We start from the raw sequence: 144,179 nt of genomic DNA, 5'->3' as shown, positions 1-144,179 counted from the left end.
CTGTCACTTTTATTCCAGCCAGGTGGATTTCTCTCTCCTTCTCTCATCATCTCTTTTCTGCTTCTTCCCGCTGCCTCTTTCAAACTCATCTACCTCCGCCTCTCCACATCACGGGTCGCCAGATGACCGCACATCCAAACGCATGACCAATGTATAGTTCACATCCGGGTGCTGAAGTAAAGGGAAGCGCGCATGCGCCTTTATATGGAGATGAACGTCATTGAAGGAAGCCCGCAGGAGGAGCTACACTGCATTTAATAATACATCCCACTTATTGATAGTGAGACATGTTGTTTTAGGTTAAACACTAACTTGTGTGAAATAAAAAAGGGCGGAGGTGGGGGGGGCACTTTAGCTTACGGTTCGTGCACTTCTGTCTGTATGGTGACTTCTCGGACAGAGAGGCTTGTCATGTAAAGTTCTGCGTTTATTCTACTTTAAAGGTCATTAAATTGTATCTAAGGCCGGGATGTTGGGCACGTTAAGTCGAAAAGTGCGACCTGCGCTGCAACAGGTCCATATGCTGTCATCATGGAGACACAAGCTGCAGATCCGTGCCTGTGCTGCGCGTCCAGCCGCTCTTCACTCACTTGAAAACTGTCTTGGTGAGTTCAAGTACATTTCAGCCCGATTTCTACATATCTGTGAGGCAAAAGTCACCATTAACCCGTGCATGTGAAATCACCAGTGCTCGACTACGGGGGGACGCAGATGCGCTTTAACTACGTGTGGCTGCGGGATCACTGCCGCTCTGCCTCCTCATACGACTCCAGCACCAACCAGAGAAACCTGGACACTGCGACCATAGACCTCACGATCCGCCCTGACAGCGCAAGTGTGCAAGACGACCACCTCGTCCTGACGTGTGAGTGCGTTATAAATACAGTCTGGAAATAAAAAGGGTGTATGCTTAGGTGGTCTGTCAAGCAAAGCAGGGCTGAAGTGTTCTTAAAGCTGTCTGCACCTCAGAATAGAGCTTTAAAATAAACGCATCCTAACAGTAATAATTCCTCATTCAAGGTTGGATTACCGGCTGACCATAAGGGGAAAATGCATGTGTATTGGTGGTAATTCATAAAGTTTTTCATGGAAATAGTACAACATCAACCAAAGTGAACCCTGCAGTATTGCATTATCTTGAATCTTGTGTAAAAATCAACATGCAAGGTTATATTTTGATATATTTTATTCTGTAATGATGTATATTCTTAAATAAACTGTGTTTGATCAATGTGACACACAGAAAACCTGAGGTCAGGTGGCAGTACTGGTTGGTCTCTGGGTATCCATGGAAACTGTGCTGGGCTGTGCATATGTTGAACTATGAATCTAGCCAGGCATTTCCAACACTTGCTGAATAACTGCTTTGAAAATTGCACTGAGCGAAGACCACTTAACGTGGAAAGAAATGCAGTTTCTGAGGAGAAAAGAAAAAAAAACGTGTTTTAGTGCGTGAAAACAGGACGTCATTGGGATGCAGTTAAATGCAATGTATTTAAATAGATGTTCAGTCACAAAGCTATTCAAATATATCTCAACTGCTTACAGCCAAAATAGCACTTGGTACAATATGTACAACAAGGCATTATTATCATCCATCCATCAGTCTTTTTAAGATCTTTGCTTCAGCCATACACAAAAATAATGCATTTTCACCCTGCAGGCAACAGTTTTGTAACCTCAGCTCAATCATTCACTTAAATAAAATAAATTGCATCTAGAAATTGTCTCAATGAATATACACTACCAGTCCAAAGTTTGGACACACCTTCTCACTCAATGGTTTTTCTTCAGTTTTATTACTTTCTACACTGTAGATTCACACTGAAGACAATAAAACTATGAAGGAACACAAATGGACTTATGTAGTAAACAAAAAAGGGTTAAACAAACCAGAATATATTTTAGATTGTTGGAAGTAGCTTTGATGACAGCTTTGCACACTCTCTGCATTCTCTCAATCAGCTTCATGAGGCAGTCACCTGAAATGGTCTCGGCTGTCTTGAAGGAGCTCCCAGAGGTGAGCTGAGCACTTGTTGGCTGTTTTGCCTTCACTCTGCGTTCCAACTCATCCCAAAACTTCTCAATAGGGTTTAGGTCCGGTGATTGTCTGAGGTGCTGTTAATTTACAGTTTCCGAGGCTGGTAACACTGATGAACTTCTCCTCTGCAGCAGAGGTAACTCTTGGTCTTCCTTTCCTGGAGCGGTCCTCACGACAGCCACTTTCATCATCTAAAATATAAAACATATTCTGGTTTGTTTAAGCTTTTTTTATTTACTACATAATTCTGTATATGTTCCTTCATAGTCATAGTCAGTGTGAATCTATTGTGTAAAAGTAATAAAAATAAAGAAAAACCATTGAGTGAGAAGGTGTGTCCAAACTTTAAACTGGTAGTGTACAGTTATACACCAAGCACACAATGGAAGAAGGAGCACATTACCATTAACTATGATATGTGAAGTTCTCCTGATAGGGAAGTCTAACATGGACTTTTACCTCTGTGATGGTGTATTCTTTGACACCCTGTCAGGTCATACTTAGGGTGTGGTCAGGCCTTTAAATAACACTCTGACCTGTGTCACCTTTACACCCCCCCTCAACATCTTTAACAAAGTTAGCATTTGGTTTTAAAGACACTGTCACATAACATGATACTCGCCTGAGAGGCTGCAGCAGGCAGATTGGAGCACTAACCCCTGGCTATTTGGAGGCAGCCCTTACTCCATCTCCAGCAGCAGCCTGCTCCTGCAAGCAAACGGGGGAAAGCCATGTGGGATATAGTTGTCTCCTTTTGGAGTGAGGGGAATAAAGGGTCCCACAGCAGGTCGGTGTGGAAAAGGAAACGGGTGTTACAGTGTCCCTTGCCAGCTGCTCATGTGCACATCCTCACATAATTTCCCCCTACCTTGTGACCCCACAGCCCAGACAGGGTCAGGTCTGGAGTGAGCAGGAAGATAATTATAGTGCAGGAACATTCAAGCTTTTAATACGCCAGCAGAGTCTGGCAGCTTGGAGAGGCCGAGCTTTCTGTCTGTGGACGTCTGTCTGGCTTATGCTGCTGACTTCAGACTGACTGACGCCTCCCTGTGGCCTGCTGGGCTCCAGCATGTTTTTGGATGCTGGACTGTTTTTTATGTATCCACAAGAGTGGCACTGAACCTTACATAAACTGACAAATGAGGACCCGTCAGCCTGGAGGCAGTTGATGATGCACATACTCCTGTGGGCATGCTGGCACTTGTGCCTCTCCCTGCGAGTGGTGCACATTCAAGGTCGCTGAGTGTGCACACCCGATCCTTAAACACTGGCCCTCAAAGACTTGCTCACTCTCAATGTTGGAGAGCCCTCATGGATACTCATGTTGCACACAGATCAGATGTCCATGTTTGCTCTATGTTTATGGGACATATAGATCGTCATGAGCTGTTCTCTAATCCTTTAAAACCAGATGTACTCCAGTATGTTTCTGTGTGTGTACATTGTGTAATAGAGATTACAATTTTACATATACAATTTTCAATAAAACTCAATTCAGTTTATCAGTCAGCCATTTTTATACTTAACTAATCCAGAAGTTGGATTAAAAGGACATTAGTCTTACTTTGTAACATAGCTTTATCAACCCTGTGAGCTCCTGCTGACCTGCTAGTTGCCCTTGTTGTATTTGCCATGTGTACGTATCTCATCATGGACAGAGCACACAACAACCATCAAATGAACATGTGCTGCTGGCCCAGGTTTGCTGCGTGTCACTTTGTTTTTTGGCACTTTAATTAAACAGACATTTATTAAGCATAAATGTAAAATGTAATAAATAAATGTAAATGATAACTGTAGGTTTTGACACGGCATTTAGAGGACAGGACTAAAAAAGTAAATATGCATGAGACACTTTATCATTTCAGGTTATCGTGTACTTTTTTGTATTTTACAAAGCAAATTTGCGGTGAATCAAATTACTGAAAAAAACTAATAACCAAACATCAGGGGCAGCTGGAGCAGTTGTCCATGTTGTCTGCTGGTAATTCTTAACGTTGCTGATCATCATTTTAGATGTTTGTTGCAAGTATGGAACAATAAATATCCAGATGAAGTTAACATTTTGTTCCAATAATAGTGAGCTCACACAATGTGATCTTCCCAAAACCACTTTAACCTTTCATAAATAATTGATTGAGACAAGTCAGCTTCAGGTCATGCATACTATTTAAAGCAATTCTCCGTTAACTGCACCCAATAACCACATTATCTGTTTCTGTGTCTCAGGGCCTGGCGGTCATGTGTCGAAATACAGCCTTAGCTGGCTGGCTGAGAACAGCTATGAAGGAAAGAAGCAGAGCTCCGTCCAGCCTCGCATCCTTTGGAATTCAGACGTCTATAAACAGGCAAACATACCCTCTGCCAAGTGGGACACGTTTATGAGCAGTGATGAAGAGCTAAAGAGGTTTCTTCAAAACTATCTTCTGTACGGGATCGCCTTCGTAGATGGTGTCCCAGCTACAGTTGAGGCCACAGAGGCGGTTACCCAGAGGGTCAGTCTCATCAGGTATTAAGTGGTTTGTGCCGCAGTGAAGCTCTGTCTCTTACAAATTTCATTCTCATGCATTAGCCCTTTGCACCCAACGGCAACATTCACGGCCAATGCAGAAGATGTTCGGCCGCATCCGCTCAATCCTAATTTGTGTTTTGTCTGTTACTGATCCCCAAGGGAGACCACGTATGGAAGAATGTGGTGTTTTACTTCAGATTTTTCCAGAGGAGACAGTGCCTACAGCCAGGCGGCTCTGGACCGGCACACTGACACCTCGTACTTCCAGGAACCATGTGGGTAGGTGGAAGTGAAAAGGATAATCAGCAGTTTTCATGATGCTTTCATCAGTTTTAATTTTGATAGACCTTAAATGAAAGCTGAGAACATATGCTTTTTAATATTTTTCATGCAGTAGCTTTAAAAACAAGTTATTGATGGTCGTTGCAGGATCCAGGTTTTCCACTGCCTCAAGCACGAGGGAGTCGGGGGAAGGACGCTACTTGTGGATGGCTTCTACGCTGCTGAAAAACTGCGCCAGCAGTCTCCAGAAAGCTTTGAGCTGCTTGCTCGCGTGCCCATCAGGCACGAGTACATCGAAAACACTGACAACCACCGAAACCACATGACAGGCGTCGGCCCTGTGCTCAACACATATCCTTGGAACAATGAAATGTACTTGATCCGGTACGCCAGCGCTTTAATTTGATCATTTTACTCCTGTTTTTGCAATAGTGAATTATGAGACATTGTATTCACATGCCATCCAGGGGCCATCCATGTAATTAGCTTCACTCTTTTAGCATTTGCTGGACTTTTGAAGTGGAGATGAAAGAATTCTACCTTTGAGCTTTACACGTCATTTACATCTGAGTAGTTAGAATAGTTGCTGTAATTTCTTGCTAGTCTTAGATTATGTTTCTAAATGGATTTCTTGTGCCTTTTTTGCAACAGATACAACAACTATGACCGATCAGTGATAAACACAATCCCCCATGAGCTCGTTCAGCGATGGTATGTGGCACATCGGGAGTTGACCACAGAACTACGGCGTCCAGAGAACGAGCTGTGGGTGAAACTGACTCCAGGGACGGTAAGAAATTTCTAAATGCTTCTCCAAAAGTCAGCTTCAACCAATAAATTTTTCAGCTTTCGGATAATTGAAAAGTAAACAAAAAGATGCAAATGGAAGAGTGCTTCGGTGTAACGCAAGGATTTTACCCTCTCTTGTCTTCGTAAGGTGATTTTCATAGACAACTGGCGAGTCATGCATGGGAGGGAGTCGTTCACCGGCCTGAGGCAGCTCTGTGGATGCTATCTGACACGAGACGACGTCCTCAGCTCTGCACGCTGCTTCGGTCTGCAGGCCTGATGCTGACCTGAAGGTCCCTTCACCTGTGTGCCTTATCAGTGAGCCTGCAGTGCCTTCACAGAGTATCCAGACCCCTTCACTTTTTTCACACGTTTCGTTTCAACGTCTGCACAAACCGTCATGGCAATCCATGCGTTCAGCTATTTCAATCTGACAATGTGCTGGACTGGCAGCGAGAGTCCTGCCGCTAGCATGGCTAAAAGGAACAATTTATTCAGAGATGACTCAGCTCAGATTTGATGTTGCACACCTGAATGAAAACAATAAGTAACATGCTGCAGTTAAATTACAGAAAGCTATATCCAAAGTCCGAGAGTTGAAGTGACACCAGGATTATAGTTCTATTTTTATATTATTTTACTGTAGCGAGGTGTGTGCTTATAATAGATGTGTGTGTTTTTAGAATCACTGTCAAACACCTCTCGTGAGACCATCATTAGATGTGAACTTGTTTGCTGACATGCTGAAGTATTAACAGATTTATTCATGAGTCTTTCAGTTAGTGGACTAACTTGAGTGACTAAAGTTCACTTCAGATTGGGAGAATACTAATCGTCAGTCGGCAAAGGACCAAAGGATACACTTTGTTTAGATTTAGATGGAATTACTTTTTTAAATGCCGGGTCTAATTTACGAAATTCCATTAAATGTATGAATAATGACTTTTCAATATTTGAACACGAACATAGTTTTCATCTTCAGTTCTGCATGTTTCCACCTCGACATTATGAAACCATCACAGCAGCCGAAGCCAGACTCTGACATATTTATTATTACAAAGACAATGTGCCCTAAGTGGGTAAAGATGGTCACACAGGTTTCTTGGTAGGGTCTGGTAGGGACGATCTCTCTTTGAGTTCTACTGCAGTTGCAGTACAGTATGACAGTGTCATAAACCACAGCAGCACACTGAAAGCAGACTCTGAATTATTCAGGCAAATTAAGTAGGTAGAAGTTAAGACGAACTAAAATTCAGGTGATGCAGGTAGACTTTCCATTTGGCTCCATAAAGATGTCAAGCTAAAGGAAACATACTGAAGGTCTCTCTGCTGTCTTCACACTTGCCAAATAGTCATAAAATTGTGGACCGTAGCTTGGCATTGGCAGAGGGATAGCCAGGCTGTTTTGCATTAAATTTATGGATTTTGATGTTCCAAAAAAGGGGCAGTTTAATATTTGCTTTTATTAAAGGGGAAATAAAAAACATGACAATAAAGTACAAAATGTTTGTAATTCCTACACAGCTGTTCAAAGACCCAGTGATTTCTAGCTTTCATTTTTTTCCCCTTGAATAAAATGGCTCAAGTTGTCAGTACTGCCCTTTGATTTAGGTTGTAAATGAACACAAAACTGAAAATCTGTAGAGAAATCTGAAGGCTACACATGTGCACAGGCCTCTTCTTGATGAATTATATTAAGTGGGAAAGCGGGAAAAGAGAAGTTTTATTTCTCTGTTGAGGTAGTCACATGGCTCAGCCTTAAATAAGATTTGAAATGATTTAAGAAAGCCAGGAATGCAGTGAGTTGCAGTGGGAGGCTCCGGTGTGAGTCAGCTGCCACCTAGATGAAACTTGATATTGTCAGTTATGGACTGGAAGAGCTACATGACTCAACAACTCAGAAAACACGGTATTTTATTTAATCAGTATCTCTGAATGTTAGTACATAAAATCGTCACATTGCAGCCACAGCTGCTTGCCAGTTTGTACTACAAAAGATCAATTTAAGATCCGTCTGGGAGCCACAGTAATATCCATTAACTGTAAAAAAAAAGATTCTTTTTTATAGTTGTTGTAATACTTCAGATATCATCACGACTTTGAAATAACTTTTTTTTAAACACAATAGTGTCTTATTATATTAGTACACTGTGACTCTCACTGACTCCCCTCATGATAGCAACCTTTTATGGAGTATTTCATACAGTAAATTCAAATGTTTGTTCTAATATTATGTAGCTTGTGTATCAAACGCAGGGCTCATCTACAACAATGTCATACTAACTATGGAGCAAACCACTACAAACATTCTGTCTAAATTCAAGCAGATTTTTAATAAAAAAAGAAAAACTTGTGAAAAAAACTGAACTGAATTGTAAATTTCTTGATTCTGAAAACGTGATGAAGTGCGCCTTCAAACGTGAGCTCCACCACATCGATTACATTTGAGAATGACGTACGTTAAAGACTGAACATCCTGTTGTTCAGAACGGTGACGTCGCTCCAGTTGTTTGCAACAGGCCTTTTTTTAGGCTCGTGCTTCATCTCCCTCAGCATGGAGGCTGCCGCCTGTGGTTGCCGTGGGAACGCTGTGCGAGGCTTCCTGGGCCTGGGGAGAGATCCTCCTAGTGGACAGAGAGGGAGTTGCTGTGACACGCCTGAATTAGAGGTGACGTGATGAAATGCATCAACATTAAGGGCCCGAGGTCTCACTTCATCTCGTTGCCCTCGGCTGCTTTGACCGTTTTGTATCTGTGCCTCTTCATGGTGTGAACGATGAACCACACGGCCAGGATGATCAGGACGCAGCCGAGCAACGCGCCGATCACTGCGCCGGCAATCACTCCGTCTCCCACATCTACACAAACATGCATTTTTATATCTGCGAGCCTTTTCAGCTGTTTTTTTGACATACATTTTTGCACATTTTCTCAAAAACTGAAATACAAACATACCAGCACTCAGCTCTATCGTGCAGGTAGAATATCCCACAGCATTTGTGGCGTTGCACTGGTACTCCCCGAACTCAAACTGGGATATGTTTCTGATTTCCAGTATTCCAGTTGTGGTCACTGAGGAAACGAGTGCACACGTTAATGAACGGATGGATGTTAACAAGTGCCTCACAAACACACATATACAGCGCTCACCTCTTCCTAGAACAGGCATCCTAGTCTTGGTCTGATCCAGTCGGGTCCAGGTGTATGTCGGGGTCGGGCTCCCACGCTCACTGTGGCAGGTCAGAGTGACCAGGTGACCCGATTCCACATCACCGTGGACGGCGCAGTAAGGAGCAGAGGGCTTCTCTGGCAGACCACAAGGAGGATGCATGAGTCCATTATGTGGCTTTAGATTTATTCTACCAAATATACACAACTTTATAAAGAAGCACATTCAGTCAGTAGAAATTGGTGATGTTCTTTGTATCATTTCAGCAGGAGCTTGACACTGGGTTCATCTGTCCTGAGATTTTGTGTGCTGTTTCTGACGCTGCTTAACTTGTAATAAGCATTTCCACGGTCAGTCAGTCACTGCCAGCTTCATCTAACCACTATAAATATATTTAAAGACAGTGGAAAATGTAATCCAGTAGACAATTTCAAAATACTCCATTACAGGTCTGACTTAAGGAAAAGTACAAAAATATTATCACGAAAATGTTCTTGAAGTATCAAAAGTAAAAGTACCCATTCTGCAGTGATAGTATATGACATTACTAACTCACAGTGACGGGTCAGTGTTTAAGCATTTAGTTGTTTAGCTGGTCGAGGTGGAGCCAGTGGTTGAGGGCTGAGATTGGCTTATTTAATCACGTATATTGACCACAATCAGTTTCTACGAAGCAATTTGATTGATCAAAGACTCAATCAGTGTGCTTGTTAATGGCACCAGCTGATGTTTGTTTCTGGATGAACCTGTAATCACAACTCAAGATTTTTTACTGTTACAAAAGTCAGGAGCTGTGCTGTGTGCTACATGCTGCTGTAATAGAAAGTACTTCTACTCATCATACTTTGCTTATTCAAAACAGGTTCTTAAAGCCACGTCAGAGAAGAGAAAAGATAACATGTTTGAATCTGTGCATCTTCCAGCAAGGACACTTTACAGGTGTGAGTTAAACTAGCAAATCCTTTGCTTATTGTTCGTCGACAGGACGTCACGTGTCCGTCCATTAGTCATCATGAGGCGGGACGAGTGCTGGGAGTGGACTCACAGCCCTCTGACTGAATCCTTACTGTGTATTTCATGGAGGTGGCCGACTGATCATAAGGCTTTTTAGATTGTGCATAACTTTATTTTTTATATCTATTGTTTTCACGGCAGGGGCACGGCTTACACACTCACTGGCGATTTATAACAGACTGCTCACTCCCCTTAGAGTATCACCATAATTCTATAACAGCAAGCGATGATGAAAATCATCTCTGATCCCATGACAGTCAGCACGAGAACAGCCATGCATATTCATATAACACTTAAGCATGCGCCACGTTCAGTGTGTAGAAACTGTCCTGGAAACATTTTCATCAAGCTTATGAAATACAAGACGTGTGCTTGGCATGCAGCAGATGCTGATATATGTTCTGTATGCAGTACAAGGATGCAGTCACAGTCCTACTCTAATTTCCAACACTGACAATGAGGAGACTGCTGCAGTAACCATGGAAACTACTGAGGATACTAAGGCCTGCAAGGTTGTCCCTGGTAACTCAGTGAATGAGAGGATCCAAACTGAATGCAATTCCCTGATCACACTATTCAGGGCCACTGTTTTAATAGATGTGCTCGTGTTACGACACTGATAATAGGTACAGTAAACTCAGATGTGGAAAGAGCACTGAAATATCACTTTGAAATCAAAGTGCTCTCGCTTTGGTTAAATTTTACGTAGGGTTTTAAAATTCACGCAGGGTTTTAATGTTGAAAATACTCAGGTGGAGGTGAAAGAGTAGTAATGGAGACCTGCTTTTGCATGAAAAACGTTGAGAGAAAAGACAAACAAGGACACAGAATGGCTACTGCGCGATCAAAACTTCAAATCAAAAATTGAATCTGACTGACTGTTTGCTTTGGCTCTATCAAACAGCACCAGCAGCTCATGTAGTCAGACTCCGCCCAGGTCCGCTGTGAAGGCTAGTTTGAGAGCACAGCCTCTGCTTTCTTTCAAATATTCAGCCACGCTGCTGATGGGTGTGGTCCTGTAGCATGAGCTCTTCTCCACACCCACTGTACACTCTCACAGCGTTTTGGATTATTTTGCCTTATCAGACCACCAGTCAGGACTGATCAATGTGTACAGATCATTACTGACTGATAAATGAGAACATACTTTCTTACTCATCTACTTATTTCCTTTGCTACCTTTACTTTAACGACCAATGGGTAAAAAAACTCTGTATGCCAAAATGACTCAACTATTTTTTTAAGTTTACATTATTTGAAGCTTTGTGTGTTTAACTTTACACCCAAGAGGGTAAATTAATTTTTTTTCAGTTAACAAAACTTACCGAGAACATGCACAATGATATTGGCCTGAGTCTGTCCGTCCACGTCAGGAAGGTTGTGAACGTCGCAGGTGTAGACTCCTGTATCTGATGATTTCATGTTGCTTATTGTTATTGAGGCATTTCTGGTCGTGGCAGGGGAAGAGGGAGGCTGAAGCCTGCCCTCGTAGGATTTTGTGATGACCTCCTTTCCTGCTTGATAGTAATACACCTGGAGGCAAACGGCAACAGGTTACTATCTGACACAATAAAGACACTTCTTTCACACAAGTTTGTGTCTGTATACTGCTACATTAATCCACCGTGAAACCTCATTGTCATGGAGCTGGTGTGTATCACGTCCAAAGCATGGTACCATTTTATTTAAAAAGTAATTTGATTACCTCTGTGAGCTAATTAAACTAAAAGTCTACATGATACTTATTCTCCTTAATACCTTCAATCAGTCATTCAGAATGGTGCTTTTATTAAAAGTGCTTTTATCTGATTTCTCTGTTGACTCTGTGAGGTGTGTCTCCTAAACGAAAGGCGCTATCCTGTGTGTGTGTGTGTGTGTGTGTGTGTGTGTGTGTGTGTGTGTGTGTGTGAGAGAGAGAGAGAGAGAGAGAGCGCAAAAGATGTGTTTTTGGTAAAAGTTCAAGCTTTGTAATGACTTTCAGCATCATTTCAAATACAAGCCACTGAGACTTTGGATATCGTCCAAAATGTTGTCCTTTCATAAGTTTCCACCCAGAGTAAATCCAGTGATATGCCACATTTAGGTAAAGAGCGGTGACTTTGTCCTGCTTTCGTACACTTGAAAGAAACACATGATGACTGATGTCTTAACAATATCACTCCAAGCCCTGTGCAGTCATGAAACAAACACTCTGGACTTCAACCAAATGCAGAGATTAAAGAGTGGCTTTTGTACTCAATTCATTTAATTGGAAATATTCAGATCCTTCTCACTTTTTATCAATGAAGTAAGCCTGATATTACTTTATAGAGCATCTTCTGCCCCAGTTGATATAGTACGAAACATTTTAAGCACATTTCAGCACATGAAAATTGGCTTATTGCAAAGCTCCGATCTCAGCAGCAGTGTGTGTGTGTGTCTACCTGCTGTGATGTCATGGAGGACGATGAAACAAAGTCCCACTGGATGTTAAGGTTGGTGGTCTGCGCTGTAGTCTCAAACGTACATTGGAGTAGAACACTTCCACCCACCGTAACATTGATGTACTTCTGCGGAGTCCTGACTGTGATCAGTTCGACACATCCTGCAAAGCAACACAAGTTTAATCCAAAAATAATCTTTCTTCACCAAAACCGCCATCTAACTCAAACCTACACATAAAAAAAGAAATCCCCAACACACATAAGAGGAAGCAGCAGAGTTACTGTAGTTACCTATGATGCTTATAAGCACCAACAAGCGCAGCGAGGAGCACATCTTCACAGATTGGAGGAGTGAGTGACAGAGCTTCTTAAGAACTGAACTTTCCACAGTCTCCAGCACTGACTGTAGCAAGCAGCACCGGAAGAGAGGACAAAAACGTTACAGTATCACAGGCAAGGTTACAGTCCGCCTCGTAATGGACTGGCTGATACTGACCGTGTTGATAACACAATGTTTGCATATCCATGTTTGCCAGACTGGGTGTGTGTACTCTGTTGTTTTTCAAAAAACGACAATTTAGCCGTTAATAATTTTGGGCGGGGGCCGATGAAATGGGGAAATGATGAAAAACGACTCATTCCTGTGTGAAATGCATTTTAAATTACAGCTAATAAAGTCGCAGCGGGTGCAGCCTGTGGTGTGTGTTTGAGGTTGTTGACTTTATGTGGCAGGTCAGGACCACAGTGTGTTGTGACACTGATGGTTAATTCATTTTTCAGTACTTTGGCAGTAGTTTCACTCCAGCTCATCACTCCATCCTCCTTGTCTTGTAAGTCATTCTGGGTCAGGGCTTCTGGCGAAGGAATTAATGTAATTTAATCTCCACCTGGCCTTTATCGCTCGCCTCAAGGATGTGTAAGCCAAAGCAGTGCAACATGCTGCTTATCATCGGGGAGTTCACTCCCTGGTGCTGCGTACTTAATAAAGGCAGTTTCACCTTTGTCGTTTTCGCTCACACGGTGTGGAGCACAACGCTGTCGGAGAGACAGTGAATCACACATGATTAATTGTCTCTAATTACCAGAAGCTGACATACGTGATTAACAATGTGAAAAATGTTGATCAGGGGTGACTGGAGAGGGGAGGGAGGGGGGAGGTGGTGGGAGCTCAGTACCCAGAAGACACTCTGGTGATAGGCTGGGAAGTGAGATGATGTCCAAAGACTTTGAACAGAACAACATGTGTTGGGCAGAACAGCACGGTGAAAAAAACAAGAGGCAGTCCTTTAATAAATAAAATCAGCAGCATGACTCATGATCAACTCATCAGAATCCAAGACGGAGGCGCGTTTAGGAAGAATCAAGTTGCCAGCGTGAGTAAATATGTGATGAGAGGGCGGTGAATGAAAGTTTCCAAAAAGTCAGGTAGGAAAACGAAAAAGAATGAATGAATTCAGAAATAAAGCACACATTTGGTTAGATTTAGGAAAGCCTGAGTATACATTCTGGCATGTTGTTCATCAGATCAAAAACACTTAAATACATGGTGGTTCACTCCTCTGATCCTGGGACAGTATATTGATATCTACTATCTACTGAAATCAAACACATCAAACACGTGAAAGTTTGTAAATCCTGTATGTCAGCATGCTTTTTGTCAATGACTGTGAGTCAGTCAGTTACATTTTTGCCATTTGGTTTGCTTGGTTTGTTCCATAGTAATGTCTTACTTTTTCTCAGTCGTGGTGTATAATTTGTTCGCACATTCCAAAGTGAAATGCTGTTTGTAGGACTTCACATGAGATCACACTAACAGTCGGCAGTCATGCTACCATCTCGTGAGGCTGCATTCAAGCACCGCGGGACTTTGAGCTAGCATGTTCTTGACGGCAATGTGCTGATGTTTACCAAGTATGATGTTTACCATGTTCACCATACAGTAGTAGTAAAGCTTGTTTTCTCATGATAACGAGATAATTTCTCATAGGAAAAAGACTTTCAGCAGCATCACTGAGGGCATCTGGGCTAGCCTTCTCCTTAAATGACGACAACTGATCTGAATGACATCTTTTACGATCAGACATGATGCAATTTCTGCCTGTGTTAAACCTTGATAGAAGTACAGGCTGGTGTGTTGATCAGTTACAATCAATACTTCCTGATCTGACATTTTCATCTTAAATAAGTTGCTACAGTTGTGATGACACCATCGATGCATGCTGGCATGGCACCACTGATCTCTGATACACATCAGCAGCACTAAGAGGAAACAAACTTTTGTTTTCTCATGATAACGCTTGATTATCTCTTTATCGCAAGATAACAAATCTTGTTTTCTTGAGATCTCAAGTAACTCACGACCTCGTGATAATGGCATTGAAAAAAATCCTCGTAAGCGTGGGCACTCTTGGCTACCATAGAAACCAAACTATTGGATGAAGTGAAAATTGAAAGTTTGACTTGCTGGTGGCACTGGAGGAAACAACAGGGGAACGCCAAAGTCATTAAGATTGATCCTCTGGGCAGCATGTACAAAAAACAATCCATCCAATACATGTTGAGATAGCTGAGACTGGTACATCCGGACGATCGATATCTGACAGAATCATCTAGAGAGCCACGCTGCTAGCATGCCTAAAATTTCCATAATAACAAACAATTTCAAAATTGTACAATAGATGGTAGCCATGCGATTGAGCATCATATTTAATCACATTAATGACTCCACAGTTACTGTTGTGAATGTGAGTGGACGGCCAATGACCAGTCCGCCCACAGAGTGCACAAACCTACAATGAAGGCTGCTGGAACTGTGTCCTACTCAAACCTCCAGCAGGTTTCAGTGTAATACCACACAGACTTATTCATCCACCCACCACAACCAGTGTTTCCCTGTCAGCAGACTGCGAGGAGGTGTGAGTCAGAGCTGTGGCTCAGAAACAGTGAGTAGGCCTACAAATCTGAGGTGTGGTGTTTTCTCTTCCTTTTAGACGGCCCTGTCTGGGGATTGCTCTTACGCGGCAACAACAGCACATAACCAGCTATTTATCGATTGATCACTGCAGGCACGTGTTCACGTACTTCTGTTCAGCAGCAGTACGGTTTGGTGGAGATACTGTAACCGCTGTTGCTGTGAAGGGAGACAGATATGCAGTTCAGAAGTTGGCCAGCAGATGACAGGCAAAGCTGTTAGATGTTGAGTGGGTATCTGTGTGTGTGTGTGTGTGTGTGTTAGGGTGCAGGGAACGCCAGGCAGCCGGTGGCAACAGAGCCAAGAGCGCCACACTCTGGCTTCACTCCCCTTCACCCTCCTCTCCTGCTCTCAACCCCTGAGGAAAAAAAACAACAACATATATATATATAGGCCAGACATTTAGCATGGCTTCACTTATTGTCCCTCCAGGTATTGAACAGCCTCTCCTTAAAAAATAATGATGGTACAAAACCAAACCACTACCAAGAGCAGGAACACACAACCACAAAGAGTGGAGCGAGACACCATCTGACTCACACAGGAGTAAAGGTCTCCTTTGCATTGCATTATTTTTTTCTTGGCACTAACAGCCAAACGCAGTGACACTAAACTATCATCTCACATTGGCATCAAATGCAAACATGAAACACCGCTTTCACCGAGACTGACACAACTGTGCGAATGATGCTCAAAAAAAGCTCGGGCGCAGGTAGTCAGAGGTAACGTCTCCTGATACTCGTGTCACCTCTGAAACACAGAGTCTGTCACCGGAGACGGTGACCTATCACGAAGCGTTTAAGGAAGAAAGCATGAAAGAACGAGCAGAGGAAGGGAGGAGGTTTGTATCAGCAAACAGCCTAATTGACAGCCCTTCAGTGCTGCATTCAGGCTCTAACTTTCATAAAGTGCTGGCAGTAAAAAAAAAAAAAAAAAGGAGCAAGCACATAGTTGACCCTTATTGGCTAAGACACATTATGTTCCCATATCCACTTTGTCTAATGGCATCTTTGATCATCTAAAATCTGTCCTTCAGTGACTGACTTCAATCCAGGGAAAATGCCAAAATAAATTGAGAAGCAGGCTGTCGAGATTTGCCAGAGAAGTGTGTAATTTTACGCATTCGACTCGTGATCTTAATTTAACCGAAAGATTTCGCTTGGCTTGAGGGAGTTTGTGTTGAGTGACGCCTCCTCTACGGCTAACATGAAATAGTGGAGAGAGATTTCAGTGTCTTCAGATGAGATCTTGTGCCTTGATTGATATTCCTGGGATAATGCAGCGTTAGAGGGCAATGACAAGCTCAAACACAGCCGGGATCAATTAATGGTGAGAAATTGCCTTTGACACAGGTGACATGTGTCGTCACATTCATCATACAATATGCAGTGTATACATTTTCTCTAGCACACACTGTAACTATAATCTCACCTTTAACTGCTCCACCACCACCACCACCCTCTCTGCCTTTGCTATACCCTAAGATTTTCTGATGCCCCTGGGGGGTCAGATTTAGCGGTTCAGCCGTGGTCACATTGCATAGAAGAGATGTGTCTTAATATTTTATTAGACACATTATGTTTCCACTCTTCTTCATCTCTTCGCTCTCTTTTCAACCCCCAAACAAGAGCTCCATGGCAACACACACATGAACGTCCTGTAGGAGGGAGGTGGATGGACACGCTGCAATACAGGAGGAGGAAGCATGCTCGACATTCTGTCGTGTCAAAGATGCTTAAAGAATTTGGGGTAAAGCATGAACAGATTTAACTGTTTGTAGACTGAATTATTGATGATTTTAGAGGACATTATCTGTCCAGCAGATCCAAGAAGAAATCGGTTACAGTAAATCCCTCGGAAGCTGGACATCTTTTCCCTCAATCTGTGGCACCACTGCGTTGTAAACTCTACACTGATGCGCTTTCATTAACATGAGCTTTGCTTGAAATACCGTATTGATTTAAAGTATTGCACAATCACCACATTCATGACTGTAACAGCAAAAGCTCAGCATTGTTGACCCTTTTTTCACCATTTCTTTGCACCAGCATAAATGTTCCAAATCCTCCATAAAGACTGCAGGTCAACCTTAATGCATTGCTCAGTTAAAACAATTAATTAAACACATGTACGCGGCAGAGAGAACAAGCGGGCATTCGAAACCACAAAGCATTCACTGCTTTTCAGCCACTTTCTTTTTTTTTTTTTTCTCACACAGGAACAGCCATCAATTTCTGACCCATGTTAATGGACCCTTTCAATATTTTATGTTTTTATATGGAGTGCTGACAATAGAACACAGAAATGGAAGGCACATTTTGCCGAGCGACTTCACCGACTCTGTATCCATCTTCTCAACAGAGCCATGCACTCCGGTGCGGAAACAGCCAATCCATGGAGAGAAAGATGAAAATACAGGCAAACCTGCTGAAGCTGCACGTTTTATATTCCAGCCACACTAAACATTAAGTGTTGAAATAAAGCAGAGGTATTTGTACATGCTGTTATCGCCATTGTTTTCCAAAGGCTACCCAGAGTGCTTTGTGATGAGTTATAATGGTATAATGTGATGTTGATTTAATATAGGCTGATCTCTGTGCATCCTTGCATGTTGGACGTATAATTTATAAACCTTCCCTTCTCTCAAGGTGAACTCTCTTAGCGGCGTAATCAACTGTCGAAGTGCTTGGTAGAGGAGACTAAGAGTAAATTAAAAGAAATCAATTAGGTGAGACAAACCTGTGCATTAAATCTGCCTCGTATCTGAGGGCTGACATGCCAGGAGACGATCATTACACAGGGCACAGCTACTGGAGGAGGCTAAGCATGATGAAATACATCACACGCGACCACAACAAGAGGAGAGCTGGGACACAATGCGTTTAAACACAGCGATGAATCAAGTCAAGTTCCAGAATGAGAATTCACGTGAAGCTCACTTTTGGGCATACAGATGGAAAATACTGCATCCAGGTGCGGCTGGATTGTAGAATGCTGTTCTTTTTTTTAAATACAAAGACAAAAAAAAGCATCTGTGGATGAAGAAAAACCCATCCACCACTCCATTACCGTGCCTCTATTGGTGGTGTCGTCACAGTAAACTCAGTGAAGAAGCTGCTTTACCACAACTCTAACAAATGACCTGCTCCCATATTAGTGACATTGATTCTGTCCGAGTATGAAGGTCCACTGTTATCTATTAGGCGCTTCTCATTCCTTGGGATCAATATTTGACCTCTAACCTTTAAATCTGTCTTGTTAATATGTATAAATTCTGGTAATAACAGGGCTCTCCGAAGCTAAAGACGAAGAGTAATTGCAGTCACTGATCAGTGTTTAATGATGGAGATTTTCGGGCACGTACGTGATCTGCACATGGTGTATAATGCTGTATGTTGTTCTTGAAATAATTCAACAGCATCCTATGATATTCTTAATTGCAGCTGACTAAATGCTGTGGTTTCCTTCCAACGTAACAAGAGATACGTAGCAAATTAATATTTCTAATTTAAAAACATTATTGTTAAGTATCAGAATTTTTTTTTTTTAGGCTTTGTGTCTGACTGAATAGCGTACTACTTTTAATTCTACATCACATTTAAAAACAATAATCTGCAGGCAGATATCATAGACCACATTTTCTGAGTGAACATGCTGCGTAAAGTTCATTGCACACTGTACTACATACATTGGAAACTTACTATGTACTATATACAGTACACTGGAAACTTAGAGAATGAATCTTTCCCCTTTAACTGTGCTGCTGCTGCCTTTTCTTGCCCCGATGCATTATTTATAGTAAAACAGCTATGTCTCAAAAAAGAACTGGTATGGAGAAGAAAAAGGGGAAGTGTGGAAAAACAAGAGAAAGGTAGGCTGTGGCTATTATTTTAATGGCTGCTAGGTGGCTGTTTTGCATGTTGCATGTCAGCGCTTCACTCTCGGGTTGCTGATGTTGTACTTGCTGGCTCACTATCACACTGTCATGGCTTACGGGGACACTTGAATGGAACAGAGCCATTGTTATTGTTATTAGTAACACATGTGTTTGAGTTGGCAGCACAGCTGACCCTGCTTTATCCTGTGACACAGACAAGCTGATGAGTGACCAAGTGGTCTACAAACTCAAATGATCAATAGGAACCTCACCACTAGATGCCACTAAATACTTCACACTGGACCTTTTACTGTTTTTTAACCACGGCTCTAAGGATGACAATGTGGGTCCACCACTCTGGTCAAGACTGGATGGATTGCCTTGAAGGTTTGCACACACATTTATGGTGCCCAGAGGAAGAATCCTCATGACTTTGGTGACGCCCAGGCTCTTCTTCTAGAGCCACCAGCAGGTAAAAGTTTCCATTTGGCCTTTAAAATGTTGTAACTTCCACTTGATGGATTAGTACAAACGTTTTGTACAGACATTCATGGTTCCCAGATGTGTACAAATGTCTTCAGTGATCATCAGGTCAAAATTTCAATTTGTCCTTTACTTAAGTTTACGAAATACTTGCAAAGCTAATGACATTCCCATCAGCCCCAGCAGTACTTTGTGTTTAGTGGTAATTAGAAAATTTGGCATGCTAACATCATTATGAGCATGTTACCATGCTGATATTAGCATTTAGCTCAAAACACCACTGTGCCCTCACAGAGCTGCTAGCATGGCTGTGGACTCTGAGTCTTGTTTAATCCCCTACTGTTCGAAGATAATTGCATTGAATCAAACAGGATTTAAAATGCTTTTGGGTTTTTGTGAGTTAGGATTTCTCGGACAACAGCCTAGGTAATAAAACACATATTCAGCTCTATCGTTCATGCCTTGGACCGTACAGTGAAGTCAAATTTCCACATTATGAGTGGCTATTAGAAAACTAATTTGAACGTTGTACTGTAATAACAGAGGTACATTATGCATCACCAAATCCCACACCTGAATCCTTTCCCAAATCTGCATACACGTGATTTGTAGAATGTGCTCTCCTGTCCACTTTAATTTTAAGCCGTACGTCCTAAATGTTGCACATCGAGCTGCGTATGTGCCATTTGTATGCATGTGCGCCAATCACACACAAAGCCCCAGGTCCTGCTCCCGATGACACTGAAGTATTAGCGTCTGGGGATGTCACTGCTCAAAAAATCATTAATGAAGCCTGGAAGTGATGACTATTTAAAGCCATCAATGTGCGATTAACAACACACTCTGGCATGCATTGAATTTGACATGTAAAGTCCAACCATCCATCCATTTTCTAAACTGCACATCCTGTTAAGGGTTTCTGAGGGCTGGAGTCCATCCCAGCATGCACCGAGCGTGAGGCGTGGACATGTTGCCAGTCTATCACATGCTGTAGCTAACCCACATGTGGACAGACACATTCACACTCACATTCACACCTACAGGCAATTTAGACTCTCCTGTGGACCTAACCTGTGTCTTTGGACTGTGAGAGGAAACCGAATCCCCCAGTGGACGTCCACACAGACATGGGGTGAACATGTAAACTCCACACAGAAAGGCCCCTGCGCTTGTCAGCTGTTATAGGCCACACGTATCTGCAGACATTACTGATGTAAACAGACCTGAAGCAGCATCAGATTGTATCAATAACTTTGTAATTTGTCTATGTACTAAACGCCCTGTCAATTCATGTGGTAGTGGTAGCAGATTCCATTTTTTTAGACCACAGATGGTGCTTTTAATCAGGTTGTTGCATGACGAGGAACTCAAAAACAGGGGGAAGATGTTGCACCCAAAGGCCCCGAAACCACCTCTGCCATGAATCTATAAAATCAATGAGCTGAGCAGCTGCAATGTTCGGACAGAAATACATTGTTTCCTTATGCTTAGAGGTGTACAAAGAACATAATATTTCACTGCTACTCATTACTGTTCTCTGTGCTCCAGGTGCAGTCGCATTCAGAGGCCGTTCACCTTCACCACCTAAACATTTGCTGCAACCCAAAAAGAGTGATCCAACAAGGAAAAAAAACGACAAAAAAACCAACAACTGTGCTACCATATATAGAATCATGTCCTTGACCAGAGGACAAAAAAGTCTCAGCAAAGAGTTTCAACTGCATCTGTCCTTGTGACAGAACTAATTAATTATCTCGTGGTTTGTAGGTGTATTCTACTCAAACTGCCCCAGACAGGCCACAAAGCTACTTTATCAAACCTGCACTACACTATATACGTTTTACTCTTGTTAAAGTAGAAAAAAATACGATTTAATAGTTCCCGAATTGAAAAAGGGGCAAATATTACACTTGTCAGCAGGAGTCACTTTGCGTCTTTATTCAGGAAATAGGGTATGAAAGGAGGTATATTCTCATAAACGCGCAATGTTTTGTAATCAAATTAAAAGAAGATACTCTTTTCTTGAATTTTGTTTTGGGACTGTCTTCATATCCAACAGTCCTCATCAAAAGCAAAACACCAACGAAGAGGTGAGAGCTCTGACAACAACCTGGAGTAGCAATGGTAAATACCTGATTTTATCCTCTTATTTTGCAACATTGTATGCTATTTACCTTTTGGGGACTAATATCTGAAAAGAAATGAATAAAAAGTCAAATGAAACAATGTATTAGTCCTCAAAGGGCAAATGAAAAGACATTAGCTTTCTTTACTGTATAAGCCTTTATTTGTAAAAAGTCTGTTGTTTGAATGATAACCCTTTTTATACCACATACTTGAACACCTTGTATTTGTAAAAAACACATTTTGTTCAAACACCTAAAAAAGCTGATTGACACTATAACATTAATTTGCACTGACAAAAAAAATACAACTTCATACTACACAAATGTTGATTCCATGAGTACTGATACTCCAAATGAAATCAAACACCTTATTAAACAACTGAATCAAATAAGCGCCCAATGTGAACAAAACAATTACAGTACAAAAACCAAATGCATTTTTCTTCCAGTGCCAGTATATCAGATGAATTACATTTCCTTCTTATGATAAAACAACAACAACAGTAAGAATAACAATCCATAACAAATGCAACAAATACAATAAATCAGAAATGAACACAGAAATGAACAAAATCATTTACTAATTCATACTGAAAAATAAATGGACTGTTGGTCTTGTGGGTTTCTTTCTTTTAGTCACCAATTTTTTTATAAAGTGTGGAAAATCTTTCTTACCAACTGGTTAAACATGAGATAGTCTCCCTGGTATGCTCTTCCAAAGAGGGAGGTATACTGATGTGTAACTGGGTATCAGCACAGCTTCTTGCAAGTATCATCATACAGTAATCGACAACAGACCATAACCAGAGACAACTTATTAAAGAGAAAATACAGGGAACACCCACTCAGTGTGCAATCACATGGCTTACGTTCAGATGCTACTGGTGAGCATCCTTTACATCCTTTGTAGTTGAAGGGCGATTGATGTTAATGCTTATGCTGAACCTGATAAAACTACAGCATGCACTTGGTGCATCTATTCCAAATCGCGTGTTTTACAGTAAATACATTGTATAGAAGCACACACTGGTGATTCGCGCGAATCACACGATGCACGTTCCATGGTTGCACTTTTCTTCCAGTTTTACGAACAGTTTGTTTCACAAGATTTATAGAGCTGGCTGTAAAACAAGTGCAATTTGAGCATGTAAACACTGGATCTTTCTTTTCCTGGCTGTGGAGATGAATCGGATGGTGTGGAGTAAAAATATATGAAAATAAAACCTTTCAAAACTCAGGTCATGCAAAACAAAACCTACAAGGTACACACAAAATAATGAATGCACCAGCAAAAGTTCTTCCAACAGTGAGGAGCCTGTCAGCCTTGGTCTGGTGCTTGGTGGATGAAATTGTCTTGCACGGGTGGAGTCCTGTCCTGCATTAGAGGTCAGCCTCAGTGCTCTACAGAACTCACAGGACAGTTTTGTGTTCACAGGTTCTGCCCATCATGCATATCTCTTTTTTGTTGTTGTTGTTGTTGTTTTTTGGGAGATGAAACACCCAAACATGAAGACTGGACCCAGAAAGAAATAAACACAAAATAACATGATTTATACGTTTTACTATATTAGGTCCAAGCTGGTTTATGGCACTGGCTGAAACAGTTTAATCACACTACAACGCTGAATGTAATTTACTCGTACAGAACCGAGGGGCGTTTGACTGCTTTCATCTGCATTTATCCAGGGGACAGTATTCTATCAATACCCTCAATGTAGCTAAACATATCTACTCCTGGGAGCTAGCCCGCACAGACATAGACTTCTATTGTTAGCAAGTGAGCAGCTGCACTCGGGCAATTGGCTAAGTGCCTTGCTCAAGGGCACACATGACTGTCTTATTGAGGAGCAGGAAAGAACATCCCACTCGCCTTCTTAAGGCTATCCTGCTCCTCTAGCCTCTATAAGCCAGCTAGCCGATCATGCCCATCACTTTTTTTTTTTGTTTAGCAGACTCATGGACGATGGCTGAGGTAAACGCTGCAGCTGTGCTGTGCTGAAATCTCCTGCAAGTCCTAAGTTCGGATACGATACGAGGGAAAGCCCGACGAGAGAATTTCATAAACGATGCCACCATCCCATGTGCTGACAGTGAACCAAGGCATGTGCAATTTCCAGGAATCTTCAACAGCATTAGCATCAGACTTGTTCTTAAGGGAGCGGGTGAACCAATACAAGCTCAGAGCCACCAGAAACTCCTTCACTGTGAGAGGACTTTGCATTGATTTCTCCATTATTTTGTTCACACCATGTATTTCTTGTGTTTCATTTTTTAGGTTTCGTTTGCAGAAGTATGCCAATGCTAGAGAAGCTGTCCATGCCATTAGCAGTGAGGCTAGCTGGTATTACGAACTGCCATGTTTTTGTTCATGCATTAAGAACTATTAAGTGAAAGATATCATATTTACAGTACAATTCACATGTAATTACACATATACACTAGAGGCAAGAAAATTCACATTGAAATCAGTTCAACACTTTTGTTTCTCCTCCTCTACTCCTTGAACATATGTGTCAAAAGAAATCTATTTTCTCTCTTGTATAAGCAAATATCCTAAAGTAAAAGCATAGAACAGAAGATCCTCACAGCTTTTGGGATGAATGTGCTGATTTCATGTCCAGAAAGCAGGTAATACATGTTCTGAGTGAAATGAGTGATATTTACTGCGAGCATGCAAGGGCTGCTAATGTTTCTCCTCTGGATGTGTTTGAAGTCCATTGAAGAAATGCATCAGCTAACTCAAAAGGATGAAAACCTAAAAAAGGCATGTTTGTATTCATTTCTGGGAGTAAACCAACCTGACACTGATGCTTGTGTTAGTTTGCGTTATCAAGTGTAAGTGCATTTCATTGAGACCACAGAGTAGATGGATCAGGCTTCTTTCTGGTCGAACATGTTCTTTTGAATTAGCTGAAATAACACTCTTGGTTGCTTCATGTCCCAATTTTTTGCAAACAATATGTTGCTGGAACAAACAGCATCCTCTGGCCTCACAGTCTCACTCAGCTCTTCATATAGATCCATCACATTACCTTTAAACACTTTGACAAGCTGTTCGTGTGCAGACCAGGTTGAAATGATGCAAAAACAAACTGTGTCAAGTGAACTGTTTGAATGGTTTTGCAGTCATTATTCACTATCACCACCTTCCTTTTTTCAAATATTCTAACGGGCGGGATCACCCGATACATGAATGTGAATCAGTAACCACCACCACAAAAGTGCCTGAATACGCCTGACTCAGACGTCGCTATGCACATCTAACCTTTGACGTATCAAATGAGAAGAGTTTGTAAGTTGTGCATATCTGAGGGATGTATATCACGAGTTAAAGGGGAACTCCACCACAGGAGCTACACTGCATATGTGGAAAAAAAAAAAAGTCGAAAGTCTTTTCTGGCCAGAAGGAGCTGTGTGAAATCTGCTAAACTGTCTGAAATGACGTCAGCTGCGTCTGAAAACAAGTTTGAAAATGAAAACTGATCTGGGGCTGTGGAGTTAGAAAGAGGGGCGCTGGCCAGACCTCTGTGGCCCGCTCCTCATCTCTGCTCGAGGCCAGAGGCGCGAGGCTACATTAGCCACCACTAGCGTAACAAACCCCAATTCCTAACAATGTGGTTGAGCTGCATTGTGGGTAACGTACGCCAGATTTTGACAGGGAAGAAGAATACGTGGAATAAAAAAGGTGGTATCTCTTGTTCTGCTGCATTGATTTTGATGCTTTTCCGTGAGTGCAACACTTTTAAAAGGAGTGCAAAGCTAAAGTGGCGGAGCACTCCTTTAAAACGGGTAATGAGAACTCGTAACCGAGCTGCGAAAGACTGCACGTTGAAACATCTGATGCTACTGTATTCAAGTTCATTGAAATTCAATCTTAGCTCACTCCTGTTTGGCAACTTTTGAAGAACTCCGCATTTGTGCACGCTAACATATGGCACCGCTTCAGCTGTTACTCGTACCACTCGCCCACAGTATAACACCGAATATGAATCCTCTACTTCACACAATATAACCCGCTTCAGAGCTTGGAGATAAAATTCTTACCCGGAAGCGATTTTCTCACAAAACTCGCTGCTACTTTAGTTCATTGTGGCACTTGTTGACTCATATAGTCACTTTTCTCATAAATAACAACAAATTCACTTTCTTCACATTTAAGAGTAATCACTATGTTTTGGTCATGTAATCCTTTGGACCTCACAGTCGACTGAGAGACAAACGACAGATTGTTCAGCTGCAGACAGAAACACAAACCTCCGCTCCGTACGTCTTCCTGCTACTCTCGCACCGCTTTTCGGTACTTCCTGTTCATGTCTATGGATTAAAGGTGAACTTTTTTCTCCCCCCTGTTCTTTTGCTTCTACAGGACAATGACGACGATGCATAAAATTTAAAGGAAGAGAAATACTAAACTCGGATCACAGCTCGGGCCACATCACTGTACAAACGTCACTATGACTAACGGAGACAAACTGGCTTCTCATCAGTATTCCTCTTTGAAGACGTCGTGTGCGTTCCAGAGGGGAGCGGACATTTCTGATGCTACACTGCTTACCCCGCAGCCCTTCCATCTTCCTCTCGTCCCCATGCGTTTGCGTTTGCGACAGTTTCCCCCTCCCTTTCCATTGGTGCATTCCTCAGGGACCACGCTGCGCTGTGTATTCTCATGAGTCAATCACCGTTTTGCTTTTTTTTTTCAATGGTAGATTTGGTCGTGTGGGATTTTCTCCTGTTGCTTCCAATAGAGCCTGTTTGTGCCTGAAGTGAAGACGACACCAGGGAAGGTGGTGATCTGCACTTCAGCCGAAGCTAAACAGGCAAGGGAGGGTTTTTTAACTTGCTTTTTTCTCGTTGTTGCTCTTTCTTATCTTCCCTACAATGTCCATCTGCCTCAGTCATCGAATGCTCTCACCATGCTTCTTTAACTTTTGTTCGGTGTCATTCCACCACCTATAAACATGTTACTATCTGGGGTGATTTCTGAAATAAATCAAGCTCCTACAGTACTTTTTTCCTTTGCGAATGAACCTGAGCACTGGAAATGCAGCGTGTGTGTGTCTGAGAGCAAAACGAAACAATAACGCATATGGATTATAGGCCTTTTGGTCGTCATTTCAATTCATGGCTATTTATCACACATTTTCTCCCCAAGAATCACGGCATCATTCCTGATTCGGCTGACGCTTCTGATCCTCGGCCTTCGGAGCGTTTGTGTGACGGCACTGATTGAGTCTGAGTGTGAAACGTTGAATCCTTCTCCCCACGTCTTCCGTCCAGGCTGCCCTCAACTATTCCAATCAAATCGTCTTGCCTTCAAGAGACTGCGACTCCAACACTGAAGAAATGCTCAACAAACAAATAAAATACTGTATACCGAGTGACGACTGGTCAAACTGTGGGCTGATATGTTGACTCTTTTGAATATACATGTCCGCACATCTTCACTGTGGAATAATTTCAAACGCATCACAAAAGCGATCCCCCCATTTCCTTTTAGCGAACACAAAGCAGGATATGACGTCGATGAGCTCTGCGTCTAAAGAGCATGTGAATCACTCAATAGGAGGAAATAAACAGTACAAGTATACTTTCATGAGCATCTGAATGATAAAATGTATAGAATATGTCTTTTTTTTTTCACACAATCAAAATGAGTAATGCATACCTTTGACTCTTTTATCTCATAATGCCCTAGCTCTAGAACATGTTCTGACACTCTCTGAAATCACAGTATTTTTCAAGACAAAATCATATCTACAATAATCAGCACTTGTTTTTAACCATAATGAAAAAGACCCCCGTGGACGTGTTACTAAAAATAACATGAGAAGAGAAAGGAATATAAGTTTGCGTTGACTCTGGGCGGGAGCGCGGCGGTCAAACATCCCATCCACACGGCCGTCTAATGGAGACCATTAGGCCAGAGCTGATGTCTGATAAAGAGAACGATATCACTTCAAAAAACCCAAGGAACGACACATAATCCAAACAAGGTTGCTGTACATAGTAGAACCGGAGATTTTCCGTGCATGTTATCCATGGGCAATGGGGGGAGAGGGGGTGGGTCGGGTGAGGGCGGCGGGGGGTGAGGGCGGGGTGTCAAGGATCTCACTCAGCTGATGCCTGAACAGACGAGCCACCACTGATTTCATGAGCTGCAGTAGAGGATTTTTGATTACAATAAGTATCAATAAAAAGTCAATGGGACTCTGAGACATCTTTTCTCTCTCAAGAGCTTTCACTTTCTCTTTTTTCTCATTTTTTTTTTTAGCAAAAATATCATGCAGTCTTTAGTTCCAAAAACCCCTGGTGGGGTCTCGTGTTTGTTTGTTTGTTCCTTTCTTTCTTTCAGGAGGAAAAAGAAACTCAAAGCCTTGAAATTCTTCTCTCACAATTATTCTTAAACATTCAAGTCATCCTATTAATACTTTGTACAGCAGAAAGGTCCTTCAGATTTCACATGTGTATATATAAATATAATATATAGAAATATGCATATACATATGTTCAACTTGTATATGTGTATACATATTTTGGAACTGTATCAAAGCCAATTTAATGTGCTCTCAAAATATGGCCCATGATTCCTAGTGGGATGCACATCAATTCACATAGTACAACCAGTAGATTAGGTTGAAAAATCCAAAGGTGATTGGGAAAATGACCCGGGACCACTTGTCAATGGTGCTAACATCTGACAGGTTTGGGATTTTCAACTTGAGCTTGGAGGAGCGTCGCCGTAGCCGACAGTTGGCCCGGCTCCGCATGGCGCTCCGGTCCAGCGAGTGGTGGCTGAAGCCGTCTCGGGGCACCATGGGCTTCCTGAATTGGACCCCGGAGCTGTCGAAGGACATGACTGAATTCCGAGAGTCACTGACGCTGCTTCCCACGTCAGAAGGCATCACCTCGTTGTTCATCTCCAGCGTGGTGAGGAGGATGTTTCCATAAGCGTCCACCTGCGAGGAGAGGGGAAAGACGCTGACAGTCAGTGGGGGCTGAAATGTCGAGCGCTAGCCCCAAATCCCCTTAATAATGAAACTTATATTAACCCCCCCACCCATCCCCCAAGCTGTCAAGCTAAAGCAAAATGTAGGGATGATATGGAACGTCATTTCTTGCATGCAACAGAAGTAGTTTACAGAGTTTCTTTACACAGACATCTATTAGTGGTTTTTCACTTGCAAAAAAGTCACAAGTAAATTGAACAGCCTTCATCATCTGACTTTACTGTGAAGGCTGGCCTACAGCTGATATGATTTCTAAATACATGTACCCCAACTTTTCTTTGTTCCTCGAGATACAGATTTCTTCGCTGTGTAAATGACCTGAAGGTGTTGGTTTGAAACGGCACGGAAATGGAGTCCTTGCAATGTGAAAGAAAAATGAAGAGAACATTAAAACGGCTATAAAATTGTGGCAAATAAGCACATTTTCTCAAGAATTACACAATGCATTAAGACAAAGAGTTAACAGGAACAACTTTGAATAAGCATTTAGTACTTCACACACAAAAAACAGGGGGAGGGGGGGCGGGGGCTTCATTCAGTCTGACCAGTTCAGCATCTGCCAGGGCCAAATTGTAAAAGAGTCCCTCTCATTCTGCATCTTGATATTTGGTCTACTTTAGTTGGAAAATAGATATTAAAACGCAAGGAGGCAGAGTGAGAATGAATGAAGCCTACAGCATAAACAGAGACAACAACCTAAATAAGAAATGAGAATGTTAACACCACTGTTGAGCTAGATGAATCGCTATCTCAATGAAAAAGGCTATGCTCGATAAAAAGCAGTCAGTGCTTGAGGGAGAAGCGATGGATGATGGTTGGTGAATGCATATTGGGCCGAGGTGGCATTAGTATGCTTCTGGAGGGTTACTTCAGGGAATACTGTATGTGTCTTTGGATAAAATGGCTATGGCTGGAAATGTTATGTGCAGAACACAGTTGTCTTGTACTTGAACTCCGACTGACACAGAGAGGCAGACTACAAGAGAGGTAGCAGAGGAAGTTGCAAACCTGTTCCCTCAGGCGCGTCTCTTCGTATCTTGTGCGCTCGTTGTTGGCTTTGTTCAGCCTCTCATTGATTTTCTTCTGTTGCGCAGGGCCCCGGCCAAAGAACACGTAATTTACAAAGGCATATTCGAGCAGGGCCAGGAACACAAACACAAAACAGCCCATGAGGTAGACGTCGATGGCTTTCACGTACGGAATCTTTGGGAGAGTCTCCCTAAGGTGGGTGTTAATTGTTGTCATGGTAAGCACCGTTGTCACACCTGAGTACAGCAGCACACACAGAAACACACAGTTCACCATCAGAAGAAGGAGCTACATCTCACTGTAAACATTTACCAACACTGACCCACGATGCTGCAGGTCAGAGATGGAAGAACAGTTCAGATCATTTACTAAACTAAACTGCATTAAAAAAATATACATAAAAAAGTAACAGTACTAATAAAACAACATCAGGGCCCCTGTCAGTGTATAATTATTATACTTCATGTTATTTAATTTTTACTAATGATGCAGCACATAAGCAGCATTTTAAAGTTGTAGCTGCTGAAGCTGAAGTAACTTTAACTGTCTATGCTGTTTCATCTGGAACAGTGCATCATATTCTGTAAATGATCTTACAGTTTGTATGAGACATCTGAATCTGTAGGGACTGAAGGTGTCAGATAGCAGGACAGGTCGGAAGAAATCAAGTACAAGTACAAAATTTGACTTACACTTAGCACAATTCTTGAGTAAATTTATGATCTGATGGTTACTATTATCCAACACATAAAATGTACGAACCACCTCAGCCTTTATTTTGGAAAAGGTCACATATTTCAACATGAATGACAGTTTAAGATATTTGGTTAATACCTCATGACTGTTTACGTCTGTGAAGTTAAGTCAAGTTTTGTTTTTTTTTTTACAGAGGCCTTAATTTCTTTTCAAATGCAGCCATTGTAACATTTGTGAGAGGACTGGGGTTTGTGCGTTGGACAAAAACAAAGTACAGTACAATCTATTCAAAGTACTGTTTAAATATTATTAAACATACATAACTATACTATAACTATATAAGAGAGCTTACTTTGTCGTAGCATCTGGACACAGTAATGTAAATGTGTTACATGTCATTAACATCACTGACACAGCGATAGTGTGACTGATGTGACATCCTGTGGACTACTTTAAGGTAACTGGGGCACATTTATTATATTATGAGTAAGCATGTCTCTCAGGCTTACTCATAGCATGTAATGAGTACTACTCATCACTCCGTATTTACAACATGCGTGTCAGTGTTGCTGCTTTCTGTGTTCACGCAGCACTGGTTGACCTGTGTGAACGTCACATGTCAGCAACAGAACTGAATCTATAGAATCTCTGGGAGCAATGTGACACTGGAGTACTGAGATCGGCTGCTCTCACTAAATCAAAATAAAGGTGATAGTTTCATATGCCTGTGAATGCAATACAATGTATACAACAACATTCAACATGCTGTTAATTCACTGGATTTTAATGAAAACAGGTACAAGTTTAATAATGCAGCGGTGGCTGTGGCTTACCCAGGGCCACCCGAGCTGCAGAGGCATCATAATTGATCCAGAAGGAGACCCAGGAGAGGATGGTGATCAAGATGGAGGGCATGTATGTCTGCAGGATGAAATACCCAATGTTCCTCTTAATCCTGAAACTCAGCGAAAGCCTTGGATATGAACCTGTGAGGAGAAAGGATGGAGCGATAGTTTGGAGAAAGAGCAGGGCGGAGTGAAAACACGTCAGTGGAAAAAGGAGAGAAGGGGGAAAACGTTGGCACAACTTAAGAGTTCCAAAGTCTGCACTTTGACAACGTGCGGGGTAGTCATTTCTCCATTTGTTCAGATGGAGCACTTAATTTCCCCAAAGCGATGGATTCCTTTCCAGGGACAAGTTCGATTCCAATTAAACATGGCAGAAAGTCGCAAACACGGCAGATTTTTCTGCAACCCCCTATCTCAGCAGGCAGCTCCAGCATCCCTCTGAGAATTGTCACAGAGAGCTGCTCTGCTTTTCTTTTGCACTTTCTCTGTCCTCTAAACATTACCAAAAGGGCATTTTAGAGGTGCATAATTGCAATGTAGGCTTTTGCACTAAAAGAGGAAGGAATCTACACAGTATGTGGCTGCAAGGTGGTAAGTCATTTCATTGCATATTTTGCAGGGAAATATCAGCAGGTTGTGCCAAGACAATAATTTGTCTTTTGACTGCACTTTAAACATCCGCAACCACACACTGCTGATGCAAAAAGCAACATAAACATCAAGGCAGGACCTCTCTACCTCAGCTATAGCTAGATATTTACGAGGCTGGAGACAATACAAATTGCTCTAAATATAGTTAAATTCCATTCTATGTATTCTATCTCCAGTTTTATTTCCAATATGTCACCAAAGGAAAAAAGGCTTCAGATAAGCGTGATGGTTTTAATCTAAAAGGCTATTTGCTATGGGGAACACACAATGATGAATGACCTCATCATCTGCAGGTTCCTCTAAATCTTTTAATGAATCAATACCTTAGCATACATACTTCATCAAGTCTGAGACAAAGGGCCTTAGATGACCCGAGTAAATCCGAGATTAACGGTGGTGACAAATGTTCATGGATTTCATTCAACTCAAACATGAGAATTACACTTGAATTTCTTTTTTGTCGTCCTTTCGCAAGAAGTTTATTTACAGGGCAGCTGAAATTAATTACCGATACTTTCATGAAAGATTTTCTGTTGCTAACACATCACTTCACCACTTCTCAACTGATCAAGAACTGGACAGACAATGAATAATGAAAATCTGGAGGGACATCGGACCATATTTTAAGGTCAAACAACATATTTGATAGCCCCTTTATTGCAGCTAATGTTAGCATTCAACCACTTCCTAGCTAATAATTTTAATTCATAATTCTGAGTTGAGTGTCTGCTAAAGTACTTGGGACTAATTTCTATGTTGAATGTTGTCTGTATGAACATTAGCAGAAATATGTGTTCCAGTTAGCGTCATGTCACATAAGGCTACTGACTTAACGAGGACCATTAGCATGACGTCAGAGGAAAATGGCTGCCACGTGACTCTGGTCTTTTCTAATCTCATGTCAATGCACAAAATATTAGCCTACAGGCAGAGAGACAATTTGCTTAGCTTAGCATAAGGGCTGTGGGGGAAACAATCTGCAAACCGCCAGCACCTCTGAACCTCACTAGCTAACATGCTACACCGTGCTCCTGCTGCAGCCTCACATGACAACAAGACTGCAGGAAGTCACTCGTTCTTACACTTTATTTTCACACACTTCATCAGATTTAGCATGTTAATTAGTGAGCTATAGATGTGCCCCCGGACAGAGACGGACTAGCTGGTTCCTGTGTGTTTCCAGTGTTCCTGCTGTCTGCTGCCCAAAAGCGTCATTTAGCAATAAAATGCTAAATGATTATGCAGAATGGCCCTGTGAGGTCAGTTTTATTGAATTATTAGCCTGTAAGCAGCATTTGAATGTTGGAGCTACGTCACAGCACTATAGTACTATAAACTAGTATACTATTGATTGTCTATAGCCTACGTTTAGGTTGGTTTAATGCATTTTACAACAGCCTTACCTGTAGTAAACCTGACCTCCCTGGACACCAGGCGGATGTCTACGATGGAGAACTGAGGTAACTCTAACTTGTCAACGCCCGTCACAGCGTTGTCTCCTCCTTGCCAGAAGAATACAATGTCATCTGTGGTGTATCCATCTGTGTCAAGGTCAGGGCAAATTGAGGGGAGAGGACAGAGAGGAAGATAAAACATGCGAGCACGTGGTCAGGAACCAACCATTACAGTTAACCAGGTTTCTATTTCAAGTCTTCTACGAGTATGGATAATGAGCAGAGGTCGCTTTGACAAATAAAACACTTGTTCCTACTCTGTGTTACATTAAAGTCATTCAGAACTGAGCAACCAAAAATATTCCTTTGTAATTCTTAGTTTCTTAGGACACAAAGAATGAAATGATTATCTATTATTTAGAAAGTTTTTTAAGGATGAGCCTCTACCACATGGTAGTGAGCCAGCACAACAGGTTTTTGTATGATGGATGCTTTTTTTAAATTTCCTTTAATGAACCATTGCTGACTTCTTCTCTCCCATTAGTATTTCCCATACACTTCAACCTACCCTTTGGACAGGAGCTGCACAGCACCCACTAATCACAGTGAGATTTGTCAATGTCCACAACTGTTAGTGTGATTACATTTGGCTTTGTTGACTCATTTGTATCACCCTGCATTTACTTGATTACCGACTGTATTTTTAATAAAAAGAAAGAAAAATCATACTGATGCAGTTTTACTCACACTGAAACAAAGAGAGTAGAAAAATGAAGGTTCATACCAGAAGCATGTGAAGCAACACATTCATTTCTAAATGTAAGAGATTATTTGCTTTTCTAGTAAAAGTTGCATGAGGGATTTCAGTCAGACAGCGGCAGGAGAAGGAGTTCAGTGAGATTTCTTTTGGAGAAATAGTTTGGGCCATGCGGCACCAAATACAATACTAAAACAAAACAGAATCTCTGCTAACACTTCATTCTGTCTCTCGCCCTGCAATCACATGTGCCACTGTCCAGACTCCTATGGAGTCAAATCCATGCATGCATTACTACCTGCATGAATATTTATGAACATGTGTCACTTGGTATGGCGCTCCCACACATTCTCAACTGGCAGCGCGATTGAAAGTGACCACAGCAGCAGATTTATGTCAATAGGCCAGTATGCATTCACTGCAGAGCAATTTCTCAGTCCGGGAAGTGTAACTACATTTCACATTCTACTACCCCACGTCCAGACCTGGATGGCATTAAACTCACTAAGGGACCAGGATTCATTACCATTAAATCTCTCTCTGAGGTTATAGGGTAAGGAAATGTGACACTGGCCATGAAATTGAAACAACTGCCTGCCTAATCAATCAAACTGATGGTTAATGTGCATGACTCCCACTAATGCAGAGCATTCCATGAGCATAAACAGCAGATATTCTTGCAACTTTTTAATTCACAGCGCATCCATATTTCAATGCCGACTGATGTCCCCGAGGGTAAGCACTCTGCACTTTTATCTTGAACAACAAGAACCACAAATATGTGGCGTATTGAGCAAATGGGTTGATTGATGGAGTGGTCAATGAAAACGATCAATGAAAATGATCAAGCAAATACAATTTTTAATCACACAACTTGCATTTTTCTCCCGGATATTGATTTATCTAAATTAAAGCATTTGAAAAAAAGACATGAAATAAGGTCAGTTAAAGTATATTGTGCAATATCATGTATTCTTCATTTTTCTCCTTTATGTATGTAAGAACATGTTCAAAGAGGACTTCTCAGACACACATGCAGATGACAGTATCCCTTTTAAGAGTCAAGCTCGACTTTGGGCTGAGAGTTAGATAAGAAGATCTTATTGAACCAAATGACATCCTTAATGAAACATTCCTGATGAACTCTAAATCAGGTGCTAAATGGCACTTAGCCAATAACTCATTACTACCTCCTTGTTAGTTACATATTAGTTATGTGTCCCATGTATAAATCATTCATTAAAATGATTATTGTGGATGTGGTGGCCGTTATTATTTATTCAGACATTGTGCAGACACTAATGTAGCTTAGGGGTTAAGAACCATATCGAGGGTCAAGTAAGGTCCCCAATATAAATGTTATCATTTTGCCTTCAACATTCAAAGATCCAGATCCAGCCCATCTGTCAGACTGAGCAAATAGTAATCAATGCACATCAGCAAGCACTGTGATTTCTTCTTCTCACGGCAGTCAGTCATCAGCTACAGAGGTAAAACATCTGAAAAATGGCACGCATTGACAAAGATGCCAAACATTGCACTAGTGAGGTCTCTACTCTAAATGTATTTACCACAAAAACCTCACTTAATTATGTGTAATTCTATGAGGTAACGTGCGATGATTTTAAGACGGTGATTAGCCGGTACAAACAGCTTTCTGGCAATCATGCTGATTGCTTTTGAGGGGTGCTGTGAGTTCAGTCTGAAGGTCTTTGTTGAGAGAGACAAAGTCAAAAAACTGCAGGTTCTTGAGTATTACTCACAGCTTTCGATTTCCAGGGTGCAGTTCTGTTCATCAAGAGGGTACCTCCTCAAGTCCATCATGCAAGCAGCAGTGGTGGTTATTCTATGAAGAAAAGACAGGAGGAGAGCAGGGACTTAGGTGCTATCGTAAAGACAGGAACAGATCATTTATGTCTCTTTTTCCCACAAATGAAGGAACCATTTAAGAGGGAGGTCAGGGTGTGTGACAGCTCTCACATGCTGCACATGATGGACCACCAGTGTGTCCACCACTTCCTCGAGCTGCATTTTCAACCTGATTATTTTGTGGTTGCCTGTTGAAAACACGAATGCACCACAGCAGTTCAGTAACCCATGGCTGGCTTTTAATTGTACATTATTGCGAGGACATGTTTCACGCATGTATGTTAGTGGGTTTGCAGCACATTCATGTTCCTGAACCTCTTCAATCTTTTCTGGTTCGTGGAAGCTGGAGACTTTGCCTGGATGCGCGGGCAGCGGGCCGGAGAGCAGACCTTTACTCCCTCATCTTAAAAGAGATGTTTCCTGACTATTTTTCCAACTTTTCCAGAGACTCTTAAATATGATTTATTTTTTTTTACATTTCTCTGAGTGAAAGTATTTCCTTTTATGTGGATCACTAACTGCTCAGCGTCTGCGATTTTGTCAACGTGCCTTATTTATTGCTAGTTCTGAGATATGCACTTCTTCCAGGTAGCTTTAGAAAAGATGTATGCATAGCAGTTTATTAACGTCAATAAATCAAGTAGCCCAGGAAAACAGCTTTGGCTACAAATTACACATGTAGGGGTCTTTGGCATTTAACTGAGATACAGTATTTACCGGTGCAGCACATTTTAGTAATTACATTTCTGCTGTTCATACCAGATGCTATGTGTTCATCAGACCAGCTTTCATTCGCTTACTGCCCTCCTGTATAAATGAACAGAAAAATTAATTTTCAGCTCATCATCTCTGTGTCATAAGCCACCAGCATGTTCACAGGGGAACTTTGATACGCACGGTATATATCTGTGTGTGTATGTTAGAGCACGATGAGAGTAACACGTAGTTTTGCCCTTTAAAGCACATTTCACGTTTTGGATACATTATTAATCATGTTTAAGTCAAAGCCACCCATGCTGCTACAGTCTGTTGTTTTACATTGATGCAGTAAGCAAATGTACACAACCATCTACAGCATCTATAATTAGTAACACAGTAGATAACAAACTGTTTGCACTGGAAATATATTGCTTGAACTCGGCGTTTGTAAATTTGTCATGGTGGGGTGAACAGAGTGCTGTCGGCAGGTAATTGGAAAACAAAACATGTTCTGCTAAAGCTGATTGGGCCAGATTAACACATGTGGGGCCTCTGGGTCCATGATAACAGAAGGCACCAGAAGGGTAAAGACAACAACACATAAACAAAATGTGTGACAGGTATATATTTATTATTCACAATGACACTGAGCTGCATTCTGCTGCACAAGCATTAAGCTGCTCAAACGGATTCTGCTCTGCACCTCCCTGCTGCCTCACAGCGCTCCTCTGCTCTGAGCGGACAGCAGGGCTACCACTGGTACACACCGCGAGGAGATAACATCATGCCTAATTACGTTAATAGGAAAGGTCACTTGGCAATCATGATTTTCCAGGCAAAACGTTGAAAAAAAAGCCATGTTTTTGTGCAATAATGTTTCTCTCGAGTGAGGTGGACATCCGTTTAATACAAATGAATGGAATCAACACAGGTGATTCAACGGTTGAAAAAGGATTGATGAATTTTCAAGTTGAACATGTTTGCTTAAGGGACAGTATAGTGAATTATTGAACTGTTCACAGACATCTTTGGCTCATTTATCTATATCAGTTAACAGGCAAAGAAAAATGAAATGTAGAAATATCAAACTACCTTTAAGCAACTGAGTAATCAACTGTTGCATCTTCAGTTTGTTCATAGACTTTACTGCAAATAATTGCACTGTGCAAAGAAAATGTGTGTATGTATGTGAAAATTACTTAAACATTGACTTTCAATGTTATGTAGTAAAATCTGATGGTATTGTGAATTTTCTAAAAGACAGTATACTTCTGACAATGCATTAAACATATCATGACATGGCTTAAAGATGGTATGCATAAGGATGACATTCAATTAGGTTAGCTCATTTAAGCCCCTGAAAAGCTTCACGCTACTCTATAACATGTAATATTGATGACTAAATAAGCGAGGCTCAAACTAAAAAAGAAAATCTTTCTGTATTTTTTATTAGGAGTTTAATGCTCAGAAACTGGTGGCTCCATGCGTCACCTTTTCCAGTTATTAAGTTGGACTACCAGTCAGGAGGGCTTTGGCAATAAACAATCTCTTCATGCAGGATCCCATAATTCACAGCAAGAAGCTAAGTGAGAAAATCATTTTCAGGGCCTTTAAGTCTAATGAAACCAGGAACCAGCACATTATAAGCAAAGCCTTTTATAAATCTACCAAGCAACCTGCTCAGAATATGAAGTCGTGGTAAAGCAAATATATCTCCAAAATAAAACCTGTATGCCAAAGTTGCATATTGCTGCATTCAGGGAAAAATGGACCAAACCAAAATATGGTGAGACCCTTTAATGTGCTGCCTGAAACCTCAAGCTGCAGCGAGGTCCTGAGTCCTCTGTGATCACGAACAGGAAGGCATATCCTGTCAAGACACAGTTACCGTTCTTAAAAGACAATACCCCCGGTAGCAGAGTGAAGCAGTGAAACCCTGCCAGCAGCTCGGAGTACTGGACAGAAATGAATTCTTTACACCTTGGCAGAGGGGGGAAAAAAGCCCCACTACGAATAAAATTGACTTTATATGTGACAGTTAACAAGTGAGGAGAGAATCATCATTGAGTAGACACGAGGTGGGACGGCTCACGGCGAGGGCCTGGGATTTGGAAATGTCAGCAGATGTAGGTCAGCAACTTAAGAGTCCCACCAGAGATGGTCAGCAGCAGCCTCGGACCTGAGCAGGCACCGCAGTCCCACACTCAGCAGTCTGTTTACTTCGCAGAGTTCAACATGTCATGCGACATCAGTTGGTTTGCACCGTCTTGGTCCGACTGCTGTAAGACGACTACGCAGGCAAAGAGTGTGAGGATCGTCTGTTTGAGGTTAAAGGCCAAACTCTCTGAGAAGTGTTGGAAATGTGACTTATTTCACGCCATTACACTGTTCAATGCAAATACAATGCAAAGCAAGCTCAAAAATAAAGAGCTTAGCGGGCTTAGCGCCTTATTACAAACTTCTATTTCACAATCAAAGGTGCATTCCACGCCTTTATACAGCCAGCTCTTGGCTTTTCAGACCAGCATTCGTGCCAGCATCACATGACAACTAAAAGCAATCTGGAGGCGGATCCAAGAGGCTCGGCACTACAGACCGGGAGGCTTTCAGATATGTGAGCAATAGTTTTGACACCTACACAGTCTGCTCCTGTATCCTTCTCTGCGAGGTAGCTTGCAAACCAAAGAAGATCATAGTACTACACCGTGGTTTAATAAGCACGAGGAGCACGAGAGAGTGGATTCGCAGGATTGGGAAGAGAGAAAACACCATCTGGCGAAAGCTTAGCTCAACAAAGCCCTCAATGCTCTCAGGACCCGGAGCACGACCAAACTGGTTTGTGAGTTCGCTAACGATGATTCAGCCCCTCAACTCACTGGCAAGTTAGACAAACCTGCTCTATCATACACGCCCAGCTGGACGCTTTCTACTGACACCGACTTCTTTTATTGACGCTCGGAATGACTTTGTTTGTTTGCAACACCCGAACGTTCCCCTGCACCGCTCAGCAGTCCTCAGACCGAGACCCCCTCCCTCCTCGCCCTCATTAAAATAAAGCACAAGGTTAAAATCCAGCTACAGTATATCTCAGGTACAGAAAAACAACTATTTAAGCAAGGTGTTCAAAAGCAATATTAATACCAGGGAAGTGGGTGGTGGCAGCTTTCCAGATCTGATTAGAATTTTGGACAATCCACGGCCACTCCTGGAAAAAGGAATCATGGGCAGGCATATACACATTTCATGTACAAGTCTTCATTTGACTTTATTTACATGGCTGGCAGTGGCACTCAGATCCTTTACTTAGGTGAAAGTGCCTGAACACCAATGCAAAAATGGTACAATGCACTTAAAGTATCAAAAGTAAAAGAACTTCTGTTCTGTTCAGCAGCAACATGGCCCCATCTGTCATGTATTATTGTACAGAACGTTATTAGAATATTCATACTGATGCATGAGTTCATAAACATGGAACATTTTACTGTTGTAACTGGTCTACTTTATAAACAGTTCAGTAGTTTAGGCCAGTGGTCACCAGTCTCGTGGTTGGGCCCCTCCAAAAGGTCACAGGATAAATCTGGGGGTCATGAGATGATTAATGAGTAAGATTCATTTCTTGGACTTTTCTCTCTCTTTGAAAAATAGTTAATTTTACCACTTTGGGCCTGAGTAAATGAGAACATCTGAAAAGTTTGAAGGGGAAGTCACGCTTTGCTGCTAACATCTGGCATCTGACACTGTGGTGGAGCTGTAGAATAAAGCAGCATGACACAGAAATACCCAAGAAAATACCTTGAAATTATGTACGTACAGTACTTTAGTAAATGAGTTACTTTCCATGACTGGTTATTTGACTATGGGAGGAATCTGTGATAGTGAAACAGTCATAACCACTGATCTGAATGCTGGAACTTCTCGCTTTGACGAAGCAGAGCTGATTCCTGTGCTGTCTGCTACCCCAAGTTACTATCAATGCATTAACCTCTTAACTCTGATTGTCGCGAATTCGTATCATACCGCTTTAATCCACATTGCAGCCGAATCGCGCATGCATTCCTCTAATGCCGGTTTGTGCATATTCAACACACACCTAGGAACCTTTTGCACTGGTTTCTCGTCGGACCGGTCAAAGTGAAAACTACATCCGTTGTGTTGTTGTTACAATGTAATGGTTGTAAGCCAATTTTGTGGCTGTTTTGATGAAATAAATGAATTTTGAATGGCTTTTATGATGCACATTTATTAATTTTGGAAAAAAATATATTTTTATTGCATTAATTTAGGATCAATTTGAAAGCAAAAACACAAAGAATTAATTTTTAAATATAATTCTAAATAAATTCTGGCGTCAAGGGGTTAACATGTGGAATTCACCAATAAGGTCAACTATAAACCAAGTGTACCATTCAACAGCCAGAGTCCGATCTGATGTGAGTCAATTAAATGTTCATTTTTGAGTGTTAATTGTGAATACTGAGTTATTTGTAATGTTTTCACTTTCACATTTTTAATTGTATAAAAATACAGACAATCCTGGTGAAAATGAATGCTGTCTAAAAAGTTGATGCAATCTGCTTGGTTTAGGTGGAGAGCAGAGACTGCAGGTACAGAGGACGCACCGCTCGACGCTCAACACGAGATCAGTGGGTGAATAAATGAGGAGGGAGTTGTGAAGACGAGAGAATGTCAGCCTGTTCTTAAAATGATACAAAAATAGAAGAGGCTGATCAACACAAATCAGCTCAGCTCCGATTAAAATCACTGTAAACACGAGGAATCATGGTAAATAAGGGCTAAAAAACAGGACAAAGAGCAGTATCAGCACATTTCACAGTGGGTGGATAGGTGAGAGCCCAGCACAAGGTGCAGTAGTGTGTGTAATGTGATTGTCCACAGCTCGCATTTTACTGCACTCAGGAGTGGCACGGGGGATGTATTCAAACAGGCGGTCCTTACGATAAAATGCATTTAAGACAACAATAACCTCAAGCGGTCAAACTTGAGAGGCGAAACATTCAAATGGATTGAACTGAGAACGCAACATCTATTGTTCAAGTTACATCTATTCTTCTGGGAGAGCGGGAAAAAAAACAAAACGTCCGCACAACCCTTTGGGCAAAGTCAAACATTTTAACAAAGCGATTTAATGGCATGCTTACAGGAGGCCTGTAAAGGCCCTGAAATCACCATGGCATGTAGATTATGCACTGCTTCTAATTACTGTACACCACTGAAAAAAAATGGTGTGGAGGACAGATCCAAGGGCTTGACGCCATCTGCTTTTTACCATTACTGCAGTGGGAGATGGTAACAGCAAACCCCTGTGCAGTACGCTCGAAGAAGAGATGCTGGAGGACTGGCTGATGCTCGTGTCCCTAGCAACAGCCTTAGCTTTCTGATTCATGCAGGCACAAAGCCAGTGGAGGTGCAAATGCAGGTGTAATGCCATTTTCTTCTGGCACGGGTCCATTTTACTATGCTTGTGCCGGCTCCGTACTTTTGTGGGAACTTGGATGTGCTGAGGTACGTACGCTGAGTGGAGCAGCTGGGAATGTTTATTCAGATCAGGTGGCACAGTGTAATTTCAGTACCATTTTGGCATGAAATTGATCCCGTTTCCACCTGCTGTATTTGTTGCAGGCACACACATGTAAAGTTTTTCATCTAGCACACATTTAAAACCAACAAAGCCACATGTAATTAATGCCAAATTATTATTTACACAAATGGTTTATTCTTACTGATAATGTCATCTGAAACTGTTCGTAGGATGTACGAGGGACTTTTATTTCAGTTCAGTCAACCGCCGTCGCAGCAGAAGGGGGAAGACAGGAGGTGATTTGATTGGCCTTTAAAGTAATACGCCCCAGCGGTACCTGCTGATAACCTATTCCTCTGACAAATAATATATTCATCCTACTTTGGACCTTTCTCAAGGTGGCACCAAGATTCAACCTGTACGCTGCAGCAGTGAGACTGCACCCCTGCTACCTTCTGAAGAGTCGGAAAAGCAAAAAAGAAAACTTTTGCCATCATATCTCCTTTGGTGTCAGCACCAATTCAGTAATTCAGAGTTTCTCAGCACTGATTACTGCATTAATAATTCATTACTTCATATGATCTACAACTCGTCACTGGCGTTTTCTTTTATTCATGGAACAAAACACGTTCCCAGCTTTCTTGCCTCTATCAAGCTGCTTCATTTTAATGACTTGTGTTAAGAAAAGCAGCGATCCGTTCCGAGCTTGAACAAAACCTCGGGACACTTTCCTACTTTTAGACATCCCAGAGGGATTTCAGATGGGTCCCTCTGTGCACATTTAATGTTGACTGAGTTGTCTAGTTTGTCACAGTGATCTGGGACATTTAGGTGGTGAGCATTTTGAACCTTTTTTTAGCCTTTTTGGGTCAATGAATTTTGGATTTAATGTACCCGTCTGCTTCCAAAATATTGTTATTGTTTGTCTTGAGTCACACTTAGAACTTTGAAGACTATTACCTTTATAAATAAAGCTTTAAAGTCTTGTTTATTGTCGCCAAAAATAAATGTGTCATAACTCATCCTGCCTCAGGACCAAATACTAGCATGTGATTGCGAGTTATCAGAATTTTCACTTGCTGTTTTACTGACACATGACAGAGACAAATGAGATGATGAAGGCTCCTTCCATCTGTCTATCAGGTGCTATTGTTTTTTTCTGTAATATTAAATGGAGTGTTCGCTCTCGCTCTAGATTTCTAAATACTGGTGATGCCCTCCATCCAGTTTCTGTATGTGCGTATCCTGTGAAGGGTCATGCAGAGGTGGAGCCTATCCCAGCATGGCTGAAACATTTTTCCTGTATATCCATATTTCTTTTCTGAGGCTTCATCCTCTTGCATTCTTAAATCTTTCCAAAAGCAGAATTTGAAAAAAATCCATCAATCCCTTCTCCATACCATACCACCTTTCATTTCTGGGTAACTCCCAGCATGCACTGGGCAAAAGGCAGACAAACACTATAGGGGCAATTTAGAGTGTCCAATTCAACTGACCTGTTGTCTTTGGACCGCGAGAGCAAACTGGAGACATACAGATATGACTCAGCTCTAGAAAAATATATTAAGCCCAGACTATGCAACTGATCAGTGACCACAAGTAACAACTAGCACGAGAGCCATAAAGTCAGTGGACCATAATGTCCACACAGTTTGCTAACATTAGCCACAATAACATACTGGTCATACCAGACGCAGGACAGTAAGGCTGTAGCAGCAGACTGCCTGAGTGTATTGAAGTGAGCAATGAAGATTTTTATTGTTTATGAATTCATCATTTTTAGCTGTAAGAGGAAGACAGTGGACTCTTCTTTATAAAGTCACATAGTGATTTGAGCTACGCATTTAGACACTGATCACCTGTTGCTGAAATAGTTTTCTTAACAGTCCTGACTGTCAGTTTGTGTGAATTCAAAAGGTTTTTTTGGTGCAACAGTCTTTGACAGCCATATATATTCTTTTTCCTTTTATATACTGAATCTTCTCTGAAAATTGCAACTGGTCGAGTAGTTCAGGTTCACCCAGCAGATGCATGTTGAAATGGAGAAAATGAAACCAAACAACAAATATACAGTTTAGCTGCATGGAGGGGAGAGAAGGGAGGAACGCTGATGCAAACCACCATTCCAGCCATACAGAGTGTATGAAATCAGTGCACATAACAAGAGATGTGTGTGTACATATGAGACACAAAGCAGAGTTTCCACTGTTCTTACCTCAGGCCGTATAAGACAGTGCCATCAGGGTGCAGTCGGATCATACGGTTTTTTACCGTCACACCGTGAAGAAAAGACTTCTTGTCATTAAGGAAGTAGGTGTCAGGGAGCCAGAGCTGGTCTGCTACACGGTTGTCCAGAGTCAGGTTTAGTTTCAGCTCACCGTAGGCCAAACGCTTATCTCGCCAGCTCTGCTGGAAATACATTGTGATGGTGTAGTCCTGGGGAGAGGGAAAAACTCATATGAAGTCACAGACAAAAACAGTTCAGTGGTACAAGAAGTCATGAGCTACGGTAACTTTTCATCTTCTTATTTTCTTGCCAGCGCACAACGAAAGTAGAGTTTCAGAAATAGTGTGCATGGCTCATCAAACCAGGAGTAACGCATGAACATAAGAGTTATCATGGGCCAGAGCCATGAGCAATATATGCAAACAAAAACAAGGTGGTGTGTATGAACAGACGTGAAACTATAAATTAAAAATCCCTGTATGCAGCATTTCACCACAATGTAATTTAATGAAGGGCAAAAAGAGGAATAAGCAACTCTGATAGAGCTAAAACAGCAATAAGAGAAATGCATCTGCTCTGCGGCCACAGCAACACTGTTTTCATGCACTGAGATCATGAAAATTGTTTAGCTTTTCTATACAATCAGGAAAACTAACCTGCTCAGCATTTGTAAGACAGAACATGGGCAGCAAACCAATAAATACAGCTGTGCTAGTGCTCCTGTATAATACTGTATCTAACTGGAAAAGCGCTCAAGTGGAGATATATAGTCTGACAGCCAATGCATCATTGCCCCTCTGGTCAAAGTACTGTAGTCTACAGTCAGACCCATGAAAGATACGCATTGGCTTAATTTTCAACCTACACAGTCCAGTGATTTTAAATATCGTGTGCTTTAACAAAATTCATTTCTGTGAAAGGTGCAATTCATCTCAGATCATTTTGTAACAGTTCATATAGCGAGTGAAGCCACACTTCATGTGTTTGTGCACGATTCATGTTACATCTAGTAACCCTTCCATCCTGCTCTGTAATTAATCATACAAAGTGTTTTGTATTGAAAAGCATCACTTGTGAAGAAATGAATGAACACTCAGCTCTTAATGAGCACTTAGCCATACTGCTGATAAACAAATCAATCAGCCGTCTCAGTCATATCTGTCGTTAAAAACGCGCCATTTCAGATGCAGACTTGGTGAAAGACGCTTTAACTTGAGCGCACTGACAATAAACCTTTTGTGACGCGCACAAAAACAGCAAGAAGTTACAAAGGCTGACATTCGGTGAGAGCATTTTTTAATATCTCTCCCCTCACCCAATTAAAAAGTCACATAATATCTGTTGTCATTGAACTGTTAATGTACATTTGGATACATCATTATTTATAAGTGTTCCTGAGCTCGTGATTCAAAGACGTCCATGAGCGAAGATATCTCAAGCGAGCGTGTGAAACCAAGTCTGCTGTGGATTTGAACAGGCTGGAAATCGTTTGAACACTCCAGAGGAAGAAAGACGGTGAGAGAAGGCCACAGAAAATAGAAAAGCTGCCTCAACATATGGGAGGAGAGAGCTGCACTGTGATCTACGACGTGTGTCCACGCTGAGGGAAATGAAGAGAGCGCTAAGAGACAGAATGACGTCATCACTCAGGCGTCGGCCATATTGCCTTCCTCAGTCTGCGTCAGAGCAACTGAATATGCGCTGTCTTGCCGAGCAGCTGACGGATTACACTGTGAACAGATTACCGGCAGTACAAGACACAATGGTGAAAACCATGGCTTCATTTAATAGAGGATAAGTAAAACACTCAGATCCACCACAGATACTCTGGAGCAGGACCCTCAGCAGCCACTGTCAGTGTTCTGCTGGTGGGAAGTCAGTGAGGGATCATGTACATATTGACGCCCTGAAAACTCCCTCTGGTTGGCTGGCTGCTGGCCTGGAGGTGTGTGGTTACTGGGGAGATTAGCGTGAACCTGGTGCGCGTTACACCCTCACTGCGAGGGTCCTCAGCAGCACGGTTAGCGGCGACGAGGGCGGCAGCGTGAGGACCAATGGGACAAAATTTGGTGCGGGCAAAGAGACATGAGACGAAAAAGTCTGTAACTCACCATGTTTACTTCTGAGATGGAGTCGATGCTTGCTATGTTGATGCTCATTCCTACGATGACTGGAGGACCTGAGGGAACAAAGGAAACACTGCTGTCAAAAGAAAAATAAAGAATAATGCACCGACTGCACTTCAATAGCAATTTCATAGGCACCAAGTACATTGATGGAGTAGAGATTAATAAAAATTAATTGGATTTCTAAGATTTCTTAAACACATATTCCAGTTATAACTAACCCTCTGACAGCAGATTTAACTGGAACTTTTTTGAAGCTCAGAAGACTGGATTTCACCCATACATCAGATTGCATTATTCCTGTTAAACGACCAACATCAGGCAGAAGATCTGCATCACTGTTTCTATTACTTGTACATCGCAAATCTGTTTTCGTTGCTTAGGGCGTGTACGTAAAACAGAAAGTATAGATCGGTTGCTGTCGGAATCTTATGAAACAACACTGAGGAAATGCACTCATCCATACTAATTTCTAGGCTGGCAATTCATGTCAAGGAACAGGAAGAACAAACTGTGCCTCATTTACATGATTACAGTACATGCTGTAGACATGTAAACAGCGATGCACATCATCTCTCTTACATGTACAGCAAACACTTAGCCCACTTCAGTATTCACACAACTTGAGGTTTACAAGGATTATCCATCCACAGTGCCCATGTGGCCACAGTCACTCTGAACCGTCTGTGGCTTCAGACGGATATGCGGTCATACGATATCGTCTTCATTTTAGGGCATTTTGTAAATACTCGCAAGCAAAATGCAGACTTCACATCTGTGCGCTTACAATAAATGTAAAATAACCGCCATGATAAATGACCATGGGTGCTACAGGAGAGTGTTCCCTGAACCTCGACATCCCCGTTTAAGACACCAGCCTCCGGTTCATTCATTCTGTAGCAGTCAGCTCTCTTCGAATCCCGTTTAATTCGAACAAAGTGTGGAACATTAGCATCGCACTACAGCCACACCTCTCTGGTCAGCACAGACAGTACTGCTGAAGAGGCTGGATGCAGGGCTGCAGAGAGGCCCGGAGACCGGGTTCAGACTCGCTTGCTCTTCTTCCTTTTATCTGTTCTTTACCTTTCCGAGCAAGCAGCAAAACAAAGAAAACTGGCACCCGCCACTGGAGAAGCTGCTCCCGGAGGCACTGGATTTTGTGTGTGAACAGATTTGTTGAACTCTTTCTATATATTTATAGCCTTATAGTAGTTTCTATACATTTATAGCCTTAATGCCACCTAAACACCCTTCCCCCTCCCCTTCCTCTTCAAGCCATGTCGGCCTCACACTGCGCCAGTGAGAATGATCAGGCCACAAAATATGAATTGCTGACACAGAAAAGAGAAACAGCAGAGACAGTTCAGTGATTGGTTCATGTGGCAGTGCTGAATCAGTATATTTAAATAATGTCCCATGGTATTATAGTGGAAATGGCATTAGCATAAAGATCATAAACAACACAGAAAACAGATGCACTACAATATGTACTTTATCATGTGTGTCATTATCATACAGCCTTCGTAGGGCCCTTCTCTAGCTGCCACTCTGTTGGTCTGCGTCCCCTCACTGACTCACTGCACACGCTCAGAACAAACCAGATGACGCAATGACGAGGAACGTACTGCACAGGTTTCGTACCGTCCTGCTCACAAGCAGCTAGAAGTTGGCTGTTTGTTCTTTGCTGGATTTGTCCTTGCACATCTGTTTAAATCACTCCTTTTCACATTTCCTCCCTTCTTTAAAACTTTGCAAGGCTTCATTCTCCAGACAATCGCGTCACGCACGATGGAGCAGCCGTGAGCGAACAACATCTGTGAAGCTTTCAATGCATTCTTGAAGACCAAGTGGCACTGACATGTGATCAGTGAGCATTTATTACTTTTTTTTTGGTAATGATGTGATATAATTTGCATGTTTTATGTTAAAACAGGATAAGGTGCAGTCAGCGATGGGCCACTGTGACTCACAGAGGACAGAGTGATAATTTTCTACGCTCAACTGATGGATGGAGTTTACAAAATAGACTGAGATTTAAAAAAAAAACAAGACTTGTGTGCCTAGTTTCTCTTTGACCAGAACAGATCTACAACTTTCCCATTTTTTTCTGAATCCGCTCAAAATACAACGCTTTGAAATGCAAAAAGGATGGAAAACAGATCTTGACAGTTACTGTAGACAGCAGGAGTCATGGGGATGTTTATGGGTTGCAGACTTGCACAGTTCAGAGCCCATAAAGGTTTTTGACAATGTATTAAAATTGCTGATATAACCCTCATCTGTCCAAATACCTTCACAACCCTGAAATAAAGAGTCTGGGTGCAGGAAAAGGCTCTACGCCTATGCTTCCTTTTATTAGATGTGGCTAAAAATACGGTTCAATCAAAGCTGTCAGTCTGCACTTTACCCTCTCTAACTATAGTAATAACAGCATACACTCACAAAGTGTGTGTCTGGCTTCAGCCACTCAAAGCATGGAGCTCATTGTACGCCTTGTATGAAATAAGAAAGAAATGAGTGTTGGCATTTGACTAAAAACATTTTGTCTAAAGAAAAACAATTTCTATTGACATTAGTTTGATGATCAATTAGCCAATCGAAACTCTTGCATTGATGAGTAAAACTTGAAGCATCAAGGATTCTCTGCTCTGATTAAATACCAGAGAATCAGCATCCACACTCACCCATACGAGACTTCACCAAACTCAATGTCGATGCTACCATTTAGCTAATGCTACTGCTAATGCTAACCGCTAAGAAGGCAAATATTCATTGTTCTTTGCGTCGGAGCATTTCAGTCTATACCCACACTCCAACACAAACACAAACCAGACTTGCATGAAAGCATAAAGGGGTCCAAACACCCCCCGCAATTCCAGAACCAGAGTCTCACTGACCCAGAGCTATCATGAAGGCAACACGATCACAGAATCAGGCTTAAACAGGTAGTTTAATAGGCTGTTCGCATGCTGGGCCAGGCTTAGACGCTCTCCTGCAGGGCACATTGCCAGGATCTGATCCAACGTTGGACCACGAGGACTGTTGCACTAAAACTACGCCCAATAAATCATTTTGTGTCTTATTCCCGAGTGATGACATGTCCCTCACCTTAAGCACTGTTCTCTCAAAACTAAAAATCCGATGAATGTACACTAACATCCCCCAAATACACTTACTTCACTCTTTTCGATGCATGAATTCAGCTGAACTGGGAGCAGCCACTGCGGTGCAGGTTGCAAATATAATTGTACTGGCACATGTGCTAAACACCACCTGGGCGTGTAACGTTGCTAAATGCTTGGAAAACCATGTAGCAGCTGTGTGGTGGGCAGCTTATGCAAACGTTAAGCACAAGTTGCTGGTGTTTTGCAGAGGCTTCAGTCAAGCACAAGCTAGTTGGCTTGTTCTGAAGTTCTCGGATGGAATAGATTAGAATACAATAGAGCAGAGTATTTCTGAACAAAGTGGAAGAGCCAGCAATACCAGCTGATTTGATTGGAGTAAATGGATCATTCTGGGGTGGATGAAATATCTCAGATGGACCGTTTGGTCAAACCTTTGATAAAATTAGAAAAATATTATCATAATTGGACTTAATTTGTGGGCTCAGCACAAAACGAAACTCTTCACCATCCTGTACTACCCTGAGGTATTCGGGTCAGGAAACAGTCATCTGAAGCCTGAAGGGAGGCGGTCTTCGCTGTGCTCGTCTACGACATCACAGTTAGGAGACAGACAGAGTTTCTGGCTTAATACTTCGAGTGATGCCCCGTTGGAGTGGACCCTGACCATAATGTGTGCATCAGATAACAACACAAGCTGAGCTAGGCTGATATGAAACTGACTCAGATCCATAACCTCTGTTAAGATGTGCCCTGATTCGTCTAAAGGCCTAAAGATCCTTCCTGCGGGGCCCTTCCTGCGGGTATTGGCTAATTATGATGTTTCTCCTCAAATACCGGTGCTAAAATATTAACCAGCAAACCACTTGGCTGAAAAGGACCGTCCACCCTCTCTCTTACATTCTGTAATCCTATTTCCTTCCCCCCCACTCCTCCCACTACGCTAAATGCCCTGAAGCTTTGTCATATTCCCTGACCCATCGCTCTCGACGAAAAAGGGAAAAAGTAAAGTAGAGCCATTTTCCATCGCACTTTGTGAAGGCAACCAGTAACAGTTTCCCCCAGAGATGTCAAAGTACATTCTTTCGCTGGATGAAAACAGAAAGCACCCCCCTCCCCTCCTTCTCCCCCTCTCTCTCCCACTCTCCCTGTTTCTCTCTTTCTCCCCCTCTCCCTCTCTCTCTCCACCTCTCTCTCTTCCTCGCTCTCTCTCTCCCTCCCTCTCCCTCTCCCCTCTCTCTCTCTCTGTCCCCCCTCCCACTCTCTCTCCTTCCCTCTCTTTCCCTCTCCCTCGCTCTGCCTCTCTCTCTCTGTCCTGCTCTCTCCCCCCTCTCTCTCCTTCCCTCTCTTTCCCTCTCGCCCCCCCCCCTCTCTCACTCTCTCTCCCCCTCTCTCTCTCTCTCCCCCTCCCTCTCTCTCTCCTTCCCTCTCGCTCTTCCCCCTCTCTCTCTCGCTGGCTTTCTTTCCCTCTCTCTTTCCCTCTCACGCTCTCTCTCTCTCTCTCCCTCTCTCTCTCCCCCCACTCTCCCTCTCCCTGCATATTTTGACCCTGCTTTTGTGAAACAGAGGCACTCACTTTGTCACCACAGTTTTCTCAGAATAAAACTGTTACCTGCACGTCACAGGTTGGGGAACAGCACTCCTTAAAAAAAAAAAAAACACCTTTTCTTCTTTAAATAAGCATTTCTCTGTTGTTAACCAGCATTTCAACCATTGTCTAGAAACTGCTTGATTTTTTCCCTCCACAGAACACTAGGAACTTGTTTAAAAATAATACTAATAACTGACAAGCTAACTGATAACTGCAGTCATCTTTTGATGTGTCCTTTTGTTGGATTTCATATGAAAGGGAGGAGTGAGCGAGAGAAAGGCATCACACAGTCTCTAGGCAAATCATATTGTCCCCGAACAATTAGCACACGAGTGTGTAAACAGTTTCCAGTACTTTTCCAAGAATCCACTGAATGTGTCAAACTGCTCCCGTTGTCTGGTTTTGTACTTGGCCAATAGCACAATAGGAGCAGCTTTCAACAGACATCTGATGATGAGCTGGATTTCGATGTGATGCATTAACACAAAATACAAAAACAATATGCACTGATCTAGAGCTGTCAGACAGTTCTGCCTCCTGACTGAAGCCCGTGTGTGGCTTCCTACAAAACTGGGCTTGATGACAGCACTCACAGGGCATTTGTAAACATTTTACAAAATCAGAAGAGGTGCTCTGCGGGTGTTTTTGACCACTTGTGGCATGACAGAGTTATGATGATCTACCAGCATGTGCGTGAGAGTGTGCATGCTATTAGCACAAACTGACTGCAAAGGCTGGTAACTGTTGCTGGTGGTAATACAATGTAAGAGCACCAGTGCACCAATAATAGAGGAGGTTGACTAATGCAGGATCACTAGGCTTTGCAAACTGACACTGACAGCTATTCAGATTTGTGTAAATTTAATAGTTAATCATAAATATGGTACAACAAACAAAGGCAGCATTTTGCAGTGATTCCTTTAAATTCATTACAAGCTCTCATACCTGTTCAGTAAAGATACAGCAGCAGCCAGCAGTCGGTTAGCTTAGCTTAGCACAAAGACTGGAAACAGGGGGAGACAGCTAGCCTGGCTTTGTCTGTAGGTTAAAAAAATTTGGCTGCAGCACCTAAAGCTCACTAATTCACACCTTTTATATCTTGTTTGTATAACTGGTTCACAAACTCAGATGCAAGAAGAACAAATTAGCAGTTTTATGAGGGGTAACCTACTGGATTTTTTTTTTTTTTTTTTGGCAAGGAACAGTAACAGAAGAAGACACACAGCGCAGACCTCTGGTGTTCAACAAAAGACAATGACCAGCATTTCTATTATTATACTATTTCATGCAAAAACTATACTATTTTATAATAAATTGCTGACAGTGAGTAGAAAGACCCACTGTCAGGTGTAAAAACACAGTTAACCTCTTTCAGCCTGCTCACTCTCACAAGACTGCTGTCCCTTTCACTCCTGAACGACTGCACACATAAAATGAAAGAAAATGTCCAATTCTACAGTCCGAGTCATTTCTGTGATGACATTTTTCTAGTACACTTGTTTTGTGAGTGTTACCATGGCAACAAACTAACTTCTTAATCCACTATCCAATTGCTGTATAGGCCATGTATCAATTCATAACCCATTTATACATAAAAAAAAGGCTTTCCTTGAAGCTTTTGGCCCACAAGCATTATTAGTCACCAAGTTTAGTCAGCCAAACAGGAAACTCTCCATATGGCATTTCTGGATTGTTCTAATGCATTCAGCTGTGTGTGACAAAGGCTTTCTAAGCTTCAGCCATCATCTGGGCATATTAAGATATTCCAACACTCTTCCAAATGGCAGAATTTACTACAGCACTGGGGCTTCTGGAGTTGGACATCAAGGCAGGATTACAATTTATCCTCCAGCTTTCACTGTGGCACCAGAGGTCATTATTATTAAATCACGGTGTGAGAATTAACACTGGGAGCAAACCAATTCAGTCATGAAGCCCTTCCTTCTGGAGGACCAGGAAAACTCAGATGATGCTTTGATGTGAAAACAATGACCACCATGCTCACGCTGTTGCCATGCCAAGTTGATACTGATCATGAAGTGGAAAAGCAGATAAAGGAGGGAGATTTCCCAACTTTCTGGATGGAGCGGCAAGAAAGCAAGTTATTGACTTTCCCAAGGGTCCAGCACTACCTTTAATAAAAGCATTATTTATGATTGGATAGCAGTATTGCTGGCTTCCCTGCATATCATCACCTCACCAGATACCCTGACTATTGGAGCATTAATTATGTGCTAATGACTCTGACAGCACCTTATACCTAAACTGATGGGCCACAACATTAAAACCACCGGCCTAGCATTGTGCAGGTCCCCCTTGCGCTGGCAAGACAGCTCTGAGCCATCAGGGCATGAACTCAGGACCTCTGGGGCTGTCCTGTGGTGTCGTTGGCAGCAGATTCTTGGGTCGTGCGGGTTGTGGGATGGGGCCTCCACGGACCGGGCTTGTTCTGTCACATCCTGCGGATGCTTGATCGGATTGGGATCTAGGGAGTTTGGAGGCCGGGTCAACGCCTTAGGCTCTTTGTCCTGTTCCTTCAGCCGTTTCTGAGCAGTTGTTGCAGTGTGGCAGAGCACACTGTCCTGCTGGGGGAGGCCCCTTCCAGCAGGGAATACCGCTGCCATCGAGTGCATATGCTTGCTCTGTGACAATGTTTGGGTGGGTGGTGTGTGTCAGGGTGGCATTGCTGGTAAAACATTGCATTGTAACAAAATAATCAATGCTTTTCACTTTACCTGCTTAAATGTCGTGGCTGATCGCAGTATATTGTACTATAGCTGATCATTATATCACTGATCTAGTATGTGTGGTATAAGCTTTGGGATGTCAAAACTACCACATTTACATTACGTTGTTCCTGAATGCTGATGCCTGCCTATCATCCCCATGCGAACCATCAGTCCGTCACCCTCACAACATCTAAATAGTGTTTCTGTATCGGATGATCGGCCCGGATGTGGGAAGTATCAGCAGGGTTGGGATCTTTGCGATGTCGACAGCTGCTGTGTCGAGTTCAGATTCCCTCTGTGGGTCAAAAACCAGCAAGTCATGCATCTCACTGCACTATAATGTCTTCACTCCTTGTTGACAGTTGCCTTTTTTTAAATTTAGCCCAGCTGTCTTTTCCTTTGCTTATTATCTATGTATGCTGTCCTCTCAGCTCCAGCAATGTGTCGCCACATTCAGCTTCCAGTCTGACAGTCTTATCTAGCCTCGGGGCAGACAAGCTACACTGATGTAGTGGGCAGTGAGGCCGTCCTATTTAACGTTTTCCTTGGTAATGGCACTTCATATCAAAACAATGTAAGTTCAGTGTCAGGGAGTGCTCGTAAGATTAAAAGATCCCAAATTCAACAGGGGGCAGCGTAGATGTGCCTCTTTGGGAGCACACTGTGGAAAGATCTAACCGAACCAAACTAATTTGAGCTACCTACCACAGCTGCTGGACCTGTTAGATATGTAGATATCTAACATCTCCAAATCCTATTATATCTGTCTGTGTTGTAGACATGTGACAATCAACTTCACCCGGCCTGTAGAGTGCTGTGATGGGTTTTCTTAGTCAATAGTTAATGTAGTCAGAGAGTGACCAGCTGGATGCTTGCCAAATTAGCAAAAATCATTAACTGCCTCCATTATGGACTGTCAATGTAAGCCAAAGCTCTTTCTGTACACTTATTATTAATTCCTTAAGGAAAAATATGTGCATATGAACAGCTTTATCTTCTATCTTCTATCTCTGTTTCTACAGTCAGGACTCCATGGACAGAAAGCTTGTGTTCATGTGCTCATGGCAGAGACTGAGCTGCAGACAGAGTCAGGCCTCCCTGCTGGTATCCGCTGCTTGTGTTTGGCAAATTTGGAATTCGGCAAACCCCATAAAGGTATTACATGTGTGCTGCCCTTGTTATATGTCCTAATATAACTTAGCAGTACGCTAAACACCTTCTGTTCATCAAAACTCTGAAGACAATGATGTGTTGGTCCACAGGTTTATTGATTTGAGAAGGTGTGAAACTGAGAACAAATAAAAGAAACATGCTTAGACTTCTTATTCTCTTTTACATGTTTTTAACATTGCATGCAGAAATTAAATTACTGTTTTTTTTATCAGAAATCAAACTATTTCCTTTTAAACATCACATTCACTTAAAACTTAAATAATAAGTTGTAACAGACCACAAGAACACCTGAAAATATAACATACCGACGATGCTTCGTATGGCATGAAATGTGAGCGGATGTTTTAAGATGGAAACAGGCTGCTGGATGAACACTTCTCCTATCACCATGTGCTTACACTTCCCTATTTACTTTTTCTCTTAAAGGGACAGTGTCCTCACACAAAACAACACATTCACAGAACACTACTAAATAAAACCAGTAACAGAACACTCCCCGCCTGGCGGGATTAAACCGCCACTAACAAACTGTCTGTAGAAGCCATCATGGGCTTTTCTCAGGATCTAGCAGCAAGACTGTCTCAGTGACAGGCCGCAGAAACAACTTAGTCCCGTCTTTCCTGGAAACTTTGATCTCCACCTTGCGTACTCTGCCGTCTTTGCTCGGAAAGACTTTGGTAATCAGTCCCAGAGGCCATTCATTCCTCTTTCGTAGGTCGTCCTTTAGAAGCACAATGCTTCCTGGCTGAAGGTCAGGCTGGGACGTTTGCCACTTCCTACGTGGCTGAAGTGATGAGAGGTATTGTTTCTTCCACCTGTCCCAGAAGGTTTGAGCTAAATGTTGGACTTGGCGCCATTGATGCTTGTGAAGGTCTTTAACCCAGTCACCAACTGGAGCAGAAGATGAACTCACTTTCTGAGTGAGCAGGGTTGCTGGTGTCAGTATGAATGGGTTGTCTGGATCAGTCGACACTGGTACTAGAGGTCTGGCATTGATGATGGCAGCCACCTCTGCCATCAGTGTGGAGAGTGCTTCGTGTGTTAGCTTTGATGTTCCAAGCTGCTGCATCATTGAGTCCAAGATCCTTCTTGCCACACCAATCGTTCTCTCCCATGAACCCCCCATGTGAGAGGCATAAGGAGGGTTGAATATCCACTTACAGTCTTGGTCGAGCAGAAATTTCTCCACCGAAGAGTTATCAATATTAGAAGGAATCTTGAGCTCCTTGCATGCACTGACGAAGTTGGTTCCTCGATCAGAACGGATGAGTTTGACTGGGCCCCGGATAGCAAGGAACCGCCGTAAGGCATTTATAAAACTCGACGTATCGAGAGACTCGATGAGTTCTATATGGACGGCCCTTACACTCATACAAGTGAACAACACCGCCCACCGTTTGCTTTGAGCAAGGCCACCTCTGGTTCGGCGTGAAGACACAGTCCATGGGCCAAAAACATCCAAGCCAACATTGGTAAACGGAGGTTCAGTTGAAAGGCGATCCGCTGGAAGATCAGCCATCTTTTGTGTAAGAGGTGTGCCTCGAAGTTTCCGGCACTTGACACAGTTGTAGATCACACTGCTTACTCGCCTTTTTCCTCCGATGATCCAGAAGCCTGCAGTGCGTATGGCACCCTCAGTGAACAGTCGTCCCTGGTGTTGTATTTTCTGGTGGTAGTGCCTGACCAGAAGTGTCGCTATATGGTGCTTGCCAGGGATGATGACAGGGTTTTTCTCTTCTGACTGCAGTTCAGCTTCTCTGATACGACCCCCGACTCTTAAGAGGCCGTTGACGTCAATGAAGGGATCTAAAGCTTTGAGAGAACTGTCTTTAGGAAGTTTTTGCCCCTTTCTTAAACAGGCGTACTCTCGTGCGTATGTCTCCTCTTGAACTGCACGAATGATTGATCCCCTAGCACTTGAGAGTTCCTCAACTGAGACTGCTGTTTGGCAGTGATGCCAGCCTTTGCAGCTACCAACTTGGGTTGCAGGAGTCTTCTGGAAGAGACAAGCAATATGAATGAGGCGAGCAATGGCATGAACTAATGATTTCCAGTTAGAGAACTTGGAGAAGCGCTGAGACCCTAGTTCATTGCTCGATGTGGTCGTTTTCATCGTGGAGATGAGAGGGCGTATCTCTGCATCTGAAGAGGGGTTCACTAGCTCGAAGCTGCACTCCTCCTCGTCGGTTTGCTGACTTTGTTTGAGGAACGGTGGGCCGCAAAGCCAGTTGGTGCTTGAGAGATGAGCAGCGGAGACAGACCTTGTGGCAATGTCAGCAGGATTTATGTCTGTTGCTACGTACTTCCATTGCTCCGGAGAAGAGAAACTCCTTATCCGTAGAACACGATTGCTGACGTAGACGTAGAAGCGTCTGGCATCATTGCTGATGTAGCCTAAGACCACCTTACTGTCGCTATAAAACACAATGTCGTCTACCCTCATGTCGATCTCTGAGGTAATAAGCTCAGCAAGTTCCACCGCTAACACTGCAGCACAAAGCTCAAGTCTTGGAACTGTGTGCTCAGGGATGGGAGTGAGCTTAGCTTTGCCCATGACGAAACCCACATGGACGGTTCCATTTCTTTCTGTGAGCTTGAGGTAGGCGACGGAAGCAATTGCCTTTGTTGATGCGTCACAAAACACAATTAGCTCTCTCCGTGACGCTTCTGCCGGAGAAACTTCTGTGTAAGATCTTGAAACTTGGAAACTACAGAGATCTTTCAATGACAATTGCCATTTGATCCACGTCTCTTCCATCTCTTGAGGAAGGGGAGAATCCCAGTCACCATTATTCTTTGTGAGCTCTCGCAGGATGGCTTTTCCTTGAATGGTGACTGGGGCGGCGAATCCCAGAGGATCGTAAATGGAATTCACTGTCGACAGGACGCCTCGATGTGTGAAAGGTTTCTCTTCATCAGAAATCTTGAAGGTGAAGGCGTCTGACATAAGGTCCCAGTTGAGACCCAGACTACGCTGCATGGGAAGTGTATCAGAGCCTAAGTCCAGGTCTTTGAAGTCGTTAGCGTGGTCTTGTGAAGGGAAAGCTTCCATAACTTCTCTTTTGTTTGAGGCGATTTTGTGGAGACGTAGGTTGGAGCCTGACAACACATCTTGCGTCCTCTTGAGTAGGTCCACCGCTGCTTCAACTGTTGGGAGAGACTTTAAGCCGTCATCCACGTAAAAGTCGCGGTTCACAAACTGCTTGACATCAGGTTCTGCATCGCGCACGGACTGCCTTAAACAGTATATGGCTACTGCTGGTGAGGGACAATTCCCGAAGACATGGACCCTCATGCGGTATTCAATGATGTCTTTCGATGGGTCATTATCTCTGAACCACAAAAACCTCAGAAAATTGCGATCTTCTTCTCTCACAAGGAAGCAGTGATACATCTGTTGGATGTCTGCTGTTATAGCCACGGCTTCCTTGCGGAATCTGATGAGCACCCCGAGCAGAGTATTGTTGAGGTCGGGTCCCGTTAACAGTACATCGTTCAGTGACACTCCGCAGTGCTGAGCACTGGAGTCAAACACTACTCGGATGCTAGCTGGTTTTCTAGGATGATATACACCGAAGGAAGGCAAATACCATCTCTCTTCGTCACTATGAAGTGGAGATGCCACTTCGGCGTGGTTGTTCTGGAACACTTTCTCCATAAAGGTGAAAAAGTGCTCCTTCATTACTGGCTTCCTCTCAAGGCTGCGTCTCAGCGATGACAGCCGATTCAGGGCTTGGACCTTGTTATCTGGGAGCCGAGGCCTAGGTGTTCTGAATGGCAGTGGAGCTATCCAGCTATTGCTCTCATCCTTTTTTAAACCTTGCTCCATTATTCGCAGGAATGAGATATCGTCGATAGATGGAGCCACTTTGTTATCTTCATTGGTCTGCTGAAACACTGTGCAGCCTAACTCCTCAACGCTTTTATTCCACTTGAACCTTTCCGTAGTGTGCACTTTGGTGTGGTCTGGACGTTGGAACTGATTGTGTCTCTCCTTCACACGGAAGACGTTTGGACATGGCTCAAAGATGGAGGGGCGTTTCTGTTCTGTAGTGCTAGTGTAGAGTGTATTCACTGTAGTGGCTTTGTGAACACCTCCGCTGCACACATTTCCAATTATCACCCACCCCAGGTCCAGTTTTTGGGCGTAGGGTGCATCACGTGGGCCATTTACCTGCTTGCGCACTTTGTGGACCGAAATGATGTCTCGCCCTAGGAGAAGCACGATGGGAGCGCTTGGATCGAGCTCTGGGATGAGGTGAGCCACTGATTGAAGGTGAGGGTAATTAGCAGCAGCACTCGGTGTAGGGATCTCCATTCTGTTGTTAGGAATATCATTGCATTCCAAAAGACTTGGTAAGGGGAGATTAACTTTTCCATCCATCGACTCAATGTGGAAGCCTGAAATTCTTCGTCCTGTACTTTCTGTCAGTCCAGAGCAGGTCCGGAGAGAGTATGAAGAGGTAGGGCCTTGAACATTGAAGACATCGAAGAGCTCGGAACGAGCTAGAGATTTGTTACTGTGCTCGTCGATGATTGCATAGACTTTCACCGCTCTATTGCGCTGGCCTGCAGGGTGAACGTTGACAAGGCAAATCTTTGAGCATGATCTGTCCTTCTGATCACCACCACAGACTTTGGTGCAGCTGGTTGTGATTTCTGAAGATGGTGTGGAGTCTTGCTCCCCGCCATGCTCTGCAAAGGAGGGTGGCTCTTTAATCCACGGTGCTGGTCCAGGGTGGAGGGCAGAGATATGCCTTTCACTCTTACACTCAAGGCACGTTGTTGCATATTTACAATCCTTAGCTAAATGTTGTGTGGATGAGCAACATTTAAAGCAAATCCCATTCTCCTTCAGGTATGCTTTACGTTCCTCTAAAGTCTTTTCACGAAAAGCCCGACACTTCCGGAGCAGATGAGGCTTTTTATGGATTGGGCACTGTTTCTCGGAATCATCGAGCCTAACATCAGGCCTGTCTGTGACAAGAGGAGCTGAAGGAAGAACGTCTGTCTTGTGTACGGAGATTTCTCTTTGTCTATTTAGTTTCCATGCAGGCTTGTCTCCTTTTGGAGGGGCATCTGCTTGGCCAGTGAACTTGAAGCTTGGATCGTTGCGTGTTATAGCTTGTTGCCTAATGAAGTCGACAAAGACTCCAAAGGGAGGGAAAGAGACTTGGAACTGAAGTTTATAGTTGGACCCGAGAGAAAGCCACTTTTCCTGCAAGTTGAATGGCAACTTTTGGACTAATGGATTTATTCCCCGTGATGTGTCTAGGTATTGCAGGCCTGGGAGATCTCCATCTGCCTTTGCTGCTTCCAATTCCATAAGGAGATCACTGAACTCGTGGAGTTTCAAATAGTCTCTGTTGGAGATTTTTGGAAAGCTATTGATGCGTTGGAAAAGTGCATCTTCGATCACTTCAGGGGCTCCATAAAACGTATCCAGTCTATCCCATATCATTCTGAGTCCTCTCTCTGGAAAGTTAACATGAACTGACCTGATGCGTTTGGCGTGCTCAGTGGACTCTCTCCCCAGCCACTTGACCAACAAGTCCATTTCCTCACTGGGAGTCAAATCTAGACCTCTGACTGTATTTCCGAAGGACCGTTTCCAAGCTTTGTAGCTATATGGTTGGTCGTTGAATTGGATCAAGCCTGTAGTGACTAGCTCTCGTCGAGCCAAGTATCTGACAAAGTCGTTCATGTTCGCCTGATCCTGATGAACATGGTGAGATGTGTGGCTGGGCGTAGAGGATAGAGGAGGACCGTAACTTGGTCCGAGCGTGCGACTGCCATCTTGCATGCTACTGGAATAGTGATGCGTATCCGGAGAAGGCTGTAGTTGTTGAGCAATTACTTTTTGGTTAGGAGTTGCAGAGAAAGAGTCAGCACCGACTTGGCTATGCTCTGTTTGGCTGTGTGTAGTTATGATTGGGTACGCAGATGCTTGCTCTGCAGGCGGCTGTTCATTCTTATCTTGATAGAGCCGTTGAGGTTCTGGTGCAAACTGTACTCTGTTTTCCTCTTTGGCCTGTTCAGCGACGTATTTCTTGGTACGCTCCATAGGATCGAGAGGAGCGGCAAACAATTGTGTGCAGGGCTTAGAGCTACTTCGGTTGCTACCTTCAGCAGCTGCCTCTAAGACCTCGGCTTCGGCCTCAGCTGCGGCTGATTCTTGCTCTAATGATAGCATGTTCATCGTTGCTTCTAGTTGCGCCTTTTCGACCTGTAAGGCCAACTCCTTCTTAGCAAAAGGTAAACGTGCTTTGGCTGCCTCTGCTTTTGCACGGGCCTTTGCAGCAGCGGCTCCAGTGGAAGAGGCATTTGTCCGTTTTGAAGACCATGAGGCAGATGACCTCGTGTGTAGTGTATTTTCCATTTTCTGTTTCCAGTGTAAACTGCTTTATCTTCTGCGCTGAAGGCGTCGTTTCACTGTGCTGCCCTTGTTATATGTCCTAATATAACTTAGCAGTACGCTAAACACCTTCTGTTCATCAAAACTCTGAAGACAATGATGTGTTGGTCCACAGGTTTATTGATTTGAGAAGGTGTGAAACTGAGAACAAATAAAAGAAACATGCTTAGACTTCTTATTCTCTTTTACATGTTTTTAACATTGCATGCAGAAATTAAATTACTGTTTTTTTTATCAGAAATCAAACTATTTCCTTTTAAACATCACATTCACTTAAAACTTAAATAATAAGTTGTAACAGACCACAAGAACACCTGAAAATATAACATACCGACGATGCTTCGTATGGCATGAAATGTGAGCGGATGTTTTAAGATGGAAACAGGCTGCTGGATGAACACTTCTCCTATCACCATGTGCTTACACTTCCCTATTTACTTTTTCTCTTAAAGGGACAGTGTCCTCACACAAAACAACACATTCACAGAACACTACTAAATAAAACCAGTAACAGAACAACATGAGTGGTTTCCTGGACTATGAACATTAATGATAGATAGATATTGTGGTGATTGTCAGCACACCCTTCATCCTCATGGCATGTCTGCAAAGAACTGCACTGCAGAAGCAACAATTAAAAAATACGAATGAAAGGCTTAATTAGTTTGCATGCATGAATGAATGAACAATGCAACCACAAGAGGGCGACATAATGATATTCCCCCACTATCTCCACTGCTTAGAAATTGGATATTTTAATAAATGGAGCATCATAAATTACCAGCAAACAGGTGCTGAGATTAGGGACCGAGTTAACTCTTTTGGCATATCTGGGTTGGTTCTGTACTTGTGCCAAGAAAAATGAGTTTTCAGCAGATGAGAAGACGTCTCGTTGCACCTCATCTGGCATCAGTGCATGATGAAATCTGATTAAAGAGGGTCATTGGAGAAGCTAGATATGATTTTGTGTGGTTTGCATAGGGAGGAGTCGCTTTACCCCAGCATCAATGTTTACGAGTGAAACCTTCCATGATGTTTACATTTCATAGAAATATGGAGCATTTGAACATTCAGTATGCTCCAGATGTCAGTCCACAGCATAAAGCACATCAAACTACATTTAAATCGAGGAGAGCGTTGTTATGTTATTCCACAGATCGTGTCAGTTGTAAAACCTGTCAGTTCTGAAAACAAATTTGCTGGACAGCAAAGAAATCACCACTCTGCCTCTGCCTCTATATATATATATATATATATATTTTAAAAAAAACCTCTGATAATCAACCCATTGCCTAGCAACAGAGGGTTCCATAGCAACTGTGCAGCATTTTCCCTACAGTGTTGCAAGAGAAGCATGATGATTTATCCAGTCGAGTCTGTGTTTGCTTTTGTTTTCAATGGCTACTTCTCTCATGAAGCCCTTTTCTCCACAAAAAAAAATCAACCAATAGAAGAATATATTACGTCGCACAGAATTCTTCCCCCCTCTTTTAATACGGTGGCCTCATCAATTATTTCCATTTTCCTGCAATATAGAAAAGGCACCGTTGCTTCCCAAAGCATCGGGCGTCTTTGATAGGCATCGACTGTGACCAAATGCGCAACATCTAAAAAGTAACATTGACACCTTAAAATTCAATTATTCAACACAGTGTTTATGGCAGGTCGACTGAATGCAGCTCCGTTATTGCACCAGTGTTCATGTTGTGTTCACTATAACTGCAGTGGATGTGATCACGCTGGAACATCAGTTCCTGGCTGTGATGAATTTATCATAAAGTTGCTTGAATTTTTTCAATTGAGCTCCGTGTGAATGTGAAAAGCCTGAGATCTGAGGATCATTGTGTGTGTCATGTGTGAGCCGCACAGCCGAACTCTGACACTCTTAACACCCTTACCATTCACTTATGGTGGTGTACATGAATTATGGGTATGTGGACACATCCTGTACTCTAAATGATGTTTAGCAGTTATATAAAAATGTATTCACCTGGCTTCATGCTTATTAACTAAATGGTGATATTAGCATCAGTGGAATGGGTACATTGGCGTACAGCTCTACACTTTCATGCATTAGTCCACAAGGTTGTGAATGCAGATTGTCTTTATGAATGAAGCTATTTAGGTCACCGCGGGGAGCGACTGTAGTTGCCTGTGCTGGCCGAATTCATTCATCCTGCACCCTCAAGACCTGAAATATCCTCACAAGTTCACAAAATGAGAACACTTGAGTGTGTTCACATCACGAGGCAGAAACCATGAACCATAGATGAAAACTGAGATTTTTATAATACATATCTATTTTAATAATTTAAGACATATTCCTACGTTTTCTACATGCTCTTGTTCAGGGGTTGTGAGAAACTGGAGCCTACATCCCAGCATGCACTGGGCAAGAGAGTACACCCTGGATGGGTGACCAATCTATCACAGGGCTAACACACATACAGGCTGACAAACACATTCGCACCTAGAGGCAAGTTAGAGTTTCCAGCTGACCTAACCTGCATGTCTCTGGACTGTGGGAGGAAACTGGAGCACCCGGAGGAAACCCACTCAGACATGGAGCGAACATGTCAACTCCACACTGAAAGATCACAGCTTTGAACAGATCGGCTCATCTGAACCCAGGAATATCTTGCTGTGAGGCGACAGTGCTAACCACTCAGCCACCACGCGGCCTTAATGAATATGCAAAAACATTTAAAACTTGCCTTACGAACAAATAACATTTCTTCGGGCTAACATACTGAGACCTGGCACAAAATGCACCCTCCCACCCCAACCCACAATTATTTCATTATGAAATGCTTCTTTTTCTACCCATCCACTGCCATTGCTTTGCATCATGCAACACTGCTTGTGTATTTTTCATTTATGGACAGAGCAGCCGTTGTTTTTCACAAAGCAAATGTTCGTCCCTTCCAACACGGAGTAATAAAGACACAGGAGAAAAGATGTGACTGAGATCCAGAATGTCGCATGTCAAAGTGGAAGACTTTGTCCACAAACCAGGTTAAGACGCTACGTGCTTTTAAGTTGATTAAGATGTAATTTGATGTGTGTCTATTAAGGCCACGGCCACAAGGCACAATTTATACTGTGACATTTCAAGCAAAGAGAAGGTGTGTCTTAACTAAAACATATGTCAAAGTGGCCTGTCATTGTGTGCTGCATGCAACACAGAATCACACCTCATTAAGGTTTTTGTATGACTGATGATGCTAACATCGGTGACGACCAGGCACACGAGGTGGAGAGTTTAGGCTGGGACTAGTCCGCCTGTGGTGGAACCCTAACTGAAAATGGAGCGTGGAAATGGGCTCACACTGTATCAGTGTCCCTTGTTAAAATAACAAGCACTGCACTGCAATATCCAATTCTAACTAGACTTCACACAGTAATTCCAACATTTAGCGAGGACACTCACAGACACACTCACTCACTGGAAAATATTTCAGTATACTGATTATGTGTGACATCTGTATCTTCAACAGATCACATGCATGTAATGCGATGATATATGTTTTATTGAAATGATTGTATCTTGCTACTTTTACTACTTTCTACGAAGTTCATCAGAATCCCGAACTACTTCTCACATGGACTCAGGTCTCCCCTGAAAATGAGATCTCAATCTCAGTGAGACTTTCCTGATCAAATCAAAGATGCATGGCATCACTGCAGCATTCGCCATTATCTGAAGATAATAACCTAACTGCAAAAGGCAGCTACTGAACAGTGGGGCTGTGTGATCTGACAATATATATTAGAAAAAAACACTCATCGCGTCATATTATGCTCGGTTGTTTATTTTGCCGTGTTGTAAATCACACTCCTTACAGCAACAGACTCTTTGTGTTCTTCCAGGCTGTGTGGATGCAACACAAACAAACATGGAGGAGGGTGAATGTAGCACAGAACGGGGTTATTCCGACCAGGAGAAGGACTCTGCCGAACTCCAACCTAATATTTACACCAGGCCTGTATTTATTTTTGTTTGCTGCTACAATTCATGCAGTTCTACCGTTAAAGGGCGTTATATGTTTGCTTTTGATATTTTTAACCATATTCACAATTTAGGCCCTATATTTATGCTGTTCGCAGCTATATTTGAAAAATGTTTCCGGCTTACTTTTTTAAATTTCATACATTAATATGTTATATTTTGTTTTGCTCGACTGAAATTTCGCATAAAGGTTTTAATTAAAAGGAGAAAAAATTCAAATCTGAGGACATACCTTTTATCTGTTCAATATATAATTAAAAATGTAATAAGAAAAAGGCTTTTCTATGTGTTCATTGTAACTATTTATTTATTGAATTCATGGAAAAGTGTTATTTTGTGATATGTATTATAATCTGGATATGAAATGACCTATATCAGGATCTAAGTTTTTGGTCATATTGCACAGTTCTACTGAACAGCTATAAATATAAAGTACGCTGCGACTATGGATCAAGAAACAGCCAGCTAAGATCAGCGATCGCTGGCGAATAAAGGGGAATCATTAAAGCATCTCTGGCACGAGGAGTAAAAAAGGATGGAAGAGACAGAAAAAGAAAATGACGAGGGAACGCAGGAGAGCAGAGGCAGTACATCACAGGAAGCCAGTGAGACAGAGGATAAGTAAAGGTGGCCTCATCTTATCGTCCTATCCTGTCACAAACCTCGCACCTGATATATGAAACCTACGCCGATTCCACACTGAAAAGCTGCACATGAACAATGCTTCCTACTTACATACACAGATTTTGTCAGTGAATTATGAAACGCTGCACATATTACTGGCTGGCTTTCCAACTCATAAATTACACTCCCATGGGGAACATTATTAAAGTAGTCCGAAGGGATAGAGAGTGAATTACAGCAGAGGGTTTAGTTTCATTTAGTTTCGCAGACTTTAATGTAATCAGGTGCTCAATTAAAATATTGTTTAAATGCATAAAGTATGTGTAAATGCAATGCGTGAGTGGAAATATCTCAACACGGAAATCAATCAAAAATACACTCAGTTATTTGTTTACATGAGTTTTAACCCACAACGTCTTTATAGGAGACAGCAAAATGGCTCCAGCCGAGGCAAATTAGTCAGACATAACATTCAAATATGTCAAAGTGATGCTTCATACGGCAGAAAGAGGTGCAGATTTGATGGCACTGTTCTGTACAAACAGAGGACGCATAAGATGAGGCGTGAGTCATAGTTCTGTTGCAAACTAAAATCTAAAAAGGAAAGGAATAAAGACTCTTGAAGGTTAATTTCTTGATGGAAGAAGGAAAAAAAAAAAAAAAGGCAGCATGCCCGTGTACAGTATGGGCACTTGAGGACAGAGTGTGCCCACTGCAGGATTTATCCTGAAGCCATTAGGAAACTTATTGGCTAAAGAAGTGTATAATTCATTTAATAGTCCTTTATGGTCCAACTTATAATTTATTTACTTTTAGGCCTAGTTTTTTCAGCAAGTCGCACATTGACAGCTTTAATCAATGCTACTATTTCCATGCCGCTTTATCATTTTGAAGTGGCCGTTTTGAAAAAATAGCCGAGTGGGAAAATATGTGTAGACATTTGTATATTTCTTGAAACGACAGCCATCTTTGTTTCTGTAAACCGCTGCCATGATTCAAAGTCAATCTCCTGAGTAACCCACACGTGCAGTCCATCCGAGTCGCTTCCCTGGCATGCATCGGTAAGTCCTGCCGAAGCTGCCTGCATAATTACATTAACTTGTGGTAATTACATGCAGATCCTCCTCGACGATCATGGCTAATGTGTCTCAAGAGAGCAGGAATCGTGAATTAATTCTTTATTAATATATTAATTTGTGACCATTGCACTAACTCTGGCGTGCATGCAGGGGAATAAGAGATCATGCTGTCGGCTGCAATTTTGATAAATCAGTCTTTAAATTACGTTTAAATAAAATTACGTCACAATTTGTACCATGCTGTGACAACAGCCATTCTAAAAGTGGACTTTAGAGGTTGCTTTTCCATAAAAAAAGCCTCATGGCCTGCAGATATGAGAGTTTTGAGAAAGTCATGTGCGTCACGCCTTAGACTCTCTTCCGCCTCTTTGCTTCTCCTGCGTTGCCATCTAGAGTGTGGAGTTCATTTATTTGCACATGAAATGGTGATGCGCCAAAGGAACAGAGAGAGTCACAGTGTGCAGGTGAGATAAAAAAAGAACCGTCTCAAACCTCAAACAAAACAAAGAAAAAGCAATGTGACAAACAAAAGTCAACAGAGCTGGATAACAGGCTCTAAATGACAGACTCAATAACGGCGGAAAATAAAATAAAAATAAAAAATAAGCCCACGTAGAGCAAATGAAGAAAGTGCAATCAAAAGGAGAAGTGACAGCGCGTGCTCGGGTGTGTTCAAAGACTCGACGGAGGAATGAAGGAGGTGGAGAGAAACAGGGAAGGTGTGCAGTGCTGCTGGAGGAAGACAGTTTAGCTCATCGGTCGGCTGATTGTCTATATTTGAACTGTAGAGTCATGTGACCTTATAGGCAATATGAACAGATCTATTCCAGATGGGCTCCTCTGCTTTTAATGGAGACCAGACAGTATGAATTATAAACTAAACGAGCACTTTGCAGGTAGTAAATGAAGGTAGTTGATGTTTGAGTTTACGAATATAGGTCTGACAAACACAGTATACCCTGTGAGGATCACACACAGGCCATGTGACCATGAACCACAGCCTGTCAGGTCGGCACAATGACACATGTTTAAGTTATTTCAAAAGGTTTGCGTCTGTGATTGAAACTGATGACTGGATAAGAGCAGCCGCAGCGTGCCCGCAACGTCAATGTACCCAGCCAAAAAAAAAAAAAAAAAAAAAAAAATCTTGAATAATGGATCATCTTTTGAAAGCATGCACTTTAAAAACAGTGCCAACAAACAGCCACAGCTACTTGAGCTCTTGACTTCTCGTGATGACAAAGCTCGATATTTTGAGCTTCGGCCTTGTTCTGCGTTCATGTGCACGAGTGTAACGCAGCTGTTCGTCGCAGGGTGCTTCACGTACGGGGAAATGTGCTGCACGGACCTGCGCAGAATCCACGTGACAGACCCAAAAGTGTCTCAGTGCATTAACTCCAAAATGTTAGAGTGAGGAGTAGTAAAGTTTGGCTGACGGTTGAGAATCACTCCACTTCTTCGCACACTTGCATGTAAGTGATCTTTTTCTTTTTTTTTTAAAGGTAATGCTGCTGCTATTTTCAGTATCAGACCACCTCGGAAAGCATTATCATGATTATAGCACGGTGTGCACAGCACAATGCACAAGCACTGTTGATATGGTTACCCACACTTACTATGCATTGTAAACTAATTTAGAACAGCGACACTGCTGACTGGAAACACTGGTTCGTTGCATGAATTTAATGCATGAGCATTTCCACCCGGTGTAAAGTCCTGTAGTAGTAGACGTAGTCAGACAAAAATGCTTCATGTTGTGGACTTCAGCATCTTGTTTTGTCCTCCCGCTCTGCACACATCATTTTTATGTGGAAACCCCTCGCATGCGGCTGGCTGCTGGAGTTCAATAATGAGATGGGCTTTTAAGCGGGCTTCCTGGTAGTGAGGATGACAGCATCTATCTCCAGATGCTGTAAATGACATTTCTTTCCTTGTTTATCTATGTGAAACAATTGGATAGCCGCATCTCGCCCTTGGCCAGCCAATCCCGGACCTGTCAAGGACACACCTCCCATCAATCACCAAAACGTGAGTCGCTGGGGACCTTAAGAGGGGAGTTGAAAAGGAAAAAAAGGAAAAGAAAATGCCCTGCATGCAGGATGCCTCCCCAATGTCTGACCTAGGGTTTTTGTACTTTGCAGTCCACTGCGATACATTCTGGTGCAATTCTATCAGCATTTTTCTCCTTCATTTCAAAGTTGCTGAAAACAACACTTTGAATAGGAAGATGAAGTATGTCCTTTCTCCTGCATGCTATCTCTCACCACCCTTGCCCCCCTCTGCCTGCCTACATACACACCTCATTTAATTCAAATAGAAAATCTAAGTGAAGGGAAAAGGGAAAAGCGCCCAGCTTGAGCATTTTTCCTGTGATTCCTGAGAAATAAATCACCGGGCGTTCTCTCTTCATCAGGATAGATATCACTTGTACATGCCCCAACATCCATCCTGGGATTCTGACAACACACTGCTGTTTTGCGCTGAATAGGCACTACTTTGAGACTGAGTTACGATGGCCTGTGCTATCGGCCCCTATGCAAAGCAGCCCGCCATTTGACATGAGGCGGCCCGCAGACGAAGAGATTGTCCTCAGTATTGCAAAAGTGTCCGCGGGTCTTGGAGGAACAGCTGTCATATATCACTTAATAGCTGCAGCTGCCGAAATGCAGGTTGCAAGTGAAGTCCCGCACACATCAATCAGCGGTCATGTTCACAGAGGGTAAATCTATAGTGCGGGAAGTGATTTCTGTAAATAGCCGCACACATGTTAAAAGCATTTAGTCTTATCTCATAGGACACAAAGGATAGCCTAAGATCAATCACACTTACATTACATACAGTGTAGTACATTAGAAACAGAATATAAAGTGCTGCGGCTCCTGCTTTTACTCATACATCTGGGCTCTCCCTTTCATATTCGGTCAATTAAGTGTCTATTCTACTCAGCAGTCTCACTGCAACTGATGTGCAGTTTCATGGCTACATTTACTGCTTTTCCATTACAAACAAGATCAAGCTGCAGCTGGGACTCATTTGGGTCAATGGGAAATGAGATCAGTAAAACCCAGGCTGCGTATGGCAGACAGGGACAGGTGACCGTACTTTGATGACACGGCTGCCGGCTGAACTGGCACCGACCTGCATCAGACTGGTAAAACGAAAGCCGCCTATAGCCAGAGATCAGGTGCTCACGGTTACTGCCACAAGCTGAAGCCTTACTGATGGAGTCAGACGCTCACATCCCTGCGGTCCTGGCACCTATTGATGCCTTTTAATGTTCGAGATCGTTAAACTGCAAAATGCACGCTAATGCTCCTTCAGTTGGAACCATTAAAGGCTCGTGTCAAATTCCTTTACAGTACGCCGTGATAAATACTCAGTCCAGTCATAGCGGAGCCCTGGAAGACAGCTGGGGTGGACGAATATGAGTACAGCATTATGAGCAGCTATGGAAGCAACATGGCCCTCAGTTACCATGTATTACAATATGCTGTGCATTACAAGCTGAGGTTGCCAATACATACAGTAGGAGTTATACATGGACAGTTTAATATGTGATGTACATGAACAATTTGTAAACTCACCAATGCCTTATGTTAATGACGATAAGTTTTCTTTTCCATTTCAGAAGCAACATATTTTGCAAATTTGAATACACAAAATTAACACAGCACCATAAATCAGACCTTCCTGTTGGATTTGTTTTTTGTTTTATTGTCTTTCAGAGGTGTTTCAACCGGTATTCTTTTAAGCTCGTACTTTGTGTTGTTCTATCGTCGTGTCTCCCTGGTTTTTATCCTTTCATTGCATATTTGCAGAACTTCTTGCAACAAATCATCTTGTTCTTTTTGGATTTTGGGTGAAGCGCCTCTATAAGACTCAGGTTATGTGCATGCGTGTGTTTGGTGACATGGCAAACATGCACTGCGTAGACAGAGTTAACAGCTCCAAGACATCTCCAACTGTATGGAAGAAAATGGACGTCTTCACAAATTCCAATGCAATCACAATCTCGGTTGTTTTCACTTCTTCCGATGAATCTGCTTCATGTCGGAGTCTTTGATAATAAAAATAATAAACTCCAGACGTCAAAAAGCTCCTCTTGAAAGCTTTAGGTGATGTCACAGACTCTATATTTACAGCTTTACACAATGTGGAGCTGCAGCAGCCTAGTCGCTGCAGTTTCATTCAGTCTGGACGGTGAATTTAAAGATTAATAATCAGAATAATATTGTACCTGCTTTTAAAACATATTGTGGAACTGTGTCCAGACAGCTCTGCTGAAAAGGGGGGATTTTTAAGGACATACTTGTTTAGAATAAGTCACTGTGGAGCCAAAACTCATGTTGGCATCTGACGTCTTGATCGGTACAATAGGAGGCAGTACAGTGACAGAGGGTTTACATGACGCTTCTCAACCAAAATAATTATATTTCAAAGAACTGATGACCGCTGTGAAAATGCTCCCACAGCCCCAGAGGACCCCCCAGACTCTCACAGTCACCACTTTCATCTTTTCTGTTTTACTCTCAGTGGACCTCTACATTGCTGTGACATTACAGGACAAGGACAGGACGCATCCCTTTCTGTCCTTTCTGCCTAAAAGATACACGAGTGAACTTTCACTAATACATCTCGTACAGAAACATTTTCCATCCCCACACGCACCTCTAAAGCCCTTTATTGAAGTTATCCACAATAATCACAGGACCGATAATCGCTGGCAATCTTGAGCAGTCACATGGATTTCTGAAGTCTGCAGGGCGATCGCCACCAATTGACAACACTTCATAAATTACCCCAGCACAGCACCTTCTGTTAGACATTTACAGGCTCTCCAGTTTCTTTGTCATCCTGTTTATGCACATCTACAATATGCTCTGCAAAATTCATTTTCTCTCAGCTGCACCACCGACAGAATACTATTTAATACACACCAAGGCAGTATCGCTGTTTATTACACCAGACAAGGACAAAGTAAGGAAGGAGAGCAGCTAGGGGAAGCATCAGAGAACTGCATTTGTGCTGATAATCTAAATTATATTCCATGTTCAGTATAGGAAACTGAAGAAGACAATGTAAATGCTGACATAATCAACTACCACTACATACACCACAAATACGACCTCCAGAGCAGTCTATACACCATATATGAAATTCTGCTGCTATACAGCATATTTGTCAATAGCGACTCAATTGTTAACTTGTTTCAATTAATGTGTTTGTGGAACAAGTCAACATGATTGTCTTTCTTATTGTCTTATAAGATACTGTGAGAAAATAACAAAGCTTTTTTTGATGCTTTGCTGACCGCTGCCATCTGCAGTCACCTATAAGACGTAAGTGGGTAAATGGAATTATTATGCTAAGAAAGAAGCTAAATATCCTTATTTTCACACTCCAACTTAAATGAACTCGGATGCAAGTGATGGACCACCAAGCACATTGCCTGGTTAGTCATTAAAAGCCCACCCAACCAGCTTTTCTACGTAATAAAGAGAATAAAGCAAATATGCACTCTAATGAGTTAACAAGCTTCAGATCCATTGCTGAGTGAGTTTCCCCTATAATGTTGCATGCAGTGCAACTTATACTTTTCTCTAATCACATTTAACACTGTGGTATGTACTGTAGGTTTATCATGGGGAGAAGAAATGTGCACATTTTCACTGCATCACCTCCCATTTAATGCTATAAATCATTTGTATTTGCAGTGTCATGAGGCTTTTAATTCAAAGCCATAATCCCTCTGACTTCTTTATGATTTCCATGCAGTATATTGTACATATTTTGTTCTGCATGCATCAGTGTGTTATTATATGACTTTAACCTTGGTGTGCTACAGCACAGTCTACATTGGGTCGGCATTGAAAAATACATTCTATGACTACAAGCTCATTCCAAAGTCACCATTTCAAAAGTGCTTGCCTCAGAATACCCCCTGGACATTTGTCAACTATATTTAGTGGCGGGAAGGGGGGGGCTTTCAACTTCACTCTATGCTCTTCATGATCAGCATTTATATTTGAAAACAAATTTTGCCATAATACACAGTCTGCACAGTCCATCCATAACATGTTATTTAACTCGGTCTATGTATTTATTCTGATAATGCTGTAGTGCAGCGTGCAGATAAATAACGGATGCAGACATGAAATAAACAAGAAGAAAAAAACGGAGAACAGATCAAAGAAACAGGAAATATCAGAAAAAAATGTCTTCAGTACACAAAACATCTACAGCCAGATGCTTCCAAGTCACTTAGCAAGACTTTAAATATGTTCAGTGAGACCAGCTCCCAAAGATTCAGGTAATTTTGCAACTGGTTCCTGCGCGTACAAAGAGCAATGATGAGTGAGGGTTTTAAGATTTATAATAAGCATCATTTTTATATGATTCATATGAATCAGTTGGTTCTGTGTAGTCCAGATATGTCCTGCTCTTGGTTCAGGCTCAGCAGGAGGAATGGCGTCTTCACAACCACTGTGATCTGTCGCCCCTCCTGCTTTGTAAATGGTGGAAGCTGAGATCATAAAACCCGTGATGATGGCAGCTTGATTTGAAATATGTCCTCCAGAAGGACGAATGTGGGACTGAGGTGAGAGCTGAGCCGGGGCCTCTTCGCTCCGCCAACTGACCGGACATCACATGTGTGTTTTGGATTTTTCTTTAATACTGTGGTGCATGGTTTTGACCCAGTACTCTATATGATTCCAGTTTTCATGCACAAATCATAATAGCAATGTCAGCTCACCCTGCCCTTTTCCCTGACCAAGCACGCGGACAAAGAAATAATCTCTGGCATGCAGAAACAAATAAAAGACATACAGGTAGCCACACACCAGGTGACCCAATGTCTGAAGTAAGCAGCATAAAGTACAGACATCGCTGCTGTTGTGACTAATGAACTAGCCAGTGGATGGCGTCTGGATGAATGGCGTCATTCATTTTGTTGCTGTTGTTACATATAAAAATGTCATTTCTGTTCAATTAAAATAACCATCTACTAAAAGGTAACCATATTTGTAAATGTATTTAGAGACTGGTTAATAATTAATCTGTACCATTTGGGTGTCATATTCATTACAATCAAAGCGGAAGCTGTAGCTCATTCCTCTCTGCTGGGTAAACTAGCAAAGCAAAGACAATTGTAAATATTAGAGAGCGTCCCCGAGCATGCTCAGTGACGTCTGCCTGATGTTCAGCTAACACATCGGAGTAACTAGCAACCGTGAAACCTGACAAAGACATGTTTAACTCAACAACACAGTGTTTATAAGTGACACCTGTTGAAGAATCCCAGTGTCACAGGAGACCTTCCAGGTGAAGGAGGATCAATCCAACAGTTCCGGGTCCACTGGTGCGACAGTGTTGTGTGACTGTCTCTCTAAGACTTTCGTCTTAAAGGACAACTTTCGTTTTTTACAACCTGGGCCTTATTTGTAGCATTAAATACGACCATTTAGACACCCAGACAACTTTGGTGGCATTTGGAGTCGTTTTGAAGAAATTAGCCCCAGAGGAGCGGCGCGTATATCCGTGTAATGCGAGTACTCGGGGCATCCAAGCGCAGCCTCTATAAACGCATAATCTGCGGCGAAACTCGTTCATATTCCAACATTTTGTTATGATATGCTGGTGCTATTCCCCTCTGAGCCCGTGGTGGCATGTTATCAACATCCGGCGTCTCTAGACAACTACCTTTGACGCAGATGATGTTATTTCCGAACGCCGCGCGCTCGAGCAGCCAGCCACAACACGGCTAACTCTGCGGCGGTCGGCTATGAATACGCAATAATGAACCATAGCTGTGCCAAACTACAGCTAAACTAGCCGACTCAGAGGGGCTAATTTCTTCAAAACGACTCCAAATGCCACCAAAGTTGTCTGGGTGAGTAAATGGTCGTATTTAATGCTAGAAATAAGGTCCAGGTTGGAAAAAACGAAAGTTATCCTTTAAGTCATTTCACAAGCAAAGGTAGTCTGAGGAACATCTACCAAGTCAGGACTAACCTAGATGCAATCTGCCCCCCTGGGCATGTGATGGTGGAACCATCCTTTGATTGGCCGAACACTAGGGGATCACTTTGTTCTCCACCTCTCTGTGTATGTTGGGCCAGAAGACATACAACTAGGCACAGCTTTTCCACTGAGAGGTTTCAACTGGGAGCGCTCCATGATCTGTGATCAGTCACAGGAAGGTACAACCATTCTGGTCCCCCAAAGGATGCATCCATCTTCCAGACACTGTTTTGTGCCAACATAGGACACACTATAGGAAAGGATAGGGTCCTCTTCTATCCAAACGTGCACACTGCTGTGCTGTACAAGCTTACATGACAGTTTCCAACAAAAAACACTGTCTCAGGGGCATACACATTGTAGCAGGTGCGTACAGCAGAAGTAAGCGGCTCAGTGCATCTGTATTTGCAATCCCTTTACTCGCTCTGTACATATACATATCCTACCTGAGGCCATGGACAGAATGCAATGACTCTCACTGAGCAAACTCATCACACATTTACAGTCTGCACATATCATAAAAGTCCACAGAGACACAAGCAGTGGGTTTTTCTCTACCATCCTATGAGAAAGCAGTGTGTTCACACCCTAACCATTATCTGCATTGTAATACACAGGCAACTGAGCTGACTAGCAGAACATCAGTCCATGAAAATTTTCCTGAGCAGGGCCCGGTTTACAGCAGGTAGTACAGCAGGGTCAGAACTGTAAAAAAAAGGCATCTGATAACTTGCTGCAGTATAGTAGTTTACCATGCCCTCAGTTCAAAAAGGGTCTTAGGACTGGTGGCCTCTTTGAGGCTGATTTTATCTTCCACTGGCTACAGGCCCACTGCAATGATTATGTTTCCAGAGTATCACACTACAGTCGGTGCCTGGAACATATGTTTGTTTCTTTTCAGGCACAGCCCAGTATCAAAAGACTCAGTACATGATCCAGGTTTGTAGGGGGTTCTGCTATTGTTGCCCAGGTAATCAAAATGTTGTCACGGTCTTGCAGCAGATTGTCCATTGTTTACTAGAAAATGGTGGGACTGGATGCCACTAACACTAGCCCAAGGGTGGCAAGCCATGTGCTATGGAGGGCCAACAGTCTGATCACCTCATCAGGTGATTTTGTCAATGAGTCATTTGCCTCTACATGTAAAGAGTACTAAACGGTGGGAAAATTGTTTGGTTGGCTGGAAAACCTGCAGACAGCGCACTAGGTGGTGGTACCTGAACAAATCCTTTTGCATTTTAATGTTGTGCTCCTGATGAAGGGTATGATCTCCAATCTGTGCAAATGCTCCAGCTCTTCCTATACGTTTCTCTTTATAGCAAAAAGCAAAAGCTGGGCATGTTAAAGTATGAGGTGGCCTCTGGATCGATGTGCATCCTCACTTTAAAACCTTTGAAGGTGTCCAGCTCATCCTTAAAAATCTCACCGTATCTTTGGATATAGTAATAATATTGCCAGTTCAGTCAGATCTCCCTGAGCCAATCCTGGCCAAGGAGACTAGGACCTGTACCCTCTGCTATCACTAAACTCACTTCTGCCGTCATGAAAGCTTGGGCGAAGCCTGTCTTAGAGTACGTCATCAAACACATCAAAACAGAAAAGTCACGGTTCTCCAACAACTAGTGCAACCCCTCCACAATATAGGTGTTGATTTTACTGGAAAGGCTGTGAACTTTGAAACTCTGGACTACCAGTGAGGGCTTCGAATCACAGCGGTTCAAAGACCAGGTCCTCATATCACTCACACCAGTAACACAACGCAAAACACAACTCTTTTTAGCCTTATTGGAAATTGCAGTAACAATATCTCTCCATTTACTCTGCCCAAGCTTTAGTTTTCTCCACAAACTGACACCCCCAAACAGGACCATATTGCCATGTGGTCTATCTTCCCATCACCCTAACACATTCTCACACATCCTCTTGAATCATCTGCCGAACCAGCTAACGCGCCATCAGCTCGACCAAACGGCTCAAAACAACACTTCTCTGTGCTTTTCTGAACCGCTCTACTGATGCTGGTGCTTTACTGAACCCCCAGAAAAAAACCTTCATGGCAGAACAGGCTCACGTACTGGAAGAAGAGAAGAACATGAGTTGCACAATACAGCAGGAAATGCAATTTGTTTGAGGGCTCATATGTTTGTTGGCAATCATGTATGCTGCAGTTTCACATACTTTCTATTTTCCCATTTGCTACCTCGTTCAAGTTAATGGTATTTCATTGCTTAAAAAAAGTAGCGTGCAAGAGACATTGGTGAGTGAGAAAGTGCAACTAGGAGAAAGAGGAACTAAAATGTTTCAACCTTAATTCATTAAGGTTGAATATTAAATAAGAGAAGATAACACTCATCAACTCTGAGGTAGCAGGCATGTACACACTGTGAAAATACCAAGTGACATGATCAACAGTCTGACAAAGACTTGAGACAGTTTTGACTGTAAATGGGTTTCAAACCTAAACAATGGCAAACACACATTCTCAAAATGAAACTTGAAGACGCTGATGACGAAGTGCAATACAAACATGTGTGTGCTTGTGCCATGCAAACGTGTGTTTTCTCTCACTGAAGCACACCTTTAATTTCAGGTGTTGGAATAAGTCGCAGTACAGTAAGAAAAATATCTCCAAAAAACATATACTTTCTAGCCTGCAATGCTCTGGTAACCTTGCTGAATCTAAATCTATGTAATGCATCTTTCAGGGGTTGTGGTCTATGACTCAGCTCTATGACCATTTGCCATTAGTTATATCCAAGGGCTATAACCCAGGCAAACAGATAATGAAGAAGAGATGCATACACAGTTTGCAACCGATGCATTAGTCAGGAAAAATATCACATTCTGCAAAGGTACAAATCAGTTCCCTTGCAAAATCCTGAATGATGGGATGGCTGCCGTTTCAGTGTGTGTACCATTTTTTTGGATTTCGCAGATCAACAGGGAGAAGAGGGCAGGGTCTGACTGCAGAGTGGGCTTCATCTGGACATACTGGTGGCCACAACACTTCAGTGAAATCCCATGGCATCACTCTTAGCACCCTCTTTGTGACCATTCAAACCATAATCTTTTTCCATTGCTGCGCACCTTTGAGCCAGTTTTTATCTCACATATGGCCCAGCTTTTGGGAGCCACAGTCAGTGTCCAGCATCAAGCCAAATTAAAACCCTCTCCGTCGAATCTGAAGGGCTGAAGGTCGTCAGCAGTTGTGGCGCGACAGAAGTAGCTGACTGATGTTGGAAATATCAAGATGTGATGGACTGCAGCTCCCTGGCCTGAGGGTAAAGCACAGCTACTCTCTGCCTGGGATACTCACTCTTTAAAACTTGCTCTACCCACCACAGTGCATTCGCAGACAGACAGTGGTGAGCTTTAACCAAGAACAAAGTAGAAATGTTTGTTGAAATCATCTTCAAGGCGAGGCAGCTCTAGAAATGCTTTAAAAATTAACAGAGAACCAGGAATCAAAACAATTCCTTATTCATTTCCTGACATTTTGGCTTAGCGTCATGCCAGTGATACAGAGTGAATCCATTACATGTTTTGTGTTAATCTATTTTGCTGTTTGTTTGATATAAAGCATGGGTATTTAAACCACTGCACAATGACGAAATGATACAGATGCATGAACTGTTTCAATGTTTTGCTTACAGTGAGAAGACAGGATCAGGTTCATTTTCTTCCTCTGTTATAGATAAAGTGATTAATTAAGGTGAATGCGCCTCTTAAACAGAAATATACAACATATGTGCCTCTTTTACCCAATCCTAGGCTCATAATTAATGCATAGAGTGAAGGATTTGTTCATGCCTGCTGGCTGTTTTTTAGTCAAACACATATATACAGCATCAACAGACATATGCAACAACATTTGAGCAGTTCTTGGTCACATTTAGCTCTTCTTGTCTGCTTTGACTTGCAGAACAGATGAGCGACAACACTGTTGCCGGCGAGGAAGACAAAAAAAGACGATTTCAAACTGGAGAAGCTCTTTAAAGTCGTTGAGATTAGTTAAAATTGCTGCCAACTGACAACTCTTTGAGTTTCTCTCTGCTGTCGGCAGCATCAGGTACCTGCTAGCTACATTAGTGGGGCAGAGTAAGGAGTGAATATGTTACAGAAGCACTGACTCTGAAGCTGTGTCCGGTCGCACTGGAGCGAGCCAGGCCAGTTTGCGCTGGAGCCGATCGAAAGTTCTTAAATGTGAAACGCTCTGAACTGCTGTACCTTTGTGTATTATAAAGCTGATCCAACTGCCAGAAACAGAGTGACTGAGACATTTCTTTGCTGCTCGCTCTCATTTCGCTTCCTGTGAATCTATGAAACAGCCCCGGAATGGCAGCGCTCCAAAACACAGAACGAAGACGTAGCCTCATCTGTAACATATTTTTACAATGGCTAACATCAGGTTAACGCATTTTGGCACATACGTCTTCATCAGAGCATCTGTTTTTTGGCAGAGCACCCAACCAGAGGAAGGTTATATGAGGAGGCGCACCTGCTATACGTCTTTCACTGCTTGCTCTCATTCTCATCAAGTGCGGCGTAGTCGCAGGACTGACAAGCTGCTGCCTGCAGCCTATTAAAACAACAAACTGAAGAATAATATATACCTAACCGACAGAATCACGTTCTATCCGTTAAATACAATAATCAGCCAAATTATGTCTACAAGATGTAAATCTATGCACTTCTACATGTAGAATTTAATTAAAACATACTCTATTCTAAACAGATGATGTTATTTAGCACAGCAGAAAAAACTGCCACAGTGAATCAGGATGTGGAAAGTTCTTGAGGCAGTGGACATCATCATGTATCATGCAATCATTACATGATTTGGTTTAATGTAGTCTAGCTGTTTTACACATAAACATGGCTGCTTAGCATGTTCGCATATTTTGTCGGTGAGTCATGCCACATCGTCTCTGCCTACCATTCGATAAAGTTTCTTTTTTCCGACAAGTTGAACGTCACGTCTGTCATGGCTGGATAGTGTAAACTGTGAGGAGGAATTCTACGATGCAGTAGATTTTTGGCCACGCAGCACTGGAGCTGGAGCAGATTTAAGTGGCGACAGACGCACTACTGTGTTACTTGCTCTCATTAATTTAACATCACACTCCGTTAACATGCCCTGGAAGTAAAACAGCCTCTTTTGTTCTTTGTTTTTCAGACAGCGGCTGTAGTAAGCGGCGGCGAGCTTTTCTGAATGCAAAGTTTTTGAACGCATGTGGACGTCAGGAACAACAAAGCTGGTGCTGAAATGGCCAGGCGCAATCACACACGGTATTGAATTAGAGCCGTCACGGTGGCTGTCAGTCAGTGCTGAGTTATGGCATCATCAGTGAGTGGCCTTGCACAGGGCAGGCCCCAGATGATACTGTCAAAGCGATGAAACAGGAAACGTCCCCTTTAAATTCATCATATACATTGTAGGTACAGGTGGCGTGTATCATTTGCAAACATCCTGTCTCTCCAACATTTCTCCAAACCTTGGTTTTTACATTAAAGCAGCCCGATCATTAGCGAAAGCATTAGCGACAGGCCAGCGTGTAGTTCAAAAATCCAACTATTTTTATACAGCTTAACATCTATTGTGGTTAAATTGTTTCAGGAAAACAATCAACCCAAATGACATACACTAATGACTTGTCACCCACGCCTCGTATTTTCAGCAATTATCAAAATAACCATTATTCCAAAGAGCGGATGTAAAAGATTCACAATTTCCAATAAAAGTTAATGGGGCGGAAGGGTTTTCCCTGATCTGCAAATCAAATGCTCAGAAACAATGATATGTAACACAAAGAGGCCATGAAACGTCTCTAATCATGACAATATTAAAAATCAATACCCTCACTATCCCTGGTGTTAAGAAACACAGTGTTTGACTGCTCTTCTCCGTGTGTGCCCTACTTCTCAAGGAGCAGCCATCTTCGATATGTGAATAGATGCATAGTAATGACATGGTAGCAGTCACTTCAAAGCTCCTCCCCGTGTTTCGCCACAAGCCAAACTCTTCCACAGGTTCAGGGGGAATGAATCGCCGCATACACGCCCCGACGTGTGAATGACCCCAAAACCTAGCACCTACCTCCAAAATCAGGCCTTAAACGGATGTCATATCCCTTCAGCAACTTGTCCACGGTAGTCTTGGCCACAGACATTCCGGTGCTTCCAGTGGAGGAGCTGAGGGCAGAAAAGAGTCATTTTAGGCAACTGTACCTCAAAAACTATCACTGCACATAGTTTTTTTTCCCCCTAAACGTTAACGACGTGAATGCCGCCTTTGACGAGGAGGCCCTTACATCAACACGGTGAGGTTTTGACAAAAGACGCCACGAAATCCACAAATTTCCTCTAAAGTAAGCGCTGACATGTCATACGTTCTCGGTGTGGCTCTCAGCCTTGCATGCAGTGCATCTAGGCTCACCTGACAGTGAGGAGACAATTTAAATAAGAGCTAAACATTCACACTGCACTGAATAACAGCTAGTAGATGTTTTTTTTTTTGGAGGTTACAGTATATTGTGCATAAATGATATTAAAAGCATACAGACTCTTGTGTTCTCATGAGGGTTCAGAATTTGCCTTGCGTTTGCAATTCCCCTGTTGTAGCCCCACCTACAGAATATTCATCTAATCAGCTGAGAGGATATGATGATGATACACCTGTCAGGTTCTTTATTGATGTCAGTCCTTCAGAACAGTGGCCTTAAAAGTAACGATGTCACAGTTTCTTTGGCTCACCTATCAGGCAGGAGCGCAGGCTTAGTCATGGGCACGTATTTAAAAAAGCTCTGTGTTATAACAGCCCCCCATCATGCTGTCAGAGGCAGACTATCCCCAGGAGGAACGTATAGTCTGCACTAGTCTGACCGCCGCCTATAACATCGGTGCCGTGACCTGCAACACCTGACCGAGGCCGGCCAGCTGAGGTTCCTCATTACGGGGAGGGTGCGGGACGAGCGTGGTGGTGGGGGGTGTACGAGGGGAGGAAGTGGGTTAAAACTGCTCCCCTGATAGGAGCACTAGTCCTTGGCTCAGCCAGGGAAGCACTGTTCAATTAGCTCATAGGTGGGTGCAGCTGTTCATCAAGCTGGCCGGTCACAGGACTTGTGGGTTTGACACCTGGGAGCATCACCATGAGGGAATATCAGCGACACCTGACACGCATACGCTCTCGCTCCCCTTTCGCTTGTTCTTCGGGGTTATTCTAATGGGATCAAAATGTCCAGAAACAAAAAAGAGAGTGCGACCCACTTCTCGGTGAGCACCTCAATCTCATAAGTGAGGCTGTAGGTTACCGCAGACGAGGGAAGGAGCAGGCCACGGGGGATGTGTATCAGCGCCTTCAACAGGAAACACATAAAGGAACTGATTCTGACTGTGGTGGTGCTGGTGAAGGCTTGTGCGGCCATTCACACTGTAAACAACACAAGGACAAGATTATTGAAACGGTAAATCTTGCAGCCTGCCTCTTGTTCTGGGGGCAACAGCAGATGATGACCTGCTGGGATTATTTCGCGACTGGGACTAATCAGGATCCGGTTAATAAAAGTGGGAAGGAGCCCGATTGTGTGAACAGGAATATGAGTTTGCGCTTGTAGAACACAATAAGTGGGCTTGCGGGCCGAGTGTCTCCAGCACTGTAGACTGATACATCTGGCTGCTGTGGCGTAATCAATCGATCGTCGGCTGATTGATCCTATCATAATCATTGGCTGAGCCTCCTGGAGCCTAATGAGGGCTGTCATTTCGGTCGGCTCATGCTTCAATTCGCTCTGCCCAATACACAGAAGTATATCCCCATTTTCATATCGGGAGTAGGTTACGGTTCACAATAGGCTTGATGCCGTGCACGCGCATGTTTTTACGCTCGCGCGCGCCACAGCACCATCTATTAGGGCACATATCGGCATCGATGCCCCTAATAAAGTAGGCCTGGGTACGCCGTTAATGCGATTTGCCACATCTCAGCCTTTTATTGACCGGTAATCACGTCTATTGGTGTGAAGCTTTTTTTCTTTTTTCCCCAAGCAACGTTTTTTCTTACCTTTGAACAAAGCAGAAGAAGGACAAAGCCGCCAGAGCAGAGAAAATTCCACATAATTTATCTTCTTGACGACCCAACATCTCCACAAATCCTTATATATAGTTTCTATAATCCAACCAGTCCAGTGGTCCTCCAGGAAATGCACAAAGTAAAAACCGGCAATCAAAAAAAAAATAATTGCCTTTTAAAAATGTCGAATAAACTAGCCTACATCTACGCATGCGATGTCTTCATTAAAATAGGCTTCTCGATTAAAAAAAAAAAAAATCTCGTAATTGGCCCCCGCTGTTTTCCCCGGCTATGGAAATCCGTGCAGGTCACAGAGCCCCTCGACCAACACCAGAAGATCAGACATCTTGCTCAAAAAAGCAGCAGACACAATACTTTTAAAAGTGATGACAAGTATTCTTCCCCTTAAAAAAAACAAACACTGGCATGAAGCAGCAGCCTCCCGGTGATCAAATTGGCGGATGAAATCTCCCAGTCCAAATCTGCAGGAGAGGCATGGTTCCAGCGATGCTCCAGCGCCAGACTATTCCACAACGTGATGCTGTTAAAAGATATTTGTTTGAGCTGGAAACGCTGGTCGGCTGGAGGGGAGCGGTGGGTTCAAAAAAAAGACAAATGAAATCTTCATTCCCTTTTTTTTTTCTCTCCCCCCCCGTTGCTGCCGCTGATGATGATGTAGATCAGCGCAAAGTCACTGAGGGGAAAATGCACATTGAAAAAAGCACTGGGTAATATCTGATGCAGACGTCAGAGCAGGCTATATCACTCCTCTGTGGAAAAAAAAAAAATTAGATGCCGAGAAATATGGATGGCCACTAAGACGCCAATGCACGTATCACAGCGCCGGGCTTCACATCACAGATGCAAACCGATCTGAAAAGTCCACTTGCCTCCGCGCGCTGCCCAACGATAAATGGCGTTTGGACACGTTAATGTGGTCTCGTCTTCTCCTGGACACACTCAACAAATGACAGAGAATCAACAGTGCGAAGAGACATGATGAGCAAATCTTTTCTCCTCCTTTCGGTTTCTTCTAGTTCTTAGTTGAAATTAAAATGATGTCCTAATGGGGGGAGAAGGGGGGACACCTAAGGTGAATTCCTTAGCGACAGCCTGTTCATGCGCTCAGTTGTCTGGCTATTCTCTCTAAAGCCCATTAGGATGCTGTGAGTGTGCGCCCGGTGCGTTTTCATGCATTTCTTCCACTTTTCTGAAACTCGCACACACACACAGACATGCACCCACACACAACCATGCATGCGCGCACACACAACACGAGCACGCGCAGTCTTTTTTTTTTTTTTTTTTTTAGTGATCTATTTCTTATTTATGTAATTCCTCTTTCGGATGTGAAACATAAACATCCTTAGTGGAAATTGCCAACGCGCACATCACAATTCAAGAATCGCACGAGCTTGTGTTTTATACAGAGAAGGAGGTTTTCTTCAGGGATCTCTGTGCTGTCCAGTTGCTAAGCAACCCAGCCAGCACTGATGCAGTTGTGGTGATTCGAAGGCTATGCGCAAAGGCTCATTTAAAGGAGCAGACCCAATGCTGTCACCACTGTGGTGTCAGTGGGACAAAAGCAGGCAGCGACTGATGTACCGTGGAGCCATTCCTGATACAAGAATACATGGAGCAGAAATGTGGCATGTCAGGGATATCACACTTTATTTCTGCTTCATCATCATTGTCCTCCTCATCATCAGTGTCGTCAGGGCCACAAGCGCAGCGATAAGAGTCGCAGAGTCAATCAATCTATGGCCTCGGATTTTTTTTTTTTTTTCCAGTTTGAAACATGGTCATAGTCAGCAGGAATTTGTTGCTGTTGAATATTCTCTGCTGTCCTTCGTACCCTGAAGAAGAGGAAGACTCAGTTTGTCCCTCCCAAAGGTGATGTCACAGCACTCAACAAAGAGGATACACTGACAGAGAAGGAAAAATGACTATTCTGTTTGATTTTCCGGCGATGTTTGCTGGATTGAACAGTAATGTCAGTGTAAAACAAACAAACAAAAAAAAAATAGATTAATTCTACATTTGTATTTTGGCCTTTCTGTGCTCTGGCTTCAGGAGAGACTGTCCTCAATCACTCCAGTCATGAGGCCGACATAATGTGGACATTTCAAACAGAATGGCATTGCAATTACGTAGTGTGCATCAAAGGGTAACACCACGACTGACCATGACCTGGCACCCAAGGGTGAGCAGATATCATAACATGATCTGCAAGACACAGAGCAGCTTTCACGGCTCATGTTCCATCACAGGAGTGAATGGTTATACCTGCAAACGTCCACAGTGTGATGGCTGTATATCTGCTGCGAAGAATTAAAGTGTTAGTTAAAGACGCAGTGTGTAAGATTTAGGGGGATCTATTAGCAGAAATGGAATATTATATTCATAAGTATGTTTTCATTAGCGTACAATCACCTGGAAATAAGAATCACTGTGTTTCCGTTACCTTAGAATGAGCTCTTTACACCTACAGACATCCTCTTCCACAGAGTCCGCCATGTTGCTACAGTTTCTACAGATCGGACAAACCAAACGGTGGCTCGAGACAGCAGCTTTATATGTAGTTTTTCATAAGTTTCACGGCCACCATAGGTTCTCCTACATGCTTGGGATGGGGAGGGTGTGGTGAGGGGTATTCACGTGGCTGTGATCTGCAACCTCACAACTAGATCTCAATCCTACACACTGGGTCATCGATTATTCAGCTGAGTGTGTGGATGTTCAGTTGTGACACTGGAAACAGTTGTTTGACAAGAAAAACATGAATCCTTAACTCAGCCGAAGAAGACCATGAGATGCAATCAAATAAACCACTGAAGTTCTTCAAAGACCTTTTGTGGAGGAGAGTTTGCCTGCAGTCTCAAAAACCTGTTGCTGGTCTGCTTCTTACTTCTTGCGTGTTAGCCTACACTTCAGTGACATAGATGGGCTTTTTGGGCAGCACAAGGTTCAAGGGGTCTTCAGTGGGAGGTACTTTCAGTGGCCACAATTTAGAGTTTGTAAGTCTGGATCAACTAATAACTCCTCATATACAAGAAGTGGGGCTATTTGCATCAGTTATTACAAGAAAATGCCTCTAATTCTCACTTTTTCCAACACAAAGACATATATTGTGCATATCTAAATTCATTTCTGTTCGTACGAACATCATCAGTGAGGGAAGTTGAGGTTACAAAAGGTTTTGTTTTTTTGTTAAATGAATAGCGGTCTGAAACTTTTTGGAGACTAAGGAAGGGTCTTTCATTTTTCCATGTCCCAGATTCCCACATATAATAAAATATCTGTCCCAGATCCTTTATTTCATCCTGTTCTTGTGGTATTTAGTGAAAAACCAGCCTAAAGAGCCCACCATTTTTTCACTAGCCAACAGCTGCCTTCATAGTCGTTCAGAATTAACCTATATAATGCATGTTAAATACAACCCAGCCTGTTCTACTAATGGGTGAAGCAAAAAGCAGAGGCCCTTTAGCAGCACTCACTCACTTATTCAGTGACAGTGGTGATGGTGGTTACCACTGCTGCTGAATAAAATAATGTAGCGGCTCTAGAATGCTCAGTAAACAGGACACACCGTTTGCTATGTTTACCATCATTTTTCCATTTGCTGATTCCACTCCTAATGTGTGACCTGAACTAGTCAACCAATGGGCTTCCACCTCTGAAACTGTAGTAGATCCCTTACTCAACCTGTACCACATTAGTTTTAAAAGTGGGATTCAGTGACTTAAATGCAAATTATTCACCAGACCATTTGAGAATAAATAACTATTTTGACTTACTCCCGTTGTTTAATCAGTGTATTCATGCATAGGCACCAAGGCAACAGTAACCGTGTGCGGGATAATCGCTGAAGAAGCAGACTTGTCCATGTGTGTACTGTTTGATGGTCGTCCATCCCACATGTTGGTGCAAACCAGTGTGGAGCAGTGTCCGCACAGTACAGTAATGGAGTGTAATATGGAGTTAGAGCATGTGTGACAGCACGTTAGATGGATCCCTTCGGTCTCTGGTCATACTCGTTCTGTTTTCCTCAATAGTCGGTCACACTTGCAACAGCGCTCCCATTCACATCATTCTCTGACTACTGCAATTAACTCTAATTGGCATCTATGACAAGGAGATCCGAGCCCCTGAGATGTGCATGCACCATGCTCTTTTTTGCTCCATTCATATGTTGCATAACACATGTGAGTTACTGGGTCACCCTTGCTCCTCTGATATAAATAGTATCACATGGTTAATGCATTGGTGCCTTCCAGTCACTCCCTGTTTCTCTTGCTGTTCATATCTGTCAAACACCCCAATCGACTCTGAGTAACTGTATCTAACTGATGTGTTTCAACATGTTTCCTCCCTTCTTCATGCGACCTTGCCATCAGTCAGTGGCAAAAGTGAGTATATGTGTTTTCCAAAAGGGGGTGACTTAATGAGAGTTCACTTAACGTTAATGTGTTGTGGGATTTTGCGCGCTCCCTTTGATTAGAGAATGCAATCAAGGCTTCTCACGAAGAAGTTTCACTTGCGACAACACAGTCTGTAACTGTGAGGTGAAGTGGCAGCTCAAGTTCACGTTTGGGCTCCTTTACTGTGTTAAATCAAGACGGTAGCTCCACTGTCTCACCTTGGTTTGGAAAAGCAGACCAGGCGACCACGCTGGAGAGACAGAGAGCAACACTGGCCTGCTGCATCTGAACTCGATGACCTGCGTCTTTACAATTGTGTTACCGGACTTGGTTTACCTGGTCTAGATGGGGGAGTGGGTGATGTGACTTCACCAGGACAACACAAACTGTCCTTGGCCTCTGTCATGCTGCTTCTGTCTGTCCCACCCCTTCATGTTCAGTGCTTACATTTATAGCTGAAAGTCCTTCTTCAAATAGATGAACCCCCTTGCCAAACCCTGAAATCTCAAATTGGGAGTTCAGTTGACCTCCTGACCTAATTAAGAATGATTTGGACAACCCTCTAATAGCCTCATAAAGTCAGAGTCGGGTTAAAACAAATGATCTGCAGTTTGGTGGCATGTGAATCATTTTTAATCCATAAAGGGGTAACGTATGTACTGTGTGACTTCACACCAGCAGGTCAAAGCAGCACTGCGAGAGCTCACCTCCCCTCTGTGTAACAGCGCACCTGACAAGCTTTGAGAAAATGAAGGTTCAACTTCAATGTACATCACGTTGCCATTGACCGTAGAGATGAGATTAGAGGCTTTGAAAACACACGGCACACGGCTCTGAAGCACTACCTCGAAGCAGGCTACCAGGCAATTGTTGCTATGCTACCGTAGAAAGCCCAATCAAAGTGCAGTGTGTTGCTCGTTGAGGCTGAACTGCACCGCAATGTTCCAAATACTTGTGTCGAGCGCTGTTTACACTCGAACCATAGATAGCACACAAGAAAGCAGGAAAGTGCATGCTAATGCTTCCGCTCTGTCCACCTCAGGTTTCTGCAGGGAAAAACACAACCGTGTAAACAAGCCAGAATGATGCATCACATGAATCACATCCTCTATTGATCATTATACTCAGTGTGGGGTGGCATATAACCTACAGAATGGCAGGTGTATGTGATTTAGGACCTCAGCTTGACATGAATGGCATCCATTCATGATTATTAAATGAATGAAAATCAAGTTTTTAAACCTTGTTGACACGATGGCAGGGACGTGTTCTGCTTCGGTTGAGCCGTCACGTTTTAGAGAAAATTTTGCAGTACTACACAAAAACAGATGCCACAAAACTTACGCATGCTACGTCCAATAAGTGTTGGATGTGCTAGATAATGCTAACCGATGTCAGCTCGCCAAGTTCCATCGTGATTCATGTCAAACGCTGACAGGACATTTTGTTTGGCTTTGAGGTGCTGGTGAATAAAGTTATGGCAAACGTTATTCTCGTTCGACAGAGAGCAGAGCTGCTGAATTAGATGTCGCAATGGTGCAAACTTCACATGACTTCGGGGCCGTTCGCGAAGAAAGCATGATAAAGGTCTTCATGAGCTGCTAGTGTAGCATTGGTAAGATGCGGTTAGGTAAGCTCTCCTTCCGTTCGTGTTCGCCCGAGCTGCAGGTAAGCAGCAGAGAGGTGGGTGGATATAGAGGTGGAGACTGCACGTACTAAATGAAGACGAAGAGTTACATTCTAAGCCATTTTAAGGCTTTTTTTTGTCCATGACAAAAAAAAAAACTTGTAAATATGTCCCTTTGATGAACAGAGATGAGGTTTTAGAGGTTTAATCAATGCCAGCAGAGGAATTTCAAACATGGTCATAAAATGAAAGACAAAGGCTTCGATATTTACTGCTTGGTTTCATGCTCGATTGTTCAGTTCGGGTGTTAGATCGCTCACAGCAATGTACCAATGTAACAACATAATTGGAAATTAATGAACATGTCCTTATTGAGCATAAACAAGAAAGTCATGGCCCTTGAAGAAAATGAGGGGAAATATAATATATATTTTAAAAAGATCAATGATGATGACATGAGCTGCTTGTCCTCTGGGGGTCTAAATAATAACCACACCAAGCAGAAGACTCGATGTGTGACACCGCCCTCTGTGAGATCATTCCTGCTTTGTATTTTTTGAGTCCACAGCTGAACACACGGCGGCCGAACACACGGCCTACCTGTTCATCCTTCAAAGTGAGGAAACGGACGCCGCCCTGCAGGCAGCGCACAACTAACTGACCTGAAACACTCGTCTGTCCTCTACGCCAGAGGAGTGCACATCTCGAGCGGCCGCATGGTTCGCCGGCTCCAAAATTAGCATGGGTGAGGTGCAGCACTTGATGCTAAATAGCTATTGATGGAGGACAAACACTAATACGAATCTGTAATTCTGCCCCTTACCTCACCCATGTCCCTTTGCAACTCTCAGTGCATTTCATTTATAGAACACTCGGGGTGGTGCATATTTAACCAGACCCCCGTGGCCTTTTATTGATACAATCAAAATAATTAATTAAGTGTTTGTAAAGGTCTGGCACAAGGTTAATCTTCTCAATGGTTTATCAATATCAAAACAGCGCGTCTGTGACACATACGTCGTCCGGCAAAGTCTGCAGTCAGTAACAGCGTTACCTCTCTGCCTCTTGAGAGTCAGCGTATGTAAGTGTGCTTGTTTGTCTTTGCATGTGTGAGTAGGTACATGCTGTCTGCATGTGTATCGTGTCATATATTCCTCTTCGTTTTTATACTCCATGTATCTTTTATATTGCACTGTCTAGATGGATTTCAGCGTGCCATTGATTTATCTTTTATCAAACGCAGTCGTACTGTTTCTCCCACTGAGGTTGGCTTAAATCTGCACGGCAGAGCCCTTCAGCTGGTCATTCTCTTATTCCTCTGGCGAAAGGGTAACTCATGTAATGCCCTCATTTGCATTCAAAGTGTCCTCATTTCTTTTCCCCTTAAAATTCAAATGTCAAAGCCTGATGCAACAGCCTTCAGTTGTCTAGATAGCGCAGAAACAATGAATGTCAACAGCGAAGCAGACAGGGATTCACCACTATGCACCGAAAATATGTAGCATTTCATAAATAGTAGCATTTTGTCAAAAATAGCACTGTAGCATCCCTTCCTCTTTTCCTATCTGTATTCTACGTGGGATTTCTACACGGAACTCCTACGAGAAAGGGTTAATGAATTCCTCACACAGATAGATATTGCCATGGAAACAGCTGCGTGACTGCTTGCAGCTTGTATACACACAGGAGAAAAAAAAACAATGGTGCCAAAGGTATTTTAAAATTCAGCGAGCAGAGGCTTTCCAGTGCACATAGCTGCATTTAAGATTTTTTTTTCTTTTTTTAACAAGCACCGAGCCACAAAGACAGAGGAGTAGCCACCTTGGACCCTCACCCCTGGTCCTCCACCCTCTCTCTCTCTCTCCATCTTTGCAATTCAAAGGAATGTGATTGGCATTGGAGATGCATTTGCAATAGCCATGGAGTTAATGCATTCAAAAATATGAGGTCTGGATGTGGTAGATGGGAAATAATACTCTGCTCTGTCATTTCCTTTGCAATAACAAAGTACACACACACACACACAGATACTCAGCCACTAAAACACACACGTGCACACACACACACTAACACAATTCCAGCAGAGAATAATTAATTCACAATATGAAACAGACCTAAGGCAATGTGCCTCGCGGTCGAGCTGAAGAAGAAGGAATAGATTGAGGGCCGTGATGCTTCTTACACTCCCAAATACAAAAATGTACAAATACACAAAACCATGCATGGCTGCACACACACACACACACACACACATTGTGCACACGTACATGCAATACTTATTTGTCCCTTAAGATTATACAATCCCGCCCGTGTTTTCAAAATAGGTGGCACAGTACACTATGTGCTGCTGGGATAACCTAATCCATCTCAGCACAAAAACATGTTCTTTTAGTGCCATTAGCCATCCTCCCAATAGCAAGTCAATAGTCTCTCGCACTGCCCAAATGGACTTTTATGCTTGAGTCTGCAAATATGGCTCTATAGGTTGGTTTCTACAGCATTCACTGCTGGCACTCAGTTGCTGAAGCAAAATAACTGTGTTTAGATTCATAAATATTTTGAGATGCATTGAAAAGCTTTTAAGTCCATAGAGAGGAGTTGGCATAGTGATGCAAGGAGCTGTAGGTGCAGAAAGCGTGGCGCACGGAGTGTTCGGTAAACAAACAAACAAACAAATAGAAAAGACACATAAACGGGGACAAGCGCAGACGTTAAAACAGATGAGCCTTTTTTGTGACTTGCACAAATCTACGTGTCTCTCCGTGCATTTTGGACTAAAAGGCTCTCGTTCACTGGAGGTTGTTATTTTTCCTCCTCCAATTAGAAACAAGAGCAGGGAATTCTCCCAGGAACTGAACCACATTCCATCAGCATGTGTCCTGTCCATTAAGCTGGATGTTGAGTGTGTAGCATGCTCCATTTTTGCAGAAACGTACACTATACCGTAAGGCAACAGCACGTTCTTCATGCTTTAAGCAGCACGGTCATGTAATCTCGTGCAGCTGCAAGACAACAGTTTGGTTTGGTGAGAAAATATTCAATAAATTGTGTATCTTAAATCTACTATTTCAGATTCTTTGCAGAAAAGAAAATTTGTTTAAAAGCAATTTTGAAAGAGTCCATGATGTTGCTTTTCATTTGTTCCCTGCCACAATAACAATGCAGTAAAACAGGAAACAGGAAAATGAATGCACACACATCTTGTGTGTTGACAAAAAATGAATTCAGGCTATTTTCAGAACTCAACAAACACCAGCTATAATTAGTGAGGAAATGTCACAGGCCGGGGCTCACAGGGGATCACTTAATTCATCGTTTGAGCTCAGGCCGATGCATCGGTTTGTGAGTCTCATTCATCCAGGTTAATTAAAAAGAGACGGACTTCGGCAATCCCCTCATCACACAGCAGGACGAAATGTGGTCAAGTATAATTACACAGCTGTAAGCAGATCATAATTGGATAATAATTTTTTAGTAATTCCTTTTGGGATCCAATCCTCCACTGGGAATTTTTAATTGATGAGATAGCTCACAGCTGCCAGAAGTTACAAGATTAGGTGACTATCACAGCTTATCACACAAGCACAGAGAAGTAAGTCATAAAGCAAATTAGTGGGAGGCTCTATGACTTTGTCAGGCAGGTACGAAGAGATATTATCTTATTTGCTAAATGAGCCATGGATGGACACTATCATTTTTTATAGCTACACATTACACGCCGGGCTTGCACAGAGACACGCAGGCAAAACACGGAGGGTGCGTTTTGCCTTTTCAGTCTAAAATTTTAATGTGTCTAATTATAAACAAAGATTTTCAACAAAATAAGATTTGAGGGTCCACGATCAATCCAAAAACAAGTGAGGTGTTAAAAGAACAGTTTGCCCGTGTGTCAGCATTTCATTCATTTCTGTGAACTACACTAAATGAAATCTATATCTTTAAAGTTTAGATAATTACTCAGGATAGAAACTAAAAGAAATCTCACAGGATGAGAGCACAGTAAAGACCTGACCATCGAGAATTCACTCTGTGCTCATCGGCCTCGTCCTGCACGAGAGGAGTACACAGTTAAAACAGCCAAAGAGCGAACAGAACAACGGCAGATAGAACAAAAGTTAACAGCTAATAGAACAAGCGTCAGGGAGAAAAAACACTGAATTTGGCAAAAAAAATAAGCCTATTAAGTATAAAATATGTCACATAGTCAGGGGTCGTCAGTTTGCTCAATGAAAGAAAAAGGGGTCAAAAGGCTGGGACCACTGTTTTAATGTAAACCTTTGCTATAAAATGAATAAGCATAATTTCCCAAATTTTGCAGATGTCTTTACTTTACGTTTTTCTAATCTTACATCTTCTAACATCTGTACAAATATTCCTTCCTCCTGATGACTGTGTATGGACGTTGCTCTCTAGTAGTTCCTTAAACTAAAATCTTTATTCATGACAAATTTGTTTCTTTGAAAATCTCAATGAAAACGCACATGACAGAGAAAGAGAGAGATTCTTTCTTCATCTTCACGGAAAAGAAAGATCATGCATCAAACTGTTCATGTTCATCCTTGAAACAACTGCTGTTTCAAACCACTCAGTGCCTCGGATGTCACACTGACACACACACACACACACACACACACACACACACACAAAACTGTCTTTGACTACATTATGAAATCATAGGTTTATGTTAGAAGTTGCTGTGACTTGTCTCACTGTCTTTCCGCAGGCAGGAGGTTCTCACCAATGTCGTCAGGTCACAAGTCCCCATCACCCACACCTCCAGAATAATGCCTGCCAGCTGCTGTGACTGACGTGAAGTCACATTTTCACTTTGTAATTATTTCTGAGACACTTGAGCCAACTGGGATCGGAGTGGCAAAAGAAACGTATAATAACTGGGTGATACACAGTAACACGAGGCAAAAATACAAGCCACTCCTTTAGCCTGAGAACAAAATGTCTTGCGGCTGGCAGTCGGTGGCTCATAGCGCCGTCCTCCATCTTGAAGCAGGTGAAAATGAAGTTCCAGTGAGCAGGAAGCGTCAGAACAGAGAGGAAATCTCAGCAGCTGGTGAGTTGTGTTGATTCACTCGTGTTGATCAATAATCCTATCAAGCCGCCGCAGATATATTGTGGTCATTTTGTGCGACGGGCAGTAAAATCTTACTTATTACCCCCTTACAGTAATGTGGAGCTGTTATTTATTGCAGACATTATTTAGCCTGATATTCGCTTTTGAATCAGCTCCGGCTGGATGCTGACCTTGAGCCTCTGTCTTATCACCACACTTTCATTATAAATATCTGGACACGCGGCACACAATCCCGTAGATTGATATAAATTTTACTTTTGGACAAAAATGTATAATAAAACAGTGACAACGCTCCACTGAAATGAAACGTCACTGAAATTGATGGGTTACATTTCAGCAGCTGTAAAATCCCTTTTTATGTAGCTGGACTGTAGCATCTGGAAGAAAACGTGCTGTCTTCACTCTTCACTTTATTTATTTATTTTGCTTCACCAGAGCAGTCAGTACATTTATCGTACATAAAGGATATTTCTAGTAAATATGCATGTGTCAACATTATTTTGCAAATTCAATATCTCAGTTTAAGTGCTAAATGAGAAATTACAGTTTCTGGACAGTGCACTACTCACACTGTGCACTGTATGTGAACGAACAGCGCTCCAGAACCTCAAAATAAAATACTTTGTTTCCTTGTTTTTTATTTCGTTTTGGACTTTCATTTCAACTTTCATCCCCTTTACTTTGACACAAGTACAACAATGATACCGTTTAAATGTTCTAAACCAAAATCATCCAACAATGCCAAACACCTCCTGCACTGTGTCATACCTATTGATTTCTGATTAGTAGCAACATGCACTGTCTGTTCCTGACGCTCTCATATGTACACTATACACTTTATTTCACTTGTTCTGTTAACATTCTGCCATTTTATGGGCCAGTAATATACAGCACATGTCACGGTTCAGGGCAGGCCTTCAGGAACAGCTGCACGCTGACCTTCAAACCCTAAACCCAGACAGCCAATCACAGCCAATCTGTCAACGCGTTGACACAGCTTCCGGTTTCTGTCCAAATGCCCGTGTTTCAGGGCTGCAGCTCGCTGTACCTCCACACTGAGGAGAGCACAGCGGCAGTGGTGCACAGAGGTGCTGGAGCAAAGCGGCCCTTGCTTGTGATTAAATGAAAGGCACACACCACATAAATTGCATTGCCCTCCCACTCAATCTCAAATAGCATTTCAGGGGCCTGAAATTTTAAACTTACCGCGTTATTTCAGTTCTGTTACATGCCTCAACCTTGGCGGTGTTATCAGGGCCGAAGCTCTTAGTCATATCTCGATCTATAGCACAACCTCTGCCTTCATACGCTTTCATGTGGCCTGGCTGGCTGGAAATATGCCATCATTTTCCTTATCAGTGATAGATATTCCTGTTTTCCAGACTTTAACAACAAGCTAAGCCCCCAACAATGCAGTTAAGCCTTTCTTGGCTGAAATTTTGATGAGGTGGAGACTCTGGAGCCTCCTACAGAAACCATGCAGGCTAACTGTTTGGCCTCCCAAAGCCAACCATCTGGTAGCAGACAAACCCACGCCTCAGAGGAAGGCCTTTGTAACTCCTCAGCCACTCAGCTGGACAGATAAATTACAGTGCCCACACACACAGAGCCAGAACAATGAGCGCAGACACTGCACTACAGACTTGCTATTGTGCATTAAGTTACTGGCTGACCAGTACCAAAGGTTGGTCACAGGAGAGGGACACAAAGCCCTGGACGGCCATTCTAACCCAGAACCTGTTTAATATGAGATTTTTTAATGTGTGAGGGAGCAGCAGAGACAGCGGTGGGCCACTGATGCAGATGGCTTATGTATAATGACCCACAATAACCACCACCATCATGTCTTGGGGAGTGCAGTGGAGTCGAAAGCGCTCTTCAGCCCGTCCATGGACAAAATCCAGAGCAAATATGACAGCCCGGGGGCCCCTGCTCAGGTTGGCTGTTAAATGAATCGCTATCAGAACCTAGTTATCTATCTTTAGTTGTCCCAACGCACACATTGACAGGCTTTGCAAGCATCCCTCACTCGAGCAGCCTGACTACAACCAACATGCATACATGATGGCTGAGCCCACATTTCAGAGGTGCCACAGAAGACTTCATATTAAAGACCACACAACACTGAGGCCATCACCACACCGTTGGGATCAGGTAGGATGAGGGAGGCTTTCAGGCACCTGCATCCGGGCCCATCATCACCTCATAATCTATCGATGGGTATAAATCGCACCATTTATCAGCTCGTGCCACTGCTGACGTCCCGGATGCCACAATCTTAAATCATGCAGGCATTAGACCGCTGCGATGTACTACAATATGCTGCATCTCTCTCAGATTTCAGCTTGTGATCCCATCAGCAGCATGGGTGGCACCGGTGTCACTCTCAAAGAGGAAATTCCCCCCCGCTGGAGAAGAAGGAGATTAGAACAGTTTTCCTGGCAGAAATACATCACAGATTTTACCAGATTTTACAACAAATGTTGCTCATGGCAAAACTATTTCGTCTGGATTTTCGAATCCTTATATTCAGATACTAAAACAGATTTAGAGTGGCTCTGGTCTTTTGACATGAGGTGTAGTGACAGCAGACGCCTCCTCCACACAGTGTGATCGCTGCGCCTATAGGATGGGCAGTGAACAGCCTCGGTCTGTGGACCACAGCCATTCCAAATGAATTACCTGGAAGCGTCTCAGTGTCTCTCCTGCTTTAACACATCTTCACAAGCAGAGGCCCACCACATTTAATCATGTACTGACAATAGATGCAGCAGAGCGCACATTAACCGGCATGCAAGGACACAGTCTTTCCCATCTTCCAAGCTACTGACTTAGTCATGGCCATGCATGAACTTACAACCAGGTGTCCTCTCTCACCGAGATCCTACTTGCAGAGAGGAGACTGCAACCACGAGCTGTCTGTTTGTCAAGCTGTCGTGTGGTATTGCTGTAAACCCTCGAGGCCCACTCTCATTATCATCCGTTCCCCGGCCTCATCTGTGTGTGCAGGTAGTCCATATACACTCATTACATATCCAATCACTCTAATGAACTACACAAAGACATTGGCTCTCACTGATGCACTAATGAATAAAGGTCTGTAAATCACTCAATCTCCCTCCCTGCCAAAATACAAAGATGTTTCTTAAAATCCTCACTGACCGTCGTCCTGAGGGCACGCTGTTCAGAGCAGATAGGCGGTTTCACACATGACCCAATAACAAAATTGCCTCCTTACTGCGGCGATGCTGTATCAGAGGAAAACCAGATGCTGAACTTTAAAGATGCAATCAAAAAAGACGGATGCTATGACGCCACATTTCTGGGCACTTCAACGAGACTAGAGTCAACAGCCAGGCTAGTAGATCTGTAAAGGCGTGCATTGACATAGCAACACCTGCTAAATGCTCACACTCGCATGGCAACACACTCACAACTATGATAACATGCTACTGTTTAGCAGGCATAATCTTAGTTGAATGTCTAGCAGGCTAACGTTTGCTAATTAGCATTAAACAAAGCACAGCTGAGGCTGATGGGAGTGTCACCAGTTCTGCAGGTATTTGGTTGGACAAATTGAAATTGTGACTACTTTGTGGCTCGCCTGGCCGTCATGAACGCCTAAAAATCAATTCACTATACTGATCCTACCGCTTGTCATTTATTTAATACTGCTCATATAAACGGTGCGACTGGATGGCATTCATACAATTCAGATCAGTATACAAGCCAGACCACTAAAGCACATCATCTGGCTCATCAAATCACAATCCAAGTATCCAGATCCATCGCTTAATCTATCCTGGCATTACTGGACGGTAGAAATTGCAGCGAAACAACCGAAGCCAGCGCTGTCTGCCCATTTGATCCTATGCAAACTATGCCAAGGGCTCTCATGGTTGACACCGACATATGCATAGTCGTAGTGGCATATTGCCACTTTCAGTTCAGCTGTTGACACTTTTTTATAGATTCCTTGCTGTCTGCCCTCTTTGTTTGTCTGCATAGATAACAAATGGGATGTTGTCACTGCAGCTACTGCCCTAGCTAATAGAATTAAGACATTACTTTGAAACTGCCAACTTCTGCAAGACAAAAAGGGCTCGTGTGTCACTAAGCAGTTTATTACTTATTGTGACAGTTTAGAGCTTTACTGTCTAGTTGTACAAGCTTAGATAATTAAAAATACTTTACTTCCATACATGAACAGTACTATTCTGACTACGTCTAGCTGTGACTCGCAGGAAAAATAATTTAAAAAAAGGAACTCTGATTACATTTGCAATGAAATGAAACATGTTCTTTACAATATGCAACAGAAGTGCGAAATGACCTGTGGTCAATGTCATTTTAGTCGCGAGCAATCAGCAACTACTGTGCTGTTCACACCTCATTGGCCCCACTGATTGTGATGAGATCAATATATGGATATGCTGGGTGAGGGAGAGGCTAGATGCTTAACAAGTCCCCCCTTTACCTTACAAACTAAACTTAAACAGAGTAATATATCTATTAAGAAGTATATGAATTAACATAACAATTATGATTCACATATTGATTAAAAATATTATAGTATACTGTTTGATGAACATCTATTTTATACATAAGATATGTTTATATCTAAAATATAAACATAAAATGATACAATACAGACAATGTTTAATGTCAATCAAACTGAGACTTAAGAATGTCACTGAAAAACTTCACATAGAGAAAACTAAACGTTTTTTGGAGCTGTCTCATCTCCATATACAATGTCCTGTTTCAGCTGTGAGCAGCTCCTTTGTTTCCTTTGTGCATTGCATTGTGGGAGAATAGTGTCCATCCACAAGGCACTCAAAAAATCGACTGAAATTAGTGTGCATTCTGACTGGGTTCAGTGGACTTCACTTTTTCAGAGAGAAGATACTACGTAATTAAAGTCTGCTTGGAATTAGTGATGTAGTATGGAATTGGGACATGCTATTTGTCTGTGAGGCATGCTAACTTTAGCTTTTACTCCCAGTATGAGCTGTGTCACACTACTTCACCCAAGTCAGTTAGTGGAGAGAGGGATATATACTGTATGGTGCAAGCTGTTTTTACTAGTGTGTATCAGTTACCTAATGAGCAATATGCCTAGAAAGATTGTGAGGACAACCCCAATGCAGAATTTCTTTAAAACATATAATTTTAAAATGTTTAAATATAGAGCCAAAAAAGACAAGACTGATCTAAAATGTTCTTTGGCTGAGAGAAGCTAAAAGCAGGATAAGAACTGTGACCTGACCCTGGTGCAGAGGGGACAAGCAGTCGGCCTGAACAATTAAATATTATTGAAATTGCAATGTGGCCAAGTGCAATATCCAAATCGCAGCAGCTGCAATTTTTTTGATGAAGGTCAAATGTGTCACAACATATCATTATTATGAAGCCTTGTGGTGCTACAGCGCTGCCTCAGCCTACAAATCTTATCATCCGGACATAAGGTGACATTATTGTTTGGTTTGGTGTCATGACTCAAATTGCAGCCGAAATATCTCAATATAAAAACACAAGACAAGTAAATGTTCAGGCTTGAATGGTTGTCCTCCAAGAGACTGGGAGACAACACAAGATGAGATGAATTCAGGGCCAACACAAGAACCTTAATTCCGTTTGATGGTGCAAATTTTGTAACGTAACACCTGAAAACATCCAGAAAGATACAGCGGAGTATCATCTGCATAGCAAGGAAAAGCAATCGCACATTGTACACTATTATTAGAATAACAATATATTTACAAATGTACTTTGATTCAGATTTATGATGAATTAGCTACAGGGCATGTGAATGTGTGAATCCGCAGCCTTTGACCAAATGCACGCCACCATACTCTAAAGCTACCCCAAGACTGAGCACAGTGTGTGTACCAGCGACTGGGATAAGAGTATGCTCAGTACTGGGGTTTAATAAAACTACACACATTTGCTTCTTAAAAATTATTAATTGTATTTGCACTTTTTTTTATCTATCTATCTGTCCATCTCCATCTGCTTCTGAAACGTCCTTCTCCTCCCAAAGGCTGCTCATTCGCTGATACAGGAGGCCATTAGACATGAGTGGTGACATGTGTGATATAATAATAACATAAACATGAGACTTGATCTATTATTCAGCTTTCTGGTCACAATTAGAATCAATCTTTTTCTTCTTTTTTTTTTTTTTTACATTAATTTACACAGGGTCAGTTGCTTGAGCTGAGACATCTTTTAGAAAATGTGCAGCTTCAAGAAGTCACACACGGTCGCAGCAGGAAGCACCCGAATATAGCCAGAATCTAATGCAATGACCGTCAGGGGACTTCACTGCAGCGACCTGGGGTTAAAAGCCTGGTTTAAGGGCACCACACTGGGCAACTGCAGTGGGACAAATGCAAAAATATGTTCCCCTATGTCTGGAATATAATTTGTTAAATATCTGGCATTTGTTTTCGTACTAATCTTCCTTGAGGCACCTATTTTTCCAACAATCGTGTAGACTTTGTTCTGGCCCTCGTCATCCAAATCACGCAGTCTCCCAACAGGAACAGCTGTGGAGTCCACTCTGGGGGAAAGGAGGTGTGTGTGTTTGCGTGTGCGCCTCTGTGTGTGTGTGTGTGTGTGTCGGTTTGTGTGGTGTGGTTCAGCCAAGGGACCTGAGCCATCTCAAAGCAGCTGCGCTACTCTTTCAGAGAGGTGGCCTCACATAGATGGCCACGAATTAATCAGGTATAAGCAGCACATGCTGTATTAGTTTGATACGTCTGTTCATCATTGCCTGAAAAATGAAAAAGTGACAGAGCTCATTTAAACCTAGTTCTAAATGCATAAAATAATTAAAATCATGTAATGTAAATTCATATAACAAGAATCTGACTCAATCAGCTATTAAATGATTTATGCTATAATTAAGCTTACAATGCATGTACTATAATCACAGTCAATATTACAAATAAGCACATGACTGACTGACTTGTTTTCTATCTCTCTCCCTCTCTCTGTGTCTCTCTGAGATGGTCAGTGTTGAATTAAGCGCACTTGAAGCCTGATTATGCATTCTTCCGTAATGCAGCCTTCAGTGGCCACTAATTTAGAAACAGAATCTTCCCCAGGGCTTCTTTCTGCTTTACTTGGTATATATGGATTCCCATATAGATGATTCACCTCATATACCAAAGGCAAGGGGCTGTGAACTCATGGGCAGGTTCCACTGGGTCAGGGTTTGGGCCTCCATATTTCTCTTGGCAGGCCATGCTTTCACACTAAACCAACCCAGAAAGCAGCGATCATTACTGCAGGCAAGCCAAGCCCTTCTCTTGTGGTGTCAAACCAAATGTAAACTAATCTGTCAACCTAAATGTGCACAGCTCAGTATTCTGCATGTCTAAGAGACCCGAGGGAAGAAACTCATATACTGTACAGTATCAAGCAACGACAAGACCAGAGCCAACTGAAGGGCCTGGAAAGCAATGGATTGTGCAGCACAAGAGAGAAAAGAGAAGCAGAGATGTGGAGGAAATTGCAAAGTGCAGGTTGTGGATTTGGGCAAGGTTTCAGTCAACCCTACTGAAGATTATCATTATTGTATTATATTATGCTGCAGCAGTAATTTATTCACATAGAACAACAGCTTTGTGAGGAATACTGATCGAGGCACTGCGAGGGGACACTTGTGTGGCCTACTTTTTCCAATATTTTTTGAGACGTGTGAAGTATGGCCAGCATCACCTGTCCCTTGGGTTTCCTCTGGTTATTTGTGTGTGAAGATCCAGTGTAGGTGCGTAGAATGTGGCACATTTGTGCCTTCCGATCACATCTGACAGAGCCGAGAAAAAATGGTGGTGACAAAACAGTGCTGATTTGTGCAGATGTGGACTGTCCTCAGGGGGCCCTTCTTGCGCACGCGCTTCATTGATTTCCCAACTGAGGGTAACTGTGGAACCAGAGGTCACACCCCAGCGCCCTTGCACAGATATTCACCCTTTTAGAGGAAGAGGATGTACGCAGTGAGCACATACAACAAAGTGTAATATCACAATGTCCACACATGTCACCACTCATGTCTAATGGCCTCCTGTATCAGCGAATGAGCAGCCTTTGGGAGGAGAAGGACGTTTCAGAAGCAGATGGAGATGGACAGATAGATAGATGTGATTCCAATCAGTAACCCTTGACATCCTGTGGTTAGTCTAGGAGTGGTCCAGTAAAGCTATTGGTTCTTTCCCGGTAAAGCACATCAGAAGCCACTACATCATTCGTCCCACACTGTCAGCCCAGAAGTGGCGTGCGAGTCTCGCCCCGCACATTTATCATGCCGTTACCGCTGGGATAGCAAGCAAGGCCGAGGAATGAAAAAGAAGAAAACATATATTTTTAATGGCATTTGGAATTGATTTTAGCTGTCAATGCCAAAACATCAAGTACTGTTCATTGGACCAGTAGTTTAATATCATGACGTATTCCATCACTGCCAAGTCTCTGTTCAAAATCATCAATCTGTTTGTCAAGTTTTGCAGAAGGCTGACAGTATAATGTTGTGTTTTCTCCATTCAGCATATTGGTTTCATTCCTGAAATACTGTGTGTGCAAAAGGGAAGTTACACAATCTGTTTAAAATAGATCTCTTGTAAATAATGTTGCAGTTAATAAATGCAGCAATTTTGTAAACTTTTATTATCATTTCTGCCCGGAAGATTTGTTTTTGTTTGGATAAAACAGTAAACTGCTGACATGCCCTCTTGTCCTGCCATTGTAAGTGCTCTTGTACAATCAGAAGCTGAAAGACAGGATTGATTTATGAATCTACCTCCTTCTGCCCGGAGGTATTGATAGACCACTCGTCACACCGCATCTCATTGCCACTATTGATTGCGCTGTATTTCAGGGTGGGGGGCTGTGACCTTAGATACTGTTGTAGACTGCCTGACTGTCACTCACTTCACATCAAGGGTCACACGCAGCCCTCATACAACCCATAATACCAGCATAAGATCACTCCTTCTCCTGCTCATGTAGAGCACTCTGTCTGATTATCAACAGTGTGCTCTTTGGACTGATGCTTTCTCTTCAGCTGATGTTGCTGCAGTAAAACTAAACTCAAGATATGCTGTGAGAGATTCACTTGGAGACGAGCTCGTTTAAAGCAGCACCTATAGCCTTGCAGTCTGCATGTGCTCTAATCACATGTAAATATGCCTATTTATAAATGCGTGTGTGTTTACATGTGTCGCCGCGTGTGCAGCGGGTTCCACGTGTGTTGCATAATGAAACCTGCTTGAAATATTGCAGGTTTGGACTATTTGCGCCTCCGTTTGTGTTTGTGTTGGCATGCGTAGGACGGCTCTGGAAGTGTGACAGGTGAAGCCTCCACCTGGCCCCGCTGGGTCCACCTGCTCCCTCGCTGGCAGGGGACACAGAGGGGGCCGACTGTTGCCATAGGGAACGGGCGGACCAGTGAAAAGGATTTCTTTTAGGGGCAATCTGGAGGACCATGGGTGAGCACTTAGTTCCTCAGGGCTACTGGCATCTGTCGGCGCTTGTGGACTGGCACAAAAGGCAACACATAATTAACTTCATTATCTCACCTGGCATTGTTAGTCTGGGTGCTAGCATATTCTTTTACCCTTTAATAGAGTGCAGGCTGTATTAAATAGGAGGGTGTGCATCAGTCTGCTGTTCACCACTGTGGTATATTTCTGTCTCCTGCTTATGTTTCATTGGAGCGCCTCCTCAGAAGCCCCCCCCCCTCATGTGGGTACCATTATAGCTTGTATGACTGTGTACTTCCCTCTCTATGTGTGTTTTTGTGCACCTAATGCCACAGAACACAGAAGCTTCCTCTGACAGCATATGTTTGTGCAGCCTGCCCACGTGACGAGAAGGAATCCCGCATGTGGAATTGAACGCATGTCCTGCTTCTCAAACAGACAGAGAGCTACGATGGTTGGAAATATTTTGACGAAGCAATGACTAATGAGTAACACGGACGCTGATTTGTTTGCGCTGCTTAATTTAGTGTAAACAGACAGGACTTCAAATGGCATCATCAGTTTCAGTTTGATTTGCACTTGCTCCAGAAAATACAGCTCTAATTAGAAATATCTTACATAAATAAATATCCTAAAACACAGGTGCACGTACTATCAAAGGATCTGATATAAAACCATATTATATTTTCAGGAGCGTGCATTGTATAAACAGCATTGTGAACTTAGGAGTGATAACAGTCCTCTTCTAATCAAACCACAAACAGGGCCAGTAGTACAGCATGTGTTTCAAAAGAGGGTGCCATACTGCAGTTATTGACTGGGGAGGATGCCAGTAAATTTGCATTTCTCAACAGGATCCAGTAAAAGGGGGAAAAAATGGGGAAACCCCCTTGAACCGAACAAAGCCCACAGAGATTTTCAGTCTCATGGAAGTGGGCCTCACAGTGGTGGCAAAACGAATGGCAGCCAAGCCGTGTCTCATGAGTGAGGCGTGGGTTAGCACAGAATTACTCTACAACAGCACGCCCATTGGTTCAGAGAGGAAAAGACAGCTCAATCCGCTCCTGGGGGGGAGGGGGCTGCTGAGGGGTGGACAGCGTGGAGAGATGAGGATCCAGGAGAGGAAGCATGCATGGGAAAAAGAGCTCCATAGAGCCTGCAGAGAGGACATGCAGTAAAAGACGGACCTGAACAAATGTGATAATAAGATAAGAGCGACAAAGGTATAGAACAGGAAAGAAAAAGCTATATTAGACAATGAAGGCTTGCAATATAGTTGCCATGGAGATGAGCAAGTCTCCCAAGCCTCGTCATTTCTCTGACTCCTCCCGTGAACGCCGGGATAAAAATAGACACGGGCAGAGAACAAAGAGCTATTTAAAAAAAAAAGAGAGAGTGAAAAAGACAAGATGAGTGAAGAAGAAAGGTTGTGGAAAAATTGGGACGTGTGTACAGAAGTGCATGTGTGTGTCGGCGTGCGTTTGATGGGTGAATGAAATGGTGCGAGGCGACTGTGCTTCTGTGTCAAATGGTGGAGCGGAGTGAGTGACAGACATAGCCTGCTTATCTGGGCAAGGAAATCCCATCATTACCATTTGTCATTATTAAAGCAACAGGGGGACAACGTGAGGGGCTGCTGGCTCTGTCTTTACCAGCTACAACCACCACATGTTCACTTCCTCCTCGCGTTTCTCCTGCTTCTGTTATCATCAGCAGCATTAACTGTAGCGGTAATGACATTATGCAAATTGTGTGTATCATATGACAAATATGTTTGAAAAATTCATTCGTGCAACATTTTTTATTCATTATTTTAGTATTAAAAAATATTTTAATTTAATTTCCAACAACAAAATCTACATTCTGATTCCGATCTGAAGAATAGTCTAATTACAACAGTTATGTTACTGCTTCTTTAAGCATTACATGTTAAATATTAAGTGAGGTAATTTAAACAGGTGGAGCTTTCTTTCCTTTTTTTTTGTACCTCTGATCCCTTCACGTTGTATTAGATATGACATGCTCTAGTCTACCGCCGTGTGCCACTTTCATGCTACATACACATTCTCAGCGGGTTATTTGAGTGTGCAGCGTGTTCACAAGAGAGAAGTGACAAAATAAAGTACACTCAAAGCACACGCTGCGCAGACTAAATCTGGACAACAGTCGCTGATGCACACTGTTCTCCCACAATGTAATGCACAAAGGACATGGAGGAAATCCTTCTAACAGTCTGAAAAATCATTAAACTGTGGTGGTGAAACATCTCCTAATAATAATAATTGTTACTTTTGATGAACGTGTGTGATGACGCTGGTTTTCTCTTTACCAGCGTCAAGCCTGCTGGTTCATGACTGCAGAAGTGACACTGTGGACTCCAGCACACAGACTGTCATGTCTGCTCAGTATGCAGCTTCACGTGTGCAAGTTTCGTGTCCACTAGTAAGCCATCAAACAACAACCCGAAAATGGAAATAGATTTATTCTGTTGACTCAGGGGAGAAGACAGGCCCAGAGAGAGACCCAGAGAGTGGCAGCTGGCCCTAGCTAACAGGACAACTGCTAATGGGACACCCCATCTGCTGCTCCTGTTTTCCTGCCCACCGCCCATCCTAGTGCCAACCTCTGTGCTTCTGGAAAATGTCCTGAGCTCCCCTGCTGTCTGGCATCTATCATCTCATAGCATTATCCACACTACCAACATCCACAGTGCCCTCAACATTTGACACTGCAACTTCTAGTGCACCAAATCAAGTGGCAAATGATCAGATTTGTGGAAACCAGCAGCGAATAGTGCATTTTGTAAAGTATCGCACTAAAGATGAGCATATAATCACTTGACTGAGATTTTACTTTACGTTTTTACGTTCTACTTTCACAGTGGACTTTTGACTCTGCTCTTTACATGAGCACTTCTTTGCAAACCATACAGTTTAAGCTCAACGTACAATGCACTGCTCTGTACAAGTCTGCCCGACGGTAGGAAGTAGCTTCCACCAACAACATTAAGTTGCTGCTTTCAAACATTAATAATTGAACAGCAGAAAGACCATTCATTCTTCAGAAAGAGCACTTTTACTTTTGATCCTCAAGTACATTTTACCTCTTCACTTTGTGTCAGATACATTTTTAAATGCAGGACTTTTACTCTGAATGTATTATTTAAATTGTGGCATTAATAACCACCTCTGCAGACTTTCTTAAATTAAGAAAGCCTGTATTACTGTCATTATTTTGATAAGGGTGTTTTTTTTTTCCTTTTCCCTTTGGCTTACTACATTTTTAATTGCTTATAGCAATGCTCTGAAAGCCCCAACAAAAAAAGCCTTACTTGACATTTGAAAATAAATAAATAAATAAATGCATATCTTGATAATCATTTTCCATCATAGATATGGTCCCAGCAACAGTCCATCCATCCGCTGCTACACAACAACTTCCATTCATTTGGGGCTCAAGCCGACAAGCATAGCAAGATGTGGCTTTTCCATTTAGAAGTAAGGAACGTTGTCCAGCTAGACCTTTAATTTGTAAAGTGCAAAGCATCACTCTCCTCCACGGCATATATAATAGCCTCTTTTCCCTTGTGCTGGATTTATAGCTCCCATCAGTCACTTGTCTGCACACCAGACACCAGAGTTATGATGATTATCTTGATGCGAGGGCCCCTCCACTTCCTCATTCCTTCATCCTCCTGCCTGGACCAGCAACACATGGATCAAACCTGCCTTTGCAGCACCATCTGGTGACCACTGCTGTGATTCAGGAAGCCTTCTCGCAGATGAATGAGGGAAAAGAAATTCAACCCCTGCTCGTGTGTTTGCTCCCTGCTTGTAATACCACTCTGATCCTCTGGATGGTGTCTCAGTCCTGTGTCCTTCCTCCTCAATGAGGGTCTGGGGGATTTCATAACCCGCACACAGACAACCATCATGAGAATTCTTATATTTTAAGCCTCATTATTGGCTCAGTTCCTCCCAAAACTATTACTCGTTGCTACATATGGATGAACCCCCTCTTGATTTGTGCTGGCTCTCGCATGGCCCCTGTTACTAGTTCATCCACAGCTCTGAATAGAGCTGCTGAGCAGATTCATTCTGCCACAACTGCAGACACAAATGTTAGAAGTCAATTAGAAACCCCATGTTAGCAGCATGGAGTATCTCTCGTAATGACGTTAATTGTCTTTGTTATTCTGTTTTAATATGTGATACAAAAAGACAATTAGTTCAGACATCAAGCAATAAAAAACATTTAGAATTTCCCTTTATGGTTTGTTCTTGAAACCTTAAGGATTTCCACCAATGACCAACTAAATATGTAAAAAAAAAAAAAAACAAACAAACCCAGCACTGTTTTGTGTATAAGATTAAGTGGCTAAAGAATTCATACCTCTAAAAATTAAAGTATTTTAAGTTTCAGTTTCCTATTTCACACTGCATACAGAATGCTAGCGGCGGAGGGATGACACTTAACGTAGCAGGCCCAGTGATAGCTATAAAGTTAAATGAGCATTTTGCTCAAAAGAATTAGAATCACATAGTTATAATGACTGAGGAAGTAAAGGCAAGTATTGGAATTACACCGATGTTGATTATTATTATTATTATTATTATATTAAAAGCCCTGAAAACTCCATCAGCTTCTTCCTACGAGCGATGGACTTTCTGCATGAACACATTTTCTGAGAGATGCCCTTTCTGTTTTTTGTCTGTGCTTTTCTCGCTGGTGTGAAGTGGGCGGGGTTCAGTTAGAAAAAGATGACATCATGTACCTCTGAGCACCAATCGGGATTTAGCAACATTTGAATCAAAATGTGATGGCAGTTGTGGGGTTGTTTGCTTATGTTGCCTGGTGACTGTTCCTCACATGTGATTAAACCACACACGGTCCTGAATGAAGCAGATTAGCAGAAGCTTTGACAATTAAACTTTTAGTAAAACAATAAATTTCTTTCTGGGACCTTGAGAGTGTAAAGAACGTGTCATGAGCAGCATATTATTTACATTTGTACATAAATTATATGGTAAAGCAAAATGCATAAATTCACATGTACAATTTTACAAAAGGGATTTTTTATTTGTGGCAAACTTAAATTAGAGGAGCACAGAATAAGCTGCTGATGAAGTTAAAAACAGATTTTAAAATTGTTTGTGTCGCTCAGAGATCATTTGTGGGTGATGAGTGAAAGTCTTACAGTTGAAGAGTGTGAGAGATAATGTTAAAACAGCACAGCAATTATAGAGCACAGCAGTTATTATTAGTTTACACAAAGTTAGGTGTAGCACTTTGCTAGCCCAGTGACCCATAGCATGCATGTTCTGATCATCAGTATCTCGAGGTTTTGCCCTGTTCCTTCATCATATCAGAGACCGAGGCTGCTCTTTTTAAAAATGTGTTCTTTTTCATCTTTATTTTCAGCAAGATAAAATTAGCATTGCTTGGTCTTCTTTGCACAAAGAACCCTAAAAATAAAAAAGATGGTTTCGTCTTTTTACACCGAAAAACAAACTTTGATCATGTTCTTAGAAATCAGACCAAAAAAAAAAAACCTTCTGTCCCATCCTAAAGGCCACTTCATGAATGACCTCTTAAAGAGAAAGGCTTGGCTAAATTGACAGTTTTGGATTTGGGATCATTTCCACAAACATCTAAAATGATCCAGGATATGACTAAGATAGTAGAAGAAGTCCACAGAGCTTTACTTTAGTAAAAGTACCAATACAGCAATGTAAAAATACTGGATATTGGATTTAATATCCTACTTAAAAGTACAGTATTATTGGCAAAATACACTTAAAAGTCATCATAGTAATTCTGCAAAAGAATTCTGGATACATTTTAATATATCACGTTATTAGATTGTTAAGAAAGAGTAATGGCCAAGAGTGCATTCAGCCTGTTCTCCCTACGTGAGAAAGCACACAAAAAGGAAGATGCACCTGAGAGACTGCTAAGCTGCAAAAAACATGCTATGCTTGGAAAACAGGAACTGCATCCTGTCTACTGTGCATGTATACACTACATAACCAGTGAGAAGCTTTTTGAATTCAGTTATTTACATAACGGACATTTACATACTCGGTGTAACCATGAAACCTTTTACCATATGTAGTACAGCAACAACACTCTGCCCTATAGGACAGGTACTGGAAACCCCCTTAGCGCCAACGGTGTAATACTGAGAAGACAGAATTCTGCAGAGATTTTCTGAACATGGAAGAGAGGAGGTAGACAGATTTAGACAACACCCTTGTTTTACATTTCATATGTTGCTCTTCATCATTTTGGTGAATAAACCAAGAATATAATTTGATCTATTGAAAGACAGAAACCTTTCCTACTTTTGATTTCTTCATTCTGCTCATCAGAGGTTTCTTCAACAACACTTCGGTAGGCCCCTTGTTTTCTACAATTCTCTGATATGTTAGAAATGCTAATCTTTGCCCCTCAAGAGAGGCAGTAGTGTTAGAGCTGCAGGCAGGGCATACCTCGCTCCATCCTTTGGCTCTCTGTCAGATAATGATAAGCTCTAGGAGGAGAGACACAATGATATTACTGATAACAATAGAGAGAGAACCCTCCACTGCTGGGAACCTCTCAAGAATATATCTACCAACTGGGTACCTGAAATCCACGTCGTAAGAAGAATTCAAACCCCCCACCCCACACGATATGCTGCTGAATCCAACAAATGGTTTTCTTACTGACGCAAGAAAAAGAAGGAGAACATTTCAAGGCACATTACAGATGGCTGCTGGAAAGAGGAAGAAGAGGAACAGTAAAACGGGGCAATCACTTTACAGACCTCTCGCCAACCAACACAGTCAACTTCCCAAACTCCCCAAAGGAAAGTTGCCTTTACAATCCAACCGCTCACCAACCCTCGTACCCCAGATCTGCAGTCTTCCCACAAGAGGACTCAACCACCTATGGACAAAGAACAGAGATGGCAAAAGGTGTCGAGAGGGACAAGCCTACCACCAAGAACAATAAACCCAATAAACCGTGACAGGTGGTCTTTTGAAGGTGATGGTAGAGTACCCTGCAGCCCTCAGGGACTCAATCTTAAAGCCTCAGCTGCAGTGCTCTCACCGCAACATACATCAGAGGTGCCCCCACAGAGAGACAATGGCCCAGTCCCTGAGTTCAGAGAAGGAGTCATATCAGGGCTTCCCCACTATGAAAAACCATGGTTCCCACAACAGAGGTGCCATCAGGGGCAGGATATAATTATAGTGAGGGATTGAATCATAAACAGGCCTGCTGTGCATTTATGGAGGTAGAAAGCCCACACATTAAAAAATAAATAAAAACCTACCACGACAATACCAAGACCTGTCAGTCATCTGGACTTGCAATTGACTGGCAATTCAAAACAGAACCCCTGGTTAGTCATTTAACCCCTGTTCAGGAATACCCCCCACCCACTCAACCTCAATCCTAAATGTGCCAGAGAAAACTAAACACAAAGGCAATCCTGGGAGGATGAAGCATCAGGGAGGAAAAAATTGTATTCCAGCAACCTAAAAAATAGAAATAGAAAAAAATGGATTCCTCTGTCTAAGCAGAGAGCCTAACGACCATATTAAAAAAAATACCTCAGAGATGTCACAGAGTCAGGACCTGCAAATCTGCTAAACACCACAGGAGCAGCCCTGTACCAAAAGAACACAAGATCAGAGCACCTAAAGGACAAACTGCTCTTAGATTAGTAGCATCAATCATCCAAACCCTTGGAGGAGATTCTTACAGGACCCTGGAAGAAACAGATAAAAGAGATCTAAGAGGAGGGCTAACCACCCTTGCCCTAACATGGCAAGAGATCCAAAACAAAGTACCAATAGAAAGTCAAATGTCAATGAAAGAGAGAATATACCCCAACCTCCCAGGAAGAATATCATTTGTTGCAGAACTCAGTTCCCTCAAAAGGGAATGAAATAGAGAGGAAAATTTTGACTTATGATCCCATGACTAACCTCATGGAAAAAAGAAAAGGAAAAATCTCAAACTCCAGAATAACTTCTCTCACAAACGGAACATGCAGTAGACTTAGAACAAAGCGACAAACAACCAATATGGAAACAGACTTGGAAGAAAAAAGAATTTCTCAAACATCAAAATCAAGGATCAAAAACACCTTGCCTATGCCCATGCAACCTCCAGAGAAAAAATATAACCCACAGGAACAAACCCTCACAGAAATCTACCAATTTTATGGGGCCCTCAGGGTGCTAGCTCAAACCCAACCCACCTTTTCATCATTTCCAGGACTTAGCACAGCCTCGAGGCAGAACTGGGTAGACTCAAAGGGCTTGGCAAAAAAAAAACAGATGGCCAAAAGATCCAAAAACTATCAAGTAAACATACCCAACCTTACTTTGAACCTATCTTTTATGTGCTCACGGAAGGAAGAAAACAAGGTGGAGACTGGGAAGACGCCCATTGCGCATATGTCATGTCAAGAAGTTAGACAAAACCACATCGACCCAAAACTGATAATAAAATGATCTGCCAAAAACAGCAGTGTTACGCCAGTTCCAGAAGCTGTTGTATTTTGTTAAAGGAGACACATTAGACAACTTACCCATGTGACTGATAGCAACTACTGCAGCAAGGCAGGAACAGAGGATTTGAGAAAAGTGAGGGGGAAACGAATAGGAGCAACGAATTTGCTCAATCCTTTCTATATATCCTTAACCTTTATGACTATCCAGGGATTACAGCCTGGCCCACACACTTTTAAACCCTTTACTTTATAATTTGGTCAATAATCTTATGTTTAAGAATGAAGACTTTGAACACCAAGATTCAGTACAGTAATAATATTCCAAACGGCCAATGCAGACTCTTATGCAACAAATGTCTACTTTTTGGCGTTCGGACATCTGACATGGGTCAGAGGAAAGTGACCCGTGGTGTAACCTGTTACAAGCATCTTGCAGGCCTGCATGATCCAGTTGCAGGACAGTGCCAGGATCTGCACCCTCGCCACTTCAACCTCAACCAACTGTCCCTCAACAAACCCCTCTTCAACACACTCCTCCACCAGCTGCCCCGGATCCCACCCCGGTGCTCCCTGCAAACACAAAGCAGAAGTTGAGCCACAGAGACTGAGAGACCGGTAAGAATTTTTTCAGATTCAGCTGCTTATGTATGTAATGCCTGCATACTCTGTGTAACCAATGAAAATAATTAAAGTTTTTACCACATGTAGAATAGAATACCCTGCCTCAAGGACATGCACTGGATACCCTCTTAGCTCCAGATGTATAAAAGAAGAAGTAATACTGAGGGTACGGAATTCTATGGCGAAAGGGAAACTGAGCAGATTTATTACTTCTTACTCTGCATGAGACATTGTACTTTTCATAATCTGGTCAATAAAACCAAGTCTATCATTTTCCCCTTTGAAAGACAGAATCCACTCATCCAAGGTTTCTTCAGCAACACTTCAGTAAGGCCCCTGGTTTTCTACAATTCTCCAGTGTGTTAGAAATGCTAATCTTTGGTCCTCAAGAGACGGTTTGGTATTAGATCGAACAGGAACAGTAGGTGGGGGGAAACCCACAAAGGGCGATACTTCCCTCTGTCACTCCCTGTCAGACAATGATGAGGACAATGAACTTTTAACACATGCTGATATTACTGATAATAATAATTGCTGTTATTATTATCATTATGTCTGATGATTATAGACACAGGAGTTAGGTGTTTATTTTTGCTCACCCCTGTGCACTACTGCATTGAATTAATCCTTAAACAACCCTGATTAACTAGCATCTAGGCAGGACGTAGCGCAGTAGTCTTAGTAAGAGCTTTCACTTCAGTTAAGTGTAGAACTAGTCTGTTATTAAGTCTTAAGTCTTGTATTAAAAGTAGAGTAGTAGCATAAATGAAATGAAGCAATATGAACCAGCGTAAAATGGAAACACCCAAGTAAAAAACAAGTACCTTAAATTTGTAATGAAGTACCGGCAATAAACTGCAGTACCTGAGTAAACGTACTTAATTACAATCAGCCACTGTGCTCTAATCAACATACTTATATGTATTTGCTGCAATTGGTGTTCAAACTCTCCAACTGCAGTCATCAACTTCCAAACGTGCCTGCTTTGTCTTTGTAAACACTCTTATTTGAGCTCTTGAGTTTCAAGTGCATCTGATGAACCTGAATCCAAATGAATGATGGGCAATGCCAATTTGACACCAAGGATGTAACCGTACAGAAATGATGCTAAGAACAAACACACCTACACTGAGCTGTTATTTCAAGGATCTTAAATCGGAGAAAGCCCTTGAGTGAGATGCAGTTTACTCCAGAAACTTATTTTGTGCAGTGACAGGAGACAGAACAGCGGAGACAACGAGAGCTCTGATTTGAATGGTGATTGTGATTCATGACTTCACGGAGCTGGCTTCAGGGGAAATTAATATGAGTGGTAAACTATTCTTCATTTGGTTAAAGAGCCCTTGCCGTTTGGACCTTTGCAGGTGCACATTTTAGGACTGTCTCTCATTTAAACTGTGCTTCTTTAGGCAGTTAACACAAAGAGCAGCGCAGTAATACACATATTGGTTCTTGTCTCTAACTTACTGTCTCTACAATTGATCATGAATGCAAAAAAAGCTGCCTCATTACCGCTCACAGAATTACATTTCATGGTGAAGAGCTAGACTAAATAACTGCCTCAATACAGCCAGATTCACGACAGCCCCCTCATCGCAGAGAATGCAACTATTCACACAACATCTCCCACAGCTTACACTGCAAAAAGCCACCTCGTAGCTTCTCTCATCACTCTAATTTCCCTGGGGCCTTTATGTATGAGGAAGTTTTTAGAGACGGGAACAAGCTCCACACATACAGCACACCCATCCAAACACTGCTGCTGCCATCATTTGCTTCCTCACATTTCTGCAGCATGTCTGTGATAAAAGCCTGTCCTTTTCCTATCATTTGGTATTCCCAGCTGCAGCTCAGTTTGTCATATTGGTTATGATGGCAAGTCACTCGGAGTGCACTCTGTGCTTGCTCTCTTTACGAAGGACACACACCATTTAAAATCAGCGCATAAACCTGTCATTCTCTCTTGAGACCTGTTCTTCGTAGGCAGATGCATTATTTGTGGCACTTTTTGCACTCTATGACTTGGGTGGTCCTCCATATTTTGTCCTGTAAGACTGCATATGGCACTCTAATCAGCTAAAGGGGTACGTGATTTACATTCACTGTCAGTCCTCCCCTCCTGTATCGCCATTCCAGACATGGCCAAGGTCACTTTGCACCCGAATCCAACAGATAGTCTGTCCAGTCTTCCTTATGAAACATTAGCTGTTAACATAGAGGGACTCTTCCGTGTTGCCCTCTGTCGTCTCCATCTCCATGTCATCTATGTCGATGACGTGCAAAGCATATCTATACATGTCATACCAGGCGGTCGATCTGTATAAGCAACCAGCTCTTTATCTCCAGTAGTGACCCTGTGTGAGATAAACCACTTTAAAGCATTCCTCACGTTGCTCTGATTATAAAATGACCTTATATTTTCTGACAGTCTTATGTAACACTGTGATATTTAACAGCACAGCAGACAGTTACAAATGTGACCACATGTGTAATAAGAGATATTAGCTGAAGCCACACCACACTCTGTAGTATAGATTTTGTGTCATATATATGAAGAGTGTAGATCACATTTCTCCACCATGAAAGCTCTCACAAGATATTCAGACTCTGCAGTGTCAGGCCAGGTTTCATTTTTGTCTCATAGTGGTCTAATACAAGCTGGACACTTTCACAAAAATAAAGACCGACTTGTTTTGTGATAAAAAGTTAGCCATCCCCCCTCGAGGCTAACTCTGAACTTGAAGCCATGTTTCCATGGTAACAAACGGTGACACCTGCTGACCAGTGGCACCAAATGACAAGGAAGAGGATGACATGATTCATAATTTGTGGTTTGCTAACAATGTTGAGGAGCGAGTAAAGAGAAGGGGCGGAGTTTTTAGAGGCCGCAGCATCCTTTAGGGAATCCAGAGCTGTGAGGGCACACTGGTTGTTTTCGTTTGACCAAGGAAAGCATCCTGCAGCCTTTACACCTCTAGCTGAAGTCTGATCTAAGCTAGAGCCTATGCATCGTGTTGCATAGGTTTACAATCGAATAAAAGGTTCACCAGAGTCAATTACAGGCGAATGTATACAGCCGTGCAGTATGTCGGCATGAGACAAACCACCAGTTCAGTGGCAGTGCACTGCCTGTCTCTGGCTTTGTATCCTTTATGGGATCCGTGTGTGGTGTGAAAATTCATTTATCTCGTTTAGCACAAAGGCTGCGTGGCGAGACATTGTGCTCATCTCCGGCTAGAAGCGATGTACCTCGGTATGTGATATATGTTACAGGAAACGGATGTTCACTCGTGCAGGCCGTTTGCAAGCAAAACAAATCGGACTGCAAGTCGCCGAATTATTTTCTTTACTGATTAATCTGCCTTTTATTTTCTCAATTAATCGTTCAGTCTGTGAGATTCCGATCAAAAGCTCCCACAGACAAATGTGTTTTTTTATCCAGCAAACAGTCCAAACCACAAAGATATTGGTTTGCAATAATATAAACCTGAGAAAAGCAGCAAAGGCCACTTTTGAGAAGCTTCTCACAGTGGGTAAAGCAGGTGTTACTAATAACATTAAGGATGGTTTGGCTCTATTCAACCGTCCCAGTAAGTCATTCACTTTATCATTTAAACCTGTGTTTTTCTCTTGTCTGTGACATTTCAGGATGTTGTGCCATGAAAAAAGGCCTCTGTTTTCAAGGTAAAGTATTGGTGAATGTATCATAGCACTGAACAGAGCATAAGATGGATATCCATCACCCCCCTGTCTCAAAAATGGGAGAAAGACAAAAAGTTGCTGTCACATCAGCTGTCCAAAAAAAAAAAAAAAAAAGAGAGAGAGGGCACACAAGACAAAAGCTGTTTCCCTAATTCATTTTGGATGTTAGGTGCTGATAGCAAAAACAATTACTGTAGCTATAGGCAGTGATTTCACAGAGTGCTCTGGTGCTACAAGAGCACAAATAACAAGGCAACGGACCCAGAATGCCACCGCACATTAAAGTGTTCCAGCGAAAAAGTCCCTGAGTGAACAGGGCAGGCCAATCAACCTGAGAGGACACGGTACTGTGATGAGTGAGAGCTTTACAGTCAGTAAAAGGCAGACTCACCTCTCCATTATATGCTGCATTAAAGGCAACAATACACTGGGTCGCATGAACAGGAAACATCAACATACTGAAGAACTAGAAAATTGCTTGATGAAGCGCAGAAGAAAAACACACACACTAAAATACCTTCAGCTTTGCCGCTTTGCAGTGCTTCCCATCGCAGCTTAGAATTAAAGCTGCACCAGCACGCGATTAAATTATCATGTGTGTCTCCTGCAACATCATTGGGGGCTGCGATACTGTAATAAAGAGCAAAAAAGGGAACAGGATGAGGAAGGAAAAGGGAGACATATGAAGAAGTGGAAGAGTTTCTGTACTGTAGAGTGAGAAGGAAAAATAGGCCAAGGCTAATCCCCAACATTACAGCTCAGCATATGATTAGAGGATGCTGGAGCAATTGCGTAACCAAGTATGCCATTAAGTCATAAAAATAATATTATTTTCCTGATTTAACCTTTCTCATTCTATATTTCTTCCATCTGCAGACCTGTAAATCTTTAAACACGGTAAAATCTTGAGCTTACGTGAACCTCTGAAACTAATTCTTTAAGCACTTAAGGCTGAGTGTTCGTGTTTTGGAGGGTGACTGAAACCTGGACTAAGCAGAAGCAAATCAGATGATATTTGATACATTTCCTTGTGTATAAGATTGTAAAACAAAGTGCTTGAAAAATAAACTTAACAAAAAGAACAGTAATAATATAACTTAAAACTGCAAAAAACAAAACAAAAAAACGTTGGTCCAGATGGACACATCTGAACTACTATTGGATGGAATGCCATGAAATGCTGTATGAACCTTCCTGGCACCGAGACAGCGACCTTCTGACTGGACAGCGTGTGTCCGGTCAGGACAATCATCCCGTGTTCCCCGCAGGACGATTTAGTGACCACCTGTCTTCTCATCTAGCACCAGCATGTCAGCATGTTGCAGTCAGCGTTCACCTGAAAGCACTTGCTGTGCCAAATGCTGCATCTTTGCTGTGAACCCCGAGCATTTTTTTATCAGGTGAAACAGCAGTGTGACTGCTCTAACTGATATGAATCAACCGTGTGAGCCATAATATTGGAATTTAGACGTAACTAGCAGCAATGTAGTCTCTGCAGCCATGTCGGTCCTGGTTTGTTGACCCTTCTGTGGTTCTCCTCTCCATGCGAGAGACGTCTCCGCTGTCAGAAATTCCTGATGTCTCTGACTGAGAAGGCTGATGTGAGTGTTTTCCCCCGCTCGCTTCCTCATAAATACAGTTTGAATGGCACTGCGTGAACACAGCACAGTGAAGCTAGCATGGCTGTAGTCTCCTTAAAAAAGTGACTGTTAAATCTTTCCTAGCACTATACATAAAAATGTTTCCTTTCATACCATGTTCTTGCATTATCCCTTGTGTTTTCCTGTCATCACACTTGTGTTAATTGGATTCAGTTGATTATTATCAATGCTGATTATTGGCATGGATTTTTACTGTAATGCATCTGATGGAAACTCTTCACAGCATCACTGTTTATTTTCTCCTCTCCTGAGTTCAGCTGTTGGCAAGCACAGGGGTTGTTCCAGTTAGTTAAAAAGAAATGGCCAACATGTATGCTTACAATCAGCTGATAAATCTTTTGGCAGGTGCTTCAGTAATGCTGCTGGGAGAGTCACGCATGCACAGCTGGGCCTAATCCAGTCTTGTGATGTAAACTATGGGAGGTGGGCTGTTTTTTTTTTTTTTAATAAAATCAACCTTTTCGTGATCATGTTGCAGATACGAGGTGCGGTGTCAGACTGTGATTCTGAGCAGCCTCTTCCTGACATATCAAGCTGTGCTCACTGTTCCTGGGAAGACATCACTGTCAGACCGTGGTGGGACTCCAGATGAGCAAGTCAACGCTCAGCAGCTTCACAGTGCTTATTGGAAAGGAGGAGGCGAGAGGTAAATATTTTAGTGCAGAGAGTTCATACTCTGGGTTATCTACTCTTTCTTTAAAATGTTGTTTTTATGCAACTATTCTGTGTTTGTATGGCTGGCATGCACGCTTTGGATTTCACTGAACCTCCGATATGTAGCTGCCAGTTACAGAGTTAATACATAGGATGTGATTATTTTTGGAAAACAAGCTCTTAGACGTACTTTGTTCTAGGTGCATGCACATTTGGATACAAGCAGGAGCCTGACTGACTGGTGAGACAATCGCTTGGTTTAACACTGGATTTTAGAGCACCGTGAGGCCTCCACCCAGTTGATCTGAGGTTGCACATTGGCTCATAAGGAATTAAAAGGTCTGAGGTATACTTTCTGAAGCAATCGAGTGGAAACGAGTGTAGTGAGGGTCACGTGGCCGTGATATGATCTCCACTCTCCTGGCTGGTTAAAAGCACAGCGGTTGCATCTTGTGCTAATTGCAGCGGGTAGAATGAATTCAGGCTGAGAGCGGAGTAGAGGGTAAACTAATCAAGTAATCTGGACAAGAAGAGATGAAAGCAAGGAGAGCTTTCTTCAGGTCAGCAAGAGATAATAAAGGAGAGAGACTGAACCACTGTCTTTGCTTGATCATTAAAACAGAGGTTGGAATGGATGTCCAAGTGGCTTAGCTCACTAAAGCATGCACCATGAAAGCAGCATCCCAAATCAAATCCAGCCTGGGATCACTGTTGCACGCCAACCTGCTTCCTCTCTCAATCCATCTAATCAGTCACTCTAAAATTTGAAAAACAGCTAAATAAATAATAATAATAATAATAAATTAATAAAAAATAAAATGTATTGAAATAAGTATTCAGAATTGGATCCAAAATCCAGAATTACAGACCACATCGCTGTACTGTAGGTGTGAGCGCTCTCAGCCAATGCTAATAAGCACTTGCAGCTAACAATCCAAGCACACCATCAAAATTTATATCCCACTCCACAAACCGTGCTGCTGTTTGTGGCGAGATCCCTGACAGGCTCTCACAATTTATACCCTGTTCCACCATCTGCACGGCTGTGGAAGCATCACTGACAAGGCTAGTGCACTTATGTTGTCAGATGAAATGCACTGCAACCTGTCAGCTCTAACTCTGAACAAGAGAAAGATTATGTAGAGAATATACTATAAGAATGGGACTGAATCTGTTTCATCTATCCATCTCTAATTGTTATTTTGTCCTTTAGTAAATAGGAATGATGTTTGTGGGGATGCCATGTCCTCTGTGTTTTACTTAAGCAGCTCAACTGGAACAGTTATAAAATGCTCAGCTGAAGGACACTTATATGGTACACATTATACATCTGAAAGAGAGGGCAGGACTGCCTGGACTTCTGTTTCAGAAGCTTGTATAACTGCACACTGCAGACTGGGAGTTCAGCATTACAGTGTGTGATAAATTCTCAACTTGTAGAATGCTGCTGTTAACCATACCCCAGCCTGATAACCATATGAGCACTTAGTGAAGCGTAACCTCCAGAGACAGCTGTGTAAAATCACACAAATCTCCTGCTGTTTTATGTTCTGAGTAGAGCTGAATGATATTGCAATTACTTTGACATATTGCTTTTGACATATGAGTCACAATTTTAGTGGAATTGGTAGTTCATGCATTTAGTTTTTCACTGACAAACATAAAAATGATGATGTGATGTTTGCTGGGGTCTGTACCAAACAAGTATGTTTCCTTACATCTGGAGAATGCTCTGGAGCAAAATTACACGTATGACCCCGACCAATCACAGCAGTGCAAATGTCATTGAGGAGGCGGGTGAAGAAACTGTAACAACAACCTGATCGAAGTTGTGTGTGATGATGGCAGTTTTTCGTTATCCCACCTGACGACAGCAACTTCCGCATCCCTCCTCCTCTTCACCATGGTTACCTAACTGCGCTCCAGAGAGAGCGCCTGATTGGTCAGTGCTCAGGAACATGTCATGAGAGATGTCACATTAGGTGTGTCAATACAAAAAAATTCTGACATGTTAGTCTTTTCATCAGGGCGTTGTGGGGTGTCCCAGACGCTGCATGACAGATCATTAGCACGTCACATTACACAGGTACAGACGCCCAATTGACGTTCACAATCGGCCACAGCGCGGGTAATTGTCTCAAATCGTCTCAAATTCAGGCTGGATTTGTGTTGTCTAATCTCAGCATTAGAGCGACCATGGCCTTAATTATTCATGATTATAAACCTTAATATAAATGAGTGAGTTATGTAAAGTTTCATCCCTGTACAGTTATCATGAGCAGAGAAATTAGCTATAAATACCAAAACTATTTTTCGTACCAGGCAACAATGAATAAAAACATTGCTGATCTCATCCTGTTTAATCCTCATGCAGCTTGAAAACTAGTTTTGTCCAGTAAATTTCTGATGTCAGTCTGGTGAAGCAAGTTTGGCTGATTTCACTTTTCAGACAGATTCCTGGAGTTTACAGCTATGCTCGCAGCTCTGTAAGGCTTTACTTATGGCTACAGCGGTCCTATGAGCTGACACGATGCTAATATCAGCTTGCTAACATGCTCGCAATGATTATGCTGTGTCACTGTGGATCCTCCGGTGGTGCTCCGCTGCTGAGGAACTTCTTCCTTCAGTGAAGTGTGTGAGGACTTTCTGCTGTCTCTGACTACTCCTGTCATAGTTGTGACTGCAGAACCTCATTCAGCTCTGCAGCCGCTGAGGGGTTTATATTGTTTATACATCTCTGTTGTCTGCTTTGGTGATGTTTTATTCTGCTGTTAAAATGGCAGTGATGTAATTTCTGCAGCCTGATATTGATTGTTGTTGCAGTGTCCATAGCTCTTTTTATTTAATGTTGGTCCTTTGGATTGAATTGTCTGAGTTTCGTCCTCTTTTCTGGTTATTTCTACTGAGGCTATAAAGAAGAGGGCAGTTGTATATTTATAATTGATGATCAGTGGTCTGCACAGGCTGCAAAATCTGTCTATACAAATGGAATTTATTGTTTGTTTGGGCATCAGGATTCAGTGGCGTGATGTGTAGTTTTCCCACTAGTGTTGTTGGGTTGACATTGAATGCAATTGTAGCTTAATGGTGTTCTTTAGTTCAACCGTACCATAATTGTAAGGCAGTAATGTTTACTCAGATTACATTTAGCTGACTTTTTTTTTATTTGTATCTATGTGAGTACATTTTTACACAAATACTTTCTCTAGTTCTGTGTCCATCTCTATCTCAAAGCAATCTGAAAAGGATAGTGAGAAACATCAAATCAAAATCACTGCATTGCCTACAGACTACCCCGACCGCCAAGGGTCTGGTCATAAACCAAAGCACTGGACAGATTAATATTCTGGCCTGATGATGGTGCTAGATGAAAAGTCAGAGGATCGCCAAAGTTTATTGCAATTCATCCCGAAGGAAACCAAATTTCATGGCAATGGTCCATCCAATAGTCGTCAATATTACAATATTACAGTCTGAACCACCCATGAGGCTAAAATCTGTGCCCTGAAACTAACAGCAAGGCAATGACTAATAGCGCATTATTATAACGACAGCAAGTGCAGCCTGTCAGTCACAACTTGTTAGTTTGAAACAAAACTGTTTTTTGTGACCTGACGCAGCACCAACAATAGAAGCAAGCAGCAAACTGCATTTGGAGCTGAAGCATAGCTTCTGCCCAAAAGCGTCCAAATATGGCTGCAAACTGGGTGGAGCCACCAGCTCAAATTTATTTTCTATGGTATGGGAAGCAGAAAAACCCTCACCATGACAATACCACAGACAATCAATACGAACCCCTCTGCAGTACGAGGTAGGCGGAGGAGACATTAGTGGCAAGGATCAGCCATCCCTCCTTTTCTTTTCAGTTTTTTGTTCACAGCATAATGCTGTTTCCAGTGTGGGGTTAATAGGACCGGTCTTAACTGCATGACTGCGTGCCACAGGAAGAAGTCCCCACTGTGACGCCTCCAGGGGAGCATGTTACTCATCCCCTCCTCCACACATATTTTCCAGGAAAATCTGATCATTAGTAGTGGATGTCTTCGAGGTTCCAGTCTGAATTCCTCACCTTGACATTAAAGCTCCATGGCCCCAGTGGTAGGGGATTCAATTTATGGCAAACTAGCTTGCTACAGTACTCTCCCACTCTGTGCCCAGAGCAAACAAGCGGGTTATCTTCTTCAATTTGAAATGTGTTATTCAAAATAGTGTCCTGCAGTGTGATGGCACGGCCACCTCATTATCTAAAGATTCATTTATCAAATTCAGAGGACAGAGAGTCCTTAAATGTCGGCCCATGTGTACGGCATCGACTGAGTAGCTGTGAGAACCTGACACTGTTTTCTGGTAATTGTCCCTTGTGGGAGCGTATAAAGAGGAGTAATGGTTCCAGGGTGCTATGATGGAATCAGAAAGCACTATTAGCTACCAAGTCCCTACTCAGTAAACAGACCGTCTCTGTGCCGTATGCAGTCGTATAATCAAAGAAATGAAAACATTGTGATCTGCTAAAGGAAAAGAAGGACTCAGATCAGACCATGATATGTAAAATCCCAACAACAATGAAGCTTTGCAGACATTAGCAGCTTTTCTATCAAGTTCTTAGTAGACCTTTAAACATGGAAATCTTATTCTGACGTGCTCAACAGTGGATTTACATGTAATAAAAGAGAATCTGATGCTGAGAGCTATAAGAGCACACAGAAGGAATGACTTAACATTTTGGGAAATATATTTATTTGCCTTCATAAAGAGACAGATGCCACTCTCATCTGTCCTGTAAATATGAAGCTGCATGTGGCCGGTAGCTTCACACAAACACTGGAAATAGTGACAAAATCCGCTTTCCGGCACCTCTAAAGATAAAATGTTGTATTCTATACAAAAACGTAAACGTAATATAACGTAATATAAAAGTGATAAAATTGTGTTTCCAGTCTTTCCAGCTACGCTAAGATAAATTAGACAACTACACAGGTAGAAGCTTCACACTTTGCATACAACTGAAAGCAACAAAGAGAATAAGTGCATTTCCTACAGTTTCCTTTGATGAACAGTTTCCACTTTATTAGACACATTATTACAATTTGACCTACTGCAGGATGTTAAACCCTGGCTTTGTGAAGCTTGTATTTACTGCTGAAATGATAAGTTGATTCAAAGAAAATTAAATTATTAATTAATTAGCAAAAATTTTAATAAATACAGCATTTTAAATGTGAGGATGTGCTGATTGTCCTATCCTATAAAAGTGTAAATTACATATCTTTGGACTGTTGGTTGGAACAAGCAATCTGAAGATGTCATTTTGGGTTGTTGTTTTTTTTTTTTACTATTTTCCAATTTTATGGACTACAGGTTTCACTGAAAAACACTCAACAAATGAATCCATGATGGAAAACGGAAGATCTTGAAAACATCTCTCAATAAAAGTCAAAAGTCAGAAACAGGTGCAGAACATCGGGGTGGAGGCAAATTATTCTGAGTGACAGCCACCGCTGTTCACAAGTATAACTGTGCTTTCTGTGCTGATGGAAACCACAGGATGACTAAGACCCACCACAGAGTAGCTGGAGTTGATTTAATATGCCTCACTGGAAGCCTTGCTGCTGTCTTGACTGCACACGGGCACACTAGATACTGTCAGATCGACGCATACCTCTGTGTCGCACACACACACACACACACACACACACACACACACACACACATCTCTCAGAGCAGCACTTGTTTGTGACCTCTTGTGTGCGTCAAAAAAGAAATTGAATTGAAGGTTGTGGCCAGTGTTACACAGAGCTTGTCCTTTAGGATGCACCACAGCTGTGCTTTGAGTTGTGACATTTGAATCGGGGCTGAAAGTCACGCAGGCTCCCCGGTGTTGATTATTGCACTCTGACAGATCCGACACATTCGGCAGACTTAAGGTGATCGTAGACATGAGGTCATATTGGTCCACGGATCATACAGAGAATCCCAGGGCTGATGAGATAATTGCTTGAGGGCCTTTCATTACCATATCTCCTCTGGCGACCGGAGAGGTCATGACCCTTACTATCAGCCTCTTTCTGCCACCATGTTGATCAATTCTAGTCATCAGAAAGCCTCTATTGATTGCTAGAAAATGGGAGCTAATCAATATTTTTTTATTTTCTGAGGAATAAAAGCCGTGATTTATGATAACCACATCATTCTGAACAACAACTAGAATCAGCCACACCCACAGATGGGGGATCAGATTAAAACAGGCTGTCTTAGACTTAATAAAGGCATTTTTTTTAGCTACAACCTGTCGTTACTGTATATGACAATTTACTGTAAGCCACCAATCCCTTGAGGTGAATTTTGTAACTTTGGGTCCTGGATAAAGTGAAGTCATTTTCCTTCCACCACAGCCGCTCGCCGCTCTTTTTTATGTGCCTCTGAAGATGCCTTTGGCTGTTGATGAAAGCCCCGGCCGCTCTTCACTGTTCAGCCTTGGCTGCAGGCTCGGGGTGTTTCCACTGTAGTTGTGCTTTTTACTTCCATATGCCTAATGTAAAGCATTTACTGCATCTCCCCCATGGCACGGCGAGCTCGCCAAAGTAAACAGAAAGCTGAATGATGGACCTTTGCAGAAGGTCAGGTCTTACAGGGTGGTGTTTGTTTTCTTTGGCACGCCAGCAAGTTGATTTTTGTGTGCTTGTATTTCCGGCTCCCTTGTGTACCCAGGCTGACCTAACTTGTGCCTACTCAATAATTCTTTCTTATTTTCTTTCCACCTAAAATGCCATAATGATGTATGGTTGTCTCTCATAACGCATCAATAATTAATTTCTGTTGGTTTACTTTGAATTACTACTTCCATGCACTGCAGCAAACGGTTATGCTGCGAGTGCCAACTGTATCTACAGAAAGACCAACTATGCATCCTCCTGCTCGGTCTCTCCTCTTCCCAGATAGGCTTCTTTCCCTCTTCCTTTTCTGAATTCATCACACTTAACATGGGAAACCTTGTCCATAACAAGGGATTTGCAAAATAATATTTTACAACGTGATTTTTGTTCAATAAAGACTGAAAGTAGTCTCAACAGTGGAGCATTGGATTAGAAGGCAGAAATGAACAGAAGTGACGTGACACAGGATGTTATGTCATTTTGTGCAAACACATTTTTTGTGCAGCCAGTATTGTTAGACATGCATACCTAGTTATACTATGTTTAATTTAAGGGCAAATTTAAGTGTGATTTCAGCTCACGGCTTAATTCAAGGATCTAAGGTTGTAATGTCCGTATGACAGCTGGAGGAAATGTTCGCTGGCAGAAGTCATTCTTTCGGGTATTCTCCATCCCGAAAAATCTTTAAAGAATAGTTTCTGCTTCGTAAAATCCACATCACAACTGCAAACTCTTTGAAGCCTATCGAGCTGACTGGCAGCCAGGTTCTGTTTTAGTGATGCTACATGTAGCTCAAATCACCAGGGCCTGTCTGAAGATGTACATCTAAGATATGGACACTATGTGAGATTTTTTTTTTAACTTGGTGAAGGATCAAACGTTATGTTAAAGAAAGATACGAATTAAACATGCTCAGCGTTACAAGCTTCCTTTGTGAAAGCTGCATGAAAGCCTGCTGTATGTACAGCCTGTGTGCGCCTGTGACAGAGGATGCTGAGACAATAGAACAAAACACATTTACGTTATCTTACCAGCCTTACAGTCGTCATGCTCGTGGTATGATGTGTGGTCCTTGCAAAATGTTCTCTCAGGGCCTTTCACCCTGCTCATCCTCCTCGCTTTAATATGTGTGGTGGAGACAAAAAGCCCAATTAAAAAATAAACAAAAAGCACGAATTTAAAATCATTTTCCATCACCCAGCTACTCTACAATCACATTATTCCAAGATGAGAAATAAGTCTCATAATTCTCTCTTGGATTACAAAAGAGGCATCTATAATGCAGCTCTTCTTCTATCATTATTAGAGTTTTATGAGCACTGTCAATAGCATTGTATTTGCATTCTTACAGAGCCAAGCTTTGCTGAATTTCTCTCCTTTAATATTAACATTAATTGTACATTATTCACTACGTCCTTATTATTCCATTTAACTTCAGCAGCTTAAAAACAGCTGAGATCGATGTAACTTCACAGAAAGAGTTCCGAGTTAAAGCGACATTTTTCTACAGTTTCACCCCCTGGGGTCCAATTCCAAAAGTTTCCTTGTACTAACACTTGGTGCTTGAAGCGACATTTCAAGACATTTTAGTGTTACTATGCTTTCCAAGTATTGCAATACAATATTTCAGCATTACGTTATTGTTTTTAATCCATGATCGATCAGCTCACTTAGAGCTTTTCTGCATAGTTCAACCCACTTTTGACATGTAACCAGATTGTAGCTTTGGCCACATGTTGTTATCCTCCAATCACATCTGGCCATCTTTAAAGTGTCTTTGTAGTTTGTAGAGCATGTACGGGGAACTCACCAGCTGAGACATTAGACTGGTCACAGTGATGTGAGTTATCTAAACGAGAATTAGATTTTATGGCTAATTACTGGCTGTGACAGGCAGATGACCTGTTATACAATATGCACGTTTAAACGATCAGCCTTTATTTTATTAGGCAGTTGTGAAAGACGTCTGGCTGCATTTAACTGTGTGAAAATATGTGTTTCCAGCCGTTAGTTCTCAGGCATTTCATTAGAACAAAGAGCTCCAAATTGACAGCCAACATCCAGACCCCTCTCATGGTGTTGGAGTTATTATTAATTTCTACTTGATATACAGTAGAATGGAACTTCTTCATAGGTATTCTGGTAGATGAAGACAAAAGAGGAAACATTTATGCCAGTTTATAATTGAGTGGATTCTCCTACTTATTGCTGGGCTATGCTTGGAGTGCCACAGCTCCTGCTGTTCTTAAAATGTGTGTTAATATAATGAAATGTGAGTAAAGACATTGTCCCTGATATCTAGGTAGAGATAGAGTGCAGCTCATGAATGTGGTGGTGGGTAAATCAATCTATAAGGTAAGCTCGTATGACATTACAACTAATTTTAAGAATTACGAACATTAACTAACTCTTTATATACATGAATTATTCAGAATAATTCCAGTTTCACCAAGTATACTCCTGCTATAATGGACTGCCCAAGCATAAATATAATGAAGCATACCTGAGTGAATGAGGGGGAATTGTAGGCTGCTGGTATTAGTGCATAAGTACCTTGTTTGATAAAATACACACATTCCTCCATATGCACACAGTATATATAGGACATCCTTTGAAATAAAGAACAACAAGCTAAGCCAGTGCGATCCAGTGGCACAAACCTGTGCAATCTCCAGAGGACTCCCTCTGAGAACAAATGTAAACTTCTGTTCTGAGCTCGACAGCCAAATAGGCTGCAACACACTTCTGGGACAGGCAGTGCTCACCTCGTCTCAGGAGGCTCGCTATATATATGTACATCTGGGGACGGCTGAGGAGGGGCTCCAGTTTAAATATGTTCTCGGCCTTCATTCCAGCCACCTAATCAAGGACTGATTAAGCACCGGAACACCGAGAGAATGCAATGAGCTTCAATTAACGAGGTGATGAGATAGAAAACCAGCAGCGCCCACAGTGCCAAGAAGCAGGATTGAGAAGCGCTGCTGAAGGGCGACACGTTTGGCCATGAGCACATCTCGTCCTCAGAGCAGATACACATCTTGTGCGGAAAATGCCAGAGTCCCATCTGAGATTATTTTGAGCTAAATAGTCTGAATTTGGATCGCTGCTGAGGTCTTTGAGGGATTGATGATAGTTGTGGTCTCATTGTACATTTAGGTATCATCTGCGCAAAATTACTAACTAAATGGAAATGAAACCAAAAATTTAATTTAAAAAGCCCAGAAAAATAGATTTACATTGTAACTGGAGTGTTATCAGCTCCCAGCAGGCTGGAGGTTGGAACTGATGGATTTATCTTGACCAACAGACATCTTTGGCTTCCTTTACCCATGGTGGTGATCCGCACATGACCTTAACAACCCCTTTTGTTTAGTGCAGGAGTGAAGACGCTGGGTGACAGGAAAACAGTCACAGAAAGAGGACAGATTGATGGATGGAGGGAGGACTTGTTAACAAGCAACAATATTTTTCAAAAGCAATTAGCATCAAGCTCCTGTTCTGGACCATGACAGTGTTTATGAGCTGAATCCCAAAGCATTTGGTGATTAATTATATGGCTGACAGTGATTTGTGTTGCTTGATTTATACGTGATGGTCGCACCACCTCCTCCGAAAGCAATATACTGCATTTCAATGCAAAGTTTGGCTCCGTGGTGAACGTGCACTTTTCAATCAACTCCTGTGTAGAAATGTTTACGCAGTTGTATTTGGCAACGCGGGCTCTCTGCAGTCCTCCCTGTCAGAATCCAAACAGCTCGAGATGAAATCGCCCTGCGATCACGTATCGCTGAGATGTGGAACGCACGTCAACATGAGGGCCGGGCCTGCAGCAACATACCACTGCATGTGGATGTTATTACTAGGGAACCAGAAGAGGAAGAGGCTGGGGTGCTATATCCACACAATGAGCAGTGTGGAATAATCAGAATCACTGAATGACAGAGGAGCTGATGCCTTAAATGAAGGGCTGACAGCTTCAATGAACTGCCTGGCATTAAATGCTAAAAGTAATTAGCACTAATTAGGATCAGCTGATGGCTAGCTGACGTGGCGTTGTGTTCCCTGCCCGAACTTGTCTGTAAATATGAACATTTTCTCACATTTAACACATCCCATACATGACATTGTTTCATGCATAGTGATGGGATTGATTGTTCATTAATTTAATCCGCTGCTCACAGCTGCCACAAGGCGGCTCCTCAGTGGAGAGTTAATCATTGAACGATCTCGTGTGACGACACAGTGCGCCCAGCTGCAAGGCTCTAACGCGCTTCTTCGTCTTCATGAGAGAAAAAGCATCAAGACTCCAAATCACGCTGCATTTCTTTATTAGCCCTGACAGCCGACGCACCTGTGGCTCAGACCTGGGCACAAACACAACACGCAGAGGGCGGGCCCCTCGGCTGAATTTTCAATTTACGGTAATGAGTGTAGGAAAAACAGCAGCCTCATTTTCAGGGATGCAAAGTGTCGAAAAGGTCACACTCATTAGGCGCAGTGAGGAGAAGAAAGCAGGGGGAGAAAGAAAGCGAGAGGTTGGTATCTAACAATGAGATTGCTGGCCAACGTGACATTCAGATACATGTGTTCACGCCTCAGCGCCGCCGAGAGCAACCTTTAGGCTAGTATCACCTCTCGAGGCTTACGCTTCTCACTCAAAGTGACCCCCAGAAGTAGTTGTTATCGGGTGATAAGAATCCCTCATTCACGTCTAGACTGAACTGGATCGGGCACTGAGAACCTTTCAGTCTTAAGTCGGCTTCTCGAACAATTTAGGCTTCGGGGATTACAGTGTTTGTACCTGGAATGTGCTGAAAATGGCAGATTCGGAGACGCAGTAATGGTCAGATTTATGAGCTGATGCAGCTGAGAATACCTCAACTGCTAAATAATTTCTAAACCTATAAAATGATCTCAAATGATTAAAAATTCAGATTCATAAATATCTACCCAGTTAACCTTTCCTATATAGTCTGTTGTACAGTTTTTATTTACATTACATAATATCTGTCAAGTCCGTTCCTAAATAAACTGGAGCACTTTTTTTGCATACAGTTTTTTTTTTTTTTAAGCCAACACATCTTTGTCCACAAGCTGGGACTAATTAACAAAAGCAGCCCAGACATACACATATCTCAGTGTCAGTTTTTCCAGAGTTTATAATTATTAGCCGGAGGACATGATTATGCCAGCTCAAGGATTTATTGAAAGGAAGCTAACTGTAAGGCGCTTGGTCGCTGTGGAAAGTGTGGAGACGGTCCACTGTGCTTGATTCATGCTTAGCCACGTACATGAAAGAAGGTGAGAGGGTGTAAAATGTCACGCTTTGAGACGGTCATATTTGCAAGTACTATATTCTTACATGCTTGCTTGCAGATGCATTTTCGTTGTGAATGCTTTGGCTCCATCTAAAAGAGTTGATAGAACAGCTGGAGCCTCTTCCATCATGCAGTCACTCAGATGTTGGAACGATTCATGATCCATAAATATAAACTGCTCCGACTGGGGACAGAATGAACGGCACGTTTAGGCTCTTTTAGTGTGAAATACACATTTATGGGATCAGAATTACTTTCATGTCTGCGTCATGTTGCTCTTCTTCAGCTGATACTTGTCTTCCCCTACACAGCTCACAGTCTGAGAGGCCATCACATAAGGTTCAGCCTTCTCTCTCATACTAACAGCCTAATTTATCCCATCGTACAAAACTGGCACACCTGTCCCTCTGTACAGCCCTGGTTAATTATTTTATTTATTAATTACTAATGTGAAAAGACAAAAAACTGTGCGAATCAATTAATTTCTTCATGAATTGGAAAATGGTCAGCGGGAACCCTATCGTGAGCCAGATTTGGCACGTGTGGCCTAGGTTGAATATCCCTGGATTAAAGAAATAGGCCAGAAGGCATCTTACACAGCAGGTGGTATTGATGATATAGGCAGGGAACCATTTAGCTTTGGGGTGTATGGATGATTTTGACCCTAAAATAAGCACACAAGACCTACACCCGAGCTCTGCCTCTATTCGTGGCTCGCAGGCTCCTTGGCAGAGCCGGTCGGCACCTCTCCCTCTCCTCGCCCACAGGAGCTCACAGCAAATCAAGTTTATTACAGCCTCTAATTACAATTACAGTCTCAAAGGCCTCCACAATGAAAGAATAAATGAAAATGATAAATGGGAATGGCACCCAAACCTTAGACCCTCGGCAACACCGAGGGGAAACCCTTTTACGGGAACTTAATTAGGGATAAATGCGAGAAACCTTAGGGTGGACCTCACAGAGAGGAAACCCACGTTCCAGAAATGTCATGCAATAGGTGGCAAGAGAGTCACAGCACGCTTTCTACAGGTTTGTTGACTTTAAGTGGCACAGCTTTTCTCATTTTGGGCACAAGTGTAACCAAGATGAAGATGACTGAACTGAAAGGGAGCTTCCCCCTGAACTGTCTCAAAGCCATGTGGGTTTCTCAAAATCTTCAACTGAACCGGCTGGAAAAACAGCGAACCTATCCTTTAATTAATCCACCGTCCGTCCTGCTGAATTCATTCAAGACTAATGGTTGCAGTGTCTGAGCTGATATGATAACTTAAACCTCAGAGGGCTTTGTGTGTGTAAGACTGATTGTGTTTATTTGGCGTACCTCTCACTAGAGAAGTCTGACTGCCTCAGCATCCGGAGCACCAACATTACCATTACTACCGCTGTCACAGAAAACACCTTCATCGCACAAATACTGGAGATGTGACAGTTAGCAGTGAGTCAGTCGATTTAAGAGCAGTCAGCTCACTTGTCATCACTTTTTTAAGGTAGATTTTTATATTTGACCAAAACGTACATGAAAGCAACATGTGTGCAACCCGACATGGGTCCAAAAAGGAATCAGAATTAAACTTTGCAACGAATCCAAAATGTTTTCATGTTGTGAACTTGCTGCAGCAATTATCAAACGCATTTCACTGAAATCTGACCGACAGGTCTCTCGCAGCAGTTTTTGCCGGCTGTAATGTGTTTGATCTTGTACATTAAATAGCAGTCAACAAAATCAGGTCAGCTCGCACAAACACACCTGGGACTTGGCAGAGTGCAAGTGCAGCCTTGTACTATTTGCTGCTGCATGAGCGGAGGTTAGAGGTGACATTACACGCCTTGCACAAGGGCACCTTGAGCACAGTTTGAGAGGAAGGTGAGATGTCTCATTTGTCTCCCCCCCTCCTCGTGCCCGGATTGTTCCCAGCACCCCAAGGTCACATACTGGGACCGATCTGCTCCCATTTCCTACAACTGCAATGACTCAGATGAGCCTGCTATATCACTGTCAGCGGCAGCTCACGGGCTTGGCATCTCTGTCAGTTGTGGTTGGACCTTGGGCACCTGCGTCAGTGCTCAAACCGCGGAGCCCGCTGAATAAGTGGGCCCACTCACTGCTCTTTCTCGCCTGGGAGGTTGTTGTGCAATAACGCACAAGGAGGGTGGGAGGTGGAGGAGTGGTGGGGGGGAGAGTCCCTTCCAGCTGTTGGAGCGCATCACTGACAAGCTGGTCGGTTAACAGTGAGCCCTGTCGCATACGTCCGCCGCGTGTCCAAGTGGGCATTGATCCGCGTGACACATCACCGCCTCTGAAGCAGCCCCTCGGGTTCAGGGTTTGCCCCTCCTGGCCAGCACCAATCTGAGATGGGTAGAAGGAGGGGGCGGGAAGGTTAGTTTGAAGAGGGCAGAGCTTTGCGAGAGGACGCCGATTTCCCTATTATTTCACCGCTGGAAGAGAAAAAAAAACATCCGAACCCAGTGGACAATAACAGCTGAGGGAGAAATCAGTCGGACCAAACGTCAGAACCTCACAACTCCGAGGAAAAGCAGTCGAGAGAGAAGAAACAGCTAGAACACAGCCTTCCCTGCTGCTGGTGAGCTTCTTCTTCTTTTTCTTTAATTGCAGTCGTAAGGTTACCTATGGTGTGTTTCGTGTAACGGGATTTGTCGGGTTTCGCGCGTGCGGCTGCCAGGGGGATGGCTGGAGAGGGTCGCAGACGTGCTGAATGGCAATGTTTCATTCACATGCAACAACTGCTGCTTGTGTGTCCGCCGCAGTATAATTGACGGTTTAACAGGTCTCCCTCGCATGATGTGCGGATGCGGCGCCGCGTGCCACAGCGTCGCCCGCCGCGGCCGCCGCTCGGCCAGGCGGTTCAAAGTGTTGTTCGGCCGGTGTAAGCAACAAATGTGTTTGTCTTTGGTTTGAACTGCAGCCCAGACGACGGCGGGGCTTTGAACGTCTCGCTCCGGCTCCACTTCTCAGGACAGTCAACACAATGCGACACCGCGGCGCGAGCGCCGATTGTTACTTTTCCATTAATGAGCAATTAATCGACGGCGCGCGTGACGTCTCCAGCAAGAAATCCGCACCCGCACCGTAACTCCAGCCTCGCGCTCGGACCCAGCGCGCTGGAAATCCCGTCACAAACGCGCCACCGCAACCAGTGACAACACTGTTGAGCAGAGGCTAACTTAACCTTGAATAAAGCCCCCGATCCTGCGAAGGGTCTGGGCTCTCTGCGCCCCCCTCCCCACAGCAGCACTGGCTGGAAGACTAATGCCAGAGGAGCCTTGTTTGTTCCATCAATTTAACCGACGCCAAAAAATGACGACAGAAGAAACTAACATATCCAAGCTGCCACATATTTTTCCATTGAAGGGATTTGCCTCCCTCAATAATTCAAACTCAGTGTAGTTGTGTATTTTTGCTGTAGCAACGAAGAGCCATGAGCTTGCCTCATTTAACAAAGAGGAAAAAAAAATCTGTTTCTGTCACTCTCTCCCTCTCCACCCCCCCTCACTGTGGTAACCATGCAGGGGATGTAGTGTGTTGATGGTCACATACGCTGAGCAACGCACAGCTGGAATGACATTTCTATAAATCCGACCCAACAGCTTAAATAACTCAGATCTTCCCCACGTGTTGCAGAAGTACATGCACCCCCCCCACAGAAACAAAATCACGTCAAATTGGGTCAGTGCAGACTCCACAAAGAGACAAGCTCTCAGAATTGCTGATGCATTGTCGCCGTTTGTTGCCCAAGAAGGAACAGGGTCACACCAACGGGCAACAAATGGTTTCAACCTTGGGTGCTTATTTGTGACGTGCACAATGTGGCGGTTGGCGCTTTTCCAGATGAGGTGTGTGACAGACAAACCTGTTGGCCCTGCGTGGTTAAAGTGGTAAGGTAAAAAGGCGTGTGCACGCGCCAAAGAGCCGCCTTCACATGCAGACGCTTCACATGCAGGATATCTCATTAGTCTTAGCTTCGCCTTTGCAGGCTTCTCAGCCGGCCGGTGTCAGGGGCCACGCTCCGCTCTTAATTACTGGACATCATCCAGATCGAGGTTGGAAGACATCTTTTACTCTGAGGACAGTCTTCCACTCTCTGCTCCGCCGTCTGCCCGCCACATATTAAGGAGTTCCTCCTCTGCACATTACGTATTCATGTTTTCACCACACCTCTCGTTTGATGTAATGCAGAGTCATCCGGAGCTCCTCGCAGCCCTTTTCCCCTGCCATCTCCCAGTCTGCACGCTACACGGCTCGTAATGCGATGGCTCCCTGGACTCATCAGTGTGACCACAAGCAAATGACTTTTCTCAGCCAGTTTCTTCATCTGTTGAGACACACGAAGCAGAGAGAGCCCCCCCCTTTTTTCACAGTAAATGGCTACGCGGTGGAAGGGAGGCAAACTCAGATTTATTGTCCAGCAGGGAATGTGTCGGGCAGAGCAGATTCTGTTGAGGGAGTAGGTGTTATCTTTTCCACGAGTTACAGATGGACGTGTTGTGCTTCTGCGACTTGGTGAACCTGCTGCATCTGAAGTGGCGCGATTAGAGGATCTGTTTGTAATTGCTATTCTTTGGATTCTGCGTGCAGATGCAGTCAAATAAAACGTGTAGCGAGGATGGAGGCAGATTGTTGCAGGGATTAGCATTTCTATATTGTTCCTCGAGGCACAGTAAGGCATGATGCAGTGAAATGCAAAGTATCTGGAGTGATTAGAAAATAAATGAGAGCGTTAAGGGGAAGCACTGTCTCTTTTTTTTCTACAGGAGGCAAATATTTTGCCCATGAATTAATGTTAATGTTTACAACATGTTTTGGAAATGATTCACAGTGCTGAATAATGGGGTTGCCTTCCACTACTGTTCACATGTACAGTTTAATAAGCAGCGAGCACACACACGTCGCTCTACAGAGAAGCTTGTTTTGGAGATGTCAATATGCGCTGAGATCCACCACACAGCTCAAGTGGAGACGGGACTGAGGCATAAAGCTACTGTCTGATGATGATAATGATAACAGCTGACAGGAGGTAATCACGAGAGCCCTCTAAGTATATTGAAGCCTCAACCAAGATCATGTCAGTCATGGCCAAGAGGCTTTGGGGGAAATTTACGGCTTGGATCCACGGGGGCAAAGATGATGAGAAGTGGAACAAAGCAGGAGAAGGAGGAGAGCATGCGGGGTGGACACAGACAGGGAGACACACTCACTTCAAACATAATTCACCGGACCAAGTGAAGAAAGCGAACATTTTAAGGCGGTGGAGTGCTTTTTTGCATTGCGGAGAGTTTCTAGACATATTCACGGCTTCCAATAATTTCACTTCCCTCATTCATTCTCTGCCTCTGCGATCCCGTCGTTTGCCCAATTTATGTGCAGGAGAGGAGTGAGATTAATCACTGAGAGCCCCATTCAAATAGGAATAATGTTACCTCCAGACGGCCACTGATTCATGATCATTCCTGTGATTGTCACTATCTCAATCCTGCAGAAAATTTCAGCCACGTGTGTAATTTGTTCCATAAAGACCCCGCAAACAGACGACTTGTATTACAGCGTTTTGGCAGGGACAGAGGGCTCCTGACAAGAACGATCTCGTGAGAATACACATCCCAGTAATTTAGGGACTAGAACTGCTTGCCAAAACTGCTTAAAATATTTCCCAACAAGTACATTATGTGCAGAGCAAATCATCCACTATTGTTTGAAACACTGGTGGAGGTAGTGCCACAGTTGCAAAGTTGAGCCGTTCAAATTGATCTTGTTAGATAATCATCGAGACTAGGTTTGATATTTAAAAGTGTATTTGTCTGTCTAGCTGCAGACTGCTCCTCTTGAGCACTTTCTGTGGGGGTAGAACAACCACAAAAATGAAGTACGAAATTTGAATTTGTTCAACATTTTGCACAATTCAACACGTTTGCCTCCAAGTGAATTAATTCATCATCTCCATTGTCACCACAGATGTTCACGTTTTGTTTGTCGCACTCCAGCTGTAGTACAGGGGGGTGGAGGAAATCGCTCTCGCAGAATCGCGCTCTACAAACAAACAAACACAAGAAATTGAGGATCCAACACGTATTTAATTTGAGATTTTTCAGATTGGAGCCGATCTGCATGTTTGTGCTGTGGGGGTGGGCTTCGAATAAAACTCTCTGTTTTGATTTCAGAAGTTTCTTTTTTCCCCCCAAGATGTTAAATCCGTGTGTTACTGTAGGTTGTAGAAAATGTAATACCACCTGGCTCTCACTTATTTTCACCTACTCTCCTTAAGCACATACGTCTTTCTGGGTTTACTGAGACCTTTGAGGTTGACAGTCAAAATCTCTCAGACGTCAGAATCTTCCAGGAGCCTCGGGCTTCATATCAGGACTGGCTGTATTGGAGAGGCAGAATGTCTGCAGGCCCTGAGAAATGCCTAAAAAAAGTCTGAGATTGTATTATACACATTCAAGACCTGAAACGGTGTTGAAGAGAGATAAATGGTGTGTTTAAATCTGGAAAACCTTTTAAAACGTCGTTTGTCCAGCAAAGAATTGCTCCAGTCATGCGCTAATTAGATGAAGTGGCACAAAAAAAGGAAGCAAAGCATTAAATGTTGGACTTTTGATTGAAGTTGGCAGAGGATTTAGAGGTGTTTTAGGCCTTTCAAGTCGAAGACAGTGACCGGTCAGAGTTTGGTCCTGATCCAGATCAGTTGAGAAACGGCGCTTGAAGGTTATTGGACAGCAGGTGCATATTTTGTGAATCAAGCAGCGTGGCACAAATGGCGGTGAAGTGGGACGAGTGCAGAGGGAGTGGCGGAGCACTTCTGGTGTTTTCGCGGCTGCAGGCGCACTGGAATAAACTATTAAACTCTTACGTGGTTGCATAACCCCCCCTACATGATCCAAAAAAGGGTTTTTTTTTTCTCTATAACAAATGTCATTCCCTCATTTCTTAACCTCAGTTGCAAAGATGATGCTTCAGACACTACTTTTGTCTCACAAGACGATGCACACAGCTGTTGCCTCACTCACCCGGTGTTTCTGCAGAGGGGATTAACCCCTTCTGAGCTGACGGTCTGACAGAGAGGTCCTGAGGACGGCCATGCCAGTAGCTCACCTGGTAGAACGTGTACCATGTATCTGGGCCTAGTCCTGGGTTCCAGTCCAGCCTGGGCTCTTTGCTGCACGTCATCCACTGTGTCTCCCTCCAGCTGTCACAATCAAATAAAGCAAAAATGTCCCTCCAAAATTAAATTTAACTGCAACAACTGGGAAGCTGTGGAGGATATCAAGATATAACCCAAACAGTGTTTTCTTGGTTATTCTGCGACAGAATAAAGTTGGAAGAAACCGATGCTGGTGTTGGATATTGGTCCGATACTGGCCCATGCCATTATTTTAATAAATAACAATTCTGTATATTTATATATTTATTTGTTACATTTGTTTTGCAAAGTTAGGAAAGCAATATTTAAGTCCAACCTGATGTTGCCTTACAGATAAAAGAACGGTCCCGGAGAGACACACAGCTTATTTTAAACACAGGTGTCAGATCAGTAGTCTAAAGGACAGACTAAAGGACAGGTATCGCATCAGGACTGAAAAGTCAGATTGGTGCATTCCTTTACATGTCACAAATCTTAAAAAGAGCAGGATAATCAAACACGTGCGAGCGAGAGCAGAATCTCACTCACACTGCCCTCCTATGTAGATTGTGTGCTGTTAACCGATTTGGTTCACATTAAAGCTTCATACTATCAAAAACTATGCACGGGCCATTCGCCCACAGCATTTTTATCTAACCTACGTTTATACAAGGGATGGCACCAGCCTCAAGATAACATCAAATACTATGGGAGGCAATAGTGGTGACAGTGCCGCAGATACGCAGACATTCATTCCCAGGTCCCGGCTTTCTCTTATGGCATAATAAACAGAGCATCTTTGGTCAGACAAAACACGCAGCTTGAAGATGTCACCTTGGCCTTTAGGGAATTATAGCAGGCATTTCACAGTGTTCTTACATCTCTTCAATCAAACGATTAGTCAAGGAAAAAGATCAGCGCATTAATTAGTAATTGTAATTGCAGCTTTAGCGGACAGTAAAGTGCGCTCTTGCCTGTGCAGGACCTGTTGTAGTTTAAGTTAAGTAGTTTAGTCATATAGCAAGTTGAATGCACTCCGTTTTATGACACATCCTATGCAGACGACTGCTGTGCTGTTCATGTAAGTCAAAGTGTATTTCTGCACAGAAATCAACAGCTCCCTTCATCATAGGCGCTGAGACCGTAGTATTATTCTTTTTTAATCACAGGCTGCCAGATGATTGTGGGCATCTTAATGTGTGTAGTGTTTGGCCACCCTCATGCTGTCTCAGCCCACTCTATATTGCAGCAGGTACAGCACAGAGACATTTCTTCCACAGAGATTATTTTACATCACTGTTGCATTGCCATGCTCAAACATGGTGTAGGTGTGATGATAGCTGCTGAAATCTATCTTTTAAATGCGCAAGGGGATTTTACAGTTTAAATTACAGCATAAATTGTTCCCGTCAAGAACAAAAACTATCAGATTTTCTGCATTTGCCACAGGAAATCTGTTAGTCAAGGTTAAAATGACTGACTAACCTAAATGCCTCAATAAACAGAAGGAGTCGTGGGGATAACAAATGCAAAATATTCAGATCAGACAAGGCAGCAGGGATGCAAGAAGAATAAACATCAAAGTTGGGAGAAAAAAAAAAAAGAAGAAGCCTTAATTGTGAAGTTACAATGCTGGAGGCTTGTTCGTGAGCTCACGAGCTCCGAGCCCTGACAGCAACAGCATGGTCACCTTTAGTCTTTAACCTTGACACAGATGCTGTCAGGAGGCTCCTGTCTGAGGAGCTCAGGCTGCACGCAGGGTCACCAGGAATCTTAAGTTCAGAGACACGTCGGGGTCAGGTCGTTCAAAGACAAAAACACATTAGCAGTTCTAAAAATCAATGAGAAACAGGCATCTGCAGACAAGATGCTTAAACAGAGGAGATGCGCTTTGAGTTAAAAGCCTGGCTGTAGCACTTCTGAACGTGCTGTGGCAGCTTCATGGCTATGACAGATAAAGCAGGCATTGCAGTACGGAGGCAGTACCTGCAAGCTCATAGAAAGCTAGTCGAGTATCATTTAAAGATCATTTACTGTGTTTTTTCCTATCTCTACTGCGAAATATTCACAACTAATGAAGACATAATAATAAAACATGTTATTCTCACACTTCTATGAAGAGATGAGGCTCCTTTGTTACACTTGATAAACCTCAAAAGTGCATTGTAGACCCTAAACCTATAGAAAATATCATATCATTCATATAGCTATGGCTTTACCTGGCGGGTACCAGGCTGCCAGAGGAGCTTTTATCAACATTATAGTGCCCCCTGCTTGAATATGTGCTCTCTAATGTCACTGTTGTTAGTTCGTTCTTCTTTCTGCTCAAAAGAGCATGCTGAAGTATCAGCATGCTCAGCAGGGATGCCATCCCGCCGTAACATCGCTGAGCTGGACAGTCAGAGCTCGGCTTTGCCTTGATACATATCCATGAACATCACGAGCAGGCGAGCGGACAACTCTGTCGGACTCTGACACCCACCTTGAATGAGTTTGACTTCATGCCAAGAATGTGAACAGAGTGCTCTGTGAGGACGGGGTGACTTGCAGCAGTGACTCTGTCCTCCTGTAAAACCTGTCACGGGCTACCTTGGAGAACATGGCCTGTTTTCATCAAAGCGGCCGCCGCTTCATTCACTTTCAACCAGCTAATCGACCCATTAACCAACCGTTGCAGCTGTAGTTTTGGCTACATGCAGCATCACCATATAGTTCAGTGTGAGTAACATTGGATTGTGATTGTGAAAAAAGCAGATTTGAGACACCAAATGTATGATTTACATTTGAAACAGTTTGGGCCCAAAAGAAATTTAATTAAGTGATTAAACCTTCCATGTAGTCAATGTCTTCACAGTGGGAGAACACTGCTTGCCTATTTCCACCATTTTTCCCCTCAACTACGTTTCGATTTTGAATGTTTTGCAGTGGCACTGGATCATTACTGAACTACGGTGCAAATGGATTGTACATATTTTGAGAAGGTTTGTTTGAACTGTGATTTGTCAGTCTATACATGTTCAGCTCATTCCAGTTCCAACAGTGCCACAGCAACCTATGTCTTTCAGCTCGTTAAAGGCATTATTATGCACTCCAATTTAAATGACCGATTACCAGTCTTTTCCCTATGACCAGTGATGTCTAATATTCTGAATGAACTGTTGCTCAGAGGTATCTTTGTCTCATTGTACAGTGTTTGCTTCTGCATGTGCAAAACATCACTTTTCCAGCAAACCCTTCAGACAAAATAGCATCTATTTGTAAAGAGGACTTTCTCTAACCTAAGAGCATGAAGGACCATTCATTAATATACAGTCGTCCTCTCAGACGTCTGACCACAACGCGTCAAGCTTTTGTGGAAGGCGATTCTAAAGTGTTATGAGGATGACTTCATGACAGTTTTTTTTCCTCTTCAGTATCGATCTTCTCAACAACATTTTTTTTTCCCTCTAACCTGTAGTGCTCTCTATCCATCTGGATTGTTTTGGTGGGAGTTGCCGAGTTCTGGAGATAGTGGCTGTAGAAATATCTGCCTGCTCTCGAACATAATGTAGCTAGATTGCACTCGGTTTGTGTTGTTTAAAGCACCAAAAAAAAACCTACATTTGAAAAACTCAGCAGCAATGTCTCTGATGTGGTCACTGGTCGACAGTTTCTACCCGTTCTAGGCTGTAGCCGTCACTGGTCAGTCACTTTCCAGGTGGTAGCCACATCTTTGTCATGTAATCAATGATTAATGGCTTCCAATCAATGCCTAGCTTTTCCCTTTCAGTTGGTAAACTTTCCTAAACTCAGATTGTTCAATTTGCCTTCAAGTTTCAGGCATTTAAAGCCTGATTGTATTAATGTTAGTCTACTATAGTTGTGTGGTTTCCACATTTCAAGGTGCCATAAGTATTTGAATGACATTGGTGGTTTGTTTGCACAGATCTCAGGTCGAGTTTTTCACCTTTCGAGTAAGCATGTACAGGCCTTATAAAGATTCAGGAGCAAGTGGGACATAAAGCTGAATCACCATATAAAAGTGAATTTAAATGTGGAGTTATTTTCTGTCCGTCTTGCTCGTGTCTGTTGGCTGTCCTCATGTCATTTGAAGACTTGAATATTGCCTACCAGACGCACACGACACTAAACTGAGACGAGCCAGTGCTCCGTGTTTAGTGTTTAGTGCTGTGTGTTGTGTGTTCAGTAACGGTCAGGGTTTTCAAGAAGTGAGCTTGCCAGTTTTCAATAATGGATGAGGAAAGAGAAGCAGAGCGGCGTGCATACAAACTCTGCGGAAGCTATTGTTGGATTTTTACTGGCCTTGAAGTCTCATCAAAGAAAGTGCATGAAAATAAACTGTCCTCACGCAACACATCAATTCAGATCCAGAGTCTGTGTTTGATAACGTCAGACAATTAACAACATGGCGGCGATGCATCATTTATCAAACATTCCCGCCGAGTCATTTCTGCCAGTCGACTAATTGTTAACGAACAATCAATTGTTTTCCATTGATTGGTGAAGACTATTTTGTGTATGAGCTGTAATGTGTGGTTGACAGCACTGTTCCTTGACGTTACCAGTAGACTCTGCAGTACGTTTCAGCTGCAACATGAGACACCCTGGTAGGCCATGAAAGACCTAATAAACTGCAGAGCCTCCTGAAAAAGCACTAAAGGAAGACATTATCACTCAGAATTCAGTACTCCAGTGCGTGCCGTCAACATGCGTCACTGAGCGAATGTTACGGAGTGCTGTCAGAAACACTTGCGCTTTATACTGCTATTATATTCCATACTATTTCAAATATTGTTGTTTTTATTGTGTAGATCCCAGCAGCACTCCAAGTTCCTTTTCAACCTGCAAACTTTGAAACATTCCCGTCTTTGAACTCGCAGGAGAGAATGATAAGAACATTATATTCACTGTGAGCTGCGCCTCAGGAATTGAAAGTACTCGCCACTTTGCTGGGAGCATCGGCAGCCGTTTATTTTCAGACCAGACTGTGATCTTACTAGTTTACTGTATATGAGTGGTACCAAAATAAATGAAAGCCACCTTGCCTTTCAGAGGAAGATGAAAAAAAGAGGGGAAAAAAATCTGTGCACTCACTGATGATTTCTGTAGAAGTCTGGAGTTATTACTGACGCAGCATTTTCCAGATAAATGATAGCTATGAGTATTTGTTCGCCCCCGATGAAGCGGGGGTATGAGCATGCTGGCTTTTCTCTCCACTTGCCTCCTTACAAATGTTAAGGGTGATGCCATTTAGAATAACCCAATGTGATGATCACAAGAATAAATCACAAAACAACGGAACAAATAGCTCAAATTTAAATGTGTTGGTCTGCTCGAAGTTGAGGTTGTGTGATGATGACTGTAGTGCTATGATGTAATGTGAAGCCCTCGAAGATGTCATTGTCATGCTGTAGGTCTACTGCAGCTACCAGTTTGAACGAGCTCATATGTTCCCGTTCCTTCTTAAAATCCAAGCATTTTTTCTACATATTCTGGGCCTGGACTTCAGCACACCTGTTGCCAGTCAACCTGTTCACCTGTGGAATGATCCAAACAGGTGTTTTTGGACCGTTCCACAACTTCCCCAGTCTTTTGTTGCTCCTGTCCCATCTTGTTTGAAATGTGTTGCAGCACAAAATTCAGAATAAGCTGTTTATTTACAAAAATCAATGCAGTTGATGAGGTCAAACATTAAATATATTCTCTTCGTACTGTTTTCAATCAATCTTTTTTTGGAATCAATGTCGCACGTTTAAAGTGGTGGTTATATCAAAGCCAAATGTAATCATCTGTCATTCAAGTCGAGTTTGCCATAGTCACGTTTACCTCTGCACGCGCCACAACAATCGTTTGCATGGCTGGCCACGTTTGTAACCTGAATCACACTCGCCAGTGTGTGTCCAGATTGCAGGAGTACTGGAGCTTATCAGCCCCACA

The 144,179-nt window shown here is 42.7% G+C and overlaps 3 protein-coding genes across 3 annotated transcripts; 1 reads left to right on the top strand and 2 right to left on the bottom strand.

The window, feature by feature from the left end:
* Window positions 1–362: 362 nt before the first annotated feature.
* Window positions 363–7,958, top strand: tmlhe (trimethyllysine hydroxylase, epsilon). Its single transcript, XM_041952456.1, has 7 exons — window positions 363–605; window positions 689–865; window positions 4,271–4,550; window positions 4,713–4,832; window positions 4,983–5,219; window positions 5,487–5,625; window positions 5,773–7,958. Exons 1-7 carry the CDS (start codon window positions 470–472, stop codon window positions 5,902–5,904), a joined length of 1,221 nt encoding a protein of 406 aa, XP_041808390.1. The 5' UTR covers window positions 363–469; the 3' UTR covers window positions 5,905–7,958.
* An 83-nt stretch (window positions 7,959–8,041) lies between these two features.
* On the bottom strand, window positions 8,042–12,563 carry LOC121617314 (V-set and immunoglobulin domain-containing protein 1-like). The gene is made up of 7 exons (XM_041952457.1): window positions 12,521–12,563; window positions 12,230–12,390; window positions 11,132–11,339; window positions 8,774–8,929; window positions 8,579–8,695; window positions 8,337–8,481; window positions 8,042–8,248 (listed from the first exon to the last, which is right to left on the bottom strand). Exons 1-7 carry the CDS (start codon window positions 12,561–12,563, stop codon window positions 8,152–8,154), a joined length of 927 nt encoding a protein of 308 aa, XP_041808391.1. The 3' UTR covers window positions 8,042–8,151.
* Window positions 12,564–28,288: 15,725 nt separating this feature from the next.
* Window positions 28,289–81,474, bottom strand: gabrb4 (gamma-aminobutyric acid type A receptor subunit beta4). The gene is made up of 8 exons (XM_041951981.1): window positions 81,390–81,474; window positions 46,514–46,581; window positions 44,391–44,611; window positions 35,832–35,914; window positions 33,321–33,458; window positions 31,252–31,404; window positions 29,702–29,958; window positions 28,289–28,642 (listed from the first exon to the last, which is right to left on the bottom strand). Exons 1-8 carry the CDS (start codon window positions 81,460–81,462, stop codon window positions 28,289–28,291), a joined length of 1,347 nt encoding a protein of 448 aa, XP_041807915.1. The 5' UTR covers window positions 81,463–81,474.
* Between the last annotated feature and the right edge of the window lie 62,705 nt (window positions 81,475–144,179).

The sequence above is a fragment of the Chelmon rostratus genome, chromosome 14, assembly GCF_017976325.1.
Source record: "Chelmon rostratus isolate fCheRos1 chromosome 14, fCheRos1.pri, whole genome shotgun sequence".
Taxonomy (NCBI): domain Eukaryota; kingdom Metazoa; phylum Chordata; class Actinopteri; order Chaetodontiformes; family Chaetodontidae; genus Chelmon; species Chelmon rostratus.
The sequence above is the reverse complement of the archived record's forward strand: the minus strand, read 5'-3'. Positions and strand labels throughout refer to the sequence as shown.

Excerpts from the sequence above, each read along its gene's own strand:
- tmlhe (XM_041952456.1), top strand. The coding sequence starts at position 470 with ATGTTGGGCACGTTAAGTCGAAAAGTGCGACCTGCGCTGCAACAGGTC. Across the intron at positions 5,220-5,486 it reads AATGAAATGTACTTGATCCG|ATACAACAACTATGACCGAT; the intron begins GTACGCCAGCGC and ends TTTTTGCAACAG. Across the intron at positions 5,626-5,772 it reads TGAAACTGACTCCAGGGACG|GTGATTTTCATAGACAACTG; the intron begins GTAAGAAATTTC and ends TGTCTTCGTAAG.
- LOC121617314 (XM_041952457.1), bottom strand. The coding sequence starts at position 12,563 with ATGTGCTCCTCGCTGCGCTTGTTGGTGCTTATAAGCATCATAG. Across the intron at positions 12,391-12,520 it reads GGTGCTTATAAGCATCATAG|GATGTGTCGAACTGATCACA; the intron begins GTAACTACAGTA and ends GTTGCTTTGCAG. Across the intron at positions 8,696-8,773 it reads GATGCCTGTTCTAGGAAGAG|TGACCACAACTGGAATACTG; the intron begins GTGAGCGCTGTA and ends TCGTTTCCTCAG.
- gabrb4 (XM_041951981.1), bottom strand. The coding sequence starts at position 81,462 with ATGTCTGTGGCCAAGACTACCGTGGACAAGTTGCTGAAGGGATATGAC. Across the intron at positions 29,959-31,251 it reads TGCAGCTCGGGTGGCCCTGG|GTGTGACAACGGTGCTTACC; the intron begins GTAAGCCACAGC and ends TGCTGTACTCAG. Across the intron at positions 28,643-29,701 it reads AGACGCGCCTGAGGGAACAG|GTGGACGCTTATGGAAACAT; the intron begins GTTTGCAACTTC and ends CTCTCCTCGCAG.